The sequence below is a fragment of the Dermacentor variabilis genome, chromosome 2 (genome assembly GCF_050947875.1).
Source record: "Dermacentor variabilis isolate Ectoservices chromosome 2, ASM5094787v1, whole genome shotgun sequence".
In the NCBI taxonomy this organism is placed as follows: domain Eukaryota; kingdom Metazoa; phylum Arthropoda; class Arachnida; order Ixodida; family Ixodidae; genus Dermacentor; species Dermacentor variabilis.
The window spans coordinates 22,260,710-22,401,028 of record NC_134569.1 but is presented as its reverse complement, the minus strand read 5'-3'; the positions used below and the strand labels follow the sequence as shown (position 1 = coordinate 22,401,028).

The 140,319-nt window shown below is 45.6% G+C and overlaps 2 protein-coding genes and 1 long non-coding RNA gene across 5 annotated transcripts in view; 1 reads left to right on the top strand and 2 right to left on the bottom strand.

The window, feature by feature from the left end:
• LOC142570815 (uncharacterized) overlaps positions 1-7,441 on the bottom strand; it is an 11,502-nt gene extending 4,061 nt beyond the window's left edge. The window contains exon 1 of the long non-coding RNA XR_012825691.1: positions 7,367-7,441. This is a non-coding gene — a long non-coding RNA (uncharacterized LOC142570815). The remainder of the gene's footprint in view (positions 1-7,366) is intronic.
• Positions 7,442-32,380: 24,939 nt separating this feature from the next.
• On the bottom strand, positions 32,381-91,406 carry LOC142571491 (techylectin-5A-like). Of its 3 annotated transcripts, none has more exons than XM_075679891.1 (6): positions 91,388-91,406; positions 70,598-70,777; positions 69,832-69,974; positions 69,428-69,533; positions 67,943-68,110; positions 32,381-32,739 (listed from the first exon to the last, which is right to left on the bottom strand). In XM_075679891.1, exons 2-6 carry the CDS (start codon positions 70,734-70,736, stop codon positions 32,426-32,428), a joined length of 870 nt encoding a protein of 289 aa, XP_075536006.1. In that variant the 5' UTR covers positions 70,737-70,777; positions 91,388-91,406; the 3' UTR covers positions 32,381-32,425. The 3 variants fall into 3 exon arrangements, with proteins under 3 accessions (XP_075536006.1, XP_075536004.1, XP_075536005.1); XM_075679889.1 differs by lacking the exon at positions 91,388-91,406 and adding an exon at positions 79,094-79,329; XM_075679890.1 differs by lacking the exon at positions 91,388-91,406 and adding an exon at positions 79,099-79,329.
• Positions 87,733-126,542, top strand: LOC142571490 (adipokinetic hormone/corazonin-related peptide receptor variant I-like). The gene is made up of 4 exons (XM_075679888.1): positions 87,733-88,896; positions 91,364-91,531; positions 122,581-122,785; positions 125,741-126,542. The coding sequence occupies exons 1-4, from the start codon at positions 88,519-88,521 to the stop codon at positions 126,379-126,381; spliced, it is 1,392 nt and encodes a 463-aa protein (XP_075536003.1). The 5' UTR covers positions 87,733-88,518; the 3' UTR covers positions 126,382-126,542.
• The last annotated feature ends 13,777 nt before the right edge of the window (positions 126,543-140,319 follow it).

Below are 140,319 nucleotides of genomic sequence, written 5' to 3'. Positions count from 1 at the left end.
ACTTTTCCTGACAGAGCTTTAAAGTGTAGCCAGGAAAGCAACCAAAAAGAGCAAAATAGGAAAAATAAAGAAAAAAAGAAAGAAGAAAAAAAGCTTGCTTCTCCACCGGTCGTTACCGTTTTGCGGCTTTATTCAACGTCGCTCATTTAGCTCTGTATGCTCGAAGAGCTGCACATAATAGAAAGACAGTACGACGCAGTACGTTAAGCTTTCTGAATAATTCCTTTAGTCCCATTTTATTATTATTTTTTTTGACATATGTGTTGCGCTGCATAAATTGGAGCCGGCTACGAATATTGCAGTGCCCTGTTCTACGTTTCCAAAGAGGTTCATTATGCCACGAGTGAATTCGCTTTGATTTTTGCGCAGCAAGGAAAGATTCGTTCGTACACGCAAAAGCGGCGTGATGCTTTCGCTAGTCCGCAGAGCCTCAAGAGAATAATGTTTTCAGTCTCGCAGCTGTTGATGAAATTCTCTAGTGCAAGTGGCGAATAAGAATGAGAGAGAGAGAGAGAAGACAGGAAAGGCAGGGAGGTTAACCAGACGCACGTCCGGTTTGCTGCCCTGCATTGGGGGAAGGGTTATGGGGATGAAGAGAGGGACAAAGGAGAGAGAGAGCACCGTTTCGCGCACAGTGCAAGGTTCGCGCAGGGTCTACTTACGGTTCCCAAGACCTGTCGACTTGAGGTATTTCAAGAGCGCTTTGGTGGCCTTCTGTGCAATCGACGCGAACAGCCATGGTCCAAGGATCTTCATTACGGAAAATGGTTTAGAGTCCAGCTGGTTCAGTGCTGTCCGGAGAACTTCGCGCTTGACGTCGTATTGGGGACAGATACATAGGATGTGGTCAACCGTTTCTGTGGTTTCGCAAGAGTCGCACATGGGCGTACCCCCCGTTCCAATGCGGAACGAGTAGGCCTTCGTAAATGCCACTCCGAGCCAGAGGCGGCACAATACTGTCGCCTCAGAGCGGGAAATTCTTGATGGCAGTTGTACCTTTAAGGATGGATCCAGCCTACGAAGACAACACTTCGCGATGTTGGGAGAAGACCAGTATTTGTGGGTCATAGCTTTAGCCTGCAAGTTATCTTGCAGGCTAAAGAACCAACGCTGCAAGCTATCTTGCAGCGTCGGTTCTTGGTAAGGAGATTGGAATTGGTCGGGCATCCAGAAGGGCAGACCGGGCGGCTTCGCCGGCGAGGTCATCACCAGCAATAGCGGTATGTCCAAGTAGCCACTCGAATATGATTTCATGACCTTTAGCGACAGCTTGATGGTGATCGCCTCTTATTTCATATTTCAGCTGCTCATGAATCCTATGATATATGGCGAAATGCAGACTCTGAAGTGCTGCCCTAGAGTCGCAAAAAATGACCAATTTCTGAGGTGTCCCATGCAGGAGATATTTGATAAGAATGAAAGGAACCCAACAAAACACACCAGGTTCATGTCGCCTATGGTTGACTCGTGCAGTTATAGGATCCTGTTTGCGGAGAAGCAGTTGCTAAAGTGTGGTATTACATTTACTATATTAGGCATGCTTTCATGGTACGATATACATGCCTTGCAGCTGACCTACGAGAAAGGAAGAGCCGGCTCGATTACCATCATGCGTCATGTAGATGTTTTTCGCTCTTTGAAAAATGACATGGTTCTTCGTCTCGTTTTCACGGTTTGAAAGGAGACGTTGCATTGAAGAGGAATTCCACTGCGAATCAAAAGGAAACTCGAAGAGACTTGAAGTGAAAGTTGTTCGTGAAGGATGCAAAACGAAACAAAACAAACTAGTATATTCACTGGCAGCACCGCTGGCCATTGAATCCCTGCGCCAAAGGGTGGATCAGAGGCGGACTTGCTGCCAGCCGTGCTTGAAGGCAGGCATTTCGTCTGGTGTGTGTGGAGTACGTGGGAGAGAGGGCCGAGATCGGAGAGTGGCCGGCTCCGCATACGCGCACTAATGTTTCGAAGATGAAAGGACGTGACATGAGCACGCACACGAAGCTCACGAAGTACAAAACTAAAGACAACAGAGCGGCTCGTGTCTTCGTAAGGCTTGATAAAGAAATCCGAACCACCGTACAAGAGGAAGAAAACCAAATATATTTACGCTATTGATTGTGCAGCGGCTGGCAGACACGAAGTTGACGTTTCCACGAACAGGGTAATAGTAAGATTGTCACTGGCAACGTCTCCCGCGACTCCGCAGCGTCGTAATGACTTCAGGCACGCTGCCTTGTCATCGCATCGAGTAACTCGTCGGGCATGCCGCGTGCCACTGCACGCGCGCCACGAAAGGCTGTAGCGGCCGCTGTTTCAGGCGCAACGATGGTGACGCAGATATCGTGAAACGTGGTGACAGAGCTAAGAAAAACGAAACACAAATGCCAAATGCAGAGGACTGTTTGTGTTTCGTCTTTATTAGCGCTGTAACCACGTTTGACAATGCCAGTAACCAGATCGTACAGCCTTCACCAACAGATGCAAGGACATCGTGACGCTAAGGAGTCATCACGTATAGGTGGACACATGGAATCGATGATGCACTCTGATGACCCTAATCTTGACCGTGTGTTTGTAACTATTTCATATTCAATTTAACCGCTTCTTTTAATTGAGTCATTTTTGTTGTTGCTTACATTCACTTTATTTGCGGGCATGCACCAAATGCGTATCCGCCTTCGTTTTTCGTCACTGTTGCTAATGTTCTAGCGAAGAACGATTTCTTTCTTTCTTTCTTTCTTTCTTTCTTCCTTTCTTTCTTTCTTTCTTTCTTTCTTTCTTTCTTTCTTTCTTTCTTTCCTTCTTTCTTTCTTTCTTTCTATTCCCCAACCCCATTACCCTTAGCATGACGGTGAGCCATGCCTATCTTCATAAAGCTTTATCATCAACATTCACTCCGCACGTCTCACATTTATTTATTCATCATATCGCGTCAATTCTGCATACACACAGTGCGTGTACGTATACAGACATTTCTTTTTCAGTTCTAAAGGCGAAATTACATGTACGCTTGCCCGCGCGCGAAAGTTCGCGCCGGCGCGCCTTGCGTTTGCCTCTCGTCTCGCGAGGAATGGCGGTTTGCATATACAAGAACAGCGGCTAGGTTTGGCCAGACTCTACCAAGCCTTAAAAGTTATTGACGGGTTCTTCACGTCTTCTTTGGAGGTTACCCGAGACCTACATCTCCGCTCCTCGCCAGGCTGTGTTTACAGTGTAATGCGGTGCTAAAAATGGCGATTTTCGCCATTTTCACCAAAAACGCACTTTATGTAAGGTTTTGCTTAGTTCGGCTCACCAGACGTATAAAGAAATTCATCAAGAAGTTTGGTGGCAATCTGGGGAGTGTGAAAAAGAAAATGAAATCTCTTCTCGTGACGGTGACGCGCTTTCGCCGTCGAGAGGGCCCGCGAAAGCTGCACCGCAATATTACCGAGAGGTAAATCTGGCACCACCGTCTATGGGAGTTTCCTACCAGGTGTTGTGCCATCATGGTAATGACTGTGGCTGTGTTCCAATACTCGCCGTAGACGGCTAAGTAGACGGCTAAGTGGACAGCGGCCTTCTTAAGTCTCGTTCCAATACTCACGAAGACGTCAAAGTAGACAGCTTCGCGAAGGCAGCATCGGAATCAAAAACGATGCAGGCTACTTTCCTGTCCAAACAATATGGCGGCTGAGTAGGACGCTTGGAATGCCGACAGGAAGCTTGTATGCACACAAGAAAACGTAGACACGCTATCCTGCGCTCTTAATGTATGCTACCTCGTGTTTTTCATAGGTTCGCAGGCGCGAAGACTTAACATACAGAAATAATGTGCGCTTTTCTCAATAGAGCAACCACGACACAAACTCATGGCACACACACAAGCACTTCTCGGGCTTTTTTTCTTGTTTATTTCCAGCTTGGGTACAAGCCTCAAAGGAGTTTGTGATCATATATAGCACACTCGTTTTATATGTGTCAAAGTATCAAGCATTGACACCACAGCTTCATCACAGTCATTCCTTTTGTACACGTCACGTACTTTCACAACCATTTCCACAAAATATTCATACATAGATCGGCCTTGAACATCACGCTATCTATATGCCAACACGCTACGCCAGACTGCGTGCAGCCCAAGCAAAAAGATACCATCCATCTGTTTAAAATCGCGTTCAGGTGGTAAAAAAACGAATGCCATGTGGATTGAGGGGTAGGTCTATCTTTAGAGTCCTATGCAATGTATCCCAAAAGAATATGGCATTACTACAATCAATGAAAACATGTACGATTGTTTCTGCTTTGTTGCGCAGAAAGCATCTGCTTACCCATGGCACACAAATTGCTCTTTCCTCTAACCACGTTTTAAGAGGCAAGGTTCCCGTGTGAAGCTTGAAAAAGAATGTTTTGACGTTTGCCAGTATCCACATATTTTGAACCCTTTTAAGTACGTCCTGCCCAGGCCCTTCTTGAAACATTAACCGATACAATGGTACAGGGAACACACTCTCAATGAGATCCTTCATAAGACGCTTTCTTTTTACATTGGAGAGGTACTCAAGGGAAAATCTTGCAATAAGGAACCGATACGACGTTACAACTTTGCGCAAGAACCTTTAAATTGTGTAATGAGGGCCAATGGCTGAATAAACAAAAAAATCAGGCATAGAAACTGTTAACATGGTTTTAAAGAAACAGCACAGAAACGTGTCTCTTTCGTCCCTTATCAATATGAAGCGTCATGCAACTTGCTGAAGAAACAAGTGGCACACCGACGGACCACCTTTCTTTACTCGACGAAACAAATTTGTCCTTGATGTTCGCTCCCAAGCAGAACACCAGATAAACGTGGCAAAGATTCGGTGAAATTTTTGAATGTGCTGACGTGTACAATACATTGCCTGCGGAAGGATACATAATTTTCGCGTCGAGAAAAGCGCTACAAATAGTGGTACGTGCGAAAATCGGCAATTAACGGCCACCCCATGCTTCGGCTATCGCACACATTTCATCCGTTTTTTTCGAGTCAGAGTGACTTGTTCTCACGATACCCATCCAAACGTTCCCCCAGGTAAGTGCTAGGTGTCGTGAGCCAACGGATATATTCAAAAACATTGGTCGTGGCATTCCAATGGCCATGCTAGAGACCAATACTCTTTTGCTTATTGACTTGACTGCAGCTTTTCTCGCAAAACCTTTCAGTAATTCTTAATAATGAGCTAACACTCTCCCTATCTGCAACGAATAGGGCAACATCATCGGCATAAGCTAGAATATGTACTTCACAGGATTGTATATTAAACCCCCTGATTTCTGTACAATTAACTATTTTCTACACAGCGGCTCTAAAAATAAAACAAAAAGGAAAGGCCTTAACGGACAACCCTGTCGAACGGAACATGCACTGCATTGTATTCATTGTGAAAGTTCACCATTATCAATTAAATTGGTACATGAGCTTTGACATGCCATTTTGATGCATTTACACGTGACGGAACCAAGTCCTATATAATTAATTAATAAAACGAGAACACTATGTGGTACCATGTCAAAAGCCTCAGCTAGATCTATTTGCAGCATCGCTACCTTGAGGAGAGCGCTATTGCAATATTCTAAAATGCTTCTAGCTGCATGAATATTTGTAAATATTTTCCTACCCCTGATGCCGCATGTCTGATGCGGCCCAACTAACTTCCATGTAACTCCCTGCAGCCTTGCTGCAAGAACTTTCATGAAAACCTTGTAGTCAGAATTTGTCAACGTAATTGGCCTGAATCCCGTTACATTACGTAATGTATTTCTATCTTTGCCTTTTGGAATTACTACTGTGTGCACACGATTGAACGATGGAGGTAAAGTCCCCCGCTCGAGTGCCTCTGAAAATGCTTCATGCAATGCTTTTGCCATATCCGTCTTGAACACCTTGTAAAATGCCGCGGTAATCCCATCCGGACCAGGAGATGTGCCCAAGATTAGTTCCCCAATAGCCATATCAATCTCTCCCATACTAATATTCATTTCTAATAAATTCGTTTCCTTTTTGGCTGGCGTCGGCATTTCTGCCAAGAAGTCATCCTCCTAGCCCGGCACCTTTGGCTCACGACAAGCAAACAACTCTCTATAGTAACTTTCAAATGCCTTCATGATAGCTTTCTATTCTCTCAATATCTTACCACTATATTCTATTTCCAATATTTCATTTCCTCGAGTGTACGCCTTTTCATCTGACAAAGCTCGCCTTGTTGGTATTTCCCCCACGAGATGTTTTTCAGCTCGTGCACGTATAATTGCGCCTCTGTATTTATCCCCCTCTAAGAGTTCTAGTTTTCTTTAAATGACTTGCAGTTCTTGAGTCCCGTATTAGTGTTTCGATTCGCACCAAGTCTTCCAGCTCCTGCCGCATACCCTGTTCCTGTTCTTGAGCTTGATACTTCATATGCCCACCTCTTTCTATTGCGTTCAATTTTACACTTTGCTTAAATAACTCCCATTTCTCTGTGACACTGCGTATAGTATGTCATTAAAAAACTGCTCCATTTCTTTTTTTTTAGCTACGAACACGTCATCCCTGATTATCTTGGCGTTCAATTTCCACCGTTCCCATTGAAGTTTCTTTTTTTTTTTGCTTCTGGCCGATCTCAAACATCCCTAAACAATCATCACTGAAAGAAACAGCATCAACATCGTAGTTCTGACACAAAGGCGCAATCTCCGAGCACACATATGCTCGATCTGGTCGTGCATGAGCAATGCCTTGAAATTGTGTGAAGTGCTGGCGACTTCCACCTCTCGCAAACTGTGCCACGCCATTTAAAGAAAATTTGCTCACGCATTATTTAAGATACGCAACACTTTCATCATTTATACTAGCACTGGTGGATCAGTATTTCCGATGAAGGACGCAATTGTAGTCACCGAACACAATCAGACACATCTCACAATAAAAATAAACACTCAATTTGCGTAAGAACAAACATCTTTCATGCGACTTTGTAGGTGCGTAGACACAAATAAATCTAAATTTCACTTCCCCACAAGAAAGATCGCACAAGACAAAACGTCCTTGCAAGCAACTTGTAACCGTTTCAACGGCAATGCCAATTGAATTTTTAACAAACAACATACACCCAGCTGATGTTCCCACATGGCTCACGCATACATTATGCCTTAAAGAAAATTTTGCTACCAAGACTTCGGTCGCCTCCTCTCTGCTAACCTTAGTCTCCTGGACTGAAAGTAGATCTAGGTCTCTTGCATTATGAATTTGACCTGATATTACTTGCATCTAGCCCCTAGACCCCGTACACTGAGCGTACCGACGCGTAATGGTGCAGGTATACTAATCATGGTGATTCTAAGCGCGAACCACAAGTACAACGCTTACCGTGGCTCTACCCGGCAGTGGGAATACCCGAAGCAGCGACAATTACGCCAACTGGACTTCGGAGAGATATTTTTTACCCTTGGCGCCAGCAACGCGATGCCGCTGACGCTCCAGGCGTTTAACCTTGCGTTCGGTGCTGTCCTCCGTCTACTTCGGAATGCCTGCTCTGGGATGCTTTCCGCGCGCCGCGGTCGCCCCCGTAGCGTCTACTTTATCTTCGGCTGTAGTGGTCTCGGTGCTGTCGCTCCTGTCTTCCTCTTCACTTGCTTGACTTAAGAGCAGTGGCTCCTGCGTGCAGCCTATTTCGGCACGTTTCTCAGTTGCCTTCGCCAATTCCCGGCTGTGAGGCGTTGTCCCTTCAGCTTTCTCGGCGTCCGTCTCACGGTCCTTGTCTTCGCGTTCTTTGGTGTTGCTGTTCGGGGCAGACTTTTCGGCTTCCTCCGTGTCCATTGTGTTCTCTTGGACTTCTTCTATTGGGAGAACCGTTTTAGTTCCTTGCACAATCAGTGCTTTCATGTCCGAACACCCGGCACACACGACAACGTGGCGTATGCCAGTCCCGTCGAATGTGTCCTTGCCTGCGGCACCTCAAACAAAGCGGTGACCGACCCGTAGCCACAAGAACGACGATGCCACTTCCTAACTTGAAAAGATGAGGCAGGTCGTCAAGCTCAACACCTTCCTTATGTCTCATTCCCACGACCCTCGTCGTGGACGTCGCATGTTCAAAACCGGCGACGGACCACTTGTCCTTCGAAATGTCAAGGGCGTCACCACACTTGCTCAACGCTTGCCGAAAGCTCCCACTTTGGACAGAAAAGTCGACCCAGTGTACTTTCATGGTGACGTCTTGTTGGACGGGATCAATGACAGCGTAGAAGTAGCCCTTGGCTTGAAGTCCACCCGTTTTCACCAGAGCATCCTTCTCCGCCTTGCTGCGCAACTTGACTAGCCAGATGTGGTTCATCTGGAAGGATCCTATACCCGTGATGTTCTTGATGTTACCAGCTTCCTCCAATGGCTCTCGAAGATCTTCCAGCCGATATGGTCTTCTTAACAGGTCACCGTGCAAAAAAAAAAAAAAAGCGCACTGCTGCCTGCTTTCGCCTGAAGGCAATGTTGGCAGCAAAATCCTATAATACGAGGGTGCAGAAGAAAAGATGTTACCGCGGCCACTAGCGGCCCCCAAAGAATTTCGCACGGAGCGAGTCATCACGCATCCGTCCTCCTCGAAAGCCGAACGCAGAGTTGGAACACTTCTCAGGCTACCTACATCTGCATACCTTGAAACCTTCTTATATATATATATATATATATATATATATATATATATATATATATATATATATATATATATATATATATATATATATATATATATATATATATATATATATATATAGCCACGATGTTTTGACCTGCATCGCAGTGACAATGAGTGACTCTCTGTTATACGTAATTCAGCAATAAATTTCGACAGAATACTTGTTTGGGTATAGTCATCTGATAGGCACACGAAATCCACACAGACCTGTTAATATAAAACCACATTATATTGACTTCTTTTGACTAGTGACTTTCAATTATCAACACAGCGGCGACGGTGATCTAAGCCTTTCCAGCTTTTGCTTCGAAGCCGTAGCGGATGGCGCTTCAAGGTCCGCTGACGTTTACAAAATGCGCTCTGTTGAGATCGCGTCGACGTTTTCTCGCATAATTTCCTACAGAAATGGCAAAGAGTCTGCTATCCGCGGCGTCGGTACGCCGCTGCAAAGCGGGTACGCGCGAGCCGGCGGCCCGACTAGAGGCCGACCGTATAGTGTAGGGATGAATCTGACCGGACGCTGAAGCCACCGCTCTCGAGCAAGCCTTAAAAATCATGTTTTGCATTCCTATCCACAAACCAAAAGTATTCGGCTACGTCGAGGGCGTCGTTCGCTGCTACACGCTGTGCAGCTGCGTGCGATTTGTAAGGATACAGCGGTTGGAGGAGAGCGGAATGTAAATACTGGCATAGCATCCAAGGCGGCTATGATACAAGCTATTCGCAGTTAGTGCCCCGCAACTTTTTAGAATTCAGGCACTGCACAACGGTGCCGTCACCATGTGTGTCCCACTAGCTTGGTCTCCCGTTCACGTCTGGGCATATCCGTTTGCCCCGTAGCCTTCTGCCTTTCATTAGCCTTTTAGTACTTTGTAGTTTCATTTGTCTGTCTGCATGTTATCTTCGGGAGTGTCTCCTTTTCTTCACAGACATCGACAGCCGTATGTGCAAAGCTGCAACGCGGAAGTCAGTAATTTGTAAAGGCTTTCTTGAAATTTATTTTCTGGATACTTTTCGTTTGTACATTTGCTTTTACCGCACCTTTCAGGAAATACATCTTCTATTGTTGATCGGTGCTTCCCGTCTCTCTAATGTACACGATGCATCACGGAGAAGCCGCCGCTGGCTGGCGGAGACGCAGACGAATCTGCACGCAAATGACGCTGGATATACAGCTGTATATCTGGTTGCACGGTGCGCTCAAGCGCCTCCTTGCTCTGGCGGCAGGGCTTGTGTTCCATCTGTGTATTTGGAGGCATCGCTTGCGGCCGTGATGCGCTCACACTACGCTCGGCTTAACCTTTTCCTCATCCTAATTTGACGCATCAAAACAAGAAATGCTGGCTGATATTTGCGGCATCTAGGCCTATAGATGCCTGAGTACGGACTCGTCTCGCTGTGCGTCAGCAACCGCACGCTGCTTTCGAGTTGAACTATTCTCCTATCGCAGCTCCCGTTCGAGCTAGAGGTTTGACACTGATGGTCGCTTGTCAGGAAAGGTTTAGACCTCAGGTTATGCCCCTTAGCATTACTTTCCGCTGAAAAGAAGTTATTGTAGTCGATGTTCGGCTCACCGGTGGCGGCGACGCAAGACACGCACGCAAGACAGAAACGCTCTTCCTCTTTTTATTCCCGCAAGAAGGCGCGTCGTGTGAAGTGCGAAAGAGGAAAGTGGCTGGTTCCTCCCTTTTCGCTCCCTTCTTTTTAAGAGCGTAGACGGGGCCCGCCTGATGACCGCACTTGTGCAATTGAGTTGTCCGTGTGCTTCTGGGTATTGCACAAATGCGGTAGGTTTTCGATCTTTGTGAGGCATTATGAATGAGGAAAGATTTGCGGGGAAATGAAACGGATGAGACGTTCAAGAAAAGCAAGCGAAGCATGCGTGGCATGGCCATCTTACAGTATATATTGGCATCTTTGTTATCAACAAGCGGCCCAGCTGGTAGCACCCACTATTACATTATGCGGTACCACCACTGACTCGCACAAATGCACTGACCGGCCACCAAAGTTCTGTTATATGCGAAATGAACTCGGTGGCTTTGTAATGTTTGAGCATTTAGACTGTTCGAAGGAGTTGAAGATTCAGAGCCCCTTTTATTCCTGGATGCACATTGAACTTATGTTCTTCGAAACTCGTTCGCGTTTTATGGTCAAAGGATGTTCATTTACGCTCTCATGGATGTAAGGGGATGTTCTTTCTGTTGTCTTGTTACAGATAATAGAGATAAGTGATGTGCGCATCTGCGGTAATTTCTTAGGTGTTAAAGATCAGAGATAATGCGGCAAGATGTTCGTATGTGTGTTCTTGGGCCTTTCGAAGTCATTCTACATATATGAGTGTAAGAAAAAAAAACGAAAAAGAAACGATGAGAGGAAAAGGAGAGTTTAGCGAAGCAAGGTTTGGGTACGGGCTAGTTGGTACTCCATGGTATCAATCGTCATTTACAGCGCATACATAAACAATGTATGCGACGAAGACAAGTGCTGTCTTCGTAGCGAATCATTTAGGCCAATATTATTGCTGCGGTGGGAAAAATGAATGATTTTAATGAAAATAAATACTGCATTTTCAGTTAATTAATTAATACAATAATTAAGCTATACTTGCGACGCTTGTAGGCACCACACAAGGAAGTGGTAGAGTAGAACAAGAATAATGCTGTAGGGTAAGATCTAAGATTTAGCAATTGGAGTGGTAAATAGCGGTCTGCCAAGTTAATGCGTCCTGAATGACAGCGAAGGATGCAGGAAGGTGTTCCCAGTATATACGCATGTGGGGTGAAAAAGAATCATAATACAAGTTTGTATACGACAAGACGACCCAGAAACTGTGTGTGTGATCAGTACGGGATGAAATTTAAGAAGGAGGCGCAAATAATTATCGCTTTTATAACGGGCTGTAGTGGTATGGACCTTCTGAATAAAAGAAAGATGACTGCATTTGCAACGTAATGAAAGGGCAAGGGGGTGTGATTCTTAAGGGGCATCTCAGAAAGCAGAGGTTCATTTTAAATATGGGGCGAACAAGTATTTTATAAGTTGTCGAAAAATCACATGATACTTCGTATCGCAAGTGCGGTTAAGTCAAGTCAGACCTAAAGGTCATAGGCCTAACACGTCCCTTAGAGTAAATAAAGAATAGATAACATTTCTCAGATATATATATTTGTAAGGATTGACAGTAATAACCTCTGTTTGCAGACGGCATACCTTAAGCTCTCAAAATTACTTTCAGTTCTTCGGAGTGTATGGGGCCACTTGTACGAACAACCTAAAGTCAATGTTACATGGTACTGAATCCTTGCATGATTATTGCGTAATCGACGGCTCTATTAGGTAGCTAGCACTGCGCCATGCGTATGTGCATTTACGTACACGCGTGCTCACCTGTGCGCGCGCTCACGTCCGCTACACGCATCTGCAGAGCCCACGCCGTCGACAGAAGTGCCTCGACAATTTTTCACTCCGTGGGGGAGTCGTACTCGGCGAACAGTTTCTCCAGGTGCCGTCGGCGTGGCTCACTCCTCAACCAGACGACGCTCTTTGACGCTCCGCAGCAGGAAGAGACAGCGCCCCGTTCGGAATTGGAATATAGATATCGTTCTGCGTTTTCGGAGTTTTGTATTTCGTGTTATCTAAGGGGGCTTTTCGGAGTTTATTCTTATTCCACAAAAAAATCTTAGTTAATCCAAGCTTTTTCGCTTCGCAATGAAATTCAGAGTTTTCTGGCTTTTTTACCGTTTTTTGCATTTCATTTGCACCCGTACCGCAAAAACTACCTCAGCTAAAAAAAGAAAAGCAACCGCATTAACGTTTCGTTTTTTTTTTGCAATTATATCGACACTCAAACCGCATTTGTGGCGTCGGCGCCGGTGTCGCCGTGAAGGTCCGTATAAAGTCCAAGGGCCAAAAAAGAAAGGCGCAGTTTCGTCCGAAAGGCGAAGCATCGATTGGGATAGCAAATTAGCAGATAGCCATACCAATTAAGGATAGTACTTTTATCGGTCCTATGAACTTATAAACATTTGCTTACTAACTAAATTATTAAGCATGGTGTCAGCGTGCACAGCAAAGATGAACACATCACATTCGATGACTGGAGACACTCGCTGTCAAAACGCTCGAAGCAGGAGAAGCGAGGGGCCCGACATATATTACAACGGATTCAGAGACAAGTATTCGCGGACATAACAAACCACTTTTCTCATTCAATCGGATCTGCTTACATAATCACAGCAAAATCCACTTTTGACAGACACGGCTATAAAAAATATCAGCTAAAAGTACAAACGACAAGATTTCGTGCAGATTTTGTCTAGATGATGGATACACAATGTACAGTGCTCCGCGATTGAAACGCGATACTCGGACAACATGGCGGCCGGTACTTTCTTGCGTCACCGGTGGGCGTTGGTGACACTGAGATGATACATTTTCGTGTCGCATGAAAGCGACAATATTTTTGATGCATCGTAACTGCACTCGGTCTCCTCAGCGATCACGCAGTGACCAGCGGTGGCGCGAAAAGCGCCGGCAGCCATGCTGTCCGAGCCTCGCGTTCCAATCGCCGAACACCGCACTTAGCTGCCGCGATGGGTGTGTGCGGCGTTACGCTGCACACAACTTTTCCCGGTCCCTTGCGGGAAGCGCAAAAATGCAATTTTTCTTGCGGAGCCAAAAGCGTAGCGGAAGGCGATCTTCCCGCAACGGCGTGCCGATCCGCGTCCCGCCCGCTGACGTAGCGTTTTCGGAATGACCGCACACACGACGCCCACCGAAGTCGCCCCGCTTCAAGCCGCGTCAGAGGCGACGAGCTCGGGTCGGGCGGCCGACAGCACGGGGCCGCAACGGCAGAAATATCACTTGGGCCCATTTTTTAGCCGATAGTAAAATATTGCTCCTATGCGGAACACTGCCATTTGAAGGCAGCCGGCGTCGAAAAAGGCCGGGTTGCGAGGTGCCTAGCCGTTTGTGTGTTTGTACAATGGCCGCGGGAACCCATTTGTTCCTTTAATAATTCTACTTTCAATCATTTCAACGCTCTTGCGATAGTCTCCAGGACGTAATGAAACGTTTGACGGCGTTACATGGGAAGTTACTCCAGTTCACAAGATATTGCGGCCCTATAATTTTGCATAGAATGGACTGGATATCACGAAAGATATCTGATAGCGCAACAAAGTGGGGATACAAGAAGAAACGAAGACGAAGAAAAGCGCTTCGTTTCTTGCCTTGCTTTGTTGCACTATACAGATACGCTTCAATGATGACCGACCAATAAGCACAGCCACCTTCGTTGGATATCACGCCCCTTTCTCGCTGGATTATTGCATGCGTTACGCTGTACGAGCGTCGCCGTACTATGCACATATTTTTTTCTTTTCGCTCAGTAATTTAGGACTGTGGAGCCCTCATATATTTATGTTGATAAATTGCAGACTATATGTGTTTATATACTCTTGGACGTGAGATCATTTTTCAATGCTCAGCACTCTTAGGGATCAATGTACATTGCTCTCGCTATCGAACCGTGCAACTCTAGTACCCTCGCTTCGGGCGTGCTCGCACTGGCCTCAAGACGCCCACTGGCGAATACACTACATATATATTTCTCGCTTGAAAAGGGTGCAGCGACATATGGTGCGGCATATTGAGGCAGTAAATCCTTTGCAACATCAGTGTGCGCGCTTTTACGAAAGTTGAAATTGCGGTTTGCTATGTCTACGCTCAGGTACAGCATCGCATTTATCAGCTCACTGTGAGACTGCACACTCCCCTCCACTTCTCATTCATTTTTTTCCCTGCGGAAGCGTAATAACTGAAAACGCTTGCTGTGGCTTTTTTTCTCGCAAATGAGTAACATGTATTGTCTGCTTCGGCCCCTTATTGAAGTAAGATACAGGGTTCTAAGCCTTAACGGCAGAACGATTAATCTTACGTAATTTTAGCGTTTGACGGCTGTCGAGCAGACTACCGGCCGGTTAATCCGCCTTACTATCGTTTGGCATAGTCAGGACAGCTGAATATTAACTTGATAAATATTAACTTGATTTCCAATTTGGCAAAGAATAGTTCTTTTTGTAGTCAGTTATGAAGGATAGTTGGGCACATTTACTGATAGTTGACGAATTTAGGCACCTAGGATTGGCGGTCTGGATTTATAAGAACTAGGGAACACAGTTATTTTCTCAAGCATCGGAAACGTTGTACTTTTCTTCACGCATTGCAGATGAGTCGTTTTTTTCAATCTCTCTCTCTCTTTCTCTTTCTGTATGTTAATTCGATAGTTTTTCCTGTGGCATAAATATACAGTCGCCTTTTGCATGTATGATAACATAAGTGGTTTTCTTTAATGAAGCACATCATATACTTTTATGACAAAAGCTCCCGCAAAATGAGCAACCAGTCTTTTAAATTTGCTAACATAGAAGAAGGGCATTGCTATCAGAAGTCTTGGTGCGTAGGTGCGCACCAGAAGGACGGTGATCCCAAACAGTCATGACGCAAACAGTCACTTCGCAGCCGAGCAAGCCACAGGCGAGACGAATAGTCACAAGAACCGGGCGCAGGAACGGCGATGAAATCTCGAAACGCATCATTTGGGGCAAGGGAACGATAGAGCTAATCATATCACTACGCGTTAGGCAGACGATCCAGGTAGCTTCCATTGCACGCATTAGCATATGACGTTCAGATACTGAGGAGCCCATATTTTATTTCATTTTGCAGAGCAAAGATTAATTCACGAATGGGTGTTCTGGCTTCACCAGCGAAATCTAGATGGGAACATTATCATTTCATACTACGCGGGACAGGAAGAACTGACGTGCAGGGATCAATACTGCGAATAAATTGGTTGAGCAATTTGATTACTTGCTTCCTAAAATTGGCATAATTAGCCGGAACTTGTCGAATATTTCCTAGAAAGGAGCGCAAAAGAACCTAATCAGAGATGATATCGAGGGGTACGAGGGCTGCGCGGATATTTGGATCTTTCAAGCAACTAGTTCTTCAGTGAAGACCAAAATAAATATGTAGATGCCGTCAGATGGAAAATCTGGGCATCAAAAGAGCATCAAAAGAGCAAATAACGTTGCTGGTGGTGACAACCTGATTATGTACACTGTAAATACAATGAATCTTTGCATGGAATGCATCTGTGCGCACTGCTGCGCACTACCACGGAATAAAAAAAGCGAATAACGAGGCAATGGGTGTAATAATAATAATAATAATAATAATAATAATAATAATAATAATAATAATAATAATAATAATAATAATAATAATAATAATAATAATAATAATAATAATAATAATAATAATAATAATAATAATAATAATAATAATAATAATAATAATTTTTCTATGTTCAATTTAGGTCGATGGCTTCTCCCAGGGATTTAAGATTATCCCTGTGTTGCGTTGGCAGATTCCACCTCACTCGTTAGTACTCGTATTATATGAGTTTTTAACCTGCGGGTTTGAAACTTGGAAGATGACAATTAAAGAAGCACGAAGAAGACGCTAAGAAGCCCGCAAGAAGGAATAGAACAAGAAATCTTATGCGAAAGAATAGGAGGCACGAATATGACAGTAGGGATTAGAGAGGCATCGGCTGTACAGCTGTTGTTTTGGTTAAGATAAAGACGGGTCAGTAGAACTGGCTAGGCCACGCAATTCGTAGAGCAAATAACTGTCTATTGGGGGGACGAAACGGGTTTCAAGATAAGGAGAACGCAGCCTAGGACAGCCGAGGAGCACGCGGCGCCATGGAGATTAGAAAGCTCGCCGACATGGGATGGAGCCGTATGACGCAAGACAGGGGTAATCGAAGACTGCCGGGAGAGGCCCTCGACTTGCAATGGACATAAAATACCCGTTGATGATGAAATAAAGAGGATCATATGTACTGAGTGCGCCTGTGATTCTGGAAGGAGGATGGACGGGTGGTTGGATAAGAGACGGCAGCGCTTGAGATAAGTGCGTGTGTTTGTCTGTGTTGGAGGGAGGGCTTATATGGGGTATTTAGGCAGAAAACCTCTGTAGTGTCATGCTAATTATGAGACCAATCGATTGCCAGGACTACACTGTAGAGTAGACTTCACAGTAAAAACTGTCCAGAACCTTATCTGCGAACATGTGTCTGCCAGTGCTTGATAGCGAGAAATCGGCACAGCACGCAAACTTCTTTGTTCTAAATGCGTTATCCGGATATAAAATTACACGAGGTAATTCCATACCTCATTATTTTATTTATATTTACTGCAATAACCAAAGGTGATTTTAGCAGGGTGGTACAATAGTGTCATACATCAATGGCAAGCATGCTGGAGAAAAAAAAAAGGACTCATGCCAACAACAAGAAACTCACAATGGTTACATATCACACTGCAACATTGTGGTACGCACACGTTCAGCAAATTGTTCGCATCATCGAGAGAGAAAATGAACATACATTAATCACAGTCAGCAATTCAATAACAACAGCGCATAGCTGCATAACTATAATATACAATAAATACAGTATACGCCATAGTTATTCGAGAGTGCAGTACACTCCACACAGGAAAGCTAAAAATTCAATAAACTAATATATAGTTTACAAACTTAGAACTTTACTACAGACAATTTCAGAGTAGAAAAAATTCTTGAAGATGCAGTTCATTAAAAGAAGCCTAATTACAAGCTACTAGATAGGAAGAAAAGGCAGTAATGACTGTGAAGTCACTGTATCATTATTAGGCTGATTCCAGTCTGCTATTGTACGTGGAAAAAGAATAGTACTTGAACGTATTGTTTCATGTGCGAAAGGAAGTGATTGTTAGCTTATTCCTCTGTATTGTGGCGCATCCTGTAGAGAATGAAGATATTTTAGTTCTGTCGATCTTAATATGACCATTGATCAATTGATATAAAAACTTCAGTCTGGAACAGCAATTTCTTTTTTCTAAAGGCTGAAGATTGGATTTTTTTAACTGATCCGTCCCTGATGCCCTGGAGAAATCATTGAAAAGAAAGCGCGCAGCTCTTCTTTGTACTTTTTCTAGCTCATGAATGTTACTTTTGGTGAAAGGGTCCCAAATCATTACTGCATAGTCCAAAATTGGCGGTACGACAGATTTGTAGCCAAAATTCGAACAGAAGGGACCGATAACTTTCGAACTCGCCTTAGAAAAAAAAAGCTTGCGGTTTGCGTCTGCGACGACATAATTCATATGCTTATTCCTGCTAAGATCGTTCTGTATCCAATGACCAAACTACTTATAAATAGTAACTTGGAGCGTATAACATGGATGCAATAGTGAAAGTTCAGTCTTTTTACCTGTGAGTCATTTTCATAAATACTGTTTTGTCGTGATTGATCATCATTTGCCACTTTTCACACCACAAACCAAGTTCCTGCAGAGCTTGATTTAACAGCAACTGGTCACGCTTGCTATCAATTTCCGAGTATAAAACGCAATCACCTGCATATAGTTTAATTTTAACTGGAATGTTTTCCACTATTTAAATGATATGTATAATGAAGAACAGGGGTCCAAGAACAGAAACATGGGGAACGCCCGAAAGGACTTTCACTGGCCTGGCACAATGATCACGGAAATATACATACTGATGTCCTTGTAGCAGGTATGCTGAAATTCATTTTATTAACTGATAATTTTGAACAGTGATGTCTAATTTAAAAATTAATTTATTATGTCAGGCTTTATCAAATGATTTTCTAAAATCCATACATGTTACATCAACCTGCCTGCCATTATTTATTGCATTTGCCATATCATGCACTGCTTCAACGAGCTGTGTGCTGGTTGACAGGCATCTTCAAAACGCATGTTGGTATTTCTTGAGAAAACAATTGCTGTCAAGAAACTCTACCATATGATTATAAATTATGTGTTCCGAAATCGTACAGGTTGTTGAAGTCAAAGATATAGGTCGGTAATTCGCAACGGTATCTTTTTTTCCTGCTTTAAGAATTGGTTTAATTTTGTCTGTTAACCAATCTTTCGGGAGTTCGCCTTCGTTAATTGACCGAGTAAACAAAATGTAAGGATATTTGGATACCCACTCTGCATATCTTTGAAGAATACGTTGGGAATGCTGTCTGGGCAAGGGTTTTTTTTTCACGTCTAGATTTAACAGGATGTTCAGGATACCATTCTATGTGATAATGAGGTTTGTTATAGGTGGCAAAGAGGCATTAAAATTGAGTAAGAAATTGTTATCGCTTGTGAGGACAGATTTGAAGTGCTCACTGAAAGCGTCACAAATAGTCGTGGGCTAATGAATTTGTTTAACCTGTATTTGAAACGTGTCGCGAACATCCGATTTAGCTCACAGCGCACGCCAGAACTTCTCAGGTGACGTTGCAATCAAATTCGGCAATGATTTCTTATAAAAATTTTGCTTGTCTTGGCCTACTTTACTTTTAAGTTGAGAGGATACTTCTAATATTTTTATTCATAACGCGGAATATTAGAGCAACGTTTCTTTTTCTTTATTCTTTTTAACTTCCTCTTCCACTTCAATGCCTCTCGAGAAATCCACGGGTTTTTAGCTGTTGTTTTCTTTGCGATAGTTGGCACAAAACGTGTAGTGCAGTCATTTACAATGTCCTTGAAACACTCCCACAGAGGGTGCTCATTAGATGAGCTGCAAGCAAAGTCATCGTAATGAAAAGCAAGTTTGTCTGAAATTGATATATCATCGGCCCTGCGAAAGTTACGGAACATAGAAATCTTACGGTTCGGATTCACAAAAACATCTAAAAGTTTGAGTAAAACAGCATGATGATCCGAGATTCCAGGTAGGACCTCCCAACGCCTATTTTTGCTTATGTTTCCACGAACAAGAAAGAGGTAAAGAACTGATTTAGTACTTCCTTGGTGGGCATTGCAGCAGCGCAGACGGCAACATGCTAAAAAATCTATTTTTCTTGGCGGTGCAGGTTGTGGCTGTCTTCCTCGGCAGCGTACATGTAAAATGTGACGACGTTCAAGCGTCAGTGGGCGGAAGCTTCGTTGCCGGTTCCGATCTCCCAGCACGGGCACGTGGAGAGTATCTCTTCTGGGATCATCGGTTTATCCCCTTAGCCACTGATACGGAAATCATGGTGACATCGGCCGTGGCGTCATCACACGTGGCTCGAGCTGCAGCTATAAAGCCAGCAACTAGACCATACATCGGCAGTGGGCATTGCAGCAGCGCAGACAGCAACATGCTAAAAATCTATTTTGCTTGGCGGTGCAGGTTAGTACTTCTCTACCAGACAACTGCTATCGAAGTGATAACCATTTTTTGCTGCTGCTTATGCCATGTCCTCTGCATATATATTATATTTGGAACTGTGTGATTTATTTGCCGTAGAATCTCTTGGCTTGTGGTGATGTTGAAGCGAATCCGAGACCCACTGAGAGCGAGCTTCAGCACACAATATTAGATGGCCAGAACAATATGCGATCTGCCATAGAGGAAATTAAATCATTTCAAACAGACATCGAAGAAAAAATTACGTCCCTAACGGGGAGAATCAATGGTATGGAAAAATAGCTCAGCAGCTTAACGTGCTTGGACAAAAATATTTCTGATATAGAAGCAACCGTGTCTTCCTCTGACAAACTGACAGCATTAGTGGATAAGGTAGGCAAACTTGAAACCAGAGGCTGCTGGAAGAACTTGATTGCCTATGGCATAAAAGAAACCGCTACTGAGACTGCCGAACCACTAGAAAGAAAACTGAAGGATGAGGTATTTGAAAAGAATATGGGTATAACTGTTAGCGGGACAGAAAGAGTGCGAAGACTAGGCCCCAAGGTTGAAAAACAAGCTTGTCCTGTCATCATAAAATTTTTTGATTACCGGGAAAAAACAATGTTGCTAAAGAATGGTTATAAACTTAAAAAGAACAGTGACCTTTCTGTGTGTGAAGATTTTTGGAAAGGGTACGAGAAATACGGAGGAAACTATGGATAAGCGCTAGCACAGAAAAAGAAAAGGGTCCGAAGGTAAAGTTGTTGTACGATAAATTGAGCATTGATGGTACTGTGTACAGTTGGGATGCGGATAAAGAATCCCGTTACTGCCTCGACAAGGAAAAAGGGAAATAACACAGAAAGGGCAAACACCATGAACTCGTAATTCTAAACATTAATGGTCGCAGTGTCGTCAATAACTCAACATAAATTGAGCTGCTTCTGATGACACATGACCCTGACATAACCATTCTCATGGAAACCTGGCTGGCAGCTGCAGTTAATTATGACAAATTCGTTCCGCCTGGGTACAGCATGTTTAGAAAAGAACGTGACACAATTCAAAAGTCATTAAGTGTGCTTCGAATGCCGGACGTGTCCAATGTTGAATGCATCTTTTGTAGGGTTTACTGCGGCAACATTAAATATCTATTGGGGGCCATGTACAGACCTCCTTCGTCTCCAGTAGTTCGCATGGTAGGTCTAAAGGGCTATATGCGCTCACACATAAAGTCACGTGATCGGCTAATTTTAACGGGCGACTTCAATCTACCCAACATTGACTGGATGAATATGTCTCATGATCACAGTAATGTATCAGCTTCTGAATTAATAACTATTGCCTTTGAGTTCGATTTATGCCAATTAGTGGATAATTATACTAGGGCCTAAGGTAATGAAACCTCTATTTGAACATTTCTTGTTGGCAGGCCCAAAACGTTGCTTAGGCTAAACGCAGCGCCCGTTGACAGCTGAACATATGCTACAATAGATCCGAAGGCCAACAACGTAGCCACATCGCGCAGTGCAGCTAGACTAAAGATTGGTAAAAAAAAAACAAATTCGTCCTGTGTTATCCCCTCCCCCCCCCCCCCCCCCCCATGTACGCTGACCTTAATAAAGTTTCGAATATACGTTCTCCTTCGCACTCTGATTATCTGTGCCAAGCGATATGACTGCAAGTCATTTAGCTTTCCTGAAAATGAATTTTAAATATTATTTGCGTGTTCCCGATTCAGGACGACGAATGTATGACTTTTTGCCGGCCACCATGGGTTTGTGACGTCAGAGTCTACACCATCACTTCGCCCAGGAACGACGGCGCTGGCGTCTTTTTCTGCGAGACGATAGCCGACAATCATCATTTTGACAGACCTGATGACCGGTGCTTCTATTCGTGTTGCCGCAGCACAATGCGTTGAGCTTGGGCCTCGTCAGCTACCTCGCGCGTTGGCGGTGCGTCAAAAGGAAAATGTCAATCCTTCAGCACTCGTACAGTCGCTGAAATGACCACTGTCTAGTTACAGTAAGCTAGAAAAACTCGCCGTGTGGCCAGAAGACATCGTCAGCTTCAATTTTCTGGCGTTAACACCACGTGCACTGCGTGTTTACATTGAGGAAGTGTAGGGTCTTACGTCATCGACTCATCGTGGACGTCCCACGAAGCAGCTAACCATTTCGGTTTCCGTTTCGCTACCTCGTTAATTGGTTATTTAATATTATTTATGAGCTTCTAAACAAACTGAAAAACCCTACCACTACCGGTGACACGACTGTAAATGGTATTTGAGTATAAGAATATTCTAATACGGTTAAAAAAACAACACCGGAGTTGCCTTTAAAAGCACCCTAAAAACAAGTTGGACATACAATAATAATTTAACAATGTTAGAAATATTGTTACGTAGGAAGACGCAGATCAAAAGCTATATACAAGCATATTTACAAAGAAATACGCCGCGCTTGGCCAAGAGGCAACAGCCCGCGCTAGCCTCTAATCGTCGTCGTCGTCTTCACACTGCTCGCCTCTTCGTCATCGCAAATACTGTTCCGTAGCACTACCCCCGGCGGCAAAAGCACCGTCCCGGAGCGACTAAAGACCCCACTCGGAAGCGGTGTAGTAGGCCTTGAGCCTACTGACGTGCACGACATCACTAGATGCCAGAGTAGAGGACGAGGTTGAACTCGCAGGAGTATTTTCGTACGTCACAGGCGTCACCTGGCGCAGCACGTGGTAGGGCCCTGTGTATCGCGAAAGGAGCGTCTCTGAAAGTCCGACGTGATGAGAGGGCGACCACAGGAGCACGAACGCACCAGGCATACACTCTACGTCACGGTGGCGGGCGTTGTACTGACGCTGCTGAGTGGTTTGTGAGGCCGTCAGTCGAGTACGGGCAAGTTAGCGTGCATGGTCGGCGAGGGCGATGGCGTCGGCGCATACTCGCTTGTTGAGATCGCAGCAGCAGGAAGTGCCTTGTCTAGGGGCAAGGTCGGTTCGCGACCGTACAGTAGATAAAACGGAGAAAATCCGGCGGTGTCGTGCTGGGAAGAATTATACGCAAATCCGACGTAAGGCAGGGAAATGTCCCAGTCGTGGTGGTCCTTGGAAACGTACTTGGACAGCATATCGGTAAGAGTATACGGTTTAACCGCTCTGTCAGGCCATTGGTTTGAGGATGGTATCAGGTAGTCAGCTTGTGTTGAATGGAGCAGGAACGCACAATGTCGGCGATAACTTTCGAGAGGAAGTTATGACCACGGTCAGTAAGCAGCTGTCGCGGGGCGCCATGAAACAAGATAATGTCACGCCAGAAAAAGTCCGCGACGTCAGTGGCGCAACTGGTAGGGAGAGCCCGAGTGATAGCGTATCGGGTGGCGTAATCATTTGCGACGGCTACCCATTTGTTTCCAGAGGATGACGTGGGAAAGGGACCGAGGAGGCCCAATTCAACACGAAAGAACGGTTCCACAGGGACGGTGATCGGCTGGAGATGACCGGCAGGTAGCACCTGAGGTGTTTTCCGACGCTGGCAGGGATCACAGGCAGCAACATAGCGTCGGACGGAGCGTGCGAGGCCAATAGAAGCGGTGGCGGACGCGGTCGTACGTGCGGGTTACGCCAAGATGTCCTGCAGTGGGTGCGTCATGCATCTCAAAGAGCACAGTCTGTCGTAGATGTTTTGGCACGACAAGAAGAAGATCAGATCCATCAGGGAGGAAATTCCTTCGGTAGAGAATGCCGCCCTTGAGGACATATCGGCGAACGGATGCGTTGGTAGGTGTAGAGCGCAGACGCTCGATGAGAGCTCGCAGCGATAGGTCTCAGTACTGCTCATGGGCGATGTTAGCGAAGGCAGACACAGAGAAAATGTCATTGGCGGTACTACTGTCGGCGTTGTCAGGCTCGCCTACCGGGTAGCGAGACAGGCAGTCAGCGTCCTTGTGTAGTCGTCCAGATTTGTAGGTGACAGAATACGAATATTGTTGGAGGCGTAAGGCCCAGCGACCAAGTCTTCCTGTAGGACCTTTCAGTGAGCATAACCAGCAAAGCGCGTGATAGTCTGTGACAACGGAAAAGGGTCGGCCATATAAGTATGGGCGGAGCTTCGCAACCGCCCAATCTGGGGCCAGACACTCACGCTCAGTGATGGAATAGTTGGGCGCCGCAGTTGAGAGGAGCCTGCTGGCGTAAGCGATAACACGTTCGTGGCCGCGCTGGCGTTGTGCCAGTACTGTGCAAATTCCGTGACCGATGGCATCAGTACGGACTTCGGTAGGCGCAGAAGGATCGAAATGGGCCAGAACAGGAGGCGTTGTGAGAATTGTCAATGAGATGCGAGAATGCAGAGGCCTAAATATCGCCCCACTGGAAAGGGGCGTCTTTTTTTCAAAAGCTCGGTTAGTGGTCGTGCTATGGCCGCGAAATTTTTCACGAAATGACGGAAGTACGAACAACCGCCGATGAAGCTGCGCAAATCATTGACACACTTCGGAACAGGGAAGTGCGTAACAGCATGGATCTTTCCTGGGTCCGGCTGCACTCCATTCGCCTCAACGAGATGTCCAAGGACGGTAATCTGGCGACGGCCGAATTGGCACTACGATGCGTTGAGTTGCAGACCGGATCGACGAAAAACGCACAGGACTGCCGAGAGGCGCTCGAGGTGCGTAGCGAACGTTGGGGAGAATACTATAACGTCGTTCAAGTAGCACAAGCACGTGGACCATTTGAAACCGTGAAGAAGGGAGTCCATCATGCGTTCAAAAGCGGCAGGGGTGTTGCATAGACCGAACGGCATCACTTTGAATCGATAAAGACCGTAGGGTGTTACAAAAGCAGTTTTTTCGCGGTCGAGATCGTCCACGGCAACCTGCCAGTAGCCGGAGCGAAGGTCAATAGAGGATAAATAGCGAACACCGTGGAGGCAGTCAAGGGTGCCATCAATTCGAGGTAGGGGATACATGTCCTTTTTGGTAACCCTGTTAAGGTGCTGATAATCCACGCAATAGCGCCATGAGCCATCCTTATTTTTTACCAGTACAACAGGTGACGCCCATGGACTACATGACGGTTCAATAATGTTCTTGGCAAGCATTTTGCGAACTTCGGCGTGAAAAACTTTACACTGAGCCGGTGACATTCGATACGGGCGGCAATGAATAGGAGGTGCATCGCCGGTATTATAGCGGTGTTTAATAGCTGTAGTTTGGGCCAAAGGACGGTCGTTAAAGTAAAAAAATATCGTGGTAGGAAAATAGAACGCGGTAGAGCTCGCGAGCGTGCTCGGACGGCATGTCGGGCGCAATCATTTTCTGTAAGTCGGCGATGGTACAAGTTGCCGACTGCGATGGTAGAGGAGGCTCGACTGAATTGTCGTCTACTGCAATAGATGCTACTGAGTGATCCTCGAATGAGCAAAGCTGGGCCAGAGACATCCCGCGTGGCAGCACTTGTGTCGTCAAGCTAAAATTGACTACTGGCAGGCAGACGCAATTCGCCGTAATAGATAAAACTGTATGAGGTACTGTGATCCCGTGTGTAAGGAGGACGTCTTGCATAGGAGCCGCGATGTAGTGACCGTCGGGAACTGGTGGGGTAGAGACTAATTCAACGTAAGTCAGTGCCGAAGTTGGCAAGAGAACAAAGTCGACGGGACTGAGGCGACTGGGGTGTAGTTCAGCGGGATCCAGAACAGGCAGGTCAGGGCGGAGAGTACTGGCGGAACAATCGATGAGGGCAGAATGTGCGGAGAGGAAGTCTAAGCCGAGGATGATGTCGTGGGGACAGTAGGCGATGACTGTGAATAGCACGATAGTGGAGCGATCGGCGAAGGAGACGCGGGCGGCACACATACCAATTACGGGGGCTATTCCGCCATCGGCGACACGGAGAACAGGCGTCGTGGCGGGCGTGATTATTTTCTTCAGCCGGTTACGAAGGTCAGCGCTCATTACCGACAAATGCGCCCCAGTGTCTATAAGAGCAGACACAAAAACACCGTCGACTTGGACGTCAAGAAGGTTCAGATGAGTGGGCAACGTCAGTAGAGGATTTGGCGGCGTAGGGAGCAATGCAGCGTCACCTCGGGGCGCTACATCATGTAGTTTTCCGGCTGGAAGCGGCGTCCCAAGGGAGTCGGCGAATAGGAGCGACGGGGCTGGGAAGAGTGAGATTGTCGTCGTTGGGACGAAGGCGAACGATAATGGTTCGGCGCAGGAGAATCAGTGGCAGCAATATCGGAGTGTGCGGCATAGGGACGAGAAGGGCCATCTGGGGGGGGGGGGGCGAGAGTAGGCAGTATAAGTAGACCTGTTCGGGGAACTCCAGCCACTGCGACAGTGACGAGAAATGTGCCTGACTCGATGGCAGTGAAAACAAATGTGCTTGTCGTCAGCAGTGCGCCATTCAGATGGGTTGCGGAAACGTGGTGGGCAAGAAGATGCGGGACGGGGCGGAATCGAAGAATCCGGGTAGGTATCAGGGCGATGGACCGAGCAGACGGTGCGAAGACCCATGTTTGCGAACTCCTGGTGGACAACTGCCTGGATAAGGGAAGCCGTGACTGCAGGTGCGTTTGAGGGGCTGGGGTCGAAGGCAGCCGGATAGGCGGCCTCAATCTCACGCCGGACGATCCTCGTAACATCGCCAGTGTTGTTGGGACGAGGAGCGTCGGCACAGGAAGTTCTCGCTGGCGTGTTGGGCAGACGGGCAAACTGCTGGTCGGTACGTTGTCTTTTAGCGAGTTCTAGGCGGCGGCACTCTTTTATAACTGACGTCTGCACACGGCCGGAAAGCGCCTTCTGCGCGACAGGTTGGTGACCGTAGGGGTTGCCGAACAAGTTTCGGAGCTTTTGCTTAAGCGCATCCCAACTGGTGAGCTCATCTTCGTGCGTCCGTAACCGAACTCGAGGTGTGCCACCGAGGTAAAAGAATACGTTGGCGAGCATGATAGTAGGGTCTCACCGGTTATTGCGGCTGACGTGTACGTACAGGCTGATCCAGTCCTCGACGTCTTCCCCATCTTTGCCTGAGAATATGCCAGGATCACTGGGAGCGGGGAGAGTGATGTAGCTGGTCGAAGTGGCAGCAGGTGTCGAAGCCGGCGGAGTCGAGTTGTCGTCGCCGGGACCCATGAAGGAAGGCTCGACGTACCATCCACTGCGAAGCTTCGTGACGAGGTACAGGGAACGTCCACCTCCACCAGATATGATACGTAGGAAAACGCAGATCAAAAGCTATATACAAGTATATTTACAAAGAAATACGTCGCACTTGGCCAGGAGGCTACAGCACGCGCTAGCCTCTAATGGTCGTCGTCGTCTTCACACTGCTCGCCTCTTCGTCAACGCAAATACTGTTCCGTAGCAATGTATATCATTTTTATTCCTTTTAGTACCATGGCTATACGATTAGTGTTGAATTAGGCTTCAAAATTTAGCACCCGCATAATCATAGAAATAGAGCCTCTTCTCTTGAAGACCTCTTTCTTTCAGAGACAGTGGGACGGACGTTTGCGTTTCTGCAAGCATTTCCAACATCTTCGCGTCTTTTATTGCGAATTCTTTAGTTACTTTAATGTTACATTGTTTTTGTCACCATAGGGGTAGCCTCCGTGTCGTACCTGTATTCGCGCCGCAGCCGGTTGTGAGCAGGTGCTTAGCTGTGACGTCACACGTTCTCTCCTCTCGTGTGCACCAGAGTGTGTGTAATCCTTAACATTGTGCATTGTAAGCTGTATGTTGTTAGGGTGCCTTTACTTGACAAGAGGATTGAAGCGGGGGAGCCTCACTCAAGCTGTCGTTCATTGAAGATAAATAGCGTGTCCGATGGTGGAATATGAACCAGGGTTCTCAACATGACAGAATGACAACTTTACCGCACTCCCTCGCACGTGTAAGCTAGCGGTTTGAGACGGTTGGCGCATGCGTCAAGTCACGTAGCAACAGATTGCTTGCCTCATGCTAGAACTTGCCAGTTTTCCCGGTCTTGCCCTGTGGCAGCAACGTGTTGTGTGACATCGCACGATCTTCGGGATCGGCTCAGTGCCCTAGCTTTGGGCTCGGCCCGAGGTCCGAGCGGATCATTCTTACATTTCATCACGGGAGTACAATAAACCCGTCGTCAAGCCATCGTCGTTGTCGTCGTCATGCCATTGTCGCCTCACACACCCTCACTTGACACGAACAGCTGCTCGCCCGACACAGAATTGTGGTACCACATTGAGTAGCGGCAAATCAAGCTCTATGGATAACCAGTTGCCTGCGAAATGCTTGGCATAATAATATTTCCCACAATGTGTGAGGTCGGATTACATATTTTTTTTTCTTTCAGGGAAGCGATAGGATAAAAGGTATGACTGTCTAGCAGATTAGCTCCCTCCATTACGGGAACACGTCCTACGTGCAACGAATGGAAGGAAAGTTGCATTTGTCGCCACTTTCTTCTGGTACTTCACATTGAAATACCTATACACAAAGTTGCATAATATACAGAAATGACCATGGCTTCCTTTTTCAACACTGACTTTTTCTTCTCTTTCTTTTATATTCTTTGTTTCTTTGTGCACGGCCTGACGAACATTGTGTGTTGGGCAGAGTGTAGATATACTTTAGCCAAACGTAATCCACGTTTCATAAAAAAATAACCTTCAATTTGCCTGACGCTGCATCGTTAACGTAGCCACATTTGAACTCCGAACGTCAGTCCGTTTTGTATAGCTTTATTAACTTAGGTGCAGCGTAGCATTAGCCTAGAAGAATAGCATGGTTGGTGAACTTCAATAAATTTTTCTAGTGAACTAGTTGGGGATGAATTTTTCGTACCAGTGTTAACAGCACATATCCGCGCGGTAAAATATAGATAAATAAATACCAAGGAGGGACAACAGAGGGTGTTGACTCCCAAGTAACAGTTCGTACTGAGGGCAGAACGCCAGTTTATGCTAAGGACTAAATACGATATGGCAAACAGGAAAGGAAGGAGATGGTTGGCGTCACTGCGTATTATGTCTGCAGAGTCGGTCGATGTTCAGGTCTTATCAAAGCCCGCCAATATATATGTACTCAATGTAGGTGAAGGCACGTGCGCGCACATTCCGTTTGTCTTTACAGCCGAGTTCCAGCGGCGTATTCCATCAGGGAAGACGCCAGTCTATTCAATTTTCGCCCAGTCCAGTTGTGGTTTGTCAGTGAGGGCATTCCCTCTTCGCTTAGAAGAACATTGCTTTTGCAGCGTTCCTTTCCATCCCTTGTGGGAGTTTCACCTGCGCTGTGTGCTCAACGAAGGCACTTTTGGGCTCCGGTGTGAGCGAACACAGTGATGCCTTAGGCAGATTAATGGGCGCAGGTGACATCTGGTCAGCGGTCTTTATCATGTAGGAACAGTGGAGTAACGAAAGGTGGTGGACGTGGGTCCTCATAGCTGTACGCGTTCGGTGAAGGCTAGTTGGGTGGTCTCGCTTCTAATTTCGCCACAACATTTTTGTTGTCGTGCTTCTTTGTAGTACGCTCGCGCTCTTTCTTCTTTTGTTTGCGACGTACATAATCCCGATAAAACGTTGGGGAACCACTGGGTGCCGTGAAAAACAACAACAACAAAGACAATAAGGACAACGACAACGACAGCTTCAATAAAGATTCCTTTAAGCATGAGGTCGCGGGATCAAATCCAGATTGCGGCGGCCACATTTGAATTGAGGCGAAATGCAAAAAACGCCCGTATACGAAGCATTGGGTGCACGCTAAAGAAACCCAAGTGGTCCAAATTAATCCGGAGACCCAACTGCGGCGTGCTCATATCATATCGTGGTTCTGGTAGTAGAACCAATATAGTAGTTTGTGAAAACTATACATACATATATGCATGGATACATACATGCATGTATGTTTTTATAGATGCATAAAGTGATGTTAAAGTCCTGACCCTTGAAAAAAAAATGCAGTGTAAGGTAAGCGCAGCTCGTTGAGTGTCGGCACAGCTCTCGCTTCAAGAAAAATATTTTATGGGGCTCTTGCATTGCCCACAGGGCGCTGCGAAAATGGCGCTAAAAAGCGCCCTCTGTCCTGATCTGGGTAGTACCAAGCTCGGTCGTCTGCTTCGGAAGGCATGTTTACAATATGGACCCGCCAATTTCGTTTGTGTTGTACCACGGCTTGCAGCGAATATCGGGCGCCGAAGATTTTTTCAGAGGTGGCACGCTGCGTAATGGCAAGAAATTATGAAACGCCGAATACGTGTACGCCGTTCAAGAAATAAGCGGCGAAGTTTTAGCGCGGTGTCAATCGCAAGTGAAGCGAGTCGCGTACAAAGTTGAACTTCAGGTAAAGTTTGCACGCTGCTAGATTCAGGCGCACAAACGCGAGAAAATGCTTGCTATAAATGAATTCGCAGAAGCGATAAGCAGACGTCATGTGTACGAAACTGCTCGAGTACACGACGGTACGCGCCGCGACGGCAGCGGTCTTTCGACATGCCGCGAAATGGCGGGCCTCCTGCAACCTTTGTTGACTGCATGCCGCTAGACAAGTAGTTATGCCTGCGCTGTAGTAGCGCCTATCTGTCCCTTTGGCAACTGATAAATAACTGATGCAATGCATATGAGCTCGCAGTAACGTACGTGCGAATCGCGCCGCAGCACGAGCTCGTGCGCTGCTCGCTTGATGTAGCTTTTAATGATAGCGCTCGAACATCGATGTGCTGCAATCAATACTACCTTGCTGCGCTGCCTCAACGTGCTGGCTTGAGGTCAAGGATGATAACATTTAGCTCTATAACCTGTGCTGCTCGTAGTGGGGTAGTGCATTGTCACCGAATCATCCCGACCATTTGTGCTTATTTGCACACAGCTGGTCACTTCACCACTTCGCACCGGTCGAATTGTTAATTGTCGCTGTGGCCGGGTCTCGAATCGGGAATCACCAGCCATGCCTGCTGCTATGTCGGTCTGCCATCGGGACTGTAGGTGCAAAAGACCGAATTTTAGGACGCAGATGATCAAGCAAGCTTCAAGACAGGCGAAGCAGTCAGCATGGCGCAAAATTTCGCTTGCCCAGCGCGATTAACTGCAGCTATCCAGCACGTACGACGCTCCGCTTCGTGAGGCCTTGAAGGAAAACGGTAGAATCTGATGTTGGGATTCAGGCCTTTTTGTTTATGGCAGCCCACGATGCAGAAGTAACGGCGGTGACGCTTTTTCGAGGCTGAGCTAGGTCTCTCCGGAACGGCGTCGCCGACCCTTCTGCTTCCAGCATTACATCTCACAGAGAGTCCGTTTTCGTTAAACTATAGGCTGCGGCGAGCTCGCAGCGTGGTCGGCGTGGTCTGTGAGAAGTGACGAGCTTTTTCACACTCGCAACATGGCAGAAAAAAGCGCGAATTGAAGCAAAACTCGGGCTATAAACGTGCTTCGCCACAGCCAGGGCTCAATACTACCCAAGCCAGTGCTACCCAGATAACGTTTCGCGCGCCGCCACCAGGCGCCGCTACTATACCTCAACTCCAGCGCAAGACGCCGTGGAGAAGTCTGCCGTGGAGAAGCACAACTGTGATTAGTGGCGGTTAATGATAGTCCGAGGCGCCGCCGAGGAAGTCTAGCCGCTTGTGTTTGGTGGGCATCTGCCTCTGAGGGTGAAAAAGTAGTCTCTTGCAAGAAGTGCCCAAAAGTCCCTCTCATGGACACGCGCCATTCGTCAAAGACGCAACAAAAGCAATATGTGATACTCATAACTTTGCATAGGCGTACACTGTCACTGGCTGAGCAGAAATGTAACGCAAGTGGTCACCTTACACAACCAAATCATGTTCTGATCAAAGTGAGAGCATTGATTCAGCCATCATTAGGAAGTGGAAATTTTTTGTTAACGTGGTTATGGTCTGCTCACCAATACTTTTACACCCGCCAAAGATGTACAACAATCATGTTCAAGAGGATTGGTTGAATACTCGGTAAGTTTGTGTAGTTTACTAAAATTATCTTTAACGACGCGAAAAAGAGAGAATGCTCTTGTGTGTCTTTTTTGTGTCGTGTTGGCTGTGCACTGTCTGTGTCTGTTGCGCCGTTAAGCACAATGTATAGTAAACAAAAATCACCATTCCTTATTTTTTTAGTAGTATTGGTTAGATGATGTCAGCCAGGTGGCGTCAGTACAGACGAACCGCACTTAAGTGATTCGCTAATAGCTTTCGATCGTGGTACACACTAATAATAATAATAATATTTGGGGTTTAACGTGTCAAAACCACTTTCTGATTATGAGGCACGCCGTAGTGGAGGACTCCGGAAATTTTGACCACCTGGGGTTCTTTAACGTGCACCTAAATCTAAGCACACGGGTGTTTTCGCATTTCGCCCCCACCGAAATGCGGCCGCCGTGGCCGGGATTCGATCCCGCGATCTCGTGCTCAGCAGCCCAACACCATAGCCACTGAGCAACCACGGCGGGTGTGGTACACACTACCACGCACCACGCCTTCGATTATGAAGAAGGTGCAGTGACTGTCACACTGATTCTTCGGTCTAAGAGGAAACCTGCTGGTCGGATCATCATGAAAGCGCTGGGGTACGAGTAGTACTGTACGCCGGGGGCGCCGACACCGCGAGCGCTCCACTCGATGCCGTCGGCGTAGCTGTCGTGGTGGCCGTTTAGGTTCAGGCCGTTCAGGTTGGACCCGTGGCACGCGCTGTACCACCAGGCACCACGGAATGTGACTGCACAGTTCTGCGGCCACACGTCGTTATCACGGTCGAAAGTGGAGAATTTCTGGCCATTCACGTTGAAGGCATCCCATCCTGAGTGACAGGAAAAGAAAAAAAGACAGCTGATTAGACTAAAATTGCTTGCCAAATCTTGGCAGTGTCGCAACAAAATTCAAACATGAAAATTAAATTCTGGTGTATTACGTGCCGATACCTCGATTTGGTCGTGAGGCCCGCTGTAGTGAGGGACTCTGGATTAGTTCTTACCACCTGGGGTCCTTTAGCGTGCACCCAGTGCATGGTACACGGTTATTTTTGCATTTGACCCCCACCGATATGCGGCCGCCGCTGCCAGATTCGACACCACTCCCTAGCGCTTAGTAGCGCAATGCCAAGCCATTACGCCATGGTTGTATTGCGCTTAGTGTTAGGCTGACGGAACTAATGGACGAGCATAAAAGAACAAAACGTGGACGTACGTCGGGCAAACTACCAACTCGTTGAATACCGTTAACGAACACGCTCATATACAAGGTGATGTAGGGGGGGGGGGAGAGGTTGAGATATAAAAAGATAATGTGACGACATGTGACGAGAAAAGCAGAGCGAACCAGTTAGCGTAAACGCTGTTATCAGCATCTTCAAGAAAGCGCATGAAGATCTAGAACTAACGCACGAGACTCCTACCGAAGCTGAAGGGCGGTTGCAGTACCTTGACGTAAAAATAAGGCTCAGCGGCTCCCACACGTGCTGCTGCTACAAAACTAGAGGAGAGAAAGAAACCCAGCGGTATGACTCTTGCCATTCAAAAAATAAAAAAAGAGGCATCACCAATGCTTGCATCAGCCAAGCAGTTGGAAAATCATGCTGTCATACTGGGGAGGAGAGTACTGACTTGCAAGCAAGCCGCTTAAAGAACAGTGGGTTCCCCAAAAGCATGGTGATGCATATATGTGAAAACGTGTTGCCGGAAATCAGGGCGAACAGAAAAGGGCAAAAATCACCGAAAAAAAATAAATTGGAGAAACGCGTGGCATTGCCTTATATGCATGCACTGTCACATAGAATAAAAAAGACAGCCCAACGCCATGACGTTCAAGCACGGTTCTCCGCTCCGCAAAAACTAGAAGGCATGAGCAAGAGTGTGAACGCAGAATCCAAAGAAGAAAACAAAAACAAAAGTGCAATGACAGTGCATTTTTACCTCAAATTTGACAGCGCATATCTCGTAAATGGTGTCATCCACACATTCTTTTTTCGAGTGGGTGTGCCTTGCAGTCTCATCCGCTAGAATTTCTAAAAGCTACATTCTGTCAGACTAAGCACGTGAAAAAGTACGTGGAATGCGCTAGTTGAGTGGTTTTCCCAATCACACTAGATTGCCAGAAAGTGTACATTGGGCAAATCAGGCGCTGTTTAAACAACAGATTACGGGACCACAAATACACGTGCCAGATCCTGACAGCACCTAGCAACTTGATTGCGCACTATAGATAGTGTGCAAATGCTCTCCACTATTGCAATGCACCATAGTCATTGGCACATCAAAAACAAAAACGGAGCGAGAAATACGGGAAGCACTTCCGATAGCAAACGTAAAAAAAGAAGTGCGTAAGCACTCCGTTCGTCATGCTCATCGAAGCTCAGGTCGAGTTTGCCAAGGTGAGGGGGTGCAAGTGAACGCTGTTTTTCTGGCCCACCGCATCAACACACATCGTCACCTTGTCATATCTTCTTATATCTCAACACCCCCTCCCAACACAAACACGCACAGAAACACACACACACACACACACACACACACACACACACACACACACACACACACACACACACACACACACACACACACACACACACACACACACACACACACACACACACACACACACACACACACACACACATCATCTTGTCTATAAGCGTGTTCTTTAACAGTATTAAACGAGTTGGTAGTTAGCGCCACGTACGTCCACGTTTCGTTCCTTTACGTGCGTCCATTAGTTCCTCCGTCAGTGTAACACTAAGCGCAATATAATCATGAACGTCCACTAACCATCCCCGTTTGTCATATTTTGCAGAATACACTTTGTTGTTGGAAACTCGACAGGAAGTGACACGAGAAATCTTCGGTAACAAAAGGAACAATTAACTATATTCACAGCATCAATACAAAAACGTCTTCTTTTCTCCGTCTCTTGGTCCTATCTGGTCGTCGGTCCGGGCCGCCGTGCCTCCGTTCGAGTTGGGGAGACGGTTTCCTCCTCGTTTGCGGCTTTTCTTTCTTCGGGCCCCGCTTCGTTCCTGGGGTTGTTCTCGCGTCTTTTCTCGAAGACGGTCCCAGTTTCTTTTCGTTCCTGTATTTTTCTACATCCCCCTCCCCCCCCCCCCCCCCCCCCAAATGAGCGTCGCTCATTTTAGGTTAGTCTCCAGCGGGTACAGAAGCTGTACTGGTCGCCGATGGAACTTCCCGGAGGACAACTTGACGACGCAGGACCGCACAGCTCCGTCGCGCCCTTTGAACAACTCAGCAGTGCGGCCAATTTTCCACATATGTGGGGGTGAGTGGCCTTCCCGCAAGATGGTCAGGTCGCCAGTCTTGAGGGCGTTGGTTTTACTAGATGACATGCAATGCGCGGACCGCTGATGTAAAAGATATTCTCTTCACCACCGTTTCCAAAAGGCATCTGTTAGTGATCGAAGGTACCTCGAACATCAACCAATGTCGGTTCTTGTGGCAGAATGGATAGCTACGGCTCTTGCTTCCGGCAAACACATCACTGATTCCCTGTCAACAGGTGAGATGGAGTCAGAATTTATTCTTCACCAGGCTCTCGTCCATCATATACGCCAGTGGACGCGAGTTGATGGTAACTTCTATGTCAGAAAGTACTGTAAGAAGTTCTTCAAAAGTAAGGCTTTAGCGGCCCAGAATATTCCGCAAGGAAACTTTGACGGCTCTCACCATCCGTTCCCACCAACCGCCCCACAAGGTGCCATTTTCTATGGTGAATTTCCAGATAATTCGCTGCAAACTGCATTAGTCCTGGGCTTCGTGACTTCGTAGGATGTTCAACAGCCTCTGGATATTATTTATTTATGAATACTGCAGCCTTGATCACAAGACCATCGCAGGTGGGTATATATATTTGTACAATTACATATTGAGACAGAAATGAAATACATTCAGGCAAAGGCTCCAATAGCATGTACACATAGCAGAAACTGGTTCACCAATGTCATCACGTGCAAGACCGTAACAGAATATTAACTTCGATAAAGGATTTAAAAGCACCGAATACACGCACACAAAAAATCACTAATCACTGAATATGCGCCTCAAACACTAACAATGAATTCTGACTTACTATACTGTCGGCAAGTTTGTTCTAGTAGGCTATGGTTCTAGGAAAATAGGAATATTTGTAACGGTTAGTTCTCGCTAATAATGGTTTTACTGACAGAGAATGTCGCATGCGTGTAGTGTAACCCACTGGAATAACTAATTATTTGTGAAGTGTCAATATTGTAGTGCTCATTCACCAATTGGAAAAGAATTTCAATGTCGCATGCGTGTAGTGTAACCACTGGAATAACTAATTATTTGTGAAGTGCCAATATTGTAGTGCTCATTCACCGATTGGAAAAGAATTTCAAGCGACACGTACGATTCCTATGAGTAACTGTTGGTAGACCTCTTCTTAGAAGGTCCGTAACGGATACACGTCCATAGGAATTATAGATAAATCTCACTGATCTTTTCTGAACCTTTTCCAATTTGTAAATGTTAATTTTAGTGAACGGGTCCCCGATTATAACAGCATACTGTAAGGCTGGTCGTACAATAGCGTAATATGCAAGTAAGCATGTTTTAGGGGTAGCATACCACAATGCCCGCCTTAAAAAGAACAGTTTACGAAGAGCATTAGTGGAGACGGTATCAATATGTTTACTCCAAGAAATGATATTACAAGTCCAGAGGCTCAGATACTTGTAGCATGTGACTTGGGAAAGTGCGTGATCAGTAGTACTATACTGGTAACGGAGAGGGTTCTTTTAAGTGTTATTATCATATATGCTATTTTATCAAGATTTATTACCATTTTTCACATGTCACACCTACTTTTTACCTTTGGAAGGTCGTTGTTAAGCCTAATTTGATCCTCAATAGAAGTTTTTTTTATAAAGGACAGTCATCAGCCTATAACTTAACACGGACAGAAAGATCATGGACAATATCATTTATAAAAATAAGGAACAAAAGCCGTCCACGAACAGATCCCTGGGGGACTCCGGACTCGACTGGGACGTTGTGGGAGTGGGCCTTATTAAAGGAAACAAACTGATGCCGGTTTGACAAGTAAGCCTCAAACCAGGCTATTAGCTTGTCATTTGTTATTATGAAACGTAATTTATGAATGAGCTTTCAATGCGAAACCGTGTTGAAAGCCTTGCGAATGTCTAAAAATATTGCATCAGTTTGTTTGACATCGTTAATTGCTTAGGAGAAATCTTGAATAGACTCTACCAGCTGTGTACCCGTCGAATTTGAAGCCATTTTAAGCTTTTGATGTTACGTTATGTTCTTCTAAACAGTCAGTGAAAGGTTTATGAATATTATGCTCAAGTAGCTTCCATGCAGAAGTAAGTGGGATTGGCCGATAATTTTGTAAAACATTTTGTCACCATTTTTATTTATTGGTTTAATTCTTGCGACTCTCCATTCATCTGGTAAAGTACCTTCCTGAAGCGACATTCTGAATATCCTACATAAATATTTGGAGCACCATTCAGCATAGTGCTTTGGAAAGGCATTTGGAATGTCATCTAGGCCGGATGATTTCTTCACATCAAGTTTTAACAATAAGTTAACACTACATTTTCAGATATGATAACATCAGAGATAGGAGGTAAAGACAAACTAAACGGTGGAATATGACCATTGTCAGCAGTGAAAGCAGTTTTGAAAAGGCTGTTACAGGCACCGCACGCTGTTTTATCATCCTGTACACAAGTGCCATTTATTAGAAACATGTCAGTTGAGCTGGAACTTGCAGTAATCACCATCCAACATTTCTCAGGCGAAGTTTTAATAAATAATGGGAGTTAAGTACTAAAATAGCTTTGCTTATAAAGTGCAACCTGCTTTTTCAATTTTCGTGACACGTTTTCAAGAAGTGGGGTTGTGCAAGCGACAGCTGACTTTGCCCGTTTCTTCAGGCGTTTTAACCTACGCTGCAAATGCAACGTTTATATGCTAATCCAAGGATTGCGATTACAGGATTTCTTGGTTATTTTTGCAATGAAACGCTAGACACATTCATGAATAATGTTTTTGAAGACAAATCACAAATTGTTTATGCTGAATGGGTTGTCGTTAAAATCGTCGTAATGGAAAGCAACCATGTCAATAATAGATTCATTATCTACCCGTTGGAAATTTGGAAAGGTTTTAATGTCAGGTAGGCGGCTAAAGAAAACATCGTTTTGTTTCAATAAAACGGCCTTGTGGTCCGATATACCAGTAGTAACATCGCAGGACGCGTTTGCTGCAATGTTACCACTTAGAAAAAAAGAATTCTAATATAGATACTGAATTGTGCAGGATTCTTGTAGGCTCACTTACAACCTACATAAGATCCAAATTAAATACCAGGTCCAGCATTTCACTCTCCATCAAATAAAATGATTCTGTTGAAGAATTGAACCAATCAATGTTTGGGAAATTGAAATCACCGGCCATAATTATTCTGTCTTCGGCCTTTTACATAAGACTGAAAATATTCTTTTAAGTGGTGCAAGATAACGACAGCAGAGCTCGGAGGCCTAAAACAGCTCCAAGAATATACTTATTCTTTGAATAACTTTTACAAAATATGCCCTCGACTCCAGTAATGTCACGTAACCTAACGAGTTGCAACGATGGTTTAAATAATACAGCCACTCCTCCACCTCTTCTGTCGCGATCTTTCCTAAATACCTTGCAATTCTTTGAGACAAATTCGCTGTTGTATACCTCTTCGCTTAACCACGTCTCAGTCAGCACCACAACGTCAGGGTCATGCGCAAGTAAGAGACCAGAGACCTGCTAAGTGAATGACTTTGTTCACAACACTACGACAGTTAACGTTTAAGACTCGCAAATATCCTGCTTTTATTTTGTTAGGTCAACTAACTTTAAAAATCCCATACCGCTTGTCTTCCAATTTGTCCCAAGCGAATAATGTCCCGTCTACACTGAAATTATCAAAGGCTAAGTTTACCTAGGCATCTTTCGCCCTTTCTTGTGCAGAACTTCGCATAGTTTCTTCCTTATTTGACTAATGCCAAGAGAGAAGTCTTCGGAAACTGATATCTAAGCACCCCTGATCTTTGGACAGGCCTTCAGTATCGATATGTTTTTGCGATACTCCAGAAACCTCATAATTACGGGACGATAACCACCTTTCTTCTTAACATTTTTCTTTCCCAGCCTATGACACCGTTATATTCCAGTAACAGTTACATGGAGTTTTTCAAGAAACAGAGACTCCCTTGTCTTCGTGGCAAGGTTTGTTCTTTGATGCCCCTAATAATCAAATTACTTCTTCGACCCCTATTTTCTAATTCATCCACTTTGTTTAGTAAGCTTGAAACATTTTGTTCCAGTTCAGCCACAGTGATTTTAAGAACACTCACGTCTTCCTTCAACGTGCCAAGAGAGATCACCTTAGCTTCTAAGCCACTCAATCGTTGATGTAAACTTGCTACATCCTCCTCAAGCTTTCCTTGCTTAGTCAAGACAGCATTGGTTGAAGTAGTAATGTTATCCTGCCCCGTTAGTTTTTCCAACATTTCCTCTGTTGGCCCAAGATTTGACTCGACGTCACCGCAAATTAGAAGGCTTATTTTGAAGCGAACAATAAATAGAATGCACTTTAGGCCACCCATCATTCTTCTTTCCATAGCTCGTTGCGTCGTCCTCAATTTGAGTAGAACCCTTTTCGTAATCCTCCAGGTTTCTGCCCCGTACGTGAGTACTGGTAAGACACAGCTATTATACACTTTTCTCTTGAGGGATAATGGCAACCTGCTGTTCATCATCTGAGAATGCCAGCCAAACGCAACCCAGCCCATTCTAATTCTTCTGATTATTTCCGTCTCATGATCCGGATCCGCCGTCACTACCTGCCCTAAGTAGATGTATCCCCTTACCACTACCAGTTCCTCGCTGCCTATTGTAAATTGTTGTTCTCTTCCGAGACTGTTAAACATTACTTTAGTTTTCTGCAGATTAATTTTTAGACCCACTCTTCTGCTTTGCCTCTCCAGGTCAGTGAGCATGCATTGCAATTGGTCCCCCGAGTTACGAAGCAAGGCAATATAATCAGCGAATCGCAAGTTAATAACGTATTCTCCATTAACTCTTATCCCCAATTCTTCCCAATCCAGGTCTCTTAATACCTCCTGTAAACACGCTGTGAATAGCATTGGAGAGATCATATCTCCCTGCCTGACACCTTTTTTTATTGGGATTGTGTTGCTTTCTTTATGGAGGACTACGGTGGCTGCGGAGCCGCTGTAGATATCTTTCAGTATTTTTACATACGGCTTGTCTACACCCTGATTCCGTAATGCCTCCATGACTGCTGAGGTTTCGACTGAATCAAACGCTTTCTCGTAATCAATGAAAGCTATATATAAAGGTTGGTTATATTCCGCACATTTCTCTATCACCTGATTGATAGTGTGAATATGGTCTATTGTTGAGTAGCCTATACGAAATCCTGCCTTGTCCTTTGGTTGACAGAAGTCTAAGGTGTTCCTGATTCTATTTGCGATTACCTTAGTAAATACTTTGTAGGCAACGGACAGTAAGCTGATCGGTCTATAATTTTTCAAGTCTTTGGCGTCCCCTTTCTTATGGATTAGGATTATGTTAGCGTTCTTCCAAGATTTCGGTGTGCTCGAGGTCATGAGGCATTGCATATACAGGATGGCCAGTTTTTCTAGAACAATCTGCTATTACCTGATCCTCTCCAGCTGCCTTCCCCATTTGCACAGCTCCCAAGGCTTTCTTTACTTCTTCCGGCGTTACCTGTGGGATTTCGAATTCCTCTAGATTATTCTCTCTTCCATTATCGTCGTGGGTGCCACTGGCACTGTATAAATCTCTATAGAACTCCTCAGCCACTTCAACTATCTCATCCATATTAGTAATGATATGGCCGGCTTTGTCTCTTAATGCATACATCTGATTCTTGCCAATTCCTAGTTCCTTCTTCACTGCTTTTAGGCTTCCTCCGTTCCTGAGAGCATGTTCAGTTCTATCCATATTATACTTCCTTATGTCAGCTGTCTTACGCTTGTTGATTAACTTCGAAAGTTCTGCCAGTTCTATTCTAGCTGTAGGGTTAGAGGCTTTCATACATTGACGTTTCTTGATCAGATATTTCGTCTCCTGCGATAGTTTACTGGTATCCTGCCTAATGGAGTTACCACCGACTTCCATTGCACACTTCTTAATGATGCCCACAAGATTGTCGTTCATTGCTTCAACACTAAGGTCCTCTTCCTGAGTTAAAGCCGAATACCTGTTCTGTAGCTTGATCTGGAACTCCTCGATTTTCCCTCTTACCACTAACTCATTGATCGGCTCCTTATGTGCCAGTTTCTTCCGTTCCATCCTCAGGTCTAGGTTAATTCGAGTTCTTACCCTCCTATGGTCACTGCAGCGCACCTTGCTGAGCATGTCCACATCTTGTATGACCCCGGGGTTAGCGCAGAGTATGAAGTCTATTTCATTTCTAGTCTCGCCGTTCGGGCTCCTCCACGTCCACTTTCTGCTATCCCGCTTGCGGAAGAAGGTATTCATTATTCGCATATTATTCTGTTCCGCAAACTCTACTAACAACTCTCCCCTGCTATTCCTAGTGCCTATGCCATATTCCCCCCTGCCATATTCCCCCGTTAAGGGATAAGAAAAGAGCAGATTGGGTGAGGGAACAAACGCGAGTCAATGACATCTTAGTTGAAATCAAGAAAAAGAAATGGGCATGGGCAGGACATGTAAAGAGAAGGGAAGATAATCGATGGTCATTAAGAGTTACGGACTGGATTCCAAGGGAAGGGAAGCGTAGCAGGGGGCGGCAGAAAGTTAGGTGGGCGGATGAGATTAAGAAGTTTGCAGGCACGGCATGGCCACAATTATTACATGACCGGGGTTGTTGGAGAAGTATGGGAGAGGCCTTTGCCCTGCAGTGGGCGTAACCAGGCTGATGATGATGATAGTAATTCACTCAGTAACCGAAATGGGGCGAAGCCGGATTTACTCGAAATCAGAATTTACGGCAGTCATGCGCAGAAGCGCTAATGCTCGGACGTACAGAAGAGAGAGAGAGAGAGAGAGAGAGAGAGAGAGAGAGAGAGAGAGAGAGAGAAGCTGCACTTTCGCCTGAAAGGCAAAGCAGTATTAGTGATAGCCAAGTATGCGACAATTACTCAAAGGAAGATTACACCACCGAGAGGTCTCAGGCTGTGAAATTGAACTGCAACCCACTGCGAGGTCTTGTATGTATGCTCATATAACGCCGTCACTTCAGCGCTCAATTCTTCGAGGTCACATGAAGTTTGTTCAAGTGCAAGAAATTATATACATAGCTATATATAAAAGCTGGTCGCCCCCCCCCCCCTCCGGAGAAATGAAAACTCTCCTCGTATGCCTGCACTGACACTCCGATGTCACTCTCTGCCCGCAGGTAAGCGCAGGCACAGTATCGTAGGCTGGGGACGTCCAAACACTAATCTTTCCATTCGTCCGCCAGGTCTTCTGGAAGGTGTTGATCCCATCCTAGTCCTCTTTCCCAAAGTTTTTGGAAAAAAAGCATCTTAGCTGTAGCCACGAACGGGGCATACAAACCCAAAGGCTCATATACATGTGCGGACGCCTGCAGCACTACCCCTTCTGTGCTGACACTCGTGTTGAGAGCACTCAGCACTTCACAAATAGATATTGTCATATGGTCAGTCGTGGGTATCCATAGTAACCCCAAGACCTTCTGTGCTTTTTCTTGGTCTTGGGAATTTTCCTCCAGAAGTTCCCAGGTGCATGCCAGCATCCTTCATAAATTCCTTAGCGTCTGTAGCTATCTTTAATGCTTCTTTAACTGTGTCAGCGCCTGTCACCAAAACGTCTGCGTAATACGAACCTTTCAGTATAGCAGCTGCCTCTTGAAGCTCACTCGTCTGCTTATCGATATGTTGGAGAAGGTGGCTGTCAGTAGGCACGGGCTTCCCTTTGTGCGAAATGGTGCTCTCGTCATTCTCCATTCTTCGATATCTGGCAAGTCGCCAGCGTTGAATGATGCGCCACTGTACCACAAAAATCTTAGCACGGCTCTGTCTTCTGGTTGCACTTCGATTTGCAGAAGTGCCTTTTAAATAACTGCGACGAGCTCCACTCTGAGTAGACGAAACCTCAACGGAATCTGCCCCAGTTTGCTGATGAGGTTTGGGCCCTTTTCGAGATGCTCATTCAACAATCATTGTCCCGACTCATGTGATAAGGCATCGAACATCACTCGTAATTTCGTGGCAGGCAAATAATTCCGAATTACTGGCTGGTGCGGCATGTAATACAGTGGGTTCTGTGTAGCCGACTCCGTCACGTGCACTGCGTGCCCCGATTCCAAGTAGCCTCGGACTGCTTCGTCACATTGCTCAGCGAGTTCCCTGTTGAGACATTATTGCTTTGCCCATTTTCTTAGGCTTTGTATCGTCATATTCCGGTTGTCGGCCAGATCTGTTGCTTCTTTCTTTTACGGCAACGCTACCTCATAGCACACGGCTTTCTTTGTTATCTTGGTAATGTCTGAATGCTCAGTGATGTGCTGCTGCGGTTTATCTGAGGTGCCCATGGAGTCCAATTCCTAAAAAATTTGCAGTGTCGCTTCTAGATTCTCGGGAGTATCCATGCCGATCTTTAATATGCAAACATTTGCTGCTAAGACAAAGCTGGTGTTTACGCTGAATGGGCCTTGGAATGTCCAACCGAATGTTGTGTTGACAGCTGCCAGTCCCTTGTTTTCCTCACAATGTTGAACTTACCCGGTTAGATTAGATGGTCAGCTCCAATTAACATCCCAATTCCAGGAACAGCTCGCATGTCCTCGTAAATCAGTTTGTCGGCAATTATTGCTCCTTCTTGCTCCAGTTGTGTCCCGAAGGCACGTTCTACGGGAACTGGTAGAACGTTCTTGCTTATGAAGGGGACTTCGGCGGTTTCTATAGTTGTTTCCTTTGCAGTGCACCGACTCCAAACTCGAATTTCGACAATACCGGGACTTTGGGCGTCAGCCACAGTGCTGCTGAAAGTGTTTAGGTAGGAGTTGGCTGTTTCCAACGTTCTTAAGTTGAGTACTTTTCAAACATCTTCTCGAATAAAAGTGTGCTAGCTGCCGTCGTCTATGACGCCTCTGACATAGCCCCTCCTATTTTCGCCGATGGTCCAAGTAAAGACCCCTTCAAGAGCCACTTCGTTGCCTTTTCCTTCTTTTGAGGCTGCATGTACGTTAGTTGCAATTACCTCCTTAGGCTCTGTTGCCCTCCAGCCGGAGTTGCAAATGGAGAAGGCATGTCGTTTATTGCAGTGAACGCATTTTACTTTTCTTTTGCACTGCTTCTACTGGTGCCCACCAACTGTGCAGCTAAACCAGCGCCCCACTCGTCTCATCTTCGCTAGCTTTTCTTTCAAAGGGACGGGAGCCGTACAGGCCTTGGTGTCCTGTTCCCCTGACTCGCAGAAGAAACACCTCCTCACCCGCTCCGGGTGAGCGTGAAGAACTGCCGCACCTGGGGTTCGGCGTTGCTGGCGTTTATCGTGATTTTGTTGGCGTGTTTGCTTTGGTTTACTGCTCTCCCTCGGGGAATGCGCAGGCTCCCTGCACCGCTCTCTGCCTTCTGTCATAAGAAGGAGAAAATAGAGTATTTTGGAAAGTTTTCCGTCAGCGCCGGTCGCCATTACACTTAGGAAGGACGACAGTTGTCCTTCCGATTGATCTGTAGGCATGTGTGACTTGATGACTCGGCTTGCCTGTCTATGGAATTCGACGATAATATCCAGAGGAAGTAATGATAGGACTATGTCACACAACATCGCAGAGTACGTCGATGCGCTGACGCCTAGTCCTCGCAGACCCCGAATGTGCATCTGTATGTGGTCAAACAATCGACGCAGTCCCCTTACGTCAGCCGATGAATATACTTGTGATAGTGTCCTCAATATCCCAAGATGTTCTTATTGTATTCTTTCTTTGAAGCCGTATCTGCGCTGAAGTGTCTCTATGGCATCCTCGTAGCATGCTTCTGTCTCCTGCAGTCGTTTAATGGTAGCCATAGCTGGTCCATTGAGAAGCGGCCTTAGATAGTGAAACTTTTGTGACTTTGATAGACCGCCGTTGTCATGTACTGCCTGCTTATAACATCCCAAAGAGCTTGCCAAGAAGATAGCTCACCACCGAAGATCTCCATACGCAGCTTGGGTAGTTTTGTTACATACTGTAGGGCTGGCATAGGCATTGTGCGCATTGGCCGAGTTGTTTGCTTGTGCTTGTGGAAACAATTGTCGTGACAGGAGCGGTAACACTAGCCTTGTGAAGACCCATGGTTATGTTCGCTCTGTCGTCATACTGTATGGATGTGGCGCAGTCTTCTTCGAAGATGTCGTTCGGAAGGCACTTTTCCAAGTCGGTATGGACCTTTCGTAGTTCCTTGTCGTTCACTTCAAGTCGTTGTAGAAGAGCCGATAGCTGCATGGCGTCTGCACCCTCTAACGCTGCGGTAGCCTTTTTGATTATGGCGGTGTTCTGTCACCACAAAGTTCTTCGCTTTGCTTTGAGCTTCGCCATGTCGCCTCTCTCTTGTTATTTCTCGCGGGCCTCTCACGCACCTCTCAGTCAATGTCTTCCATCCCGGGTTTTGGCACCCTGTAGTATGTTGCAGAACATACTTTGTTGACGGAAAGGCATACAGGGCCCACGATGACAACATTCGCAGACGCCTACATATGATCGATGCAGACGGTAAATTCTGTTTGCCCCCGAAGCTTACGCGGAGCAAAACGTTATTGCTACACAGGATTCGGCTGGGCGTTGCTTTCACCCGTCGCTACGCGCACCTCATCGGCCAATCGAACAGCCCTGATTGTGAACACTGCCAGATGCCTGAAACACTGGAACACATACTGTGCGATTGCTCAGCATATATGCTTGATCGAAAGGAAGTTTCCTAGCCAGCGTTGACAGGCAACCACTGTTGGAGGATGCTATCCTCGACCAATGGCCCGACACTGCAGCTTCAATGCGTGCAGCTAAAGTGTTGTTGATATTTATGCAGGACACCAAGCTCGATGGGCGGCTCTAGCAAGGCAAATGTCTCATGCACATAAGCACTCACCACTTCTCTTATCATCACCATCCATCCCAGCACTTTCACTCCCCTTCCCTCTTCCCCTGTGCAGAGTCGCAGACTAGAGCTGTCTTTCCTATCAATAAATTCTATTCTATATATATTGACGGAAACTCGTCAGGAAGTGACACGGGAAATCTTTGGCAACAAAAGACACAATTAACTATATTCACAGCATCAATAGAAAAACGTCTTCTTTTCTGTGTCTCTCGGTCCTATCTGGCCTTCGGTCCGGGCCGCCGTCCCTCCGTTCGAGTTGGGGAGAAGGTTACCTCTTTACTTGCGGTTTTCCATTCTTCGGACCCCGCTTCGTTTCCGGGGTTGCTCTCGCGTCTTTTACCAAAGATGGTTGCCGTTTCTTTTCTTTTCAGCGCTTTTTTATGCCGTTCATTGCTCTATTAAACCACTATGCCACCACGGCGGGCGAAACAAAACGAAGAAAAAAAAAGATTAACGGTCAATATATTCGTTCAGAGTGTGGAGCAGTAATATAGCGATATAGAAAGAAAAAATGGGTAGATCTGACGGTCGATGTGGATGTCGATATGAGTTTCATGTGCGTATTATTTGCAGTTTCGCTCACGTCCACGGAATCGGAAGAATGAAGGCTGCCTCATTAGCGCTTGGAATGAAAAAGTGCGAGTTTATTTTCCCAGGATTAAGCTTTTGCTTATCTCTACTCTACGACGAACTGGTGAAATTGCGAACGAATATATTCTTGCAGGGAAATACAAAAGAAGTGGTATCGAAAGCCTGTAGCCGATCAATAAATGCACTGTATCATTAACAACTGAAAATATCCCGTTTCAAACAGATGAAAATAAAGCAAAAATATTGTTTAAGGTGGACAAGGATTGATGAATGGCCTTGTTGGCGTGGCACTGTAAGCCGTATAAAGTTTTTGAAGAGACGAGGACGAAAAGGAAGGCCTCAACACGCAACAATTGCAAGTTTGGACACTGGCTGTGTGAGCACTCTGTTGTTCCTTGTGCTAGAGTAAGAATTAACATTTCTGAATTGGTCCTATGCGCACTTCAGCACATTTGTGATGGCATATGCGCGTCATCAGAGTCTACTATGTTTCGAATAAATAATTTCTTAAATTTTAGTGCTCATGTTGTGTCCTTCATTTTTGTTGCCGTCCATTGAAGCGCTTTAACATGTTTAAATGTCACAGTCGTATAAAACAAAAAAATTTTGCCCATGACCATCACTGCACCTTTCATAAATTACTACCACGACAATTATCATATACTGTCATTACTGATCTAGGACATTTACTTTCAATAGAGTAACACGCTTACTGTAACGTTGTGAAATTTTTGTAGGGAGGAACGGCGTGATACCCAACTTTTCCTGTAGAAGAATAACGCTACTAGGTTTGCATTAAACATTCCTTTCATTTTGCCGAAGCTACGAACTAATAATGGCAAGCAGAGTTTCTATTTTTCATCCGCTGGCTCCTGGAACAGATTCCGACTGTAGACTAAGACATCCAGGCCATATAATGTTTTCAGTATTTACTGGCTATGCATTCGCTGTGCATGCGCGTTTGCAGGGATGCGCTTAGTGCTGGAGGTTCTGGCTGTTTTACTTTATTAGTTTGTTCCCGTGAAATTTTGTAGATAATGAAATGTAATTTGCATTTTTCTTGTTTCTAGTTCTGTTGTACATCTCATTTGGTCTTGCATGCTTTCAGAGCGTTTGGGTATCTTTGATGTCGCCACCTCTTTAGTTTCATTGCTTGTGCTCTACAATATTTAATTATTAAGTTCGACTGATTTTTTACACAGTTTTTTACAGCAGTGCTCATTATTGTTACGCAGTCAATGTTATGACAAAAAATTGTTTTGCGAAGAAAGATCATATTAGAAGAAAACGTTCACTCCGAAAATGACGACGAAACCTAGTCACAGGGAGTAGCGGTCGCTCGAAGAATTCACGCTCGGTAAAACGCATTGGCTCGTTCCGTGCCACTCGAAGCCTCGTTAATCTGCATGGTGTTTTGTGGGTATCGGGTGGTTTCAGGTTTCTAACTATTGTCACTTTAGTCTCGAATTTATTTGGATTTCTCGCATCAGTTGTCGTTCGATGATGTCGACCCCTCCTCCTCACTAGGCGTGATCCGCCTAGTCAGCATTCCTGCCACCTGATGAATTACTTTTAGACTTATTTTTTCGCAACGGCGTCAGCATCATTCCTGTTGTGCTCGTGCTTACCAATGGAGGTTCCATCAAGGTCACGAATCCACAAGCTGTCTAGAAGGAACTTACCCATGCCCAACCACTTCCAGACCATTATTACAGATTAAAGATTGTGAAATTGCTAGATTTTAACAACTTATTTCACCCCAGCCAGCATGCTTTTCGGAAAGGATTCTCTTGCGAAACACAACAAGTGTCCTGTTTCCATCATTCAGGTCACAGATACATCTTCATTCAAAACAGCAGTCCACCACGCTATCGCTTAACGTTGTCTGCATACCATTTATTTATTTATTTATTTATTTATCTATTTGTTTATTTATTTCACGTACTTTCAAGGCCCGAAGGCGTTACAGAAAGGAGTGGAGTCAAAAGAAGAAGTAATGCAGTAAAAATACAAACAAAAAGTATTAACAAAAATATTAACAAAAGGCATTCTGAACAGCGGTCTCGAAGTTGTTAGAGTCGGTGATGAGTGCGATTGATGCGGGAAGGCGATTGTCTGCATATTACATTGCTTTGTTATGTACCACTCCTTTTTGTAGTGCGTTAGGGCCTTGAAAGTATGCATAATAAATAAATAAATAAATAAATAAATAAATAAATAAATAAATAAATAAATAAATAAATAAATAAATAAATAAATAAATAAATAAATAAATAAAATTAATCTTTTTTCACGACCTGCATGCTAACCTTGACAAGAACTTATAAACTGACGCCATATTTCTATATTACGCAAAGGCATTCAACACAGTCCCCTCCCAAAGACTTGTGCTAAAATTATCCCAGTTACACTTGGACCCTAACGTACTAAAATGGATCGAAGCATTTCTAACAAAGCGTTCTCAATTCCTGCATGTCGATAACAAATCTTCCGACTGTCTCAAAGTAACATGCGGTGTACCTCATGGTTCAGTCCTCGGCTCCCTTCTATTCCTAATATGCAATAATGAGTTACCCCTTAGTGCATCTTGCAAAATCCGAATGTTTGGTGACGACTGCGTAATCTATCGAACAGTAAATAACAGCGACGACTAAGTAACCATACAGCAAGACCTTAACCACGTTCAAGAATGGTCTGAGAAGTGACTTCTATCTCTTAACCCGAAGAAATGCAAGCTTGTTTCTTTTTCCCGTCGTAAGAACCCCTTACTTTTTCATATATTATCGCAAACGACCATGTAGAATCAGTATCAGTGTTCAAATATCTAGGTGTCACACTGTCTAACGATCTCACTTGGAATGCGCATATAACTAACATCCTTTTATCTACTAACAAAATACTGGGCTTCTTAAAACGTCATCTACGTCATGCGCCCCGGCACGTAAAGTTGCTCGCGTACCAATCACTCATCAGATGGAAACTCGAATATGCCTCCGCAGAATGGAACCCGCCCCAAACACATCGGATAAACGTTCTTGAGTCAGTGCGAAATCGCCCCGCCCGATTCATTCACTAACTATACTCGTACGATATCATCCTTAAAAGCACAATCCGCGTTATCACCCCTCTCTGTTCGCCGTCGTATCGCCACCCTTTTCCTCTTCCATAAAATTTTTCTTTCTTCACTCAACCTAACACCTTACATCGTCCCCCCGACATACATTTCACACCGCACCGTCCATCCACTTCAAGTGTTCCGTTTTGGCACCAGAGCTGTCACATTTTCCGTCTCTTTTTTTCCCCCATGCAGCCAAAGTTTGGAACGACCTTCACAGCTCTATTGTTTCCATCACCTGCCCATCAGCTTTCATTGCAAACTTGACAAATCATCTTTGTTGTTAAAACGAATGCGTCCAAATGTATTTTTTTATGTACAAACCACCTCTTAAGTAATACCCCCCAGTGGGGTTCTTAAGGAAATAAAAATGAACTGAAATGAAATCACTGACGTGCGAGCATTTAGACGAGAAGGTATAGTGAGTAGGTCACTAGGTCATACCGGTGTTGAAGACCTACTGGAATGCACATTTGCTTCCACCCTAGCGAGTGCTTTTTTTCCGCCTCACTTTGCGTTTACCAAAGAACTCACACGGGCCGTACACTCCCGCGTAAATAAAGCTGAAACCCTGGACAAGCTCTCCGCCAAAGCCTTCATATTTACTTACCGTTGCGGTCGTTTGGTAAATAACGAGAGAATTCCAACTGAATCAGCCATTGCCACGTTTGTGAGCACGTTACGCCCGTCACAAATACGGTGTGACCTCTTGTCTTCAGTGTAGAATAACTCGCGTCATCTACAATCCTATGTCATAATTGCTAGAGATTCGGGCACTGCTCAGGAGGATACGTCGAACTTGTATTGCCGCACCTGTGGAAACGGTCATCCATCAGGTGAGTGCTCCGCACCATCTCAAAAGTGCGGCCTGTGTAGGGGAACACACCCAGCAGACTATTCCAACTACTCAGCTTGCGCTTTTATCCTTAAAGTAATCGACCGCCGTTGCTGCTCCCGAAGAGATGTAATTGCAGCTGCTAAAGTCAGGGCTTAGGATACTCGGGTCTTACAGCGCGAAACACTTCAATCATGGATATTCATCATTCGAAAACAATTGACTCTGCTTTGTAAAAGACAATAGCTGAAGCTGTGGTTAAATTGATATCCAGTCTATCCGAATATCTGGCGCAAATTATTTCCGGTCAGGTGATACAGACAATGAATGTCACTAAGAAACCGTGCTGCAAACCTCAGTACTGTGACGCTCCTACGTTTTTTCGTGTGTGTGCGTGTGTGTGTGTGTGTGTGTGTGTGTGTGTGTATGTGTGTGTATGTATGTTTATTATTTTTTCTCTTTCAACCAGCAGGCCTACGAAGCGGCGAAGAGGCAAGACCTCGACGTCCCATCGTGGGAGGCCTAGGCCCAGCCGACTGAACTGCTGGTCGTCATTAAAGTTTACTATCTCTCTCTCTCTCTTCTGTAATCTGCATTCCTTTTTATGTACATGCATTTTTCTTTTTCTGTCTCTCCTTACCTTATATCCAGTGCATAGTAGCAAACTGGATATCTATCTTCCGGTTAACCTTCCTGCCTTTCATATCTCATTTATCTCTCTCTCACTTTGTCCGATAACATATCTTTAGGGTGGCAAGCGTGCACATTTGTGAACCACAATGAATTTGAGACTTTCTTGCGTTTAGCTGCTTCGAAACTTGCCAATGCCAATGGCAAAGAAATCGGTTCAACGATTTGTTAAGTTCTAGAGGGTTCCCAGAAGCAAGCTGAATTTGTCAACCCTTCGGCTAAAAGCAACGCTTGTCGTTGGTGGAACGATGAGTGCACGCGTGGCTATAGAAAAGGAAAAGCCGATTGGAAAATATTTCTCTTTAATCAAAGCCCGATAAATTGAAAAAACAAGTTATTAGTTTCATGCTGGTGCACTTAAGCGTGCTGTTCACCGAGCGAAATATGATATTAGGCACTACGATATCTCTAAAAATAAATAAATAAATAAAACGTGCTCTGCACGCATTTCTTCGTGGTAGGAAGGGGCTACCAACGTCGTTAACATACACTGAATTGTTCTGACCCCGCATGAAATGAGCGCCTCCCTAGAAGAGTTTGCCAAAGGTTTAGAAAATGGATTTGCAGCCCCGCTTCCGGCTATCCATATTGAATTAGACCCTTCGGAAGGCTTCTCGTCAATTTCATTACCTGAGCTAAAACAGACTGCGCTATGCTTGCCGAAAACAGCCCCTGGACTTGGCGGAGTCAAAAATAGAATATGAAACATGTTGTTACAGGAATTGCCTAACGCTCTTTCAGCCCTGCTGAGTAATTCAATTAAAAGTGGGTGGATTCTATTGCGATGGAAGCTTACCAATATAATAGTGATACTTAAGAAAAAAAGGGGAGGGTATATTGTGGAGAACATTAGGCCCACTGCGCTTATGTCAAACTTAGCAAGATTAATTGATATACTTCTTCACTTTCGTATCACGAAATTTTTGGTGATAATTCAATTCTTAGTTCCTCTCAGATTAACTTCAGGGCCGGCTGCTGTATCTGGCATGACCGTGTCGATTTGGAAAGACACAAAGAACTCGCTTGATCTTATAAGCAACATGCCGCTTTAGTGACGCTCGATCTCGCTGAAGCATACGGCACCGTGGAGGAGACTATTTTGATAAATCAGTTAACATCCTGTGGCGTAGCTGGGCATGTAGTGGCATGGGTTTGCTCATTTCTAGGGGAAAGCGAATTACATTGCTACAAAATTGGTCTTATTCTTCAGGGTATAGACAAACGAGAGGAGCACCACAAGGCTTAGTGTGTTTAATATGTATATGAGCACGATTCCCTGTCATGAGAAAGTAGCTACTTATGTTTATGCAGATGATATTGCGTTTATCGCATCTGCAAACGACATCCACATGCTATACTGACGACTACAAGCTTACCTCTGTGCCCTGGAGAGGTGGTTAGGTGTCAATCAGTTTTTTCTCAATGCCAGAAAAGGTGCCATTCTTGTTTTTCTGTTACACGACCCAGTGAACATCTCACTGTCTTACCCCATTCAAGACACACCACCTGTCACCATTATCATCGTCATAGTCCGTCATTTATAGTGCGTATATGGTGCGAATATAGTCAAGTGTGCGCCCATTCACTCATTGACACGTGGATAGAGTGGGCGTAAGATTACGCGCCAGTTGGGGTAGATGGGTGTTGATACTGTGCGCGAAACTATGACTCCTCTATATTTGAATAAATCGACTGTTATTCCACTTTGTCCTGCCGCATTCCCCCGTTTCACGTCTTGCAAGGACTTTCTAACTTCATCGCTAGCCTATAGAAGTAGTCTCTGTGAATAGCAATGAATAGCGCGCAGAGGACAGGACAGTAAAATTGAGACACACACGAACGCTACGAGTGCTATTCTGTTCATTACTACTTCGAAGGGTGGTATCGTGGTTGCTCTGGGTACTGTATACAGGCCAGTATAACATTATTCCGCTGCTTTTACTAGATCTTTGAGATTGCTGATTATATTACCCTGACTATCTTTCAATGTGTACATCTTGATTTGTCCTATGCAAAGATTCATTTTCACTGATTTAGTGCTGCGCCCATTTTTTACTGCTTCCTCAGTCTTTATAACATTATAGTTTCGAATATCCTTTATTTTCCCCTTGCTGATCAGTTTTGACAGACCCGCGAATTCGAAGTGATCTCTTGAGTTGCAGATTTTCATTCTTTCTCATTTCTTTTTTAGGTCCTTTGTTACTTGGGAAAGCCTACCTATTGTTTGACTTGGTGCTTTACCTCTGACTTCAACTGGTGCTTCTGAAGCCAGCCTAGTTACGGTTTCATTCATTACCTCTATGAAATCTATGTCATTACTTCTTGACCAATTTTACTCTTTCGCTTTTCAAATTGAGGTGAATCCTAGACCTCACTAACCTATGATCAATGCACCCTTATCCTACTTAACAGTTCTACATCCTGTGCTATGCTTGGATCGGTAGATAGTTTGAAATCTATTTAATTTCTTGTTTCACCATTAGGGCTTTTCCAGGTCCCCTTTCGGTTGCTAAGTTCCCTGAGGAAGATGTTCATTATTCCTTATTCGCAGCTGATTCTATTCCGTGAATTCCCCTAGCATCTCTCCCCTAGTGTTCCTAGAATCAACGCCGTAGTTGTCAATTTCTTGTTCACCAGCCTGCTTTTCCGCCAATATTGAATTGAATTCACCCATGACTACAGTAAACTGAGTTTTCCACTTTTCTCATGACTAATTCAACATATTCATAAAACTGAGCTATTTCATCATCACCATGACTGGAGATAGGAGCGTAGGCTTGAACTACCTTTATTCTATACATCTTATTAAGTTTTATTACGACTACTGCTGCCCTCTCGTTAATGCTGCAGAATTCGTCAGTCTCGCCGGTTATGTCCTTATGGATTAGGAATCCTACCCCGTATTGCTTGTTATCTAGGAGTCTTCTGCAACAAAGGACATGACCGTTAGTCAACACTGCATAAGCCTCATCAGTTCTTCTAACCTCACTAAGGCTAAACAAACAAAACTATCCCAAACAATGCCTGATTAGTTGCTCAAAGAGCCTTGCTAAGCTAGCTTCACTCAAGAGAGTTCAGGTGTTATATGTTGCGAGGGTCAGTTTACACTGGCGGCCTATCCGGGTCCAGAGACTCTTAGCACCCTCTGCTGCTTTACAGATCTGACCGCCTCACGGGTGAGGTGCTCCGCAGCTGCTGGGGACTGAGAGCCATTGGTTGACTGAATGAGTCATTTGGGAGGAAGTGGCCGAATACTGCATCAGGGAGGCCAATTCTTGCTCCTGAAGAGTCAATAAAATACCATGAAGTGACTTGTAACGCCTCTTTCAACTGGCGTCCAAACATAGATCATGTGACTGGAAAAGGTAACCCTGCATTTGCAATTTTGCGTAGGCTGAGCAATCGTCGAATAGAATTGAGAAGAGATACTCTTCTAATGAGATATCGTGTGTACGTCTGCCCTGTATTAGAATTTGGTTGCGTGTCCTTCTCTGGAACTCTAGTTTACAAGTGCCACCGTCTGATTCTCTTAGAAAGAGAAACATCCTGTTTCTGTCTAGGAATTCCTAATTTTGTCGCGAATTCTGTTATTCATCTAGAATCCCGAGTTCCTCCTCTTTCGTGTAGGTTCCGTATTTTGACAGTGCAATCGTTCTTGATAATTTGATTTACTACGGCGAGGTTCTCAAACAATATTTACTGTCCAGCCTGCGTTGTTTTTTTGGAGTCAGATGGCCGCGATTAAGTACTGCACAAATTACATTCGTGCAACAGTTACTTGACCCTTCAGACGTGTGCATCTGCGATGCGCTTCCTATTCCCGACAGATCAGTTGCTATTGAATTTCAATTCAATGACATCTTTTCTAATAATGCAAAATTACTTACAAATCGCATTTTAGACGGTCTATTACAAGACCATCTGGGGAGCTTTCAAACAAACATCGTAATTGCGGCAGAGGCTTCGCAATGTGAAGCAAAGTCAGGTGTTGGTATATATTCCCCGATTCTTGGTTAGACGTTCTCTCTTCGGCTTCTAGATTTTGCGCATTTTTACCCATTTGCTGGTTGAATTTAGGGCAGTGGGGCCGGCTGTACGGAAATTAGGTCCATCAATTAGATCAGCCGTGATGGTCATTGATTCGTTATCATTGTGCTCATCCCTTACTACTTGTCGGGAATCTTGCGTTATAAAGTTGCATTCATATGCACCTGCATACTTGAGTAGTGTGCTATTATTTGGGTGCCTGGCCATAGAGGACTAATTATAAACGACACTTCAGATTTTCTGGCCAAGGTATCGATAAGCGGCCCTTTTCTTCCGTATTGTCCTTTGACTGCTGATGCCACTGCTGCTAGACTTGTCAGGAGTGCCATGCAGGTAGTTCCAGGATCCGAAATAATTGACTCTGAATTACCGACATCTTCTAAACCCTTCACACAGATATTTTCGGCCAAACACGAAAAATTGAAGTGTCCATCCCGATGCTTCGCTTCCGTATACTCTCGTTACACTTCTATCTACACAGGTCGCGACTGGTCCTCTCGCCATTAGGATCATTCTGTGGCGAATAGACCATAGACAATGCGTGTGGAGACAAAAGACAATTTCTCCTCTTGTAGACGTTTTTCTGTAATAAGAAAAAAGACTGCAAATACCACTTCAAAATATTCGCTTAATTTATTTCTGCTTTTGATCCCATCTGTTGGAGCCTCTATTATTGGGTTCAGCCACAGAAACGTTTGCTTGGCAATCCAAAGTTACCTGAATGAATATAATCGATTACCATGCTAGACTGATTGTCCCTCCTCCCCACCATAGTTTTCTTTCAGTTATTTATTTACCCATTATTTGCTTTATTATAATTTTAATTGAGGTTTTTCTTCTGATTGTTTCTTTCGTCTTACAAAAAAATGTTACTTTCTAAGTTCAGGCATTCAAATTGTTAATGCCTTCGCTTTTATCCCCATAATTTAAGCACCTATATCTATGGCCAATCCACCACTGTGGCTATGCACAAGAACCAATCAGGTCAACAACACTATCATATATATATATATATATATATATATATATATATATATATATATGCCAATCAATCAGGTCAACCAATCAGGTCAACAACACTATCATATATATATATATATAACGGGCGACGTCGGCGGTCAGACGCGGCCAGTAATACCTTTCCTGTATCCTCGACAGAGCCCGGGAGAATCCGAGGTGCCCAGCGGTTGGATCGTCGTGTAGGGCGTGCAGTACTTCTGGACGCAGCGCTGACGGTACAACAAGAAGGTAGCTGGCGCGGACTGGTGAGAAGTTCTTCACGAGCAGGTTGTTTTGTAGCGAGAACGAAGACAACCCGCGCTTAAATTCCCTAGGGACAACGTCGGTGTTCCCTTCCAAATACTCGACGAGGCCTTTTAGTTCCGGGTCTGCTCGCTGCTGTTTAGTGAAGTCTTCCGCGCTTATTATTCCAAGGAAGGCGTCGTCGTCCTCGTCGTCTTGCGGCGGGGGATCGATGGGGGCGCGTGATAAGCAGTCGGCCTCGGAGTGTTTTATTCCGTACTTGTATATTACGGTGACGTCATATTCTTGCAGTCTGAGGCTCCACCGCGCCAGCCGTCCTGAAGGGTCCTTTAAGTTAGCTAGACAACACAACCCGTGATGGTCGCTGACGACTTTGAACGACCTGCCATAAAGATAAGGGCGAAATTTAGCTGTAGTCCAAACGATGGCGAGGCATTCCTTTTCGGTCGTAGCATAGTTGCCTTCCGCTTTTGACAGCGACCGGCTAGCGTAAGCTATGACCCGTTCGACTCCGTTTCTCCTCTGGACTAGAACGGCACCGAGGCCTAGGCTACTGGCGTCAGTATGGATTTCTGTATCGGCGTACTCGTCGAAGTCTGAAAGTACCGGCGGCGACTGCAAGCGTCGTTTGAGTTCTCCAAATGCGTCGGCCTGCGGCGTTTCCCACTTGAACTCAACATTACATTTAGTTAGGCGTGTCAACGGCTCAGCGATGCGTGAAAAGTCCTTGACAAACCGCCTGTAGTAGGCACACATGCCAAGGAATCTACGCACTGCCTTCTTGTCGATGGGTTGCAGTAACTGTGCGATGGCAGCTGTCTTTTGCGGGTCTGGACGGACACCAGATTTGCTGATTACGTGGCCTAGGAACAGAAGCTCATCGTAAGCGAAGCGGAATTTTTCCGGCTTCAGAGGAAGCCCCGATGACTTGATGGCCTCTAGTACTGTCGCAAGCCGCCTGAGGTGATCTTCGATATTTCCGGCGAAGACGACGACGTCATCCAAGTAAACGAGACAGGTCTGCCACTTCAATCCTGCTAAAACCATGTCCATCACGCGCTGGAACGTTGCAGGCGCCGAGCACAGTCCGAATGGCATAACCTTGAACTCGTAGAGGCCGTCTGGGGTGATGAAGGCGGTCTTTTCGCGATCCCTTTCGTCGATTTCTATTTGCCAGTAGCCAGACTTGAGGTCCATCGATGAGAAGTATTTAGCGTTGCAGAGCCGATCCAACGCGTCGTCTACTCGTGGGAGGGGGTATACGTCCTTCTTCGTGATCTTGTTCAGACAACGATATTCGACGCAGAAACGTAGGGTTCCCGTCCTTTTTCTTCACCAAGACTACAGGAAATGCCCACTGACTTTCGGACGGCTGGGTGATGTCGTCGCGCAGCATTTCGTCGACTTCGTGCCTTGTCGCCTCACGTTCTCGTGTAGAAACTCGATAAGGGCTCTGGCGGAGTGGTCGAGCACACTCTTCGGTTATTATGCGATGCTTCGCGACTGGCGTTTGTCGAATCCTTGATGACGTCGAAAAGCACTCTTTGTATCGTCGAAGTAAGCTTAATATAATATAATATTTGGGGTTTTACGTGCCAAAACCACTTTCTGATTATGAGGCACGCCGTAGCGGAGGACTCCGGAAATTTTGACCACCTGGGGTTCTTTAACGTGCACCTAAATCTAAGCACACGGGTGTTTTCGCATTTCGCCCCCATCGAAATGCGGCCGCCGTGGCCGGGATTCTATCCCGCGACCTCGTGCTCAGCAGCCCAACACCATCGAAGTAAGCTTCTCAGCTGTTGTTGATTAATCATGGGAAGACTTGGATTTATTTCGAAGTCTGTTCCGGGAACTACGGTGGTCGGGGTACATGCGGCAGAATCCGAGAGGACAAACGCATTGCTCGTTTCCAGAATTTCCTCGATGTATACGATCGTCGTGCCCTTGTTGATGTGCTTGAACTCCTGGCTGAAGTTTGTCAGCAACACTTTCATGTTTCCTCCGTGCAGTCGAGCGATTCCTCTAGCGACGCAAATTTTATGGTCGAGTAGTAGACGCTGGTCGCCTTCGATGACGCCTTCTACGTCAGCGGGTATTTCTGTGCCGATAGAAATAACAATGCTCGAGCGAGGCGGGATGCTCACTTGATCTTCGAGCACTCTCAAGGCGTGGTGACTACGAGAGCTCTCCGCCGGTATCACTTGATCTTCCGACAGCGTTATCGATTTTGACTTCAAGTCGATGATTGCTCCGTGTTGGTTCAGGAGGTCCATGCCGAAAATGGCCTCTCGTGAACACTGTTGGAGGATAACGAAGGTGGCAGGGTAAGTCCGGTTGCGAATGGTAATTCTTGCCGTACAGATTCCAGTCGGCGTGATGAGGTGTCCTCCAGCGGTCCGAATTTGAGGGCCTTCCCATGCAGTTTTTACTTTCTTCAACTGGGAGGCGATGTGTTCACTCAGGATGGAGTAATCAGTCCCTGTGTCGACTAAGGCGGTGACTGCGTGGCCGTCGAGAAGCACGTCGAGGTCGGTGGTTCTTTGTCTGGCGTTGCAGTTAGGTCTCGGCGTCGGATCACGGCTGCGCCGTGTTGAACTGAAGCTGGAACGTCGCGTCGTCAGGTAGTCTTTCGTCGTCGTATTCTTTGCTTCCAGACTTCGTCGGGACGGTGGCGTGTCGTTATGTCGTCGTGGTAGTTTCTTCGGTGTCTTCGTCGGCGGCGGAGGATCTTCGTCAGTTCGGCGAACAGCAACCGCACCTTCATCGGTTGCTGCATTTGGTTTTCCGGATATGGGCTCGGTGACCGGCCCCGGACTGGGCCAGTCTATGGTCGGCTCTGCGGCGACAGGTAGCGGCCTGGTGATGGTGAACGTGACGGTCGTCGAGAGCTCCACTGAGTAGCGGCGAGGTAGTCGGCCATATCGCGAGGGCGTTCACCTTGCTGCAGGCGCGGAGCGTTGACGGCGAAACGTCGCAGTCCCATCTCCCGGTATTGGCATCATCGGTAGACGTGACCCGCTTCTCCGCCTTGGTAGCAGAGCGGGCGGTGGTCAGGAGCGCGCCAAACGTCTGTCTTCCTCGGGTAGCTGCGCTGGGCGACGGGTGGGCGTGCTGGCGGCGGCGGTGGCGGTCGACGGAATTGCTGCCTTACGTGGCCCTGACGCGGTCGTGTAAGGGGACCTTGACGGCGGGCGACGGCAGCGTAGCGTAGGTCATCGCTTGCGGCTGAGGCTGCGGCGATTCAGGGGCTACTCCGAGTTGTTGTTGGAGCTGCTCACGTACGGCGTCGGCAATCGAAGCCACTTGAGGCTGTGATGATTGGAACAGCTTCTGTAGCTCCTCCCGCACGACCGCTCGGATAGTCTCGTGTAGGTCGTCGGTGGCCAGTGACTGAACTCCGGCGTAGTTTGTCGAGTTCGTGCGGCGGTCGAATTGCCGGTTTCGCATCTCGAGTGTCTTCTAGATGCTGGGGGCCTCGCGAAGAAACTCGTCGACGGTCTTCGGTGGGCTTCGTACCATTCCGGCAAAAAGTTCCTCCTTCACACCACGCATGAGTAGGCGGACTTTCTTTTCCTCGGGCATTTCAGGGTCGGCGTGGCGGAAGAGAAGGCTCATTTCCTCCGTGAAGATCGCGGTTGTCTCATTTGGTAGTTGCACCCCCGGGTTTGTAATAGCGCTTGGGCTCGTTCTCGGCGTACGACGCTTGCGATTGTCTGCAGGAAGCCGCTTCGGAACAGCTCCCAGGTCGTTAAGGTGGCTTCTCGGTTCTCGAACCACGTCCTGGTAGCGTCTTCCAATGCGAAGAAGACATGACGCAGTTTGTCGTCGCTGTTCCAGTTGTTAAATGTAGCGACTGCAGCCTGCGGCTACCTCGCTGGTTCTTGGCGATGTTGGTGTTGTCTTCCGCGTGAGGGCTTGGGTCACGGCTTTGTGGGGGCGTCCGTTACATGAACGCAAAGCACTTCCACCAGATGTCACGTGGTCGTGACGTCAAAGAACAGAGTAGCAATACTGTGAAAGGCAAAACTAGCTCTTATTGGGCGAACCTGTGCCCACAAAACAGGCTACACTTAAAGCACGGCGAACGCAGTCGGCGATCGTCGAAAATCTCATCAGCGGGTCAAGCGCGTCCGCTTTTATACATCAGTCGTCGAATGTTCCAGAGTAATCGCTGGGACCCGCGTGCCTTCCACAAAGTTCTACATTATTCTCGTCGCGCACACATGCGATCAGATTACAGAAGGTTCGGTCACAGACAGCGGATGGAAGCATCGATAACATTCCAGAAGCTTCCGACACATGCAGGCGCGTGCTGCGCTGTACGATAACATTTGTTAGGCGGTGAAACATGTCACCCGATAAAGACAAATATGTACACGTGTCAGTATGTATGTATGTATGTATGTATGTATGTATGTATGTATGTATGTATGTATGTATGTATGTATGTATGTATGTATGTATGTATGTATGTATGTATGTATGTATGTATGTATGTATGTATGTATGTATGTATGTATGTATGTATGTAATCCTCGTATTTCTGGTTCTCGTGCTTTGTTTATCAGCATATATGCTTAAATTTTCACTTCATGTATTGTTAGGTATCTCGTTTTTGCCGTTCCGCTGTATCTGTCTTGTACCGGCTACTTGGGCTTCTGTCAAGCTGTCTACACCGCCTTTAGGCGCCAGGTAGCCATCCAGTACTATCTGGTGAATAAATTGAATTGAACTGAAAAATTGACTCCAGGGAAATGAACTGACGAATCTCGCTCAGTACGGTTCCTCCATGCCTTCCGAGAATAGCAGTGCAGTTAGGTTCTCGACGAAAAATCGTCTGCCGAGGAAAGCTCATAGCAGGAAAAAGGGTACGCTCGGCCAATGCAAGAATAAAACATACAATGACGCTTCGGTGCCCGTACGAGAGCCTTGTTAGGAAAAAGAAAGAAGATAAAAGAAAGGGAAAGAAAAGTGAAGTTCACCGCAACCATGACTACATATGCACTTCATAACGTCATCATCAGCCCATTTTATGTCCATTGCAGGACGAAGGCCCTTCCCTGCGATCTCCAATTACCCCTCTCCTGCGCCAACCGATTCCAACTAGCGTCCGCGAATTTCCTAATTTCATCGCCCCACCCAGTCTTCTGGCGTTCTCGACTGCGCTTCCCTTCTCTTGGCACCCATTCTGTAACCCTAATGGTCCACTGGTTATCTAACCTACGCATTACATGCCCTGCCCAGACCGATTTCTTTCTCTTAATGTCAATTAGAATATCGGTTATACCCGTTCGCTCTCTGATCCAAACCGCTCTATTTCTGTCTCTTAACGTTATGCCTAGCATTATTCCTTCCATCGCTCTTTGCGCGGTCCTTAACTTGTTCTCAAGCTTCTTTGTCAGTCTCCAAGCTCCTGCCCCGTATGTCAGCACCGGTAGAGTAGATTGATCGTGTACCTTTCTTTTTAATGATAATTGTAAGCTTCATGTCAGTATCTGACAATGTCTGCCGAATGCGCCTCAATCCATTTTTATTCTTCTGTAAGTTTCCTTCTCATGATCAGGATCCCCTGTGAGTAATTGACCTAGGTAAACGTACTCCTTCACTGTCTCTAGAAGCTGACGGGCGATCCTGAACTCTTGTTCCCTTGCCCGGCTATTGATCATTATCTTTGTCTTCAGTATTTTAATCTTGAACCCCACTCTTACACTCGCTCTGTTAAGGTCATCAATCACTTGTTGTAACTCGTCTCCAGTGTTGCTGAGCAGGACAATGTCATCTGCAAATCGAAGGTTGCTGAGATATTCACTGTTGATCCTTACTCCTAAGCCTTCCCAGTTTAATAACTTGAATACTTCTTCCAAGCCCGTAGTGAATAGTATTAGAGGGATTGTGTGTCCTTGTCCTACCCCTTTTTTTATAGGTACCTTCCTACTTTTCTTGTGTATAATTAAGGTAGCTGTGGAATCTCTGTAGATATTTTCCAAGATACTTACGTAAGCGACCTGTACTCATTGATTACGTAATGCCTCTATGACAGCTGGTATCTCTACTGAATCGAATGCATTTTCGTAATCTCTGAAAGCCATATAGAGAGACTAATTGTACTCTGCAGATATCTCGATTACTTTATTAGTGACATGGATCCTGAAGCCAGCCTGTGCCCAGTGTTGCCGTTATTCTATTGGAAATTATCTTGGTGAATATTTTAAATAATCCTGGGAGTAAGCTAACGGGCCTATAATTTGTAACGGGCCTATAATTAATGGTTTAACGTCTCTCTTTTTGTGGATTAGCATATTGTGCGCATTCTTCCAGTTTTCTGGGATCCTTGCAGCCGATATACACTTCGTATAGAGAGCCGCCCATTTTTCAAGCATTATGTCTCCTTCATTTTTCATTAAATCGACTGTAATTACAACTTCTCCTGGCGCTTTTCCCCGTTTCATGTCGTTTCATGACGTGGCGTTCTTGAATAACAATAGGAAGACGACCCTTTGTATTGTATGTGGCATGAGCAGCAGACTGCATGTATAATGATGCTTAGAGGAGGCAGGATGAAAAATTATTTTTTTTTAGTGATGACCGAGGGTAACTTCCAGTTAATGTAGTGACCTGTATTTTCGCGGTGCTTCACCCGAGAACTCGAGGCACGGTATACTGGCATACTAATACGCTTTAGTATAATTGAACAACTACACAGATTTGAAAGGGCCTTAACTTTGACTAATCTCGTACTATCGGGCCCATGGGACCCGTCTAAGCAGCATTACTCCAATCTCCCGTACTTTCTGCTTGTGTTCCATAGCTGAAGCACACAACCTTGAACTCAGAAAAGTTGGAAACGACATGGCTGACAGCAGATACCCGCCACAACTAATTAGGTCTCAAGACGGACGCGTTGGTATCCTCCCTGCTAAAAGCTCTGCTGTAAGTGCAACAATGAAGACACGGGCTTAGATCCCTTAAGCCTCCGGATTAAGTGAACCCCTATAAAAATTTTCAAAAATGAATGCCGCCCGTGTCTGCCATGTTTCTGCAGGTAAGCTCAAGCACCAGTTCGACAGAGTTAAAGAGCGCACTGGGAAAAAAAAGAATACGCTGTGTTGTTTACAGAATACCGTGACAAAATTTCCAGGCAAGCTACATTGGTGAAACAGGAAGCTTAAAAAAAGCTACCACCACTAAAATGACGTGGCCAAAGGACACTGTTTTTCTAATTCCCTGACCAAGTATCACATAAAAGCCTGGTCAGAGCATTAATTATAAATCGGCCTCTGTCACCGCTAAGGAGAAAAACCTGTCATACCGGCTTTTTCTAGAAGATATAAATACAGTTTACTACCCTTGCTATAGATATAAGTGGTGCTCTCTTGATAATAGTCATTCAAAAAACGTTACGTCATCAAGTGCAAATATAATCACGATCGCTGTTATTTCCGTTGTTGTGATCAAGGAGCCCATTCGGGCGCCGAAACTGAAATATATGTTTTATTTTGTGCTGACGTGTGTACGGCGTAGCTTCTTTCTTTCATTTTGTTTTGTACACCTTGTAAAAATATCCTATTATGGTCTCTAACTTTAGGGCGTCCTCCTATGTATCTTTATCATTTACCTCTTCGCCATGTTAATATTTTTGGTTTGCGTTTCTGATACTGTGTGAAAACACCTAATCGGAACCATGTTTTAATTTATTTCTCTTAATTGTCGAGAAAGCTTCAAGGAGGACATTACGAAACATTACGAAACTCCATCGGGTAGCGATGGACATTCCTTTACCACTAAGAAAAAAAGTATAAGTTTTGCCTGAAGGGCGAAGCATTGACAGTGACGCAAATTATTAGAATGTTACAAAAAAGTAAGGCTCACAGATTTACTGGCAACATTAAGTGGAGTAATTAGTGGCTTAGTTAGTCACACCACACGTGTGAACTAAACATGTGTGGCGCCATGCGCCCAAAGACGCATATGAAGAGAGTTCGCTCGCTGACCGCGAGCACTCCCGATCACAACGCTAGCTTGAAGAGGAGTTCGAGCCGGCAGATCAAGTGACATAGAGCGGTCAGTCGCGCGGCAATTTTGCGTGTATTCGCAGGCTTCTTTCACGCTCGGAAAAACGCTTTTATGTAGCACGTATTCAGCAACAGAAAGCTGTATCGGGAGTTTTTCATGTTGCTCTACAATTTTCTTATTCACACTTTTCATCTAGATATAATGAGTGAGAAGTTTATTAATTAAGACTAATTATCTAATTAAGCGTAATGAAAAAATAATAATTTGAGTATCTCCAAGTGAAGGCAAAAAACATTACCTTGGTTCTGTCCAGCTACGTTGCATTTGCATATCTTTAATGTTTCGCTCGAGTTACGTGAAACACCCTGTATACTGTGTTTGGAATTATTTTTTGCCCGCGTGCAAAAGCGCACAGTCTTAAGTGCGCATCCATATTGTGTCCAACATGCAGAAAGAAGCATACATTGCGGTGAAAGCTTTTGCCTTGGCTTTCATCATCTGCTTTATCCACATGTATTGAGTTGCTTACACGCACGAAGAAAGAAAGAAAGAAAGAAAGAAAGAAAGAAAGAAAGAAAGAAAGAAAGAAAGAAAGAAAGAAAAAGACCCTGCGCCGGTGCTAGACAGTGAGTATACTAGTCCCTCATTTTGGCCTTTGCCGTAATTCTCTTTCGCTGTGTCACTCAAGCTCAAGTAGGTTCGCAAAAGGCGCTCGCCGTTCGCCCTTCATGACAGGCTGGTCTATCAATTTTCTCACGACGAAGAGGACAACTGCGTACGCCTTCACAAGCTGCAGCCTGACTAGAGTGTAGTATATAATATATATTACAAAGTTAAAGTGTACTACGGTACTATCGCCGTCACATCGTCGTCTCCAATATGAGTTGCAGCAGAGAGTCACAACGTTAGGAGATTCTTAAGAGCTTCTTTTCAATAACAATTAGGAGAAAATTGTGCTACAATGCATGATAATGTGTTTTTTTTTCATCTGCTGATGGTATGATTATTGCAGCGCCTACCTTTGGAAGTTTATTTTATCACCAATTCAAGCATTTCGCCTGTATGCTTGAGAGGTGTGCAGCGTGTTAATTTTTCTATCAGTGGTGTATCCACAATTTCGTCTCGGGGGTGGTTTTATAGTGCGTCCATCTGCTCTAGCATGATGCACGCATACTTCATGGTGAAATAATTGTGGTGCTGGCCAAGCAACTTAATGTCCGGAGGCGAAGCTCAGAAGTCAGGAACCGTATTGACAAAAAATAAGTGTCCGACGATTACGATACTCCCGCATGTCAAATTTGAGCTCAGTTCTATACGTGTTTTCATTTCGCGATATATTGAGGCTAAGAATTTCGAACCGAAATCATCGCACCGACTGGCAGTGGGAGGGAGGGACCGTATGGCATGATGAGCGACATCGGAGTCAGCTGTCGAAGAAGACGATGTACGCGCGAGCAGCGGCGAGAGCGCGTTCGCGCGTTTACGCCGAGGGATGCCGGCGCTCAACCCAGGAACGCGCGCCTAACAAAAAGTTGTTACACGAGAACGGTTCGTAAGATCAGCTTCCAGCCAGCCGCGAGTTTGGGCGTAGGTGACCGGTCAATGGCAAAGTGCGCTACAAACAAAAAGCTTCGAGAATTTGGCCCCTGGCTTGCAGAGTGCGCTACAATGTATTGTAAGTCCACTGGTTTACCCTCGGGTGAGTTTCAGGGTTCATGACCAAAATGCGCGAAGGTACGCCCAGGGGCTCAGTAAATGTATTTTGAGCGTAGGAGCGGAAAACAGCGCCTCATTTGGGCCCTGCACTGCTGTTGTGAAACCAACTACGCTGGCGGGGGCTCAGTCGAAGGTAGGGCAGTGCCGGCGTGCAAAGGGGAGCTGGAAGCTTCAACATGCGTTCCGTGCGCGGACCTTTACTAAGCGTTTCGCAATAATACTGAGACACTCTGAATGCGGTACGTGTGGCTCTATATTGCTTATTTCGCACCATTATATCTACTGAAATTAGGCCTTATGACGCGTTGGCGCGTCTGTGTACGGTACTGTATGTTTCAATCGCTTCAAGTCGCGATCTGCCATGAATGGAGAACGCCTGCTGAGTGCCGATCGGGCAATGGAGTAGTTTCCGTGCAACAGAAGTGCGCACGAGATCTCAAGAAGGACTGCTTGTGCGGTAAAGTAGAAATATTGTTTTTATTGTAGTGTTACCAAGTAAACATTTGCTATCATTTCCAAATATTTCATAGTAATACTATGAAAAATCGATTCGTTAAAATAGTTCAAAAGTCTGCCTTATTACGAGTTTTCTACCCTTCGCATGCTACCTGCGTTTTCTATTTTCAATCTGATTTCAAAGAAAGGTTACCTGTGGCTGACAGCGCAATCCCGGCTCTTGAGACGAACGTCTTCAAAAGGCGAACGCTATAGTAGTACAACAAATCGCGATGTTCTGTTAGCTAAGAAAAAATTTTCTGCAAAACGATTTCGATCATTCATTTTGGGACACATGTTGCAATGGTGAATCCGAGCAGCTTTAGGGTAGTATTTTATTGTTATGCATTGTGATATTCTCTCACAGGCTTCCAAATATTTGTCAATACGAAACACCCTGACACTCCGTTTCTTCTTGTTCTGCAGCGTGTGATAAAATCTGGGCAGAATATCTGGTAAATCTATGTACTTCTCAGCCTACATCCGGGATGGGCATATCAAAACCAGTGCTATTCAAATGACATCAGCTACGTGTATGACATCATCACTGCCAACCGTCGATTCCACACTTACTAAATATGCCTCAATGTGAACAATGATAAAAGTAATATTGTTGGTAATTGTCTAACAAGACAATGAGACTTTACGTGCAACTAATACCCACTTTTTAAGTAAGCCGCTTGAAGAGGCAAAATTGTCTTATGAGTCTCAGATAAACTTTGCTCTACGATAGCATCATATTACGTATTCGATTAACCGGGCACCTCGTGAACTAGTTCCCGCCAGTTCAGAGCCAGTTCTAGCTCGTGCAGAACCGGCACGGAATGATATGCACGAGCCCTGCACTACCTCTCTGCCGAGTGGCGGGAATGATGCGAACTCGTTCTGCGCGAAGCCTGCGCTGTGTGAAACGAATTGAAATGCGCAGATGCCGCCATAATAAGCTGACGAAACGAACAGCGAAGCGCGGCACTACCTGAACTATACTTCCAAAAGTGCAGGCGAACCCTATAAACCTATCGCACATTTTCGGCACCAGCTCGTTAAAACAGGCGTGGCTGAGCGCGGGTTGCAAAGTTTCGCACCTGCGGGTCCGAGGTGCTTCCCCACTTGAATCTTGAAGAGGTCGGCCTCCGACGCAATCCGGACGCTCTCGTAGTCGACCGACACGCTGTCCTCCGTGTTGTTGCTCAGCACGACGCGGAGAGCCATCTCTTCGTCGCCTGAAGTCAGCGTGTGGAGGGCATGGTTGCCTGCCGACGGGATAGACGCGACGTCCTAATCAGCGGCCACCACCACCACCACCACCACCACCACCACCACCACCACCACCACCACCACCACCACCACCACCACCACCATCATCATCATCATCATCATCATCATCATCATATCCAGTGCTGCTCAGACTGAAAATGTCTCCGACATATTAATCGTAATATTGAACACATTCTTGGCTTAAAATGAACTCCTGATGCAGACTGGCACAGCAGTACTGCCAGTTTCGACGCATTGAAAACACTATATAATATATTATATGCAGAAAAATGGGAAATTGTAAGACGCCGTCATTGACTGACGAGTTACAATACCCATTTAGAAGAACTGAAGCCTTTCACGCATCTGAGAGCCAGAACTAAAACCCCTAAGACGTCTCCAGAGCAGCAAACTTCACACTGAAAGAAACCTTATTTTCACCGGATCAATTCACAGAAGGAGAACAAATTGGTATTCGTTGCACGTGTCTTTTACATGCATTTCATGTGAATTCAGGCTCTGAGCTGTGCTATGCGCATGAATCCATAAACCATGTACCCTATGATTGCCTTCCATGGAACTCCATGGGTTGGATGATACTTTTGCCCATCTCGACAGCCAACTGTCGTCAAAGGACATTATATTGGGCTCTTGCGTAACTATAAATCGAGTTCTAAGGTCTTCTGGGCCTTAATTGCTGTGTCTGAAAGTACGGGCTTGGGTTTCAAGGCTTTGGGTATACCTATTATCGGTGAGGTTTGCCTCTTGCTTCTGTTGTTATTCATTTTTCCATGTTAATCAGTGTATTTTTAATAATAGGTCTCACTCATAGCACCTTAGTCCATGTATATATATATATATATACATATATATATATATATATATCGAGCAACCAGGTGCACATGCTTCCAACTTGTCCAACTCATCCCCTAGCTAAATTTTTCTCGACAGACAAACCAAAGGAGCACTTTATTTCTAAGCCAACGCAAGGCAATAACCATACCAAAAATGTTACCATATCAAGTGTGATATATTCAAATTCTGAGGGAAAACAGCAAAGCGAAATTTGTTTTCAGGTTGTTTTAATATAAATGCAGGTCAATGCTATCGTTTTATATAATTTAATTTGCACAGTGTCGGTTGGATAGCTCCACGTAGCTACCGTTTCTATGTGAAATGATTTTGACCCAGTTGTTACGACTTTTCATATGTAGGTTTTTAGTCCTCGGATTTAACTCCATTCTCTTTCTTTAGTAGTACTTGCTCTGACGTTGGATTCACTCCACCCTCCGTCATTTCGCTTCCCGGCTTACCGATCCAGTATTCATCAGAAGGATTCCCGAAACCATTCGCGTACTCCGTCCAGTTTCGATAAAAGTGGAACACTCTGTTGCCAAACTGTCCCCTTCTCTGGATCACCTGCGCATAAAGAACTACATTACATACTCAGGGAAAACAAAGGGCAACCAGAGCTTCTACTCTCATCCCGCAACATAACTGTAATTAAACAAAAAAAGAGACACTGCTCAATTATGTGCTCGGGGGCACGAATAGGTGACAGATCCTTCCTGCGTGACTTTTTAAAGTTCTTTATCAGAAAAGACTATTCATGTTCTTGAAAATCCTTAAGCAGCATCTGTAGTAGTATGTTAGTAGTGTGCTTTAAAGGCAGGTTTCGTTCTCTCTTTACGGACTGCACTATGCCGATCAAGCCCACCGTCCACCCTCCGCCGTCCGTCTCCATGTCGCAGTAGACCCTCTGCCCGGACGGACCGGCAGCCTTGTGGAATATGGTGTACACCCCACTTGTGCTCTGTCCAGACCGCAGGAGGTCACCGCAGTGCCGCGGTTGAACGGCATCTGCGGAGCGAGAAAGATGAGAAAATCCGACATCGCGAAGTATTAGTTTGTGTTGCTGTCAGTAGTACGTATGTGAATTAAAGAACACAGACAAACTCGTCCATGTAAGGGTCAGAAAACAGTTTTGAGATTTAAGATGCAAGCATCCCGAAAGTTAGTAGTTTAATATATGCAGGCTCTTGTACTTCGAACCTATTTATTTTATTATTTCCCTCCTCTCTTGACAATTGTAATCAGAAATGGGCGGTGCAGAAGCGATAGCTGGCACTTTGGAGTTGCTTCATGAGTCATGCACAACGAGCGGAAAGAGGACACACTGAAAAGAAAGGCTTGGCTTCCAGCAGCATTTGATAAGCGAAACACACGATGACTAATCGAACAACTTACTCGCATTTTATCTTCTAACGTTCTAGGGTTTCAATGTAGAGGCGTTGCGTATTTTACATAAAGCAAGCACGGCTACAAAAACAAAATCATATACCGTACAACGAAATTATATAGGCTTAATTTTTATTCGCACAAGTGTGTTCCTCTAAAAACATTGCAGTAGTTGGGAGATAGTTTCGACATATTGATAACTCATGGGCGTTAGCTACTCTGATATACTAAAAAAAAATATTTACTTTTGACGTCAGCAAGTATTTGCGCCAATTCGTGCACTCGCTTCTCCGCTTCTGCAATAGATGGCCCCACTGAGGGGCTTTGCGCCACAGCGCTAGCAAAGGCAACGACGACGCAGAGAAGGGCGACGCTGCGCATCATGGTTAGCACCGACCCAGCAGTGGTCCAGGGCGTCCTGGTGACTGCGAGTAGAACAATCGCTGTAGGCACGTTGACTGCTTTATATCCGTTGCCAGAACACCCAGTCACAGAACTAAGTGATCAAATACGGCCATTTTGATAAAGTTGAACGACATCTTTTTTTAGCAGCATTGGGAAAAAGGCGTGTGCCACTTGTACCGATGGCGGAAATAGGGTTGAATCGACGCAATTCCATAGATAACACAAACAAAACCACCATGCGACACGTGACAGGGCAAAAAAAGAAAGACGGGGGAAGGGGGGGAGGACAAGCTTTCTTCCAGTACTGAAACTGTTAGAGGGAAAAATTGCATGTGCACCGACCGAAATAAAGAAAATCTAATGAACATATGTCACATAACAGTGGCGTTGCACTCGATCAGGCATAAAATTGCTGAACCAATACATAAAACACAACATAACTGCACACACAAAAGAAGATTACGGCTATAAACAACAGTGCGTACACAGAGCTGTAAACAAAGTAATGCATCTAGAAACACCATAATCAGGGGGCAGGTGTGAGAGACCTAGCAGGGCTACTCTAAGATTCGTTTTGTGCCACGCTATCTAAGCTAACTCCCGCAAGGAGAGCAGCGTTTCATTTGCGCGCCCCGAGCCAAGGGAGATGTTGTCCATGCCTCGTCAGACTGCGCTAGCCTGGTGTGTTTAAGCGGGCGAAGGCGCTCGCAGTCCCACAGAAGGTGAAGGTGTTTTATGCCTTGCTTGACGGCGATATCATTGCAATACGGGCAGGGATTCAGAGGCTGGGCGTGGGCAGCAGAACCGTCCTTTGCGTCGCCGTCGTTTCGTTCGGCCTCCCCAATATAGGAGTGTCACTTGTGCTACACGTCCTAAGTTAGGGCGGCTCAGTAGTGGGCCTTGTGGATAAGTACATGCGCACCCGCCTGGGCAGGCCTTGCGGAAGGGTGGGCTCGTTGCGTGGGGTCGTGTCCCGTAAAGCCTTATTTATGATCTGCTTCTCCTGTGTTAAGAGGCTCGCTCGGTCTACGTCGATTACCGGGTGGTTGGGAAATGAATGAGGCATGCGGTTTCGCGCGCTCGCAAGCATGTCGGCCGCCTCGTTTCCGATGCTGCCCGCATGTCCCGAACCCAGTCAATACGGACTCAAGGGTCACGACCTTCTGGAGAAGTGATTTGAATTCCCTCTTGATCAAGTCAGAGGATGAACCGGATGGAGTTGATCCCTGTAGCTGCGTGATGGCCTCAGTGTGTCGCAGAGTATAGCGAGGTTCCTGTGTTGTGTCAGAGGAAGCGTGGCACTTTATTGCGTACAACTAGTGCCGACATTCACCCGGAATGAAGCTTCAGTTGGGTGCTGGTTGATTCCTGGTATGTGTAGGCTTAAGATTCCCAGTACAGCTCAAGGGGGGGGGGGTGATTACCACAGCTAACGTGACCTCTCGGGCGTCGCCGTTCCAAGCAGCATTGGTGTAACTTGTCGCCTAGACCTTGGGATCGTTGGTGGTGCACTCGCACGCCGTCCTCTTTCGCGTGTCGGTCCTTGTCACGTCTTTTGGGTAGGGTTCGCGTAACCTGTATGTCCTCCCGAGGCGGCACCGTGGGTGGTCATCAGGGTAGTTCGTGTCAGACCCACTCATCAGAGATTCGCATCATACGTCTTCCAGCATTGGAGGTGGTCCATCTCGTTTCACTGTTGTGCCGTCTTATTGCGATCGTCACCTCGAGGGAGGGGAGTTGAGCGTATCCGTACCAATGCTGTATCTTTGTATGTCCTGGAAAGCCGGTGGTCGCACGAAGGGACTCTCAGTGGAGGATTTCTAACTTAAACTTAAGAAGAGGACACTCATAAAGAGCCCCGAGGCTGAACTGACTATAGCGCAGCAAGCAGCTGGTATGAGACACTGAACCCAACGTCCGGTTTCGGTTTAAGCTCGCACAATTCGCACGCTGCTATCACGTGGTACGTCTCATCGGCGCTTTAAGAGCGCGATATCTTTGTTGAACGTGCAATTCCAGAAAGGAGACGCTAGACGCTTTGTAATATGAAGAAACACTTATTTTGCTCTAAAAGATATGCTATTTCATGGCTTCTTGCGCGTTGTGCCATTGTTGTGGCAACACGGTACAGAGCAGTAGTCGCAAATGAGCTGGAAAACGTTAAATATAAGCATGCGTTGTTCTGATTCTTAAACATTGTAGGAAAACGGCGTGAAAAGGCGAAACGTGCAAAATTGGTCAACGGGCGAGGTTACGAACAAAGGCAATTTGCTTCTATGAACATCGCGTAGAGAACACTGACGCATCACATACAAAACCATACACTAAAAGACAGGCTTCTGATGATTTCCAAGTATTTCGAGAAATTATTACCCGCCCCTTAAAAGCACCAATGCGCTTATGACTGACATCTGAAACGATTTATTTGAAACAAATTTGACACCGGCGTCCGCGATGGGACACCAAATGCAGTGCTCAGGCTTTTTACATCACTGCACATGGTGATCGCTGGGGCACCAAATACAGTCACAATGCGTAACAAACCCTTGAATTCATTGTACACGACTGGTTAATCAGATTTGATGGCCACAGGGATCAACGGTGGTGCAAAAAAGCCCCGGCATCCTTGTGCTCCTAGCATCGTGTTTCATTCACTGAGCACTGACAAAGTGTAAGCCAGACCAAAGTTTGCCGGACGCTCAAAAATTCTACGCGCGCTCAAAGCAAACACCCGGGTACAACGTGTTTTCGTTCTTTCAAAACCCAAACGGGATTTTTCGAGGAGCGTTGTTGTTGCGGTTCCTATCCAGAATAATCCTGGCGCATACCAACAGTGCGGGATTGGACATGAATCAGCTGCATGTTCCTCGTTTCCTGGCTCCTGCACAGGTATCGTGTATATATATATATATATATATATATATATATATATATATATATATATATATATATGTGTATATAGTATACATACAGGCATATATATATATATATATATATATATATATATATATATATATATATATATATATATATATATATAGATGTTTTGCCGGGCGCCGGTGGCGATTTTGACACGTTTGCGGTCACATTTGGCGCATTACCAGTTAAGAACTCGAGTTATAAACATTTATATATTGTTGGGGCTAAAAAAAAAATAAACACGTTACAGACGTTTCCCCGTAAGATTGCCGCCGGTCAACGCAACTTCAATTTCAAGAACAGCCACCACGGCGCGGCCGACCCGCCGTGGTTGCTCAGTGGCTATGGTGTTGGGCTGCTGAGCACGAGGTCGCGGGATCGAATCCCGGCCACGGCGGCCGCATTTCGATGGGGGCGAAATGCGAAAACACCCGTGTGCTTAGATTTAGGTACACGTTAAAGAACCCCAGGTGGTCAAAATTTCCGGAGTCCTCCACTACGGCGTGCCTCATAATCAGAAAGTGGTTTTGGCACGTAAAACCCCAAAATATTATTATTACGGCGCGGCCGCCGCGTCCGAAGCATAGATTGTTCAAAATGCAGCGTACCGAAGAAAAAAAAATTCAAGGGGCGCTTAGTTGTCCCTATGCGGACGAGTGCAAAAGCATTGCGCCCACCGTGCGATGCCTGTGCTCTTTCAGTCGTCGAGTGACTAGTTCTTGGGACACATACAGTTCTTGGTTCGACTTCCAAATCATCTGAAGGTCGTCGGTTCGAGTGCCTCATTTAAGTCTATCCTAATTAGGTGTGCCTTAATTAACACCAAAGGTCGAGGGTTCGTAGCCTTTTTGGACCATCGTGTGGGGGTCGACGCCAACGTCGACAACGCTAGATTTTCCACCTCATGAGCCATATAACGCATTCGCATAAACAACACGCCAAGATGCCGCTGTCGTTAGGGATCACGTGACCTACTCGGCGATAAAAGCGCAACAAACGCCAAATCCCGAGAAAGAGTGCGAAGAAAGCTTTGGTTTATTTAAGCTTTCGTACCCATTGCATCTCAATCACTAGGCCTACTGGCCGAGAATGGGCACACACTCAATGGTTGATGCTATTCGCTCGCTATATATATATATATATATATATATATATATATGATGAAAAAAACAACAAGTTGCCGCAGGTGAGGAACGATCCCACGTCCTCGCATTACGCGTGCGAGGCTCTACCAATTGAGGAGCATAGCTCAATTGGTATAGCACCGCACGCGTAGTGCCGCAAGTTGTTTTTTCATACACTTTAATTTCATTAATTTATCATTTCTTTATTTCAATTAGTAAGTACAAGTAATTTCCTCTGTGTTGCCCTTGGTATCTTTGTCTGTTGTCCGCTTAGGATATGAATAATATATATAACGACGAACGCCATACCCAGGGGAAGAGCCAAGGACTGCTTTGCTTTAAAGAACCATGGACCTTGGACGGCGGTTAAAATCATCCCTCTGTCCACTCACTGTGGCACCATTTTACTTCAGTGTGAAGCACACGACCACTTTAATGAACGCACAAGCATGTTTACAGACATGTCTTACAGGTTGCATGCCGTGAGAAAGGGTAAATAAATAAACTGTTCTTCTTTGCAATGAGTGCAACAAATATTTAACTTGTGCATGGGCTTTGAACCAGTGTATCAGTTATTTTCGTGAAAAATAAAAGAAAGAAAGAGTAGGATCAACACGATAACAATGATTGTACACAATTTAGGATTTATTTACACTATGATGACGAGGACAAGCTAGAGCACTTACAAAAGATCATCCTATTATTTTTATTTGAATGAAGTGTGCAAAACTCCGGAGTAATATTTTGTAAGGTTAACACCTGGCCGGCACCCATCCCTTGGTCGTCGTCGGAGATTTCAACGCACCGTACGGCGTGTGGGGGTACGTCTACGACACGAGCAAGGGTCGGGGTCTGTGGCAGAACGCCAACGAAATGGACCTCACGCTCATCACGGACAAGGCGTTCCCCACCCGAATCGGCAACTCGGTTAGCCGGGACACCACCCCCGATCTGGCGTTCGTGAAGAACGTCGAGGGAGCCGAGTGGAGCAACACCGCAATAAATTTTGGTAGCGACCATTATGTGCTCGAGACCCGCTTCGAAGTCACCCGAAGTAAATCCAGACAATTCACTGTCACGGACTGGGACCTTTTTCGCAAGCTCCGCGGCAACGACAGCGCACCCGTCCCAAAAGACCTGGAAGATTGGTGCGAGCGAATCAAGAGTGACGCCGAGTCATCCACTAAGAAGATCGTCAGCGACCTGGAGGTAGAAAAGATGGACAGTAGGCTGGCCCATCTGATCGAGGCCAAGCAGGCGCTGCTTCTGAGATGGAAAGGACAAAGGTTTAACCGAAGATTGAGGAAAAAGATCTCCGAGCTTAACAAGGCCATCGAAGATCACTGTCGGACCCTCGGCAAGCAGCAATGGGACGAGGTCTGTGACTCGATCGACGGGCAGATGCGTAACGGCAAGTCCTGGGGAATGCTTAAACATCTCCTCGACGAGGGCAGCACCAGATCCAGTCAGAGACACACGCTCGCCAGAGCCCTTCACGAAGCTACCATATCCTGTTCCGGGGACGAGCTGGTTGCCAAGCTCATGGAGAAATACCTTCCCATAAAGCATGGCGACGAGGAAGACCGGTTTCCCGACTACATCGGACCAGCCCGTCCGGAATTGGACGAAGACTTCACCGTGGGGGAAATTAGGCAAGCCATTTTCGCGCTCAAGGGGAAGTGTGCGCCAGGTGCCGACAGAATCACCAACAAGATGCTGCGGAACCTTGACGACGGTTCGATCGCATACCTCACCGAGAAGATCAATGAGACGTGGAAAAACGGCAGCGTCCCAGAGCAATGGAAGAGCGCCAACGTCGTCCTGATCCCCAAACCCGGCAAGGCTCCGAACGTGGACAACCTCCGACCAATCTCTCTCACCTCCTGCGTTGGGAAAGTGGCGGAGCACGTCGTCCTCAACAGACTAAACAGATATCTCGAAGAGAACAACATCTATACTCACAACATGATTGGCTTTCGTGCCGGCCTCTCGTCGCAGGACGCCATGAAGATGATCAAACATCACATCATCGATGGCAGTACCAGAGACACCAGGGCCCTGCTCGGACTCGACCTGGAGAAAGCGTTTGACAACGTTCTCCACGAATACATTCTGGCCTCCGTGGCAGACCTCAAGCTGGGCCCCAGACTATATAACTACGTCCGTTCGTTCCTGACGGGGAGGAAAGCGAGGCTGCGGATCGGCGACTTCGTCTCCGACGAGGTGCTCCTGGGCGCACGGGGCACGCCGCAAGGCTCGGTCATTTCGCCTGCTCTCTTCAACATCTGCATGATCGGTCTCTCGAGGAATCTGGCCCAAGTTGAAGGAATCAAACACACCATCTACGCAGACGACATTACCATCTGGTGCACCGGCGGTAGCGAAGGGCGAGTGGAAAGCGCCATGCAAGAGGCGGTAGACGTCACGGAGCAGTACCTGCTACCCACCGGACTCAGATGTTCCCCGACCAAATCTGAGCTTCTCCTTTATAGAAAAGAAAAAGGCCGCAGACCCAAGGGCTGGAAACCGGTCTCGGAAAGTGACATTCACCTGTTCACTCGGAGCGGTGACCCGATACCCAGGGTCGACACCATCAGAGTCCTGGGTATGTTCATAGAATCACGCGGCGGCAACGGCACTGCGCTACGCAAGATAATTGCGAAAACCGACAATGCTTTTCGCCTCGTCCGAAGGGTCACGAACAGACATCGTGGCTTCAAGGAGGACAACCTGCTTCGGCTCATCAACGCCTTTGTGCTGTGTCACTTCACCTACACGGTGGCCATGCACAACTGGCTCAGAGCCGAGCGGGAAAAGCTTAATGCCCTCATTAGAAAATTCTTCAAGAGAGCCCTCGGGCTGCCCGTCAGAACGCATACAGAGGACCTCCTTCGGCTCGGCATACACAACACCATGGAGGAGATGGCCGAGGCTCAGGAACGGGCCCAGCTAACTCGGCTGTCCACCACGCCAGCCGGCAGGCGTATCCTCGAGGAGATCGGACACGCACCAACCAAGAACTTGGCTGAAGACACCCAAATCCCCAGAGAAATAGGGGAGAAGATCGTGGTCGCCCCTTTGCCCCGCAACGTTCATCCCGTTCACAACGCAGGTCGTCGCAAGGCAAGAGCATTTAATATACTAAGGCAAATAAACAAAGACAATATCGCAGCAAGCTTCGTGGACGCAGCTGCATACCGAGACGGCAAGGCTTTTGCGGTTTCCGTCATTGACACGCTGGGCAAAGTCATCAACTGTGCTTCCGTCCGGACGACGGACCCAGAGGTGGCCGAGCAAGTGGCCATTGCACTCGCCATGCAAGACGGTCGGAGAGACAGGGTGTATAGCGATTCGAAAGCCGCCATCAGGGCATTCCAGAAAGGCCGGGTAGCCCGGCAGGTAGTTCAAATTCTGAAAGGCGCCAAACAGGGCAACACCTCCATGCACTCGATCCTTTGGTTCCCTGCACACGTCGGGGCGATTGAGGGGGTTCCTCTGAACCTCAACGAGTCTGCCCACGAGGCTGCGCGTGGCTTTACCGACCGCGCTGCCCTCGGATCGGGCGACTCTCTCCCCGGACACAGAGACGCTCCTCTCACACACAACGAAATCACGAAATTCTTTTACTTAGAGAGAAGGGTTTTCCCCCCGCCTCACTCCAAGCTAAGCAGGCCGCAGGCGGTCACACTAAGACTTCTGCAAACGAACTCGTACCCAAATCCGGCGTCCCTTAATAGCATATATCCAGAGATTTATCCAAATTGTTCTTGCGTGGCCTGTGGTGAGGTAGCTACGTTGCCTCATATGCTCTGGGAGTGCGGGTCGCTGGGCCCGAAGTTCACCAAGGAAGAGTGGGACGCGCTCCTGCGAAGTCCTGTCTTTGAGGATCAAATCCTGGCCGTCCAGCGCGCCCGCGATCGGGCCGGCAGACTAGATCTGTCAGTCCCGTCGTGGGATTAGCCGGGTGCGCGTTTTATCGCGCTTTGCTGGACCGAATAAAAGTTTATTCACTCACTCACTCACTCACCTCGTTTGAAAGTCCCATCGTAATTCATGACTGAAGAAGTTAAGCTTCGCTAAACGGGCCGCTGCGTATTGCTCGTATATTCACTTACAAAATTCCGAATATGCATCGCTTCTGGCATCATATATTCAGTGGTCAGATAAAAAGAGTGTACAACAAAGGAATGATGCAATGGAAGAGCATATGTACAACTGGCAAGTTTTCAGGCAGAATCAATAACTTTAGCACTTTGCATAACTAATGAGTACAATGGATGCTTGAAAACTTACCGAACCTGTTCGCTGACGAAGGCGTAAAACCAACTTTGGGATGCTTTCCGTTGAAAATTTGTTTTTTTTGGGGAGGGGGGAGGGGGAACGAGCACTGCCTTTGCGATGACCCGATGGACGTGTCTGTAAACGCGTTTTATACAGCCACTCGTGCGTGGAAGTGAGCTTCCTTTCGCGGACGTGTAATCTTAGGAAAGCCCCAGCCGGCTGCCTATCGTGCCCGTCTGGCCGTGGCCTGTCAGCCCAGTGACTGGAGCACGCAGATAAATGGAGCGTTAGTGCGACTCAATTTCGCAGCGTTGGCCAGTTTTCAGCAAGCATAGACGACCGCTCGTAGACATCGTCTAGGCGCTTCCACATTTCCCCTCAGTGTCTTGCTTTCCATGTCTGGCCTTCCGTATCAGCAACTTTGCGCCCGTCTGTAGGCGCTCGCTTGTCTTTGCGCGCTCTCCCGTGGTACACTCGCAATGCGAAGAACAAGAATACGGCCCCACGAAGATTCTGGAAACATCTGCGCAGTACCGAGCAGACAACAACCAAACTAACCGAAGAAGAAAAAAGTGCAACGGCAAACAAATATAACAATTTCTTTAAATCAGTCTTCACGGAAGACAATGGTACACTCCCCCCTCTTCCACCATCCTGTACGTCAGTGCTTGATCTGTTAATAATAACGGACGCCGGAATCCACAATCTTCTCCTCAACATTGACTCTAAGAAATCAATCGGGCCTGACGAAATTCCAAACGAATTCCTAAAAAAATATGCTGAGTGGTGCAGTAGATATCTGGGACACATTTTTCGTAAATGACTAGCAACTTCTAATCTACCACATGACTGGAAAAAGGCTAAAATAATACCGATCCACAAGAAAGGAGACAAAAATAATGTTGCCAATTTCAGACCCATATCTCTCACCAGCACTTCATGCAAAATACTAGAACACATCATTCTAAAACACATGACAGTATTTTTAGAACGTGAAAACATCCTATCGCCTCACCAGCATGGTTTTCGATCTGGCTTATCAACTATCACTCAACTAACAGAGGTAGTTCACGACCTTGCTCTTAGTATTAATAATCGTTCTCAAATTGACATGATTTTACTTGACTTATCTAAAGCTTTTGATTGCGTGAGTCACACTAAGCTAATTGCAAAAGTGGAGCATGCCATCGGGAAAGGAGAAGTTTCTGCTTGGATAACAGCTTTTCTAACACACCGCTCACAATTTGTTATGTATGACCACATGCCATCTGATGTCGTTCCTATCACATCTGGAGTACCACAAGGCTCGGTACTCGGGCCGCTGTTATTTCTGATCTTTATTAACGATATAACCAATAATATAGGGTGCTAAATCAAACTCTTCGCGGATGACTGCGTGATATATAAAGAAATTAACAGCCATAACGACCATCTCGATCTTTCTGATTCCCTTAACACGCTAGCCGACTGGTGTTCCCAGTGGCAAATGTCTATTAACGTCAATAAGTCAGTGGCAATGACAATAACAAGAAAAAAGCAACCCTCTCATTTCACCTATATCGTTAATGGCACGCCTCTTTCCATGGTTGACCGACAGAAATATTTAGGGATAACGCTGACATCAAACCTCAATTGGGAAACACACATAACTAATATTACAACTACTGCATTACGAAAGCTATTTTATCTAAAAAGACGCCTAAAGATCGCTCCAGCGAACATTAAGCTTCTGGCCTACAAAACATTTGTGAGACCTATTTTAGAATACGCTAATACAATTTGGTTTCCTTACACAGCAACTAAGATAGCTAAACTTGAAGCTGTACAAAGAAAAGCCGCAAGGTTCATTCATAGCAAATATCGTTCTACTGACTCACCTTCACGTCTCTTAGCTTCCTCAGGCCTCAACACATTATCAACGAGAGCGAAACAAGGTCGACTAAAATTTCTGTTTCAAATGCTGCACCGTCAGTATAAAATTGATATCACCCGGTACGTTTCATATTCGCAATCTAGAATAACACGGTATCAACACGAACATACGCTAACCGAGTATTCCTTTTCTAATGACGCATTCAGGTACTCATTCTTTCCTCGAGTAATCAGAGAATGGAATGAACTTAACTCGTCATTAACAGCAACAAATTCTTTATCCCTATTCGTCTCACAACTGGAGCTCATCACAAGAGATTATTAATGATTTCTCATGTTTGTTCCCTGTTCTCTTTATGTTAAACTAACAGTGCTTAGAAAAAAAATGTATGCACTTGTTTGTTTCCAAATACTTCACGTTTTTGCTTTGACTATGATATGCCCCGGTTGTTGTTCATTTTATTCTGCTTTGTTTAGTGTTCTGTTGTATAGCTTATCTACCTTATCCTTTGTATTTTGTTGAATATTGTTACTTTGTCATTCTTTGTGTACCTCACACATGTATTTATGTCGGGAAAAGAAAGTGTTCACGCCCGTCTGCTAGGCTCTCGGCTGAGAGCGGCAGTATTGTGAAATAAATAAATAAATAAATAAATAAATAAATAAATAAATAAATAAATAAATAAATAAATAAATAAGTGACTTCCGTTCAGATAATGATGGCCACCTGGAAAATTCGAAAATATGGAACCATATTAGGTACGATTCTTTTGCTTCGATTCTATTCGTTTCTTATGGCTATTACGAGCGAGTGGCCGCTACTGGCAATAGCGAATACCTTTCGTCAAGACGGCCAACGAGAAAAAAAAAAGAAGAAGGGAAGGAAAGAATCCTGACGTAATACGGCCCCTTATGGTCATGCCTACATTACCTCGGCATTAAATGCTGCTCGCCTCAGCGCGGAGACGGGATGACTTAGAGCCTCCTAAATGTCGTCCTTATACGAGGTGTTCTTGAAAGTTAGCAACTGATCTCGTGTATTGCTACACGCGAGAATACGTTTAAGAACCCAAGGAGCACGGTAAACATGCTGGTATGACGACACTTTGCTACTATTATATAATCTGTAGCTTCAGCAATAAATACAATGTTTGCGTTCGTTACGTTTAGAAGCTTATACTCCGTCCGCTATTATAACTGAAGCGATAATATCACACATGGGTCTGAAAACATCGCACATTTAGCTCTAGGTTCACGTTCTAAGCGCATCTACAGATTCCTCTTTGTCCCCCGTTTTTCTACTTTCCAACTGCATGTTCCTTGTTTTCCGATAGCTGTGAAAAAAAAAATTTAATCGCTGGCCGGGAATACTTAGTTGGAGCAATATGTATCACAGCGACAACGATTTAGCCGGCTTTATTTAGATTTCGCGGCATCTGTCACAGCTCATGATCATAATGATCGTCGTCGTTATCGTCGTTGTCGTGATTCTTACATTTATGATCATCCAGTTTTCTTGGTCACTGACCCTTGATCAGAACTTTGCGACCAATGGTTTCATTGCCCTTTACTGCAACAGACGCAGCTGCCAACTTTCATTAATAGAAACAACCATTGTGTGCAGGAGTAAGCGTGAAATGACCCTCTTAGTTTAGAAGCTAAATACCCAGCAAGTTCTGGCGATGCGTGCATTAGCAAACCTTCAATAATGTTATCCAATAAAGAGCTCGAATATCTATCTTCCCCTTTTAGACTAAATAACTCAGAGTAATCAATGTGGCCTCAAACGCATCTGCTTATCTGCTGTTTTTTAGTGCTTTTGCCTATACTTTCTCCGCAATCTACACGTGTTAAATGACGCGTTGGTACGTTAAAGTACAGCTGCGAGAACTGGAAATATATTGTGCAAAGGTAGCGCTGTGTGTTTTCTCTTGTCACCTACGTACGTATCATTGTGCCTGCACTACAACAAATCAGAACATGATTTACCAATGCGCTTCCATACAGCCAATCTCGTCCAAGTCAATAGGGGCACAGCGATCCACGAGAGTTCAATATGACGTCGTTCATTAATTTTTTTCGGATGCAGGACTGTGGGTCTTGTAATTACGCACATTTACAGTGGTAACAAGAAAAATGTTTTCCCAACAGGCAAGTCGGCACTGTCATCATTTTCATGAGCACCATCATCAACGTCATCAGCCATCAAAGTCATGTCGTCAGCACTGTCATCAAAGAGCTGGTGCTCAGGTTGTCTTGCTCAGAGCTCGAACAATCGGTTAGATTTGGCACAAGGGTTACGGTTTCGGACACTGTCAAGTTGTGTCATGTTGCTTATGACTGCCCTGTTGTTCCGAGTCAATCAGAGACGCCGTAACAACCTTGTGAGCCAATCAAAGCTGACACAACGGCGAATTCGACAATGTGGTGGAGTTCGGCAGCTTTCGGTATTCATACCTCTTCCTCTGGCCCACCTTGTTGATGTTTCTGTGTGCAGGACCATGCGTCGACTGCTTGACAAAAGACGGATCGCCGGGGCTGGACACACCGGTCACGGGTAAGCCATCGTTTCTTAGTGATCGCTAGCCATATTGTGCAATGTGTTTGTCTAATATAAAACTAAATTTTGACGCAATAGACCCCACATAATTTCTTGCGTGCACATACATTTTCTCGACACCAGTTCACACAAAAAGAGATAGCGCAAATGCCTTTTACTTTCAATATTTGCGCGCTATGCGGCTTTCTCACGTAAAGCAATTGACACACAGGGTCCCCGAAGATCGTCAAATATGTAGAATACTAAGGAAGTCGCCAGCGCGAGAACGAGACGAGGAGTTACTTACAAAGTCTCGGTGCAACGCGAGCACCTCAGAAGAGCGCGGCGTTTCCCACGTGCCGACCCTTCCAGCGTTCGGCGCCATCTCGCACGCGTGGAGGTCGGGATACGGCGAAAAGCCAATCGGCACGGAGGAAAAGAGGCACCGTTAACTTCGTCTCCGAGCGAGCCGGGTACGCTGCGGCTCCTAATGCGCTTGCGGCGCAGGCCTCCTTTCGTATTTTATACATACTACACTGATACGAAGCGTGCGCTCTTCGTGAATGACTCCGTTCCTCCGCAGGTAAAACGGCTTCGTTAAGTACGCCTTCGCGTATCCTTCTTGTGCGCCGCTAACGAAGAAGCGCGGCAGCATGCCTTCAGCTTGTTACTATGTCTGTTTCCGGAACTAAAATTTTCTATTTTACATTATGGATGTACACATGGCTCTCTGTTCTTTTCAATCAATTTTATGCACTTCGGTGACATTACTTTGCCCGTTCTTTCCTTTAACTCTTTATGCCAGCGTTGTCATCAGGCCCCTTCGTCAACCTCAGCTCTACCCTCGCCATATGGCAAAAAAAAATAATGCCGGCAGAATAAGAAATAAAGCTGTAAGAAAGTTCAGAGCCGGAGGAATCAATGAAGTCGGCTGATCCTTCTTTTTTGCCTTCTTTCTTTTTTTCTTTGGCGGAGCCCAGTTTAGGCATACCTTTGTCACGTCGAGCTCCTTTTGCAGCTTGCGCTGTCAGGGAGAGAATTTCGCAACATTAAGGTGCTAGTACATTTTGATGACGTGATTTCTTTTTGCGAAACGGGCTTATAACACAAATCTCGTTCTTTTCCAAATATTCTTCATCTGTTGGAGCCATGCATTTAAATTTCCTTTAAATGCAAAGAATAATGTTTCATTCTAGAGCTGATTGCAATTAACTAATGTTTTCTTTCTCCTGTAGCGACAGGAAAGACCGTTTTGATAGAAATGAGAATGTTCGCACATTAATTTACTGAGGATACGAAGTCGCTCATTAGCAAGTGGATTTTGTGCAAGCACTACAGTTTGATTTGGAAGGAGCGGCAGAATATTAATTCTATACTTGCTCTTGAGGGAGAAACATTTAACGATTACGAATTCCTCCCTCTAACCAGCGGCCAGAACTTGATATTCTGCACCTGTTTAGTGCCATTTGTCTGTTTTGTTACCCTGGCTTAACCTGTTGAACAAAACTTTCTTTTCTTTTTGTACTACATTTGAATGATGATTTCTAGCAGAAAATAACTCTCACGTATAATTTATTCGTAAACATTCCCGAGTCAAAACGCAATAGCTTGCTGGAAGGACAGTTCCGACATGCAGGCGTCGTTAAAGGCACGTAGTGATCTGCTTGCCTGATAAGAGTGCTGTTGCGGACATGTTTCCGTAGGGGGGCTTGTGCATCACATTCAGCGTCGCAGGACCTCAGAGGTTGAAGACCAGAATTTTGCGCACTTTCTCAACTAATTGAGCTCTGGGGTGGACTATACGAGCTTCCCTGCATGGCCCGAAATTCGCCAGAATTAAGCTGGGCTTTGCCTGTACGCTTTTGACCAAGGCCGTGTCACTTTGCGTAGGCGCGCACTGAGCAACGTAAGTAAACGTAATCACCAGTGTATGCGGCTGCGCGTTCTTTCTTTCCTTGATTACTTCGTGTACTGTCCATAGTAGTGCAAACTCTCTAGTGGACGAAGTGGGGATGGGTCAAGAGGGGAAGGGGGTAGCGGCTGGCGACAACTGACCCTGTCAGTGCCAGGAGCCACAAGTGCACGTGCGATTTTTTTTTTAATATTCCTACTGCGTCCCGATTTACAGAAAGAAAGGTACAGTAAAAAAAAGTAACTTCTTGGGTTTTACGTGCCAAAACCAGGATTTGACAATGAGGCACGTTGTAGTGAGGGAATTCGGATTAATTTTGACCATCTGATGTTCTTTAACGTGCGTCCAATGCACGGTACATGGGAATCATTGAGTTAATCCCCCACCCCCCCCCTCTAAATGGGCCTGTGGGTCGATTCCCTGGCCTCGGGCTTAGTAGCGGAACGCCACAGCCACTATGCAACCACGGCAGGTAAAGGTTCAGTATAGTTCCCCGAATAACGCAGATACAAATGCGAATAAAGGTACGGTGGAAAGTTGAAGCCTACAGCAGAAGTAGAAACACTGCAAGAACGAAGCCGTCTTATATTTGACGTTATAGTTCTGCTGAAATCCGCAAGGTGGAGAGAAGTAATTAATAAATGTAAAATGAGACATCCATCCAAACGTAGCTAAGTGCTGCAAAGGAAACCCAATATTTAAGGCAATGCAAGAGAACACAAGAAGTAGAATGTACGAAGGAATTGTCAAGCACTACAAAAAAAAAAACGGAAATCTGGTCTATTTATTGTTATCAACTAGAAAAAGAAACCAAAGTCGGGACACATTTGGCGGTCTCGACTAGGTCAAGTCGGGACATGGGACATTTACTTAGAAAGTCCGGACTGTACGGCTAAATACGGGACGGTTGGCATCCTTAGGACTGCTCAGTATACTTTACATGCCTCAACAACCTTGTTTATCGGTCATCTGGCAAGCCTCTACTTCGGATTTAGATCAATAATAATAATATTTGGGGTTTTACGTGCCAAAACCACTTTCTGATTATGAGGCACGCCGTAGTGGAGGACTCCGGAAATTTTGACCACCTGGGGTTCTTTAACGTGTGCCTAAATCTAAGCACACGGGTGTTTTCGCATTTCGCCCCCATCGAAATGCGGCCGCCGTGGCCGGGATTCGATCCCGCGACCTCGTGCTCAGCAGCCTAACACCATAGCCACTGAGCAACCACGGCGGGTGGATTTAGATCAAGTTCTACCGTACAAGAAGCAAACCAGTTCACTACGTAGAGTACTTTTATGAAGCCAGTGGAAAGTCGACCATATCAATTGGAGTCTCAGTGCTGGGTACAAACGGTTGATCGTGCAAGGTACAGAGATTGGTCCATCACGGCGTCCTCAATGATTGAGTACTTTACCAGGTCGTATTATTCTTTCTTCGGCTCCTTCGTAGCACATTTAGGAAACCTCATCGGGAATTTCGCAACGTCCCAGTTTATTTTTCTTTCTTCTTTTCTGATCACGCGGAGGGCCGTGTGGCCGATACAAGGGATAATGGTGACGCGGCGGCGTGTGAATGATGCTCGAGCCAATGATGAATCTCGAAAAGAATGGAAAAGGAAATTAGTTGTTACAAACTACGGCCCCTCATGTACACTTGCAACAACATTTAATGGAGATAAATATGCTGGGAGCCGGGCCAGCTGCTCCAGTGCAGCTTTCGCTCCCGCCATCCTTCACGTATTCAGTTCTAACCAATCCGAAGATTCCCCACACTTCTTGCGCGCACAATTCTGCATGATAACGAATTTAGAACGCTTGAAAAGATGAGGACGAAGCAGGAGGACAGAACTCTCGCGCTAAAAGCAACGAGCACTCGTGTTGCGTCCGCCTTTCTCGTCTGTTCAAGCACTTTAATTTTGTTACTACGTACACTTTTGTTGTCAACCTCGTCAAACCTAGTAAAACCTCGTCAACCTTGTCAAAGTCAACCCTCATCACAGTTCTGCGCCCTGAATTTTCCCTTGCTCAATATTCTTGAATACCTGGGAGGCGTTGTGTCGCAGCTCATTACAGTAATAAAATCACGATACTATGGCTTTAGTCCTAGGCTTCCATGCCTTCAGTAGTGATCGCAACTTCCGAAGGACGCATCGGGCCTCTTGAAATCAAGCGCGCACGGCTCCTATTGGCGGCGCGAACATGGCGACGTAACCAATCGACAGTCAGCTGCGCCACTTCCCCGTCTCCTCGGCGCGCGATCCGCGCTGCGCAGAATGCGCTCGTAGCTTTGCGCTCATTCGTAGCGGAGAGGACGACGCGTCCGTGGCTCAGGAGCGGGCCATTCATTTGCCGCTCTACGGTGCGCCTTGCGCAAAGCGGCGCAGGGTCTATCGGCTTCGTGATGTCTCGGTTTAACATTATCATGACTGCTGCACAGGCAAGGTTTCGAAGTAAGTAGCGATAGTTCAGCGAAACGCGAAAGTATCTTTGTGTGAAGATGGCACGGAATTCCCTGTGATACACCAGGGAATGTCGCATTTGCCAACGATCACGTGGTATTCTCGGAATTCTGGAGTTCAGCTGTCTGCTTTCGATGTGAACACTATAGTCGGAAGTGTACGCCCAGTGAGTGAATGAACGTGACTTTACTCGCTGGAGAAGAACTGAAGCCTCCGTGGATACGTGGCTATTATTCTTCGCAACCAAACTATCTTTTCCGCCCTCCTTACAACGTCAGAACACTTCGAAGGCGGCCGCTGCTTGACGCTGGCACAACAGCTACTTCGAAGTGTGAAGTACTTTTCTGTACTTAACCGACGAGTGCAAACTACTCCCCTTTGAATTAAAGGGAGAGTTCTCAGAAGCAAAGGACATAAATGGCAACGATGGACCGTCAAAGCTATTAGGAGCATTCAAAAAATAATTTTCAGATTGGAGCTATCAGCTACATTCTGCTCGTTCTCGCTATAGATCCGGAAAGCCGAACGATTAAAAGTTGCTCCATGTGCAGCAAAATGACGTGGAGTTTGGGTGGGGAAACCGTTCTCGCAGACGGAACTGTCGCTGTTTTCCATGCCGACTGCTTTGGACGAGCCAACTAGTGCCATTCACGATGGTTTTGATTGACACGCTTCCGAACCACGAGCTTCTCTCGCCGCCGCTTTATACGGTGCTCAATGACACGTCGTCGACGGTGGTGCTGGACGCGAGTGGCGCAACGTCGGCGCTTCCGGAAGAGTTGACGTTCACGCGCAAGTCGCTGGTTCAGGTGATCGTGTACGCGCTGCTGTTCGTGGCCGCAGCAGCCGGAAACGTGCCCGTCTTCTTGAGTCTGCTTGGCAAACGGGCGCGCAAGTCTCGCATCAAGTTGATGATGTTGCACCTGGCTGTGGCGGACCTGATCGTCACCTTCGTCATGATTCCTCTGGAGGTAGCCTGGCGCCTCACGGTGCGCTGGGTGGCGGGCAACGCTATGTGCAAGATCATGCAGGTTAGTGCACCGGTGCCGTGTCTAACATCAAAATCTGAAGCTACGAGTGAAGCAGAAGTTATTGTTAGGGCGATTGGCATATAACAGCAGCCGCTAAAAAGAATTAAAAAAAATAACATGCGACAAAAAGCACGTGAACATGACTGAGATCGTGCTGTTTTATGCTATTCTCTGCAGTGGTTCCTCTTATAGAAATTACCTGGAATCCACCAAAAATACAACTTTATGGAATCAGCTTTTGTACATCATTTACATAATTTAAAAATCTCTATTGAAGTGGCACGAAAGATTTGTTTCGTTGCGTGTGTACGTGCCGCCGTTTTGTCGGTTATTAAATGGTGCCGTGTTCTCTCATTTCACTTTCGGCCCTCGTCATCAACGAAATTGCTACACTCCAAGTACAAAGCAGGAATCATTGTGGAAATGCCCAAGAAGTATATAGGGTTCACCCCACTGCGTTCCCGTCGATGAATTGTAGCGGTCTTGTTATTTTATTTTGTCTTTACTGTCTTTGACATTTTGTCAGCACGGTGCAACATTCAGATATCTGAGAAAGGTGTACTTGAAGTACATCAGGGTTAGGAGATCGCCAATAACATAGCACTCATACAAAAGGGTTTCTTTGTTAAGAATGCCATAGCAGCGATCATAAAGGCGGGTGGTGATGATAATGATGGTGATGACTATGATGATAACGTGAAGTGTGGAAGCAATTACATGTTTTCTCCTTTGTCTTCATCTTTTGTACTATTAATTGCATCTAATGGCTGCAAGATGACTGAACAGATTAACATTAGTTAACCGGACTTCCTTTTTGTAGTCCCCTGCGTCTATTAAACTTTCAACTGTTACATGCTGCTTTTTCTCAAATGACATAGATTGCGTATCACTGTAAGCTGATCACTAGTAAGCTTAGCCGGCATCAGCCAAATCTACAGGATCGGCGCTTGATGTGCCGTTGCAAGTAATAAAAGTGAACATGGTGTTGGTAATGAGTTTGCTGGTAATCGAGCAAAAAAAAGGAAAATGTTTTTTCTTAAGTATGATCACACGGAGGTGTTTTATTGTACAGGGATTCTTGTCTTGGGAACATGTGCTTTTCATACCACATTCACTCATGAAAAACCACCGTATATAGAATGTGCTTCAGCTTATGCTGGAATCGCTTTCTTAGTTGTCGAAGCATTAGACTGGTCTGAAAGAAGAAACGCTGCCGTCAGCTGGCACGCTCTCTGCTGCTACCGAAAGGCATCACTATCCGGGAGCCAGCGCCTTAAGTGTGCAGATGCCCGCTTTTTACTGCCACTTACGCAGTCGAACAGCGCCTCAGTCTATTTGCTGAAGAAATTCCTCGTCAGCAACCTAAACGCGGCACGGCAAATTGTTGCACGTTGTATTTATTAGATGACTGAAGGAAGCATGTAACCCATATTTTCCGTTACAATAAGTGATGTTTTAAAGAGCTGTACCTACTGAAACTACACAATGTGGAAAGAAAAAAATTAGCGCTCCGGGAGAGGGCTTCAACAAAATCGCATCATTTTACTTAAAAGGGCCGAGTCCGAATTCACGCAACTTCTGGCCCATGAGTGTTCTTTGCCATTGGCCGATCGCCTTCCGTAATAATACGTCCAGTATCAGGATTGGGTGGAATTTTCTCTTGCAGACCATTCCAGCGTAGGAGCTTTTGTGAATGCGGGCCCAGAAGTGTGTGATATCGTACTCGTTCACTTGTGCCACGCATTTCTTTTCTTTTTCTTCTTTATGCATTATTCCTTGTATCGGTGTCGTACTGGAGCGAATAGTACCAGCCACTGAATTCCAGGTTCTCACCATGCTCACGTGAAGCGTTCACAGTTGCTTATTCGCAGATCTTACTTTATTACGTAGGCAGTGTTTCCTTGCATATAATGAAACTGCTCCACCGACAAGCTTTAAGTGTCAGTATGCTAGAGGTGAATGCAGCAAGTCAGACGCAAACACCTGCGACGGGCATGGCGCGTTGCTGCGGATAACGAGGGCGTGTTCTGTCACCATAGCCTCACGAGGCCGTGAGACTTATTCCTGACAGCATCCGCCTTTCGAGAGGAACTGAATGCAAAAACGCCCGTGCAGTTGTGTGTAGGTGCGCGTTAATGAACTTCGTATGGCTCAAATTCGGAACACTCCACAGTGATATATCACAATCAATCACAATCAATCAATCAATCAATCAATCAATCAATCAATCAATCAATCAATCAATCAATCAATCAATCAATCAATCAATCAATCAATCAATCAATCACCTGCAGTTGTGAGCGCACCTTGTCCCCGGTTTCGGCTTGGGCGTCATGCAGCCTAAGACAAGCGTGAGAGTGGCGCGGCTTCTAGAATACCCCAGAAATACGTTCCCTTGCTAGTGCCACAGGGGAGGCGTGGCGCGCAGACACACGCGCGAGTGCGCCTAGGCGTTCTGCGTACGCAGGTTCTTCGTGCGTTCGGCCCGTACCTGTCGTCCATGGTGCTGGTGTGCATCAGCGCGGACCGGTACTTCGCCGTGCTGCACCCGCTGAGGGTGCACGACGCCCGCAGGCGAGGAAAGTTCATGCTGGCCGCGGCGTGGTACATCAGCCTGGCCTGCAGCCTGCCGCAGGTGATGTTCGGCACCGTCTTCACGCTCGTTCACATTCTGTTTTCCCTGCAAAAAAAAAAAAAAAAAAGAAGAAGGAAGGAAGGATGGCGGCGGTAACATCACTCAGCCGTAGAAAAAAAGTGTCGCAGGCATGCACTCACTTCATATCGCGCCACACAGTTTATATTATTACAAATTCAATATGATAACTGCGATAATTGCATGGCTTTCGCTTAGGGGTTACGCGACCAGAGGTGTTCATTTATGATGTGGTTCGGATGCCACTGCAGTGAATTCACTTTGCCACGCAATTAAGTCGTATGCTTTTTTACATTGATAGGCTGCTACACATTGAAAGCTAAAATAAAATAAGATATGAGGATTCATGCGTGACGGGGAACACTCTAGACGCAGTATGTCAGAACACTGAGTCGAAAGATGGATATTATATATTCTCATTTCTCTTTCCATTGTGTCATTTTTAGCCGGACATAAGAGAGTGGCCACAATTAGATGAAATAAAAACATCATGATGATTTTAGCTCCTTAAATAATTACGAAGTTGTCGCATCCCTGTCGTGGGCAAAACCGTGCAAGAGCGATAAAAATAATCCCGTCTGAAGCAAGCTGATGATCCTACTAGCGTACTGTCGCTCAGAGGGGCCTTAGCTTCCTAAATTGTTTAAAGAGTGGCCACAAATGATCAGTTTTTTAAGTGTTCGGAATTCACAACGAATAACATGAAAAAAAGGAAGATGCTTAAGAGGAAGCTTTAGCTCGGGCCCAACTCTGACGCGGCCTATTCAAATACATGTAAAACGCAAAAAACGTTTTTATGAGATAACCCCTGGACCGATTTTGATGAAATTTGTCGCATTTGAAAGAGAAAGTTAAATTATAGTGACTGTTGAAGCGGAATTTCGATTTAGGGCTTGAATTTTCTTAAAACGATTTTCAAATATTTGACCGTTTGAAAAAAATAGAAGCACGAACTTTATAAATTCATAGCTTTGCATCAAGAACCGATATCGCGGTTCTGTAAACGGCATCCATTAGATCATTCAAAGCGGACAAATTCAGTATGTCATTTTACATCTTACGTGAATTTGTTACGTTGGTTACAACGGTTTTGCAAAAGTTGTATTTCCCTATGATTAAATTTTTTTATATTCATGTGTAACATATCAATTTTGTCCGCTTTAGATGTAATATTATATGCAACTCACAGAATTGTATTATCATCTTTAGTGGTTAAGTTACAGAGTTGTAAACTTGATAGTTTCGTTTTCTGAAAATTTTCGATTTTTGCCAATTTTTAATAAAAAATTGACGATCTAACTCAAAAATTCGAAACCAACAGTCACTAGATTTTAAGTTTGTCTTTTAAATGCAACAAACCTCGTCAAATTTGGTGCAGTGGTTGCCGAGAAAAACGAATTCTCCTTTTACATGTATTTAGATAGGAGCACTTGAGCTAAAGCTTCCTCTTAAGCTTCGCCTTTAAGAGTGGAATTCGAGAGAAGCGCGACGGTAGTAACGCGGTCTCTTGCGTGGGCTGATCCCGGAGGTAGTGCACAGTCACGCCAGAAATTTGGCTAATTTTCAGGTTTCCGTTATTGTTTCGCACTAGTAATATCTAAGTCTGAGAAGAGTTAACATACAAGGTAATGGCATTCGCTGTTTTGTTTCGTGAGATTTGTTTGCGGGCTGTCATTCTCAAAATTCCGAGGAATAATTTTGTCAACAATGTAAGACAAGGTATGAGCAGCTTTAATGATAGAATGATGTGGCATTATAACCCGCATATACCGCATGCCATACAGCAAGGTGTGGCATAAACATATACCTAAATATTTACGGAAATTTTCGCTCACGGACAACTCCGCGGACGTCGACACAGGATTTCTTGCGACACAGGGCTCTTAACACTATCACGTTAAAAAATAAATGGAGTTGTATGCGCACATATAGAGTGCGACTTTCTACTTTACCTTCGTTGTGCAGGAATACAGACCATTTAAATCACTGAAATTTTCCAAGGGTTCCACGCAAGTGAAATATACTTAAAGAGCCCCAAGAAAGTGCGAAACTTATTCGGCGTGGCTGAGTGCCAGTCCCCCGTTCAATGAAAGTTTGCGCCTCTATCAAGTAAATAGAAAGTTCTGCGCATTTGGCGAAAGAAAAATGGGGGATTGTGGGCAACATAAAGATCAGTTCACTGTAGTCAACTGTATAATTACTAGAAAATTGCGCTAGATCGTTCACAGCGGAACGCCGCCCTGTACATTTCAATGCGCGCCGTCAACCGCCTATAGACATTAACGCGGCGACGGTGCCGCCACCTGTAGTTCGACTCGTGGCGAATACAAGGAAAATCGAGAATTCAAGAAGTGGCGCATGAAACTACACGATGAAGGCCGTCGTCCTGTAGTCTTATGCGTCACTTTTTCGTGTTCTTGCGCAGTATGTCTGCCTCCAAGTATGAAGCAGCTTGGTCGAGAAAAAGTTGCTCTGATGGGAGTGTGTTTTATCGTTCTGCGATGTAGTGAAGAGCAGGTCAGCATTACGAACCCAGAGCGCAGCGAATTTAGCCAGTCGAAAACTGAAGCTATGTGATCCAAGACAGAACTTGTTCCTTCTTCTACCATTTACAAAGTGCGGCATTCGAGCATAAGGATACGGTCCTGAGTTTTGCTGGCTTGTCTTATTGGTTCAACGCAGCCAAGCCTTGGAAAGTCAAGTCATCACTGTGGAAGTAACGAAGAAATCAATGTGCAACGACTTTGGCATCTGTGCACAGTTTCGGAAGCGTGTGAAATATAGACAGCGCGTTTCACGTAACATTTATAGCTGCTGTTGGTAGGTAGAGAAATGAGTATAGGTTCGAAGGACAATTCCAGGACGGCGGGAGGGCACAATGAATACCGATGTTCGCAGACGCAAGGTTGGTGTTTCTGTTTATTGGGATAATTCGTTGCGCGGAATAATATCTTCCCGTCACTCCCACCATAATCTACACAATAGTGAACAGGGTCAGGTCCGACATAAGCAGCGCGTGGTAGGTGAGTGCATCAACTTTAAATGTATGAGTCCTTTAACGGAGTGTGTACCAATATTCGCGTTCTTTTTCAATTAGTGTATATTATCCCGGTCTGCCTACTAGTAACTAAATAAGTACTCATATAAGTACTCAAACAAGTACTCATATAAGTACTTATAGGCACGCATATAACGTCTAAATGAACGTGGAATCATCACGTTGGATACAAAAGTAACCAAACCAACCGCTTGCTGGGATACTTATGCCGTAACTTTCATCGTGCTCCATCTCCTTTAAAATTACTACTTTATAAAAGCCTGTTACGGTCAAAATTAGAATGCGCTGCAGCTGTATGGGACTCCGTCAACGAAAACCTAATACATTCCCTTGAACTAATCTGAAACAATGCAACTCGGCTCATTCTTTGGATAACAACCGTGCTTCGAGCGTATCTTCAATGAAATCAAATCTGGGTCTTCAGCCGCTGGCAACACCTCGAAGGATTTCTCGCCTTTCATTTTTATTAAGCTGTATCAACACCCTACTTTTCATCCGAAATTCATGTCGCGGCCATATTACTTATCTCACCGTACGGATCATCAGCCTAAAGTTAGAATTAGTGCATGTAAAACGGCATATTTTTTACCTTCATTTTTGCCACCTACATCAAAAGATTGGAATGAACTTCCCTCTGATATTGTTTCCATTAATAACAATGAACATTTTTGAAAAGCGCCAGCTAACACTGTATAATTGCGAGCGTTTGTACGAACTAGTGTTGGGTGCTTTCTTTTTAATCTTACTTATATATACCATGGTCTATTGCTGTATTTATCACATTTTCAGCTAACATTCTATAATTAGCAAATAATGCGTATAAGCTCGTAATATATCTCCTCCCTATTTCTTGTATAAGCCACTCTCCTCTCTAATGCCGAAAGGCCCTGAGGGTAAATAAATAAATAAATAAATAAATAAATAAATAAATAAAAAATAAATATTCTCAGTTTTCAAGAAATTTCATTATTTTGTCAATGCGAATCATTTTTTGCTTCCTTCTTGACAGTATGTGACAGGTAGGAGGTAGTGTTAGGTTCCTTTCTCGACTCGTTTTATAAAAAGAAAATAATGTGACTGATGGAAGAATAGAACATTTGCCGTCGATCACAGCAGCCCGGTGCTTGTACCATTTCGGAAAGAAATATAGAGGAACTCTACTGGAGTTGTCTAAGTATGCGCAAGGATTGTGCCAGATGCTCAACTCCAAGCATACTACGCCATGTATGCTGTTCCCCCCGATTGACGAAGTAATAGTCTGGTTCATTAAATATATGCTTTATTGGCCTTGTAGTCTGTTTTGGCTCTTGGTCCGACAAGTATAAACCCTTGTTATCCTTTACAAGTCGTTATCAACCTGATCGGACTTGATCCAACCTTATAAACTTTTGTCAACCTTTATCAATTGCTATCAACCTTATCGGACTCAATCCGGCCCTTATCAACCACCCCCTGGATCCTTATCGGTCGTTATGCTCTTATCAATGTTTATCTGCTCTTATCAATCTTATCCGACATGATCCCACCCTTATCAACCCTTACCTGACCTTAACAACCTTATCGGACTTGATCCGACCATTATTGGAGTGACTACAATGCACACTGGGTAAAACGCAATCGGCACCAGTACCAGTGGTCAGTACCAGTGCCAGTGGGGTGCGGAATTTACGCCGGTGCCATAATCGGTCCCATCTTCTTCGATCACACACTGAACTGGACAGCGTTACGTGAACGAAATCCTTGAAGGAGTGGTGGATGAGTTTCTCAGCGAAGTCCCGCTGTCACGTCTTTCACTTCTGTGGTATCAACAAGATGGGGCACCTGCACACAGCAGCAGCCGAGCACGAAACTGGCTGCATGCAACTTTTCATGCGCAATAGATTAGAAGGCACGGGCCTGTAAATTGGCCGGCTAGCTCACCTGACCTCTCTTCACTGGGTTTCTTTCTTTGCAGTTATATGAAAGATCGTACTTACATGATTGAGATGGACGTCAGATAGTTCGCAACTAGGATAACGGATGGTTGCCGTAGAATTCGAGCGTCGATGATCACGAAAGCCACTCAAGATGTCATAAAACGGGCTCAGTACTGCCTAGCTGCGGAAAGAAACCTATTCGAACACGTCCTCTAGGCAGCAGCTAGTGTTAAACGACGCTTACGAATTCATAGATAATAAGGGCACACTGAAATCTGATGTATCCTCTCTTTTTGTGTAGGCGTCCCCATTGCCGATTCGGCTCATTTAGAAATGTTACACTTACTTTCTTACCCACCGTGGTTGCTCAGTGGCTATGGTGTTAGGCTGCTGAGCACATGGTCGCCGGATCGAATCCCGGCCACGGTGGCCGCATTTCGATGGTGGAGAAATGCGAAAACACCCGTGTACTTAGATTTAGGTGCACGTTAAAGAACCCCCAGGTGGTCGAAATTTCCGTAGTCCTCCACTACGGCATGCCTCATAATCAGAAAGTGGTTTTGGCACGTAAAACCCCATAATTTATTTTTTACTTTCTTGAACGCACCTGTATTGCGTTTTTTCTACACGTGAGTCGCTCCTCGGTCTGTTTATTTCGCTTTTATTTTTTGGCACGAACCTGTTTTTACAGCACGTATACGCTCTAATGAAAAATAATACAGTCACATTAATTTGGCTTTGGTCCGAAGCAAGTTTCTGGCGCGAAATATAGCTGCGCGCGCACTCTTCCGACGCGGTGCAAGAAAAGCCAGCGCTTTGAAACATTCTAGGCCTATTCCATTGCTTTTCACATTTCGTGCGTGAACAGAGCTGCGCTTCGGCCGCGTTATGAAGGGGCTGTTGTTATCAATGTGATCAGTCGGCCTCGAGAAGCGGATAGTAAGTGTGGCGTAGAAATTAGAGGAACGAATTGCTGCGAGGCCGCGAAACCTGCTGTTGGTGCTCCTTCGGTACCATTATCAAGGTGATGGACTGTCTCTTCGGGTTTGCGACAGGCAATGCAGCTGCTTTCAATCAGCTTATTTAAAGGCGCTGCTTTATGATGTAGGTGGGAGTGCAGTCACGTGGCATTTTTCATATTTCGTGAAGTTTGTTTGCCAGTCGGAAAAAAAATAGATGTCATTCGGGGGAGAGGGGGGGGCTACAAATGCCTCAAAGACACTTTATTAATTAGGAGAGTACTTCTTGAATTAGAAAATAATTGCAATTGTCTAATTAAATTTCAAGAATGATAGAATTACTGGTGGCTGCTCCACTGTACTGGAAGCAATATGCACTAGTTTTTCTTCAAGTAGCGCCACTGCTCTTTTTTTTTAGTCTTGATGCGTGATAGTTAGGGATCCCTGCATAATTCACTCAGTAATCGAAATCAGGCCAAGCTGGATTCACTTGAAATGAGAATCAACAGCAGTCATGCACAGGAGCGCTTTACTCGGACTGGCAGAAGAATAAGAAAAAAAAAAAAGAACACAGAGAGGCTGCAGTTTCGCCGGAAAGGCGAAAGAGCTTTAGTGATGTAGATGTATATACGACATTCACATGAAGGAAGATTACACCACCGAGAGCCTCCAGAATCTTGGTGGTGGGAAAGGACTCAGGCTGTGTAATTGAAATGTCTCCTACTATCAGGTCTTGTAAATTCTCATACAAGGATAAGGCCGTCACTTGAATGAACAATTCTTCGAGGTCGCACGAAGTTTCTTCAAGTGCAAGGTATATAAATATAAACACACACGTGGGAATTCGGAAAGCTGGTCGCCCCCCCGGTAGAAATGAAAACTTGCCGCCTATGGGCATGGTTGAAGCAATAAGGAAACACACGCGTCTGATCCGAGCGCTCTTATAGGCTCACGCTCAGCATGATCGATTGTGCAACAGCCGGTTCGCACCGACGGCCAAACGCCGCTCGACATGGCTTTGCTCAACAGGCGGGAACCGGCTACACTAGTTATGTGCACCGCTGATGACAGTATCTACCCATTTTCTCAAGGCGTGGCAGAAGAACGCATATATAGCCGATCTGAGTGCCTCCGCTTTATTCCTACATAAAGTTACTAATAAAGCACGATTATCGCCTGTAACGTTCTTGAATCAGCGATTACACAAGATGCCATGTAGGCGGTGTGTAGAGTTACACATGCACGCGGTTTAAAGGAAAGAGTGGGCGATATTATCCACTTACAGTTTGATGCGTCGAATTTGGATAACTGCGAAGGATTCACTTTTGCCTTTGTTTAGTGAACTTTAGGAAGCATATCGTAAATGTTTGTAGTAGAAGAAATAAATTTGTGAATCCGCCGAAAAAAGGCACTGTGGTTGGCTCGCTTGAAATCGGTTTGTAGAATTATCGGTAGTTGTCATGCTATTATGTAAGCAATTACTTCACAAAGAATTTTTATGTACAAAGTATATGCATTTACCTTGTCCAGATATTTCTTATTCAAAAGAAGATTCATTCCGCGAAGACATTGACGCAAATAAACTTCCGCATACTCGGCCCTGAAAATGTACCAAGCTTATACTAGTAACGTTCAAAGAGGGTGTTATGACTTGACAGTCACTTGGCCGCTTGAATAAACATCTTCGCCAGCGCGAGCGATTTCCTAGCACCGATGCGCCGCACAGCTTTTACTATCTCTCAGATACAGACCCACTGCTCGCAACTTCAGTATCCGCACACACGGCGACGGACACGGAGCGACGGCAGGATTAGGAGCAAATAGTCGCGTTCGTGTGGTTGCCACCGTCGGCTAACAATTTTCCGTGAGCACGGCCCGACAAGCCTGCAAGCGAGAGTGCGCACGTACTGCAAACAGTGAGCCATTGTGGCGCCGTCACCGCGGGGCGTGATAACGTCCTGTCGAAATTGCGACACTCGCGTCGTTGACCGTGTCGCACTTGGCGCTTGTGGAATGAATGAATGAATGAATTAATGATGCGGTTTTACGTGCCAAAACCACCATTTTATTGTGAGGCAGGCCGTAGTGGGTGACTCCGGATTAAATTTGACCACCAGGGGATTTTTAACGTGCTCCCATCGCGCAGGAAACTATGTATTTTGAGGGTCTAACAAACAAACAAACAAACAAACAAACAAACAAACAAACAAACAAACAAACAAACAAACAAACAAACAAACAAACAAACAAATAAATACACAAACAAACAAACAAACAAACAAGTAAATAAATAAATAAGTCCTTAACTTGTTCTCAACCTTCATTGTCAGTCTCCAAGTTTCTGGCCCGTATGTCAGCACTGGTGAAATACACTGATTACACACCTCCGAGGAAGAAACGGGAGAGGCTGAAAGACAAAGGACCTACACCGAATGGGCGAGGTACCCGAAGAAGGCTCTCGATAAATTTACCCGAGAAATCGCAACGACGTCGCAGACACCGTACGTGGACGCCAGACTGACCCACATGTGGGCGGCCCGACACTCGTTGACGCGGCGGTGGAAACGTCAGAGACACAACAGAAAGCTGGCCAAGCGCATAGCAGTCTTGAACAAACAGATCGCCGAGTACGCGGCCAAACTATGTAAGGAAAATTGGCTGAAGACCTGCGACGGCCTACAGGGCAAGCTCTCGACGTGGAAGACGTGGTGTCTCTTGATCGACCCGCTGAATAGCAAAACTGCGACCAATCGCAACCTCGCGATTGTTCAAAGTATTGAACACGTACAAGGCAGACAGCCGCAGGCTCCTAGAAGACCTGAAGGCCAAGTACCTAAAGACAGAGAAGGGCCAGTACCCGGTGCCCGAGAGGTACGAAGGAGCCGACAACGAAGAACTGGACCGGCCGTTTACCATGACGGAGCTGTGGACAGCGATAGATGACAGTAACAAGAGAAGTGCACCCGGCAGGGACGCCATAACTTACAAATTACTCGGTAACATGAGCGGTACAGCGGCCCGCGGCCTCCTAGAGCACATTAACGAAGCCTGGGAGAGCTCGCAGTTGCCGAAGGAATGGAAGGACGCCGAGGTCCGCTTCATTCCAAAGCCTGGCAAGGCCCTCACGATAGACAACTGCGGCCCATCTCCCTCACATCGTGCGTGGGGAACGTGATGGAGCGCATGGTCCTTCGCCGGCTGCAGAAGCACCTCGAAGAAACGGATCAGATGCCAGAGACGATGTATGGCTTCAGGCAACATCTCAGCACCCAAGGCGTGATGATCCAACTCCACGAACTGGTCGTCAAGCCGGCAACGAGGTACGCACCGCGCGGGATACTCGCCGTCGACCTGAAGGGAGCGTTTGGCAACGTGCCCCACGCGAGCGTGCTGCAGAATCTAAACAAAACCCGGTGTGGCCGAAAGACATTCGGCTACATAAAAGATTTTCTGTCAAACCGAACGGCGACCATCAGGATAGGGGAGGAGAAGTCGGATCCTGTCGAGCTCGGCGATAGGGGCATCCCTCAGGGATCGGTCTTGTCGCCCCTGCTCTTCAATCTGACCCTGCTGCCCCTGCCCGATCTACTCAAGCAAATCGAAGGCGTGGATCACGCGTTCTACGCCGACGATATTACGGTGTGGACGGCCCGAGCCGGATCCGATGCCTGGATGGAGGAAGTCTTGCAGCGGGCGGCAACGACCGTGCACGAGTATGCAAAGTCGTGCGGACTGAGCATACTCCAGAAATTGCGCTCCCCAGAAATTAGAGCTGCTCATGATCCAACCGGGAAAACCCAAGAAGGAGCTGCCGCCGAACGTGATTATCACGATCGCCGGAACGACCATCAAGCCAACACAGCAGATAAGGATTCTCGGCCTAATACTTCAGAGCGACGCAAAGGCACAGGCCGCCATCACTAAGATCAAGACTACAACCGAACAGATACTTGGTATGATTCGGAGGGTATTAACCAGAAACCGAGGCCTTAAAGAGGACGATGCCATGCGCCTGGTACGCGCGTTCGTCGTGTCGCGGGTTACCTACTCCGCCCCTTATCTCCAGCTGACGAAGGCGAATAGGGACACCCCAAACAAGATGCTTCGTAAGGCAACGAAACAAGCACTGACATGCCCATATACTCGTCCACGCAAAAACTGCTTGACATGGGCGCCCACAACACGGTGGAGGAGCTCATCGAAGCCCACCTCTCTAATCAGAGAATCCGGCTCAGTCACACGGAACACGGACGAGCCGTCCTACGCAAGATAGTATGGCAGATCGAGCCAGTACCCATCAAGACGGCCCTTCCGGAAGACTGGAAAACGATCATTCAGACAAAACCCCTTCCCCGGAACATGACGCCGGGCAAGGATGACGAGAGGCGCACCGCGCGAGCCAAAGCCCTAGCCCGTAAGCTGGAAGAGAACTCCAGGGTCCTCTACGTGGATGCCTCGCTCCGAAAACACAGTGACCGTGCAGCCGTGGTGGTTACTTCAAAAGACAGGCTGATCGTCAGCGCGTCCCTGAAGACAACAGACCCCGCAGTTGCCGAAGAAGCGGCCGTGGCCCTCGCACTCGCACAGCCGAGCGTGGACACCGTAGTCATCGACTCAAAGACAGCCTACAGAAGCTTCCGCAGGGGGGTAATCTCCTCCGCGACCCGAGCCATTCTAGCCAAGCACAAGCCTCCGGGAAGAGCCATAGAGCTCATGTGGGTCCCGGCTCACTCGCAGGTAGCAGGCAACACCATCGCCGACTACCATGCCCGAGAAATGTCAACCCGGGCCGAGCACGAGCCGGAAGAGCCACCGCACCCGGTTTACAGCTTTCGGGACATTACCCGGATGTACCGAGAAGAAAGGTGCAGACTGCCAGAACCGCACCCCAAACTCACCAGGCAACAACAGACGATCCTGCGTCGAGCGCAGGCGGGATCGCTTGCGCATCCCGTACTGATGAACCACATGTACCCTGCGGAATACGATATGCTCTGTCCTTTTTGCAGAAGAGAAAAGGGCACCCTGCCGCACATCTTGGCAGAGTGCACAGAACTGAAGACCCCCCCTCCTCCCCTTCCCGCCAACACCCCCAATCCCCAACCCCTTGAGCGATGGGAGACCTTGTTATCCAGCCCCGCCCTACCGATTCAGCTCGCGCTGACGGACAGGGGCCAGGAGCTGCTGGAAACATATGGGTCCCGTAACTAGGGAACGACCCCGTCTAGTGCCTGCGTGCATCACCGATTTATTTCGGGCCCAGTAAATGTTGCTTCATCATCACACACCTTCCTTTCGAATTATTATGGTAAGCGTCCAATCAGGAGCTGACAACGTCTGCCGTAAGCGATTCAACCAATATTTATTCTTCTATGATTTTCCTTCGCATGATCAGGGTTCCCTGTGATTAGTTGACCTAGGTAAACGTACTCCTTCACAGACTCTAAAGGCTGACGGGTGATCCTGAACTCTTGTTCCTTTGCCCGGTTATTCATAATTAACTTTGTCTTATGCATTTTAATCTTCAACCCCACTCTTACACTATCTCTGTTAAGGTCCTCAATCATTTGTTGTAACTCGTATCCTTACCAGCTAGCTCAGCTTTCTGTCGTTATAAGCTTCATTTCTAGTACTCTGAGCCCTTTTCCATGTTCCCCTACTTATCTGCGGCGTTCATGTTGTCCACTTCTCTACTCTTGTGTCCTGTATGCACGCCTCACCTCTTTTTTTCATAATGTTGTAACTCGTCTGCCCCATGGCTGAATAGAACAATGTTATCGGCAAACCGAAGGTTGCGGAGATATTCGCCATCGATCCTTACTCCTAAGCCTTCCCAGTTTAATAGCTTGAATACTTCTTCCAAGCACGCAGTGAATAGCATTGGAGATATTTTGTCTCCCTGTCTGATTCCTTTCTTTATAGGTATCTTCCTGCTTTTCTTGTGTAGAATTAAGGTAGCTGTAGAACCTCTGTAGATATTTTCCAAGGTATTTCGTAAGCGTTTTGTACGCCTTGATTTCGTAATGCCTATATGACTGCTGGTATCTCTACTGAATGAAATGCCTTTTCGTAATCTCTGAAAGCCATATATAGAGAAGCTTATTGTACTCTGCGGATTTCTCGATAACCTGATTAACGACACGGATGTGATCCATCGTAGAGTATCTTTTCCTGAAGCCGGCCTGTTCCCTTGGTTGACTAAAGTCGAGTGTTGCCCTTATTTTATTGGAGATTATTTTGGTAATATTTCATATAATACTAGGAGTACTATAATGGGCCTATAATATTTCAATTCTTTAACGTCTTTCTTTTTGTGGATTAGTATAATGTGAAGCGCATATCGAAGTGCTACAACTTCGTCCATTTTATTCCTGCGTCTTTGGCGTAACGGAAACTGGCGCGCACTCCCGTGCACATGTCCTCGTGCACCCGTGCTACGCTATGTGACAAATCTTATATTGGCTCGCATTTCTTCATTTCTTATTTATTTTCAATGCACCGCCCGCGTCTTGGCCAATCGCCCGGTGTGGTTATGCGCAATAGCATGGAAATTATGATCATCAAGACGCGGCGATCATCCCAAAGAGCTGGTTGTCGTTGGCACCCTAGTGACAATTGCAGTTGTTTATGTTTCTCCGGGGACCGCTTTTCGCCGGCTAACAAATGTTAAACCTAATCGCTCGGCGCAGGACAAGCTTGCTTGTATCGAAACTTTCTAGAATCTTATCGATAGTTCTATCCGTTGTCTGTTGTCACCGAACATTATGTATTCTGACTGTATGCACGACGCCAATCGTGGAGTACATTCTGGAATGCACGCGGGCACCATCGATTACGCTGGCACCTTTAGCGAGTCATAAACAAAGCCGACGCGCTTGACCCGCTGATCGGTTTTCAACAATCGCCGACTGTGCTCGCCACTGTCGTTGTGACTCGAGTGTCATTTGATTTCGACTCCACAGGTTCGCACAATACAAAGTTAGTTTCGTGATTCACAGCAATTGCTACAGTGCGTTTTTTTATTGAAATGAATATTAGGAGAGGTTGGCGCCTTTATGGTGGCACCGGCTACTCCTTGTCACTTGGCAAAGGAAACAATTGTGCATAAAAATGGAGAATAGTGACACAAAATATGACAGTCAGTACAACACAGGATGAACAAAAAATATACAGTCCGACAGTACATGAATCGCAAAGTTTTGTGCATGAGTTCAGTACACGTACACATATATAAAGTCAGATATTTTGAACAGTCAAAACACACAGCACATGTAGTACACTTCAAGTACAGAACAGAATTATACATATTACGTAAAAGTTGCGATCACCACATAAATCAATTTTGAACCACGAACAACATTTATGTTACTCATTGAGCGTATTAGGATCATCTGAAACTTCATATTTTCCCAAAATGTTGGTGTCCTCTAAAAACTTTTTCAGAGCAAGAAGTGCTCTTTTCTGAAGGCCCCCAGTTGGCCATGAGCCAAGTATCTATTTTAGGGTGAATGGTAAACCCCAGCGAAGAAAAAAGGATTACAGCGTGTGCGCAGGTCCTCCAAATTATGAACAGCAGTTCAATGATATTGCAGATATCATTGATGATTATAGAGATGATACTTTGAAGAAAAGGTCAGGTCCGCGCTGCGAAATATGAAGCAGGAATTGATTGGCGTATCATATCAACAAATTTGCTTGCAGTATACCCTTCTTTGTGGATCGTATTTCGTGCACTCGAGGAGAAGATTGCACATCTTCGTCTGGATGGCCACAAGAACACTGTGGACTAGAGACACGTTTTATCCTGTACAAGAAGTGTTTCGTAAATGCAGTACCACGACGTAGGCGACAGAATTTTGGAAACATTGATACACTGCGTTCTTCACCGTCACTACAACGTGACAATGTATACCGACTGCTTCCTCCCCGATTCCTTATTGTGTCTGTCATAGTCGGGAAGTCATCAATCATAATCCACACGCGGCGACCGTCTTAGAGAGCTCGTTCACGTTGGCATGGTAGAAGTATACATGTATGTGCGGCTGTGGCCTAATCAAAGTTAATATATCGATTGGCTAGATGACTTGCTTTGTGCATTTGTACGTATTGTCTCAAAAAAAGTTAATACAGGAAAAAGAAAAAGCGATTGTGGTCTAATAGTTAGAGAATCGGGCTGCTAGCTGCGCTGCAGGGCCGAGGTTCGATCCCAGCGTCGGACACGTAATTCAATTTTTTAAAAGTGTGAGTCACTTGATAAGACAGCAGCAGCACCCAGCCAGCACCTACGGTCAGGAATGTCCGGGAGAGTTAAATCAGAATGTTCGAGCTATGGATAAAAAATTGCGTAAGAACACAGGTGCTCATTTACGTGAAAAGTATTTGGTTACAGTCGTTATGATAGACTGAAAAATAAAACATTCTTCTTTGCTCATTCAGCGTAATGGAGAATCTGTAATATTTTTTTCTTTATGAAAAAAATGTCGCCGATAATTTCCACGCTATACCAATCTACATTTTCATTTCTTTCAGCAAAATTACACGAAAAAAGAGACAATATCTTTTTACCTTTTTCGTTTTTTAGAGTGATGTTATAGCGAGCATTTCTTGCTTCTTTCTTTCTTTTTTCCTTTCCTTTTGAATACAACCTCATCAACCTAGATTTTCTATATGTGGCATGTACTTATAGGTGATAAGAATATTAAGCTTCCTAAGGCTCTTATGGACCTTTCCATTATTCACTTTATGCGTGGAAAGAGCATTCAAGGTACCATATTTGCAATGATTTGGGGTAAGGATAAACGACGAATATCGCAGAAGGCTCAGTGACGCCAAATATGACTTACAACAAATGACGGAAGACATGAAGTTCATGTATATAAGCATGCATGAACTTTTTCTTCTTGGAACCGTAATGAAGATTGATATATTAAAAAATGAAACGGCTAAGCGTAGGTTTTCGAGAGTGGGCAAAATTCATTTATTATACCCGAATGTCTGAGGAATAATATAAAAAAGTGTAACTTAATGGTCAATAGCGTGGAAATTAAACAATAGTGTGATTAGAGAAAAATTTTAGAAGCTGCGCAGAAGTACTTTTATACATGCAGAATAGTAAGAAGAGGGTCGAACCCCGAGAAAGAAACCCCCGCGAATAAAAAAAAAGGATTACAGCGTGTGCGCAGGTCCTCGAAGTTATAATTAATTAATTAATTAACTAACTAATTAATTAATTAATTAATTATTGGGTTTTACGTGCCAGAACCACTTTCTGATTATAAGGCACGCCGTAGTGGAGGACTCCGGAAATTTCGACCACCTGGGGTTCCTTAACGTGCACCTAAATCTAAGTACACGGGTGTTTTCGCATTTCGCCTCCATCGAAATGCAGCCGCCGTGGCCGGGATTCGATCCCGCGACCTCGTGCCCAGCAGCTCCTCGAAATTATGAACAGCAGTTCAATGATATTGTAGATATTGATGAGAATTATACAAATGATACTTTGAAGAAAAGCTCAGGTCCGCGCTACGAAATATGGAGCAGTAATTGATTGGCATAACCTTAAGGGACAGGAAGATAGCAGTTTTGGTTAGACATCCAAGCCGAGTACTTGATATTTTAGTTCTGTTTTGGAGCATGTAGCTCAATTCAGGTTATGCGTAGTGCAGATAACCAGTGGTCTATTATTAGAGTAGAAGGTTGGGCGTCAAGAGTAAGGAAACGGCAGTAACATGTTGCAGAAGGTGTGCTATGATTACAGAAATTGTATAGGCATAGAATGGGACCAGCTGGCGCAAGATATGAGCAATGGGACATCGCTGTGGGAGAGGCCTGCATTGGACATAAAAATAACCATACGAATGGTGATGCTGCCCATGAGGATAATAGCGTGGCATTCGCTCTCCCCTAAAACAGAAAAAACAAAATACAACACGTTTTCGTTTTATCTTTATTGTGCAACACGAGACTAATCGAGAGGGATATTCGACACTGAATCATGCGTGGCAGAACGTTTCATAATCGCTAGCAATAACATACATTTGAAGCTATGCAGTGAGTACGTGTCTTTCACTGTTTATTCAACTGAAATGTACGTCGTGGACGAGGTGATATGCTCGCAAGAACTATTCACGTGGTCACTGTCATAAATCCTCGAAATGGTTTGTGATTTGGCTAGCGCCGTCTGAACACGTAGTGTCACGCGAAGAAAATGAAGTGGAAACAAGCGACGAGAAATATTGCGGCGCCATCTCCTCAAGACGATGGGCAGCCTTGGTCCTCTTTTCCTGGAATGACAGCCCGGTGATCGACATAAATTATGGCCATAACCTGTCGACTGTGAATAGCCGGCCTGTGTCATTGCCAGCGTGTGTCACCAGGCCGGCAGTGCGGCAGTAGAAGTAGAATTAAGTGGGCCTGACTGTCTTCAGTCGGCGGGCAATGAAATTTATGGGAGCAGATAGAAAAAGTTCGGCGGTAAGAGAGAGAGAGAGAATGAAGAGGAAAGGCAGGGAGGTTAACCAGATATGATTCTCCGGTTTGCTACCCTACACTGGGGATGGGGGATAGGGGTTAGAAAGATGACAGAGAGGAAAACACTAAAAAGAAAAGAAGCGGAAAAAAAGGAACGCGCACACATGGAGACACACACACAAAAGGCGTTCCAGTTAAAGCCGTTCACACAGGCCGGTAGATCGCAAGAAGCGCAATAGCGCTTGCACGGCCTTCTTCTGTGACGGTAGGTCCTTTCGATGTTGTAGAATTCTTTTTTCGGATAGCGGTTGGTCGTCCTGTTGGTCAAGCTCGTGGCGAAGGCATGCCCTCTGTGGACTGTACTGCGGGCAGGCGCACAAAATATGGCCAATTGATTCTTCATGGCCGCAGTGGTCACAGGTTGGAGTGTCGGTCATCCCTATGCGGAATGCATAGGCTTTGGTAAAGGCAACGCCCAACCAAAGTCGATATAAAAGCGTGGCGTCTCTACGGCGAAGCTGTGATGGCGCTCGAAGACTTAGTGTGGGATCAAGTGAGTACAGTCGTGTATTTCTTAAATGTGGCTCATTCCATTGCGACGCGGTGCACTGGCGAGCAAGTAGGCGGAGCTTCCGTGCCGCGTCAGTTCTAGAAAGTGGAATTGGGACGTAGCGCTCCTCGGTATGGGCTGATCGGGCAGCGTCATCTGCCCGTTCATTGCCGATAATCCCGCAGTGACTTGGAAGCCACTGGAAGGTTATTTCATGGTCTGCATCCCTTATATGGTGTAACGTCTCTGTAATATGGAATATTATTTGTTCGTGCGGTCCGCGTCGCAAAGGTGACAGTAGAGACGGCAGTGCTGCCTTCAAATCGCAGAATATTGTGCACTTGTGTGGCGGTTCATCACCAATGTGACGAAGGGCAGTAAAGAGCGCTGTGATCTCTGCTGCCGTCGATGTTGTCGCGTGGGTCGTCTTAAATTTGATTGTTGCAGCTTTCGCTGGTATGACGATTGCCGCCGCGGAGCTGCTTGGAAGGACAGATCCATCAGTCTAAATATGCGTAGAGTCACGGTAGTTCTCGTACAAATATAGTAGCGTGAGCTGTCTAAGCGCTGGTGATGACAGATCAGCTTTTTTCGAGATACAAAGTATTGCAAGATTGATCTTTCGCTGAGCGAGGCACCATGGAGGGATCGAAAGTCTCGCAGCCGGAGTGAAACAAGCTGGCAATGATTCATCATATGCAGTTATCGTTTGGCTAAAAGATGTGTGTGGTCTGTTTGCTGGTAGAGAGGCTAAATGGTGAGGAGGAGTCCTGGCTAGATGCCTTATATGGGTCCTGAGTACTTCAATTTCAATGTGTGTCTTGACAAGGTGGTCTCTAGCGATTGCTATCGTAACCACTGTTGAAGCACTCTGAGGCAGGCCTAGACAGATCCGGAGCACTTGACCCTGAAGACTTTGTATTGTGCGTAGATTCGTTTTGCCTGTGTTTATTCCTGGCAAGCTGTATCGCAGAAATCCTAGAAAAAGCACCCTGTACAGTTGTAACATGGCACTTGGCCATTCCCCAGGTCTTGCCAGCGAAAACTTGAACAGGTGGCAGATGCCTGTCAACCGTTTTTTCACGTATATGTGTGGGCTCCATGACAAGTCCCTGTCGATTATGACACCTAGAAACTTGTACGATCGAACCCGTTGTATTATTTGGCCATTTATCATTACACTGTAGTTTGCCATGGGTTTGCGCGTAAATGGCACTAGTGCGCATTTCTCGGAGGAAATTGCCAGGCCTCGATTAAGGAGGTAGATAGCAGTTTGTGTGGCGGCTCTCTGAATTCTCGCTCGCAACTGTAGGCGTGTTACTGCAGACGTCCATATGCAGATGTCATCCGCGTACATTGAAAGCCTGACTGTGGTTGGCACGTGCTCAAGGAGAGCAGTTAGTGTTAGATTAAATAACACAGGGCTAAGTACACCGCCCTGGGGGACGCCACGGTAGCTATAATGTAGAGAAGTATATCCTTCCTCGGTGCTTACAAAGAAGGATCGCATGGATAGATAGCTCCGTATCCATTGAAACATCCGACCACCCACTCCTACCTCTGCGAGAGCAGAGAGGATGGCTTCATGCGTAACGTTGTCATACGCCCCTTTAACATCGAGAATAAAGAATAGCAGAGACGGTTACGGCATTTCTCATGTTGAATGTAGGTGACCAGGTCGACGACGTTATCGATCGATGATCGACCGCGTCGGAAGCCCGCCATGGCATCTGGGTAGGTGTTGTGGTACTCCGAGTACCACTCCAGACGTCCTAGGACCATCCTCTCCATTACTTTGCCCACACAGCTCGCCAAAGCGATCGGGCGATATGATGAGAGCTCCAACGGCGATTTGACAGGCTTCAGCAGTGGAACAAGGCGACTTGTCTTCCACTTTGTTGGTAGCGTGCCATTTCTCCAAGATTCATTGTACACCTCAAGGAGAACTCCTCTCGCTCGTTCCCCCAGGTGACACAGAGCTCGGTAGCAAATTCCGTCAAGTCCTGGCGCTGGTGTGCGGCTACACAAAGCTAATGCTGCCTTAAGTTCGTGGATTGAGAGTGGTAGATCCAACCGGTGATCACGTGGTGGCGGACAGCTGGTTGAAGTTGATAGAATGTTGGTAGCTGTGAGCGGATAATCGGGCACAGAAATCCTCTACCACGTCAATCTCCGGCATCTATTGAGAGACGGCAAAAGCATTGAATGGGAATCGCTGTACGGGAAGTGTCCGAAGACCGCGCACCGTTCTCCATAGTTGCGATAAAGGCTTGCGTGGATCTAGCGACTCACAGAAGGCAGCCCAACGTTGCGAATCCAGCTTGTCTAACCGGCGCTGTATCTTCTTTTGCGTGCGCCTGGCGATCCGTAGATCGTCCATTGTCTTCGTACGACACTAGCTTCGTTCAGCACGTCGTCGGATTGCTCGAAGTCGTTCTAGTTCCACATCAAATTCATTCAGTTTCGAAGAGCATGTGCGAGTACGCATAGTGTCTTGCACCGCGCTCTTGATTGCCTCTTCCAAGTCGAAAGATGGACGGGCGTCGCAGTGTTCTTCCATAATGGACTGAAATTTAGGCAAGTCCACTCTTTGGATCGTATCCCGTATTTTGGAAGGGCACAATCCTCTGATCTTGATGTACGTGGGGATATGGTCGCTTCCGTGCGTCTCCATGTCCGCAAACCACCCTGCACGTCTGACAAGGCTTCGTGAGACGAAAGCCAAGTCAAGACAGCTGCTGTACGTGGAGCCACGTAAGAACGTCGGACTTCCATCATTCAGCAGCCAAAGTTCATTACTGGAGGCGAAAGATACCAGAGCTCTGCCCCTTGCGTTGATCATCGGACTTCCCCAGAGTGTATGATGGGCGTTGAAATCTCCAATGATGACCCAGGGATTGGAAGTTGAGGAAAGGATGTCTCGTAGTCTTTTGTAGTCAAATCGACTTGATGGAGATAGGCAGGCACCTACGAAAGTAAAGGCCAAATTCTTTTTCCTTACGTTTAGGCATATATATTGATTATTGTCATTAGGCAGTACAGGCTGATGAGTGTAGGTGAGGTCACGGCGAATAAACACCAAAACCTTATTGTTTTCATAAACAGTTGACGACATGAATGATTCATATCCAGAAAGCCTGATTTTGTTCGATAAGTTCGGCTTGCAAATGATGATAATGGGAAACATATTGGCGTACACGAAGCGACGGAAATCCGAAAGGCGCGCTCTGAGTCCGCGGGCATTCCACTGAAAAATAGCTGCTTGTCGGACCTCTTCCCTAAAAGACCGTGGCAGTGGAGCCATGATCTACTCAAGGGTTGCCAGCACCAGACTCAGAGCGTCCAGTACTTGAAGCGCACTTCTGGCAGACTGTGTGTGCATGCTGCTTAGCAACACGCGAATGGCATTCATTAAAGGCCTAATAAGTGCTATCACTTGCTCATCTGTTTTCCGCGACTCCTCGGATACAGCACCTTGCTGTACTGGGGGCGGCTTCTTCTGTGGCTCTTCTGGCGGTCGTGTACGTGGAAGTGGCGGCCATTGCTTTGTAGAAGGAGATCTGGCAGTTTTCTCAATTCCAACATCGGTGTTTGGAATGCTGGAAACTTCCGCTGATGGTGCTGCCTGATCAGTTGACTTTTCCTGAAAACTTGATGTTTTTTGTCGTTAAGACCTTCGACGGTGACGTCGTCGTCGCCGCACTTTCACAGCGGCTTTCTTGTGGGTAGAGTTGTCTCTCAGCATTTCTTTAAGAATGGTGATCCCTTTCTTGATCTGGGGACAGCCTTCGGAAGAGGCGCAGTGATCACCTTGACAGGACACTTCAACGTGGTTGCGCTGCAGTTGGCTTCTGAGTGGGGTTCAGCAAATCGAGGGCACACGGCCAAATTTCTGCGAACACCCTTCACATGTCCAATCTTCTGACAATTGAAGCATTGCATTGGTCTTGGAATAAATGGTCGAACCTGGTGGCGAAAGTTGCCGACCTTCACGTAGGGTGGAAGGCAGTCGCCTTTGAACGTTATCCTCACACAACGTGTGTTGCCGACACGACCAACATGCACAATGACGTTGTGTTCGCTTGATGGTTTTATGAGAATTGGGAGGTCTGCATTAGATATTTCATTGTCAATGTCATAGATGACTCCTGTTATTGTGGCACCGTTCGTTGGCACGATGGATCGGACCTTGATGTTTCCCAGCTGCGTTACAAGTTGTAGTATGGTCAGCGCGCTCGGGTTCATCACATCGATTGCCAGGATGTTTCGCCTAGTGTTTATCCTAACATCCTTGATCTCGTTTGGCACGGTGTTTTCTAGATACACGGAGAGTGCTTGCCTGTTGAGGACCCGCAGGTTGTCAGTAGCGTTCTGTGGCACAAACAGGATGGAGTGAGGCCATCGTTGAGGAGCTGTTTTCACAGTGTTCGAGCTGGACGCCGAACGATGAGTTGATAATTCTTCGTTTGGCCTTGCGGTACTGGACAAGTCGAAAGCTGTCTTCCGAGGACTCGTCACCTGATGCGCAGTACAGCACTGCGTCCTCGCTACCACTCGACGTATTTCCTCGCTTCCTCGAACCGATGTCCGCGGGTGAACGGGAACCGGGAGGATACTCGGGGTGTTGTACATCTATCACCGCGATGGAGGGGGCCATAGACCCCACAGGTGCAGTGAGAAGTCCAGAAAAGCACAGAGACGGGCAAGATGTTGTTGATGATGATGATGATGAAGCCTCAGTTAATGGCTCAAACCCACTGAGGGGGATAGGCGACGAATCGGGTGGTAATATGAATCAATAAATAAAATAAAATAAATGAGTAATAAATAAATAACAAGAGAAAAGAAAGGAAGACAAATAATCCAAGATGCAAAATAAACTATGAATACATGAGATAAAGTATTGATCAATACTATAGTAAGCCTTGCGTTGATAGGAATCTTAAAAAAAGGGTATACTTAAACTTGAGTAAGGTAAATTATGAATAATAATAGTAAGATTTGGACTGTGAATTTGTGCTTTTACTTTTTGAATTTTCTAAACTGCAGTAGGAATAAATCAATTCTTGAAATTAAAAACTATTAACATGGCATTTCTTTGTGCCACATAGAAAATTATAAATGGCTAGGCAAACGTTCCTGTGGCTATATCCCAAAACTGTTGCTCCAAGGGAGCGTACAACAGTGCTGCTTAAAGGTAATCCTAAATTTTGAAGTGGAATTTCTAGACAAAGTTTTCGATGAGTAGAAAACCGCCGGCATGATAATAAAAAATGATCTATAGTTTCTGGTTCATTGCAGAGGTAGCATAGAGGGGATACCGCCAGACCACATCTGTGCAAGTAAAAATTAAGTGTTGGAATACGGCACCGCAGCCTAGTAAATGAAACTTCAAATTTCCGGTTAGGACCCCATTGCTAGTTCCAAGAATAATTTAAGTGTAAAAAATCTGAAGATTTTGCCAATGACAGAGCTTTTTTGTTTTCGCTCAAAGAAAATTGCCGATATTGCCGGCTGCAGTAATGTGCGCAGTTGCCGGCAGCACAAATAGCACAGGACCTGCTAAAGAAGCTCGTGCTAAGGAATCGGCTACTTCATTAATGTGAATGTCTCGGTGGCCAGGGACCCATACTATATGCACTAAACTTAAGTGAGGGGAAGCTAATGAATAAAGCGTTTCCGGTTGTCGACTTTGTAGACGCAGTAAGTGCGCTGCATACAGATAGAGAATCTGTGACGATAATAACTCTTGTAATATGAATGGGTAATTTCCGCAAGGCAAGAACTATTGCCAGAAGTTCGGGATGAAAAACTGATGTGTAATCTGGTAGGCGAAGTGAAAAAGATCAATTGAGCGATGGTGAGTAGATACCCACACCTGCCTTCTCTTCACACGAAGAAGCATCGGTGGCTATTACGTTTATTTTGAAACGAGCCAAATAATCTTGTAAACAGTGATTCAAATATGTTGTGGGCAGAAATTTCGCATTGTGTAGAAAAGTGTCTGCGAATTCAATTTTCAGCGACCCCGCAGACCTATGGAGCGGAATTATTTCTCTAAGGCGAACATTTAAAGGTGCTAATTGTGCTTGCACAAATACAACTTGCGGGGTATGGAACCGTGACCACGTGGTCTCAAAAAATGGACTTGGTTCACTAATAAATGCATATTGTCCACGTCGTAGCGAAGAATCATAAGCTGTTAAGTAGGTTTGAACCGTAAGCATGCGGAATCGTGTGTGAAGAGTAGGTAGGCACGCTTCCTGGTATAATACATTATTAGCAACGAATTTAGGAAGACCTAAACATAGTCGAAGAGCTTCTCTTTCTAACAGAACAAGGGACCTTAATTTATATTTTGCACTTCCGGAGAACAAAACACAACCAAATTCTAGAATCGGTCGTACATACATACAATAAATCATAATTAATGTGTCACTTCGCACACCAGAGCGTCGGTTACTGATTCTACGTAGTAAACCTACGGCTCGTGTCGCCTTCGTTCCAATATTTTCTGTGTGAGAACGCCAGTTCAGTTTTCCGTCATATGTGATACCCAAGTATTTAAGCGACTCTACCTGAGGAATGGTTCTCTGTTCATATACTAATGATAACTGTAACGGCCCGGAAAGCGGAAAAACAAGGACTGCACTTTTTTTTACGTTTAGGGACAGGTGCAGGTTGTGAAGCCACGTCTGTAGAGTACAGAGGTACGTTTGCAAAGACAGGTGTAGGGAATTGATGTCTCTAGCTGTCGCGAAAAATGCAATGTCATCTGCATAGACATACAGATTCACATCCTGGTGCAGTGGTACTGAACTCGTCAACAGGTTAAATAGTATAGGAGACAGAACAGCCCCCTGGGGCACTCCTCTTGTCTGATCGAACATTCTTGAAGAAAAGCCGTTTATAAAACAATGAAATTTTTTGTTTCTTAGAAATTCAAAAATCCATGCCGTTATATATTTCGAAAAATTGTAGGAGTGTAATGTGTCCAGCAGTAGAGAGTACTCAACGCTGTCATAAGCTTTTGCTATGTCAAGTGTTTTGCTGAGCAAGTTGGATGCGGCTTTCCAAATCTACATGCGCACACCAAATGGAGAGACTGGGCCGGAAACTTATTTGACTTGGGCTCAGTAACGAATTTTTAGATATATGATCCCCATCATACGATCATATAAAACTCTTTCAATTAGTTTTACCATATTTGACGTAAGAGAAATAGTCCTAATGTTGTCAAGGTTGTAGCCAGGTCCTTGTTTTTTAAGCAGCGGAATAACTTTGGCTGTCCTCCATTCTGGTGGAATCCAAGCATTTTTTAGAGAATAATTGACTGCGTTAAGAATGTCATTAGAAGACATTTCAAACAACATTTTTAGCATGTCAATGGAAATGCCGTCAGGACCTGGAGCTGGATCTAAGGACATTGGAGAGCTCTGACACTGTGACTTCCACGAAGTCATCGGCGATGGGAGGCCTTAGTGGCGCATTCGGCAAACGTGATGTTAAGCGTTGCGCTAAGCCCTTTCCTATGAATTCTAACGAGGCAGATAACTCGCGTGGTGAAAGTATTATCGATTCAGTATTCGCTGGTGTTGGCATGAATTTTCTATATCGAAGGAATCTGAGCAGAGATCTTTTGTTGCTGGGCTTAGAGAGGAATTCGTGATGTTTTTCGTGATACTCGTGTTTGGCATTCGAAACTGTTCTCTTGAACGCAGCATCTGCGAATTCATAATCACTCCAGTTACTCGGGCACTGATTGTAAGGTAATTTCTTCCACGCGGCTTTTCGTCTTCTATATTGCCGCGTGCAATCCGAATTCCACCAAAGAGAGGTGCACTTTTGCTTATCTTAACATTAAATTGGGACTTTTTAAAGGAACTTTTTACTACTGCGCAAAGCCTCATGGCTTTGATGTCATTCGGTAGCGTTTTCTGGGAATTGAGGACCGTTTTCAAGATACTCTGAAATTTCTGGTAATTGACAAATGTACGCGTCGGAGATTCCAGGGGAATAACAGGGCAGACAATGTCAAACCTAATAGGTAGATGGTCACTATTTGAAGCTGAGTCGACAGTAGACCAGGAAGCTACGGAAATTCCTGAACTGGCAAATGTTAGATCCAATGCCGATTTAGAAAACCCTGAATAAAGGTAGCTGACTTCGTGTTTAAGCAAAAAAAATTTTGATTAATTGCCCACTCGGATAATCGCTTTCCACATGAGTCCATTTTGAAACCCCAAGGCACATGATGCGAATTAAAGTCTCCGGCTATCACAATTTCTTTCCTACAAGAGTTGACAACGGTATCGAGGAAACGAGTATCATGCACGCCTGTGGGAAAATATGTATTAACTAAGGAAAATGGGGAACAACCAGGAATAGTTACATCTATTGCTAGTATCTCACACTCCGTAGACATATACTGGTAGGAAATTTTTACTTTGTGGCATATTTTAGTTGATATCAAGAAAACAAGTCCTCCGCCTCTCGATGGACGGTCCAATCCAAGCACTTCGTCTTCTTTTCTTCGGAGGTAAAAACAAACAACGACGGGCTTGTGGGGAGGGCCAGAAGAAAAGCGCGGAAAGAAAATGTGGCCACTCTTTCGAGGATGACCGTGGCTATGCGGCCTGACATGCCACAAAACTCACTGCATCTAGACGCCTTGTGTAGCAACGTCAGCCGCTTACGCGAATAGTGCGATGAACCCGTGATCGCAAAAGCCGGTTACAAAGTTTGGGCTCGGAGGATGTAGTCGAGTGAGTTTCAAGCTTTATTCCCGACTGTTATTCTACAGCAATGGGAGTCGTAGCACTTGAAGGCACGGACAACAGCGAGACGACAGGACGAGCGCCAACTTTCAGCTGAATTCCAGAAAAACGCCAGATTTGTAGGCCCGCCAACCGAAAAGGCCCAATCACCACTCATGAATTCCAGCCGCTTCCAGGAACGCGAATTCACTTGTAGTCAGAGAAGCTGAAGAGGAACTGACGCAGTTATCAGCGGCCCTCGCTACTAAAGCATCTGTGACATAACTTTATCTACATTTATATACAGAACAGAGCACTTCTTAAGCAAGGGTTTGCACCCACAATTACCGCAATGCACAGACACATGACCATCCCGGTATCGGTTCAATTTTTGGTTATATTCTCTTAACATATCTTTAAGGCAGCTCCCAGACTGCCCAATATAAATCTTCCGACACGATAACGGGAGGCATTACACAACATTCTTTAAGCATGACACAACAGAGGCCAGATGAGTATTTTTTACAATCTGCGCGTTTTTTGGCAAACGGATCTGTGACACCGCATAACCTGAGCAGTTTTTTCGGAGCAGATAATATTACATCTACTTTAACCTTTCATCCAAGTTTCTTCATTGCGTGTGATACGTTAGGCAAATACGGCACAACCACCTTTCTCATATTGTCGCAAATGCTCATGCGCGTACCATTCTGTTTCTTTAACTTCAAAGGACTTTCTTCTTCTGAAACAAGTACATGGTACCTGCGGCGGATAGACGCTCTTTTTGTAAGTCAAAGCTTCAGACATATTATTTATGGAGGCACGATTTTCGGAGTGCGTTGTCGAAACACAAGTTAGCGATTGCTCTTTTCACTAGCTTAGCATGAGATGAATTATGCGGAAGCAGCGTCTGGTTTTCTGGCTGATTTTCATGTGCGGTCATTGGGCTTTTTCGGTATGGGGGCCTACAAATACCCCCCAATGTTCTTCTGGAAATAAACACTCAGTTGAAAGTTGGCGCTCCTCGTGTTATCTCGCTCTTGTCCGTGTCTTTCAGCACTATGACCCCCATTACTGTATCTAACCAACTAGCCCGAACAAAGATATTATCCTACGGTATCAATTACGCAGAGATCACAATAAAGAGGACTTCAGCTGAGAGCGGTACCGTGATCGTCTTCGTAGTAGATACCTTGTTATTGTTCTTGAACTTTGTTCTTGTGCTGAAATAAGACAAATGGATTGATCAATTCTTAATTTTAATTTTTTAAATATTTCTATGAGTAACTGCACTCAGTTTTGTGCAGCAAATAGACTCTCACATCACAGCACTGATGTCAATAAGCCACTGGCGCCAGAGACAAATTTAATTGTGATCAGAATGCTGCAGAGAGTATTCGCAATATCTGCACTGATTAAGTAATTTTGGCGAAAGTTCCTTTGTAACTGTTCAAACAAAGTGTAATTTTCTGCCTTCGCTTCAGCTGTTATATTCTCTAAAAGCTCATGTCTGGGATTGCCGCATGAGGATAAAGAGGTTATTCGACTATATACAACGCAATGGCCCCAACATGTTGAACAAAGCTACAGAATGGACCGGCACACTCTGACGCTCATGAAACAAAAATACTATTAGGGCACGAGGACTAGTTCAGATTAGATTGATAACTGAGCGCCGCTTTGCCAGTCTGAGAGGGGCATTAGCGATCGATGGTAAGCGTTTATACAGAGCAATAGTGCCACACGAAATGACTGGTTAGGGTTTACGACGGCGCGTTATGAACCATAACTCGATCGGCGATTGGTAGGCATGCTTTAAAACGGCTCGATTGTTTGCTCGAGTGGGACCCACACAAATGTTCAGTTTAGACTGGAAGATGAGAAATCCTCTACCGTGCGACACGCGGCGCTTCATGGTGCTAACCGACCGACATACATTGCCTGAAGCTTGCAAGAATGCGAAGAACGAGGCGATTGCGCCAATGCGATGAGCTCCACGGTCCAATTTCAAGTTTTCCCTGTTCTAAACTTTGTATCTACGTTTTTAGCTCTACGACCCACTGATCTATTCTTGTGCGTACGCTTCACGAATCAAGTTTTATTATTCCGCACTGAGTGGGATGGTAAATGGGGTTGGGCTCGGGGTCGCTCAGGAGAGCGAATCAAAGAGCCAGCAGAATACACGACTCCACCTCCGCACAAATTACACACTGAAAGATAAAACATAACTAGTGCACGAGCACCCCCGAGGGAAGTAGATTCGATCCAGACTTGGAAGAGAGTGCCCGACTGATGCGTTCGAGAGGATGTCCAAAAAGACTGTACTGAAGCAGTGTTTGCGTACGGTCTAGTTGGTGTTCCATTGCAAACATTACTTACAGCGGTTACATAGAAAGGAAGCAAAGGAACGACAAAGGCAAGCGCTTGTCTTCGTCGTTCTTTTGGTCCCTGTCTATTTACGCACTGTAAGTGATGTTTGCAAAAGACTGTACCGTTGTTTTGTTGACGGCGGCTGTCAACGATGCAGAAATATGCCGGAGTGTATTGAGTAAAAGTTGGACGATAACTCCTTATGAAAACAGATAGAGTAATGGATCCATGTGCAGTACATACAGTTGATCGATACCTCAAGGCTATCAATGGAAGACCAGCCGCCATCCCTGAACACTGAAGAGAGCCATTGTTCACACAACAGATAGTTCAGGTAGCCCTCATACGTATTGCTGTGAACTTGAATCCCCAACCTAGCAGCAGGTATGTCCCGCTACGGTGATTACGGTGACAACAAGGACATTCCTCTAAGTAAACCAAACCAAATCTAACGACAACACTAACAAACGAAAAGAAGGGGGGTTAACCGAGGGGCCCGATTTTTATTAGTCATATCATAGAAGCCAACAAGCATTGACAGCAAGCATAACATAGGGTAAATTACTTGTGCTTAATAAATGAAATAAAGAAACGACAAATTAATGGAAATTAAAGTGGATGAAGAAACAACTTGCCGCAGCTGGGGAACGATCCCACAACCTTCGCATTACGCGTGCGATGCTCTAGCAATTGAGCTACCACGGCGCCGTTTCCCCTTCCACTTCGAGGGTTCTACTAGGAAATAGTGCACTGTAGGCATACTGAACGGTAAGGAGTCGGTAAGGCTCGGCTTGCACCGTGTTTTGCAAGCCGAGCCGCACCAAGCGAAAACAGTAAGAAGCTGGCGTCCGCCACAGAGTCCACGTCGTGCATGGCCACGTCTCGCGTGCTTTTTTCACCATGATAGGATCAAGGCAAGAGTTCACTTGAATTCACCTTCCGCGGCGCGATGAAATGGCACCAAGTATGATAGCCCATCTAACCGGAAGGTAAACTTGGGCTGAACTGAACTGAAATTGTAGCCGTACGTAACAGGCGATTAATGTACTGCGGCTGAATGAAAAAAAATATTGAGAAGAGAAATTCATCGAAAATAAAAACAAAATAAGAAGTGGCATAAATAACATTTCGTGTTGTTGGCGCCATCTACTGATACAAAGTTTACTTAGAGAGAGAGAGGGAGAGAGAGAGAGATAACACTTTATTATGTCCTTGATGGGGTTCAGGGGCGGCGGGGGTCGGGATACTAACCCACAAACCCCCCCCCTCCCCTTCCTCAGACAGCGGCCAGTGCTTAGTTTACTTAGAGTTTACTTAGTTTACTTAGAGGGGACGCAGATTTTTTATTGAAGTAACTAACTATATTCTCCTTATCTGCTGGTATAAAGTGTCGGCAGCGGTGCAATTTACAACAAACTAACCCTTTTTTGTATATTGATTAGCTAAGAACACCTATGTAACAAACGAAAAGATGTTTCACGTGTTGCAGGACAAAGTGTCACAACATGTCGCTACCCGCCTTGCGACTGCCTCCTACGTTTGCCGTAGCCGGGCACTTCTGCAAGGAATGATGCGTGTATGGACAAGCTAAAGCTTTCTAGTATTCGTCAAAATGAATGTTTCGTGCTCAGCACATAGTTATTGGATTCTGCAAAGCCCCAATGTTAGCCGCTATCATCATTATCACATTACCGTCCGCATCGAGCGGCACACGCAGCTAAAACGTCTTCGGTCATCGCGGTAGGTTAGTACGGAACGGTAATATACCGTTCTGTAAACCGCACTTACCATACGTTAACACGGCACTGCTAAAACTCTCTACTGTCTATTCTCGCAGGTTAGGAACATTGGCGCACAGCAGTGCCTCAAGCAAACACGTCTTGCTTTGTATTATGTATATGCTACATAGATAAACACCATTACATTGCATGCAAGGTAATGTTTAACGCAACTCACTGACTCTCTCTGTCTGTCCATCCATCCGTCCGCGTCTGTTAGTCTGTCTGTCTGCCCGTCCGTCGGTCCATCCGTTTCTTTTTTTTTTTCTTCAGTGTGGCCAATCCGCCTCGTGGGCATCTGAGCCTCGTCATAAACTCACGACACAAACAATCGCTGTGTCAGCTATGGCATCTTGCTGTTGACACAGTTAATAGGTTTCACTACTGGTGATGCATTTCACTACTGGTGAATAATCACTACTGGTGATGCATCTCCGATGAATCTCCGTGGTCATCGCTGACGTTTAAGAATCAGGAACACAAACTCTAGCAAGAAGCAGCGGTCACCGGCAGTTCGAGTCGGCAATTTGCATATGTCAGCGCAAATATCGATTATTCTCAGGATGTTTAAATTTGTGTTATGTGTATAGGTGGGTGCATACTTGCCGCGCGCTTACTACACATGTGCAAGTAGTAGATAACATAGAAGGGCATATCTTAAGGCCTGGAATTCAGGCTAGCAGTACTTAATAAATAAAGTAAAAAAATATGTTTGTGAAAATATGCCCGCTTATGAGTGTAATAGAAATTGTAACAACACGGCTACTCATGTGGGTATAGCGATAATGCACAATTTTATTTATATTTTGCGCTTACTATGGTACCCTGCACGTGCCGCGTTTGTTTGAATCTGCTTCTTCTTGCATATTATAACATTTTAACCCCCCTCCCCTCCAGTGCGCACACGCACGTGGAGGCACACGCGCAGACACACTTCCGCCTTTTTTTTTAATATTTTCTTTTTTAATAAGCGTGGCAGAGAAGCTGGTAATAATTTCTATACGAGGCCCTTATACCACGTAGTTTTTTTATTTCCTTTTTTTTTCCAGAGAGATATATATTTCACCATTCTAGTCTCGCGTGATCCGGTTACTTTCTCCGACATTAACTTCCGGCATGTTTCTGAGAACCCTTGTTATGCCGTTGGCCTCGCTGAATCTGATTTTCCACGCAGGCGCTCATCTTCCGCGTCATGGAGCACCCGGAAGTTCAGGGCTTCTGGCAGTGCGTCACCTTCTCGTCGTTCCCATCGCCCGTTCATGAGACGCTGTACAACCTCTTCTGCCTGCTTGTACTCTACGGCATCCCTTTTGGCGCCATCATTGTCTCGTATGGCCGAATACTTTGGGAAATACATCGCCAAGCGAAAGAATCGCACGGTAAGAAACTTTCCTCGTCATTTTAATGCGTGGCATTCTTTGGCCAGGTGCCCGGGGTCCCATTTTCTGCTCTGTTACATTAATCCTTCAGTTTCGTGTCCCAAGAGAGGGAGAGAGATAAAGAGGAAAGGCAGGGAGTTTAACCAGATATCAGTCTCCGGTTTGCTGCCCTACATCAGCGATGGGAGATGGGGGTTAGAAAGACGAAAGAGACGAAAAAGCCCGTACCGCTATCGTGGCTGCACGCTTACCGCCTCCCACTAGTGGGCGCACGGACATAAAACGCGTTATTTTGTCAGCCAACATGGGAGTGATGGTCACACATATATTTGCCCAAACGTCGTCCTCCGGGCTTCAAACGGCTTCGTGACATTGTGAAGCCATCGTTTTCATCACAGAACTCTGTTATAGATAATTGAATAAACACCATTAAAATTTGCCGACGGTACACACTACGTGTAGTACAGATGCCCGTTATTGAAACCACTATGCCACGGGCGTCGACAAGCGGCATAGAACATCCTAACGAATTCCCCGCGGCCAAGCGAGCGCGTAGAGACGCTCGGCGCGACCACTCTCTTGGGGGCAGTTGTTTAAATGGGAAATTTGGAGGCAGTCACATTTGAATGAGCACCCATTTTTTAAATATCCCGAAAATCGCACATAACTAATTCGGTATATTCATAATCGAATTCCGAAGGTAAATCGAGGCAATGTCGATACCGAGCTCGTCCCGCTGCGTGTCCAACGGAAACGCCCCACAAAGGATTGTAGGGCGAACTTTGAGTGATCGTATGTCGCGCCCAAATCCTGACCCAGCACACAGTCGCCACATGCTTGCCAGGCGAAGCGTGCCGTGTCAGTAGCTGCCCCGACTGGTTGAGGCGTTCGGTTTCCAATTTCCTTGAGCTTGTCACGGGCCGTTTCGCTCTGTTATTGATAGCGGAGTCGTTCTTTCTGATATTCCGGCACGCTAGGTTTCGATATTGCCTGGATTCACCGTTGAAATTCGATAATAAATATCTCGAATTAGGCGCGACCTTCAAGATGTTGAAAAGTGAGCGCGCATTAAAATGAGACTGCCTTCAAAGTCGTTATATAAACAACTGCCCCTAAAGCACCACAAAAAAAAGTTAATGAATAAAATTTTGTTATCAGCCTTCCGAAGCTCACGTTTTTAGCGGATAATTATGTTCACCTAGCCTGGACATAACTGCAAGGTCACCACCTTCAGTGTCTTGTAGCCTTTCCATAAAAATTTTGTATGGTGCTAAAAAACCCGCCCTGTATAAATCATATCATGAGAAGCCAACAAAGACACCAAGAAAAACATAGGGGAAATTACTTGTTCTTACTTATTGAATTAAAAAATGATAAATATAATGGCAATGAAAGTGGATGAAAAAACAACTTGCCGCAGGTGGGGAGCGCTCCTATGTCTTCGCATTACGCGTGCGATGCAATTGAGCTAGAAAGATCACGTACCCAGAAAGATAACGTACTCGTGACGCCTGCGGCCGAAAGTATGTTCCACATACGCCGCCAAGGTGTCTGAGTGGTGGCGCTGGCTAACCCTCCCAAGGTTAGTTCTAGTAGTAACACATAAATACTAAAAAAAAGTGGACGGGGAAACCGCACCGCGGTAGCTCAATTGATTAGAGCATCGCACGCCTAATGAAAAGACGTGAGATCGTTCCCCACCTGCGGTAAGCTGTTTCTTCATCCTCTTTCATTGCCATTATTTATAATTTCTTTAATTCCATAGGTTGGTACAAGTAATTTACCCTATGTTTCTCTTGGTGTCTTGGTTGGCCGTCTCATGATATGGTTAATAAAAAATCGGGCCCCTCCGGTTAACCCCCTTTCTTCTCGTTCCACCCTGTGTAGAGCAGTACAAGTGTAGCACAAGAGAATGAAAAGCAGTACTAGTCTAACGAATAGATGGTGACAGGACAATATATTCTACAAGACAATACTTGACAGCCAACAAACTTGTGAATGCATAATGAAGCACTAAGAACAAGAACATCATACTGACTGCACGTTTCTCATTAGATAAACAAAGTAAATATAGGTGAAAAAAGTAGCATTTCTTCAACAGATATCTGAATAGAGGGTACTCAACCCGTAAAGAAGTATAAACGCTGAAGGTCAGCCCGAAGGAAAGAATGCTCATAAGAATGTGTTGCCAACGTAAAATTGGTTTTTGAGTAACGATAACAATCACCTAAAGATTCGCTGTTAGTTAGGGAGTTAACTAGTTTGTTCCATTGCCTCATTATAAATGAAAAAAAAATATATGTGAAGCTGTGGAGGAGGAGGACGACTATGTTGGCTGTAGGCGGATCTAGCCTTGTATGACATGCCGGTTGTTGCTCCGCCTGAGCGTCTCCTTTCAGGAATGTTCGTCACCGTTGAGATGCGCAGCACAAGACTGTTCTGGGGCGTATTCTAAAACAAGCGTGGCCAGTCAGTGCCACTATTTACGGTCGCTACCTCGCCCGCCCAGTGGGACAAAAGGGGCTGAGCAGGCCAGAGGAGGCTTTGCTGCATCACTTCCGCGCGTGGTCAGTGCGTGTATATGGTCGTACAAAACGGACTCGCTACGTCGCCGTTATGGGTGACTTGTATACGACTTTAGGTGATCTTCAGCGATCTTCAACTGTCAGAGTTGAGATAATATTTTATCGCTAGTGATTGTTTATGATATGTTGGCCGCGTGTGTAAATATGGGATATACATTCAGACACTTATATTTAGGTGAATGTGGGCCAACTGTAGTAGAACACTTTCTGACGTGGCCGTGGGGGTGCGCTTAACCTTTATTAATAATTCGGAGGATGTTCGCGTAAACAGTTCATGCATGGGCATGTACACGAGAAGCGAAAATGAAGAGCTGTCTCTGTTCGCCGCTTCCCGTGTCGATTCCTTGTGCGAGCTGCGCGTTTAACACAGCCCAGGAACCCGGCGCGGCGGACGCGGCGCCCCGGGCGCGCACGAGGCTCCGGTGCTCGGACATGCAGCGCATGCAACGCGCCCAGTACCGCACCCTACGCCTGACCGTGGTCATCGTACTGGCCTTCTTCTTCTGCTGGACGCCGTACGTCGTGATGGTGCTGTGGTACCAGCTGGACGCCGAGAGCGCCAAGCATGTCGACGACTACCTCCAGTCGTCGCTGTTCATGTTCGCCGTGTCCAACTCGTGCGTGAACCCGCTCGTCTACGGCAGCTACACGGGGCGCCTGAGTGCGGGACGCTGCTTCTCGTCTCGCTGCTGCCAGGCCGACGCGGTCCCGGGCCCGGGCGATCATCGGCGCTTCTCGTCCTCCTTGAGGCGGTTCTCTAAGCGCACGCTGCATTCTTGGGTCCCGAGGACTGTGGCCGCCACCGCCGCTGTTCACCCCAAGGCCGAGTACGGCGCTCTGCACAGGCAGTGCTGCTCGCTGTGCGTTGCCGACGCGCACGACATGTGCGTGTTCAGTGTGGACGTTTTGTGCGTGCACGCTGAGCGAGTGCCTGAAGCCCGCTCGGCGGACAGCGCGCGTTGCTTAAGGTCTGGCTACAATTCGCCGCTGAGAAAGAACCAAAGCCTGTGAGAAATAGGCGGGAATTTGTTGACTTCTGCGAGTCATGAGCGGCAAGGAATGTTCTTGTTTCGACCAGTTAGCTCCTGGACTGAAGTCTAACAGCGTTATGCTCAGCATCTTTGCTCACAAAGACTGAACCAATCCGGAATAAAAAACAGTGTGATATGTCATGTGCGTGCCGTCGCGAAGCCCTTCTCTCATGGCGATTTTAGAACGGGAGCAAAAGATCGTCGATCTCGTCGAAAATCTGCATACGCGTTGTGCCCACACACAGCAAGAATTGACACAAAGATGGGGACAACAGGGAAAAAGTGCCACCACCTTTCCTATTCAGGAAAAAATGAGATAAAATTTAAAATAATGTAAATTATGAAATAAACCCACACACTAAAAAAAGGATGACATGGTGATTTTTCGGTCACATACGCTCAATGCAAGGGAAGCAATACCAAAGTGGGCTCTTGCTAAGTCTGAGTACTCAACATCCTCGTGCGTACGAACAATTGCTTCACGTTTGGTTAAAGCGCGCACGCGTGAAAATAACAATAAAGAAAAGGACATTTTTTAGCATGTAGGGAAATCTCAAGCTTTATTACACACATTTCCTACCTTAACAGCATTCACTGAGGCTACTGAATAGATCTACGCAGTATATGAAAAATTGTGCTTCATCTTGAAGACACATTTAGGTAGCTTGAGCGGGAAAATATATATGCTACATATGTTTACTTTTGTTGACATTCCTAAGACACTTCACGCACTTCCAGGTACCTATCTGAGTGTCTGTCTGTTGGTCTATGTATCTTACCGTTTTCCCGCAACGTTGGCCACTGGCTAGTCCAAGTTTAATAGGTAAAGCACTAGTCTGCTATGTTGATGAAACTGAGTTTGAAACCAACTGCCGGTCCGACTGCGGTGAAGGGGCATGTAACACTGAGTATTTACCACTCTTCAATGAACCTTGTTGACACCACCTTGGGTGAACGGTTGTATGCGACGAGATACGTGCAACTCTTCAATGACAAAAAAAAATCGCCAGAACCCATCTCACGATGACTGCGTTTAGCATTGAATCAATATAGTGACACACCCTATCGCCACCGTCGAAACTAGTTGTGTATGAAGCGAGTGCTGCAGCGGCACTCCACTTTCGCGCTTCCCTAGGAACACTGGGCGCCATCTAGCGCCGCCGCGAAGCCTGTGCGTGGCCTCCGAAATGCATGGCGCGCTGGTGCGTGCGAAAGCTGAGAAACGCGACATGCCGCGTAATCATTGGGCGACGTTAGTGCGACGAATGGTTTCGAACCTTGTCCCCTCATCACAGGAACCCGATGCACTACCCGTTCGACCACCAACTACCCAGTGACCCAGGTAGGCGGGAAGACGGTTAGAGAAATGGCAAAGATACGAAGCCCCCGGAAAATGCGGGAAGTACCTTAAGAACGCTAACGAATTAAAATCATTAACATTTCTCTGGTGCAGGGCTTAATCGAACCCGCGTCATATCTTCACACCGTAGACGTTCTCGCTTCCGCCTCTTTCACAATGCTGATCATCAGAATGAAGCATCGAAAGGCGATCTTCTTTTTCAACATATGTTTCATTCCATATGGATCACAAATTTGAGGTTGGCGTCCGATCTTGTTGAAGTAACCCGTACAATAACTCTTTCATCCCTAAAACCAGTATCGAATCAAACCACTTCCCTTCGCTCCGTCGCTACAATTACCGACTCCAACTTCAAATGTGCCATTAAAGATGCATTTGTTAATTTGTATTTTCTGCACGCCTCTGCATGCAATTGCCATTCCTTTCTGTAAATCGCTCGGGCCTTGAACGCACCCCTAATAAATAAATGAATAAACAAACAGATGTATTCAAGCAATCTTGTCTGAATACATACATATTCGCACATGTGCCACGCGCAGACTTCACGGATAGATGGCGCGCGGCGTCTAGAGGGAAGCGCGAGAGAGGAACCCTGCCGCATACGCGCACCACACATGACATGCGGCGGTGATACAGTTTGTGCCGCTGCAGTTTCAATGCTAATCGCATTAACGCGGGCATTAATCGTGAACTAGTTTCTTTTACGCTAAATTCTTGACGTAAAGTGACCGGTACCACGAATATGATCACTTTTAAGGGTGTACATACTGCCGATATGTATAAGAGATGCCTAGAGTCCTGAAATTCATACGCAATAAGACAGATACAGAGAGAAAAGGCAGGGAGGTTAACCTGAAGCAACTCTCCCTTTCTCTACCCTACCCGTGGTTTGGGAAAAAGGGGTTCGGAAAGAAGGGCGGAGGAGAGAAAAGGAAACGGACTTATAATAGGCATTCGGTGAGGCTGCTGCGTCGCAAGAAGTACAGTATACTGCTCTGATAGTCCTCTGATAGGATAAAGAGTCACGTCTACGTTGTAGGATTATTTCTTGCGACAGAGGTGGGTCGTCGAACTTGTTCAACACAGTGGTAAGGGAGCCTCTCTGCGTGCTATACTGGGGGCACTGGCGTAAAGTGTGGCTTATGGGTTCGTTATCACCACAGTGGTCACAGGCTGAGTCGGCTATTCCTATTCGGAAAGCGCGTGCATTGGTAAACGCCACTATTAACCATATGCTGTATAAAACGGTAGGGCCTTTCCGGGGCAGCCCTGATGACACCTGGAAACTTAAGTTAGGGGTCATGGAATGTAGTGGCGTTATGTCTGAAGTTGGGCAGTTCCAATCAGATAGAGCGCATTGGCGTGCAAGCGAGCTAAGTTTCCTTGCAGCATCCGTCCATGAAAGCGGGATCCCTATATACTGGGCTTCTTCTTTGTCTAATCGTACCCCTCATACGCAATATGCAACTGCTCAAATGAAAGTGAAGTTTAACGCATGCATTGAATAAGCCAAGGAAAGAAAAGGCACTGCATTATTAGTGACAAGGGACAATTATAGGACAATTGCACGACGTCCAAACTGACAATGGTTAATCCATTGAACTAGTTCTAACTGAATCGATCCATGTCACTGTATGTTCACATGAAGGGTGGTATCATGAGGCATCGTTATGAGCCATTTCACCCAAGAAAACGTTTCGGTTCGGTACCAAGAGTTTTCTACCCCAGCCCTCCGCTGGTATGTCTGTCACGCTCTAATGTCGAAAGCAAGGATAATGTTGCTAAGTTTGTCGAGCATTATCTGAGCTTCGTCATGATCTCGTGGATGTTTCAGGGGAGCCTGCGTTATGCCTTATTGTTGCAACACATCGACGACAACAGGCGCTCTTTTGCCAGCGGTTTCAAGAAGCCTTCCAAGGGGAATTACTTGTTCGCGTAGCTCCCACACGAACACCGCCATTCAAAATTTGATGGTTGGGATAGGTAGCGTCGAGGACGGGCGCCAAAGTACTCATGTCTATAGCCACCTACTGCTGATAATTAGAAAGTTAATTACCGTAACATTCTTATTTACGAACGTAATTGCGGGAATTGCTCCATATCTAGAAGCTGCCAATCCGTACACTCGAAAGGTACACGTAACGTTACCGTGATTTATAGTTTTCTAATTTTAAAAATTTGGTGCCGCTAAAAAAAAAGACCTTGTATATTGATAGACTTATCTTGGGGATACTCAAATGGCTCGAATTTGTGCGCGGCTACGCAATGTTGGATGTGCATTTTACCGTATAAGGAGCTATGCACCTATCAAGACTAAAAGAAAGTTATAGTGCCCGCGTTAGGTTAATCACATATAAGGCACGACATTTGCTGGTTGTTTATTTGCAGCGGATTTCGGAAATATAAAATTGACAGCTTATAAGCATACTTAAGAGCGTTGCTTACAACCAAATCACCGATAACTTATTTCGAGATTTAGAAATGCCTGATTTCGAGCCTTCATATCGTTAGACGATTGTGATGCGCTATTTCCGGACCAATGATTTCCGCAAACCTCTGAGTAAACATCCCAGGTATGTAGTTCCTCGGACAAGAACCCGTTATGGAAAAGGACAAAGAAGGTATTATATTTCCCAACCGTTTAATAAACTTCCCAGTTCATTAGTGGATCAGCGAAATTTGTCGGGATGAAAGAAAGCCCTGAAAGAAATCATAAAATAGGAGTTCTCACATGTATACAGTCTCTTTAGTTGTAGTTAGATATTAGCCAAAATTAATACAAGACTATGTTATCCACCCGCTGTGGTTGCTCAGTGGCTATGGTGTTGGGCTGCTGAGCACGAGGTCGCGGGATCGAATCCCTGCTACGGCGGCCGATTCGATGGAGGCGAAATGCGAAAAACACCCGTGAACTTAGATTTAGGTTCGCGTTAAAGAACCCCAGGTGGTCCGGAGTCACCACAATACGGCGTGCCTCATAATCAGAAAGTGGTTTTGGCACGTAAAAACCCATAATTTAATTTAAAGAAAACACTGTGTTATCTGCACTGTTCTCAAGTTTCCTTTTCCTGTTTTCTTTGTTCTTGATGGGTTGCAACTTTGTTTATATGTTGTTCCCTTTTACTCCATTTTAATGATTATTGTATGCTACGTGTATTCATCTGAACATTAAGAGTTGTTTACTTGGCATGTTTACCTGAGGAACCTGCAGTTTAAGTACATTTATTTTGTCTGTAATAAGGTTACAGAAGGCTCGAAAGTAGGGGGAGAGCACACTGATGGAAGACAAGACGAGGAAAGGACCAACAGGGCGCCGTCCCCGTCCTGCGTCTTGTGTCCATCTTGCGTTCCGTCAATTTCGCGCTGTCCCCGTATACTTTCGAAGCATGAACCAACTAGCCCAAACCGCAACCATAGCAACCTTTACAGAAGGCATTGCACTGACTGCCAGGTTTCTGCCACACAAGCCCACGGAAGGCTTCGGCAGACCTAGCAAAGATATCTGTACAAAGGGCTTCATTTTAATAAAGATTATTATTATTATTATTATTATTATCATTATTATTATTATTATTATTATTATTATTATTATTATTATTATTCTGTTTTGTTTTGTTTTGAAAGCGCACGTGCACTTGAGAAGAAAGGAAAAGCGAGGAGGAGTTTGGCAACTGCCACCAGAAGGGACACAAGGCCTGCCTACTCTTCAAAAGGGAGTAGGAGACAGAAACACAGAGAACGAAGATAGGAAAGGAAGAGCAGGAAAGAGGAGAGAAAGCGCAAGGTGACAAATCTCAAACAATAAAGAAGAACTCACGCGCACAGCAAGCCACGAAGCCAAGTGGACGCACCGCCAAGCTGTGCTCAGTCGGCTCTGCCGAAGCCAGGGCAGCAGTCTGGCTTCCGCGGGTGGCATCGGTTTTGCGCGCCCACACGTTAGCTGACTTGCTGAGCAGTTGCGCGCATGCCACGCTGCGGTGCTTACCACTCCGTGGCATGAACGAAACGGAGAGTAAATGCCAAGCTTAATCTATGTAATCCTTTTATTGGGTGCTGAGACACTTCAACGGTTTCTGCTTTTTCTCTCTTTCAGCTTCGAAATAAGTAAGCGGGCTGCTAACCGCTCCTGCGCATTCGGGGTAAAAAGTGCTGAAGAGCTGCCCAACAAACTCAATTGACTATTCCTTAGAACACTGTTTGCTTTTTATTCCCCCTCTTTTTTTTATTTGCTTTCCGCTCGCTTGGTCGCCCATTTGCAAATTACACGCAAGCCTCATTGGACAGGGCTGCGAACTCTCATACAGAATAAGTCGAGCGACCCACGTACCCCAAGGGGAACTCAGATTTAATAACCATAGGCAAGTCTGAGCTTTATCAGTGAAGCACAGTGCGTATTAACAGTCCTGTTTACCAAGCAAAACGAGTGCGCCCACCCCCCCCCCCCCCTATATGGCGATAGCAAGGTGGCGCCAGAGCCAGGAAAAGAAAGTAAACATTCGTGATAGAGAATGAAATTTACTCGACTGACTTTGGCCAGCCTGAGAAGGTTGCAAGAAACGCCACGTGGCGCCCCTGTTACGCATCTTTGTTTCCTTCTTTCTTTCTTTCTTTCTGCCGCTTGCTGGGCAATGAATCCCATCGCAAAAAACTTTCAGAAAGCGTTAATTATGTGTTATGATCATAGATGCAAATAAGGTTATACGACTCGTTCAGTTTTGCAAACACGAGGTTTGCATGTGAATAGCAAATACCTCCTTTTTGCAAGTTAATCCTCCGGCGTAGAGCGGGGCATAATTATTGGCGAGTAAATGCAAACTAAATGGAAACTTGTGGCTAGGCTATTGACAGGAGACCTGGTAGCTGTTATGCTCCAAACCACGATAAAATAATTATTGTGTTCTGGTGGGATATTTAACAGGGAGAGGCGGCATAGTTGGTGGTCGATATTGGAATGCATCATGTAACCGCGCAAACGACAACGGAAGAGGAAAGAAACACACAGGACAGGCGCCTGTCCTATGTGTTTCTTTCCTCGTCCGTTGTCGTTTGCGCGGTTACATGATGCATTCTGCTGGGATTTGCGCAAGTCGATAGATTACCATGATTGCCAAGATACGTGTCCTTCTCCGAATCTCAACATTATGTACACGTCTTAATCAAGCAGAATTCGAATTTTCACTCGTAAGCAGTGCATATGGTTCTCCAATATGTTGGGCTTTTAAATGAATGACTTTCAGGATAGGGAACTTTCTGAAGGCCAGAATAATGAAAACTAAGTACGTGGGGAACGATTTCGCGTAATAGCTCGACACACTTTCTCTAAACCACGACAGCCTGCATGTGAGAAAGACGTAATCAGAATAGGAAGAAAATTGCACCCAATATAATGGACAATGAAAATCGAAAGCAAGCACAAACAAGAGATTGTGCTAATGCTTGAGTCGCAAATCGGAGCTTATCAATCAGGCAAGGGGATAAAATTAGCTGGGCCTTTAAGTTTTGTTTAACGCACTTACGCAAGTCACAGGACGACGGTACACTCAGAGATTGGGCACCAGAAAGCACCATAGAATCGTTCGTCCGGGACACCGCATGCCAGTCGCCGGGAATTCTCGTAGAGACGCGACAACAATATTACGTAAGCGAGCAGGAATAGCAGAGTGTTCGAAATGAAATGCGCGGTTTTATCACAGCACAAGAATGGTAGCAGTGTTCAATAGCTTCGTATTGCAATCCTGTAGACAATGTAAATTCTTTTAGTACCCGAACGAACATTGACTATACCAAGCGAAAAATAGGATCTGCGCATGACGCTCTTTCATTTATTTGTCCCGCATCCAGCTCATCGACATCGCCTCCCTCTACCCCGTCCTTTCAGTCGTCATATTCTATCATGCTATCCGAGACGGCGCTTCTGGAAGAAAATGTCTGTTTCAACACGCTCAAGAAGGCGGAAAACACGGGAATAAATACCTCCTTAGTACACAGATTCAGCAAAGGCCATTCTCAGTTCTCGAATGCTGGTTGTGTTTTCACTAAAGGGACGGAACCTGAAACAGCACATGCGTAGATAGAGCCAGAAGGAGTATGGAGCCGCTATTAAAACTTGAAGAAATGTTCAATCACACGATTGAGCTGAATTTCTCGAAGGAATTGAACACACACGCATGCAATGTACGGTCGCCATATACGCCATGATTTTTAGGATGTTTTGCATTTTAGAAGTTTGACCGAATGGAAACAGTCCGCTATCAAGATTTCTTTAAAACACTGTAGATTTCCCTTAGGGCACCTTCATGAGCCCTGATATATCGGTTTATTCATGGCACAAGCATCGAGTGACACTCTTGTTGCTTGCGCAGCACTTTCGGTTCACCTTTTGAGACCACCGGGGAAGAAATTCGAAATAAAAAGAAACTAGAAAGAGTACAGTACAAAATTCATGGGTTTCATTATATATATGATATCGGAGCAGACGTTTCGTTACAGGTTCACTTACTGAAGTGTCTGGAATAATTAAAATTTGAAACCACTGAGACGACCACGGGGACGAAATTCAATATATATTGAAGAATAGAAAAAGATAGTAAAGTAAAAATTCATGGGTTTAATTATAGACATAATGTCAGAGCATAAGTTTAGTTTCAAGTTCAGTTAGTGAATCATCTGGAATAATTAGAATTAATTAGAAGTCACTGATTACCGCACACCAAAGAACAGAATCGTCGACTTCAGAGACCCGCCACGTGAACATGACTTGACGAAATTCCTGGAAAGCCAGAAGTAGAATGCGGAAGTAATCATGTCACTAATGACATTACACACAAGAAAGCGGTACGATATTGTAGCATAGCAGCGGAAGCCCAGCTGCCGTCATGCAAGAGGGGAGACGTTGACAACCCAGTGGTTAGCCGAGAACAACTCACAAGTGTTTATTGCACGCATATATAAAGTAAAGGGGGAAAGGGGTGATCTGGAGAGTGAACATAGAAAAGAAACTTGGCGCATGCGCGTTGACAGGGCGCACATTACGCGGCGGTTTTATACCGCATTTTACAACAGATATTTAACCTACTAATTAATGGAAAACAGTCGCTTCCGAGTTCGGTTCGTGCTCTGCGTCTGCCTAAAGTTTACCTAAAGAACACCGATGCCTATGTGCGAATGACCACTAAGAGACACCCAAGTCAGAGATAAGGGTCGCCTACTATTTTTTTTGCTTGCCGTTGCCACGTCGATTTTATTTCTCCTTATAAGTTTAACTTACGAACTAGCTCTAAGTAAAAAATTTTTGTTTTTATTGTGAGGAGCACACTCGAAGAAATTTTTTATCCTTAGAATAAACAGTGGGAAATTATTCATCGCGCTCAGTGGATTTCTTGCCCGCAGTAGGGCTCAATTTTCTTAATTTACTCGTTCTGCAATGAGACACTGCTGCCTTCACTTGGAAAATTAAAATGGGCATTTGCCAGAAGCAGCATACGTTCGTGTTATTGAATCGCACATATCGCTATGCTGAAATGTGAGGCGACCTTCCGCTGAACGTAATAAGCTTCGAGGATCCTCGACGATCGTAAAAACTGCAGGGGCGTGCGGAAACAGAATCAAGTGATGAAAAAGACCAAACAGAGATGCAAAACATTCTTACATTGTTCTTGTCTCTTTCTCTCTTTCAGTATTATCCAGACAGCGTCCTAAAATTGGGTTTCGCAGGCGGCGCTCTCCATCACAGACCATTTTAATGTGTTGAGGAGCATGTACTTTTTGGTGAACGTATCGGTTAGCCGACATTCGGAACGACACCATGCTTCCGCTAACAATATTACAGCCGAAATGCACTATGTCGGAGAGCACCGCTACATATAACGACAGATCATGATTGTTTTTGTAGCAATGCGGCAGCTATAACGGATTGTTCGTGTGCAGCTGCAGTCAGTAGCAACATGATGACGTTGAGCTTCACATCACGAGCCAAGCAGGGCGAAAAAAAAAAAAGACTATGCAAGGAAAAGGAGCGGTGCCAGGAACCCCGAAAATAAAAGAATAATTCTGGCTCCGCAGCTCCGTGTGAGCTATAGCAGCTCCGGCTGAAACAAAAAGCACTGCACAAGTGTTTTTTACCCTCTTCCACCTCTTTAGAACTCGAACTTGCTATGCAAAGAGAACGCCCCTCCCCCCTCTTTTTTTCTTTATTTATATGTATTTAAATGCGAGGTTGGTGCCTCATTTGTAAGCGCCGGTTGCTCCTATCCGCAGGGCAAGCAAACTTTAAATCACAAGAAGACTGAAATGTACTGGAGACCGAGAAATATCACCAACATTTCCAAATTTCCAAGCAACTGTACACACAGCTCTACAAACAAGCGAAAGTGCACAAAAGAATATAAAAACACGTGCATAAGTTGAGAGTTTTACAGATGTGAGAGTTGGCGTATCTGCGCATATCATCTTAACAAGACAAATAAACCGCACAGAGCAAACTCAGCCGTGAGCTACACGTGTACAATCTATATTATCTAAAATAATATTAGTGGCCTCAGTCACGAACTTCTAGTAAGAACCTACTATTTTTGTATTTTCTCCGAAGGCTATAAAAGGGACAAGCGATAAGTGTAACCCAATTGTCGGCCTCGTGCCCAATGTTTTTTTTCCAGATTGAGCGGTTGACGATCCAACAACATTAAGTGAGCCTTTAGTCTTGGCCGCAGTATGGCGTCGCGTGCATTCAAGAAGGGGGCGTTGTACGTCGCCATTAGCGTGGCCACAATGACACGGAGGGCTAGCAACGAACTGAATTCTGTGCAAAAGAGAGAGAGAGACGAATGTGAGAGAAAGGCAGGGAGGCTAACCAGAGTTAAAACCTCTGGTTTGCTACCCTGCACTAGGGGAAGGGAAAGGGGAAGTAAATACGTGAGAAAAAAGAGCGTCACAAAAATGAAAGCGCGAGAAAAAAAATATGAAAAGGGACGGGATGGGATCATTACAGTCTTTCTAATAGGCCACTGTCACACAAGATGGTCAACAAAGCCTTGACCAACTTTCGCTACGACGACAGTTCGTGTCGGCTTTCCAAGACTGACTGTTCTGATGAGATGTCGTCAAGGCGTGCCAACGCGGCCGCTAGTGACAGCCGGTGCGCGCTGTATGGAGGACAGTGGCAAAGTACGTGTTCGATCGTCTCCTCGCCGCCGCAGTGAGTGCAAGCTGCGCTGTCGTCCATACTGACTCGGAAGGCGAAAGATCTTGTGTAGGCGACACCAAGCCACAGTCGGCAAAGTACTGCTGTCTCGAGTCGAGAGAGTCCAGATGGGGGTCGAAGTGGAAGGGATGGGTCCAGTCGGACGTGTGAGCTTCAAGCTTGGTGTGTTCCATAAAGTTCTGATGGCTTCATTTGCAAGCACAGGAATTTTCATTGCAGCGTCTGTTCTTGAAAATGGAATTGAGTCTTGCAAGGCCTCCTCATGTGCAGATCGTGCTGCTGCGTCGGCATGTTCATTGCCCAATTTGCCACAGTAGTTTGGAATCCACTGTAACGTGATGTCGTGTCCTTGCTTGACGAGGTGGTGAAGCAGCAGTCTGATTTCTAGAACTAGTTGTTCGTGAGGTCCTCGGCGTAAGACAGAAACCAAACAATGAAGAGCAGCCTTGGAGCCGCTGAACATGCTCCATTTCTTGGTTAGTTCATCAGAAGTTACACGAAGTGCGCAACGAATAGCAGCAAGCTCCGCGGCAGTCGATGTAGTCTGGTAAGATAGCCGAATTTTTATGGTAAAGGGCGTTGCCGGAAAGATCACCAATCCTGAAGACCCATTCACCGTGGTTGAAGCATCAGTATATAGATGATGATGCTCGTTGTATGTCTCCTACAGCAAGAGCAGTGAAAGCTGCTTGGGTGCTGGAGACGAGAGTTGGGCTTTTGTTCGTATTCCTGGCACCATTATTCGAACCTTTTCTTGAGCCAAGCACCATGGGGGAAACGGAACTTTCGCTGGAGCTGTATAACCTGATGGAAGGTATGCACGATAGGGCAGGACTGTTTCACAAAAGGAGGCACGTGGTCGATCCACTGGCAGTGAGGCTAGGTGATGGGCAGGGGCTCGAGCAAGGTGCCTTACGTGTGCTCTGAGCGCTTCCATGACTATATGGGTATTGGCTGGGAGATCGTGCGCAATGGCAATTGTTTCAGCTGTCGACGAGCACCCCGGTGATCCTCTGTGCAAAAAGTGACGCGTACACATATAGTGCCAAGCCACAGGTAGTGCAATAAAGTTAAAAAAATTTTATCGTCGCTCAACTTTGCCGGAATGTACAAATTAATTTCAGGGTGCTATCAAGAATTGAACGGAGCACTTTGATTTCTGATCAATCCAGGTGTTTGTGCTAAGTCAACAGGATATCTGTCGCAGTAACAGGCATAACTGTTAGTCACTACCTGTTGAGGGAGTCGAAATACGCCTTGCACGTATAGGAAATACCTCTTTGTTAATTTTTGTTCTAATGCGCTGGATTATACAACGAGTTGGTCGAAAAATTTAATGACCTATCCGTGTGCGTAACATCCGAAAAGACTTTGGAACAGCAGCAAGAGCAACCGAGATAGGGGTGAAAAAGTTACACTTGTGTGTGACAAGATTAAAATCAATGGCCAAGTTTACGTCTGGGACGAACGTAAAGGAGCCTGAGTGCCTGTGGGAAAGATACCTTCCGTCCGAAAGAAAAAAAAGAAAACTGACTAAATATGAACGCCCCCTAGCCTAGTGATAGTGAACATAAATGCCAGAAGTGTTGTGAACAAAACCACGAAACTTGAGGCATTTATTGTAGAACATAGACCAGATATCGCAACAATAACCGAAACATGGCTTTCTCCTGATATTTCAAGCAGCGATATCTTCCCTCCGGGTTATACTGTCATGGGCAAAGATAGGTCCTCTCGCGGTGGTGGAGTAGCAATGTTGATAAGGGAAAATATTTACGTCACACCTATGCCGGAAATGGTCGACGCTGAAGAACTTTGGTGCAAAATCACGACAAGCAATTCCTCCGTCTTTTTAGGCACCATGTACCGGCCCCCTAATACTTCCCATGATATGCTACACGGGCTAGCAAATTATATGGAAAGTCTTTTTACACATACTACAAAGCTAATCCGTGCGGGGGATTTTAACCTTGCTAGTATAGCATGGGACTCCCTTGATAACATTGCTGATACAACTCACGCAGAGGCACTGCTTGATATATGTTTTAATCTTGGCCTTAGACAACTCATACGGTAGCCAACACGTGTTACTGCAAAAAGCAGGAATGTACTCAATTTGATGTTTGTGAGTGATTATATCGCAGAAGACAGTGTTTCATGGGAAGTTGTAGACGGCATATAGGACCACAGAGCTATTAAATGTTCCTTACTGTTGGGCGCACCTCAGCCTACCCAAAAAGGGAGTACACGAATTTTCTACTGGGCGAATGCTGACGACGTCAGCTTTCTTGATTATCTAGATCACTCTTACTCCACTTTTAGATCGTTCTCGAATTTCTCGAATACAGTTTCAGTAGATGGATTATGGTCAACATTTGAAAGAATCATTGGGCACTGCTTATCAATATATATTCCCACAAATATCAAACTACTACGTAAGACGAGCCCTTGGATAACAAAAAAATATAATACAACTAAAGCGAAAGATTGCCAGATTAAGGAAACTGAGAAATAAACTACCCCCCCCCCCCCATACCAGGCTGCACTACTAAAATACGCGAACACTCCCTGCACTAAAGTGAGCCGTAAAAAAGGCAAAAGATGAATACATGAATGTCACCTCAAGTGATTTTATCAAAACATCTCCGTCTGAATTTTGGCGACACCTTAATTCGAAGTCACGTCAGACCAGTAATCCTGAAGCTACGGCAAAGGCTACAGAGTTAAATGAATACTTTGTCAGTATTTACATAAGACAACGGTAAACAACCAAACCTCAAACCTCTTCCGAGGAACACAGCAAAACTAGATGACTTCATCTTAACCAAATCGGAAATTTTTTCCCTCTTACTTGAAATCGACCCCAAAAAATCTTGTGGTCCTGACAACAAACCAAGTGCATTTTTTAAGCGCTACGCGGAATGGATGACCAAGTTCTTGCTGATTATTTTTGTAAAATCATTGCAAATTGGCGAATTTCTGGTGAAATGGAAAACTGGCTAAGGTTATCCATATGCATAAATCCGGTGACCTTACCAGCACAGCAAATCACCGAGCAATATCGCTTACTTGCATGGCCGGCAAAATCCTAGAACATATAATCGTAAAATGCATAGTATCATTCGTAGAAAAAATATTTTAGTTGTCCCTAATCAGCATGGGTTTAGGAAAGGATTATCTACGACTACTCAATTGATTGAGACAATCCACGACTTAGTACTTACAATCAACAAATGCAGTGAAACCGATATGATATTCCTAGGCCTATCCAAAGCATTCGATCGGGTTTCCCATCCAAAGTTACTTCAGAAACTTATCCACTACCTCGGTGATAACAACATCACCAATTGGATAAAAAG

Excerpts from the sequence above, each read along its gene's own strand:
- LOC142571491 (XM_075679891.1), bottom strand. The coding sequence starts at position 70,736 with ATGATGCGCAGCGTCGCCCTTCTCTGCGTCGTCGTTGCCTTTGCTAGC. Across the intron at positions 68,111-69,427 it reads TTCTGATGAATACTGGATCG|GCAACCATGCCCTCCACACG; the intron begins GTAAGCCGGGAA and ends TCCCGTCGGCAG. Across the intron at positions 32,740-67,942 it reads GAAGCACCTCGGACCCGCAG|GATGGGATGCCTTCAACGTG; the intron begins GTGCGAAACTTT and ends CCTGTCACTCAG.
- LOC142571490 (XM_075679888.1), top strand. The coding sequence starts at position 88,519 with ATGGTTTTGATTGACACGCTTCCGAACCACGAGCTTCTCTCGCCGCCG. Across the intron at positions 91,532-122,580 it reads TGGCCTGCAGCCTGCCGCAG|GCGCTCATCTTCCGCGTCAT; the intron begins GTGATGTTCGGC and ends TTTTCCACGCAG. Across the intron at positions 122,786-125,740 it reads CCAAGCGAAAGAATCGCACG|CCCAGGAACCCGGCGCGGCG; the intron begins GTAAGAAACTTT and ends CGTTTAACACAG.